This window comes from Schistocerca americana, chromosome 1 (genome assembly GCF_021461395.2).
Source record: "Schistocerca americana isolate TAMUIC-IGC-003095 chromosome 1, iqSchAmer2.1, whole genome shotgun sequence".
Lineage (NCBI taxonomy): Eukaryota > Metazoa > Arthropoda > Insecta > Orthoptera > Acrididae > Schistocerca > Schistocerca americana.
Window position 1 is genome coordinate 81,403,988 of NC_060119.1, and position 144,179 is coordinate 81,548,166.

A 144,179-nucleotide genomic window follows, 5' to 3' on the forward strand; every position below is an offset into this window, starting at 1 on the left:
ACATGATAATAGTAGTAATTGTAATTAAAAAAAAGCGCTGACACAATATCAAAACAAGAACAATAGTAGGACCTTCATCAGGTCCAACAGAAACAATAGCACTGATAAGATGCAGAAGCAGTGTCACCAGCGTCAATACAACAAAAAGTGCAGCAATAGAAGAAACCGAGAAGAAGACGAGGATTCAGCAGAGCAAATAGTGACAACGAAGGGAACAGCAAGGAAACTGTACCTCATCATCATCCAAACGGCTTTTTAGCCGAAGTTAATAGAAACGAGAAGTCTCTAAGGTTAGTAATATAAATATAGGAGTACTGTATCCCGACCAATTTTATTTTGGTATAGTGCCGTGGACAATAACACTATGCACCGCTCTGTTTGTCCCACGTGACGAAACACAGTTCGGCGCTGCTATCCATCTCCGCAACCGGCTGTTAGAATTTGCTCGCCGACCCGCTTCGCCTTGGCGTTTAGGCTGTCCCGTTCACACACCGGTGTTGCAGGGAAGTCTGTCGCGCCAGGGTTGCGACTAGGGGCACACCAATTGCTACTTATTTTACTTTATGTCCCGTATGGCTAGTATCACATTAAACAAAAAAACTTTTTTCCTTTAACAATACGTACACGCATATTTAACAAACAAAAAATTTATTGTTATTATTATTATTATTATTAGCTTTGTACGTACCTAACATTCATAGTAATGTTAAGTAGACTTTTGCTTTTTCGCTTATCTCAAGGAGAGGCATCACTCAAAACATTTAAATCAGATTTTAAAATCATGTTTATCGTGTAAAGACAGTTGAAGAGGGTCGTAATGTGTAATAGGAAGACATCTATTCAGACCATCACACAGGAATTCCAGACTGCATCAGGATCCACTGCAAGTACTATGACACTTGAGCAGGAGGAGAGAAAACTTGGATTTCATGGTCGAGTTGCTGCTCATAACCACACATCACGCCAGTAAATGGCAAACGACACCTCGCTTGGAGTAAGGAACGTAAACATTGGATGATTGAACTTAATTGGTTATTGAGTTTTTAATATGATTCTTAATAGCACCACTGAAAACCAACTTTTGGACTCAGACCTCAATTTTCACTTTCCAGGTTTTCTTAACTACGTTGCATGGGGGCTTAATTTATTATGCAATAATTTTAGTAGCTGTGTGTCCGGTTACGAAGTCCCGTAACCGATTGGCCCTGACTAGTATTAGTACGCAATCTGACTGCATAAAACAAAAATAAAGAATGAAAGGAAATTTCCGTTAACACAATTGATTAATTAAGTCCCCTGCAACTATAAAAGCTACGAAACAACAAAGCACAAGTGTAACTGTTCAATGTGTAGAAGTGTGATTCAACGTACATGTATCTGGCACGGTTCTTCCTCAATACGACAAGATATTTTAAACACCATTTACAATGAACTAATTGAAAAACCAGAAATACTATAACTGCACGTGGAAAGCAGAATTACAAGTCTAATACATGAACACGAGCCAGATGCTTTGTTGACTGAACCTGTGACCAAGAGGCATTGTCATTAAGGAAATGTGAAATAAAAATGTTTTTTGTTACCTCTATATATATTGACGAAAAATACACTGTGATCATTGCAACATCTTCCATCTATACATCACACCAACCGCACACCAGCGTCTACTCTCTCTCCCAACAGAACAACAACTGCACACAACATCCTCTGAACTAGTACTGCTCTCGACATCCTCTCAACAAGTACTGCCCACGACAATCTCTGAACTACTACTGCTCGAGTGGCGGCGGAGGAATAATAATCTTTAGCGCAATCTCTGGCGTTGTGACTCAGTGTAGCCACCTTTCAACGTCCACAAGACATTGTCCAACGGTTCTATGCATTCATTTTATTAGAAATGTCGTTAATTTTCTTTCGTTATTTTCTTTCAAGCTTCAAATTTAATTTTTCTTTAATTATCAGTCCACAAATGTGATAATAAACTAGACAAACTACATCTTAGTTAACATTAATGGAAATACCTGAAGACTATTTCCTGCAAAAATTTTGATGAGGTTTATTAATATTTAGGATGAAAGTTTGGCATTGGAGTTAGAAAAACTAATTTACAGGAAATTGATTTCCAAAATTTTACTAAAAATGAACGCTGACACAAGACACACACAACCCATTAAACATTCACGAGGACCCTATGTTTCCCCTTCCTGTTCCTGTACGGCTACTTTTTATAATTTCAGGACCAGAGTAGACTTATTCTTGAAATTTTCCTTCCCCAGGCAGCGTCTTGTGGACTGCTTTATTCGTCGCTAACCTCTAGATAAGCAGATTTCTTCTGGGAGGCACATAAACCAGGGCTCCCACCTTCTTCGGTCTTCAAATATACCGTACTGAACTGGGAAACAGCTTGTACAACAGACAAATATATGTATTATACACTCCTGGAAATGGAAAAAAGAACACATTGACACCGGTGTGTCAGACCCACCATACTTGCTCCGGACACTGCGAGAGGGCTGTACAAGCAATGATCACACGCACGGCACAGCGGACACACCAGGAACCGCGGTGTTGGCCGTCGAATGGCGCTAGCTGCGCAGCATTTGTGCACCGCCGCCGTCAGTGTCAGCCAGTTTGCCGTGGCATACGGAGCTCCATCGCAGTCTTTAACACTGGTAGCATGCCGCGACAGCGTGGACGTGAACCGCATGTGCAGTTGACGGACTTTGAGCGAGGGCGTATAGGGGGCATGCGGGAGGCCGGGTGGACGTACCGCCGAATTGCTCAACACGTGGGGCGTGAGGTCTCCACAGTACATCGATGTGGTCGGCGGAAGGTGCGCGTGCCCGTCGACCTGGGACCGGACCGCAGCGACGCACGGATGCACGCCAAGACCGTAGGATCCTACGCAGTGCCGTAGGGGACCGCACCGCCACTTCCCAGCAAATTAGGGACACTGTTGCTCCTGGGGTATCGGCGAGGACCATTCGCAACCGTCTCCATGAAGCTGGGCTACGGTCCCGTACACCGTTAGGCCGTCTTCCGCTCACGCCCCAACATCGTGCAGCCCGCCTCCAGTGGTGTCGCGACAGGCGTGAATGGAGGGACGAATGGAGACGTGTCGTCTTCAGCGATGAGAGTCGCTTCTGCCTTGGTGCCAATGATGGTCGTATGCGTGTTTGGCGCCGTGCAGGTGAGCGCCACAATCAGGACTGCATACGACCGAGGCACACAGGGCCAACACCCGGCATCATGGTGTGGGGAGCGATCTCCTACACTGGCCGTACACCACTGGTGATCGTCGAGGGGACACTGAATAGTGCACAGTACATCCAAACCGTCATCGAACCCATCGTTCTACCATTCCTAGACCGGCAAGGGAACTTGCTGTTCCAACAGGACAATGCACGTCCGCATGTATCCCGTGCCACCCAACGTGCTCTAGAAGGTGTAAGTCAACTACCCTGGCCAGCAAGATCTCCGGATCTGTCCCCCATTGAGCATGTTTGGGACTGGATGAAGCGTCGTCTCACGCGGTCTGCACGTCCAGCACGAACGCTGGTCCAACTGAGGCGCCAGGTGGAAATGGCATGGCAAGCCGTTCCACAGGACTACATCCAGCATCTCTACGATCGTCTCCATGGGAGAATAGCAGCCTGCATTGGTGCGAAAGGTGGATATACACTGTACTAGCGCCGACATTGTGCATGCTCTGTTGCCTGTGTCTATGTGCCTGTGGTTCTGTCAGTGTGATCATGTGATGTATCTGACCCCAGGAATGTGTCAATAAAGTTTCCCCTTCCTGGGACAATGAATTCACGGTGTTCTTATTTCAATTTCCAGGAGTGTATTTAGAGCTAGCTGCTATTCATTACATCAGCTAGAAAGTTTGTCTAACTCATCTTCTATCCTTCTACAGTCACTCAACGACGACGCTCTCCCGTACACCACAGCATCGTCAGCAAACATCCCTAGATTGCTGCTCACCCTGAGAATTTCCTGGCGTTACGAATTATAAAAGCCCAGTCGTAACTCCCTCTCTCTCCTCTGAGTTTCTTAGCTTTTGTCCAGACTATTCAAGTTAATATGTGAGGCATGCCTTTTCTACTTATTTATGACCTATTTTCGTTCCGCCGCACCAGCAAAGCTGTATTTATCCTTTTGAACTGTCTCGTTTACGAAAAGGAAAATAGATCATAAGTAAGTACAAAAGGCATGCCTCACAGATTAACTTGAATAGTCAGGACAAAAGCTAACAAACTAAGAGGAGATAGAGGGAGATACGAATGAGCTTTTATAATTCGTAACGCCAGGAAATTCGATGGGCGATACATAAGCGACCTGTCTCACAGGCTGAGCAGCAATCTGGGGATGTTTGCTGACGATGCTGTGGTGTACGGGAGAGCGTCGTCGTTGAGTGACTGTAAAAGGATAGAAGATGAGTTAGACTCAATTTCTAGCTGATGTAATGAATAGCAGCTAGCTGTAAATGTAGAAAATTTTAAGTCAATCCGAATGAGCAGGATAAACGTATCCGTAATGTCCTAATCAGCGTTAGTGCTGTGTTGCGTGACACAGTCACGTCGAATAAATATCTAGGCTTACGCTGCAGAGCGATATGAAATGCAACCAGCATTCAAGTATTGAGGACAGAACGCGAATGGTCGACTTCGGTTTGTTGGGAGAATTTTTGGAAAGTGTGGTTCATCTGCAAGGGAGACGGCATTAAGACACTAACGCGACCGACTCTTGAATACTGCTTAAAGGAAGACATCGAAGCAGTTCTGAGGCGGGCTGGCGGAATTGTTACCGGTAGGTTCCATCAACACATATTACGGAGGGAAGAGTATCACAAATATGATAAGCGTTTTGGAATGGTATTATTAATGCAAAGGCGTTTCTTTGCGGCGAGAACTTTACAAGAAATTTCAAGGCCCAACTTCCTCGTCTGCATGCAAAAATATTTTGTAGTCGCTAAGCTACGTAGGGAGAAATGATCACTGTAGGAGTAATAGTAGCTCGTACAGAAAGGTAAAGGAGTTAATTTTTCTCGAATGCTGTTAGAGGGTGGAACTGTTAGAGAACTAGTCTGAAGGTGATTCGAAGAACCCTCTGCCAGGCACTGTGAACTGTAGTAATGTAGATGTAGATGTAGATGTGTCTACCCAGCTAGGCCCCAGGCAGTAGCATCGGTGTGGATTGCCTACACAGCGCAGCGCGAGGGCGGCGCGTGGCTGCTGTGACGTCAGACGGGGTGCCCCGCCATTGGCCTAGAGGCTGACCAGTGGCAACAGGTGCCGCTGTCCCGCTCGCGCACGCCCTGCCTCACTATACAGCCAGCGAGCGCACAACCTCTGCCGCAATGCAACTCTCCTATTGCGCTAACCAGTACTACAATTTCTGCTGCGAAATTCTCACCCTCGTCCCATCTTTTTTTCTAAAACTGAATGCCAATCTACCATTCCTGTAAAATTATAAAGAACCGTAAAACGAAATATCTAACAACACAATTAAAGGGGAGAGACTATCCTGAAACTTCAATCTTTTTTAAAACAGTTAACGGATGTTTCACATCTTTAGAGTATTGATCCTTAGATCCCAAAACCATTTGGCTGTATTCGAATTACAAGCACGTTTAAAAAACATCTGAAATATTGACGTAAAATACGGACTGTGGCTCACTGACAGTTGCCTGAGTGGTGAATACAGTATCTCTCTATCAGAGACTTGCATCTGCTGCGCTGCTGGCAAGATGCATTGATGCAAGATGCAAAATTCAAGTTCAAGTTTGCCCAGTGTAATTTGGTCTAAGTGACCAGATACAAAATAGATACATTTCGGTCGTATAGAAGCTGTTCAATATGGGATGTTTGAAGACTGAAGGAGGTGGTGGTCACAGCATTCCTTTATTTTCATCCCAAAGATGATCTGCTTATCTAGGAATAATTCAAGAAAAAGTCTACTCTGGTCCAGAATTAGAAGGAACAGGAAGGGAATACGTATGAAGCTGGTGAACGTTTCACGTGTGTATGTGTGTGAGAGTCTTGTATTAGTGCTCATTTTTTAGTATAATTTTCAAAACCGTTCTAATGTAAATTAGCTTTCGTAACTTCAATACCAAATGTTTCAACTTGAATATTAAACAGTCTCAATAAAATTTTTGTAGGACGTAGTCTTGAGGTATTTGCGTACTTTTATACATTAACGTCACCTAAAATACAGATTTTCTATTTTGTTATTACATTTAGGTCCAATAATTAAAGAAAATTTAAGTTAGAAACAAACAAAAATATTGAATGTAAATTAATAACATTTCTCATGAAATGAGTGAATAGCATTTTTGAACAATGTGTTTTGAACATACCTAAAATATGTGGACTGTGCAAATCGAGGTCTGAGAGCAACAGTTGGTTTTCAAGGATACTATTAAGAATTATATAAAAAAAACATTACGTGATAGACATGATTTTAAAATCAAATAAAAGAAATCTGCAAAGAAAATGAAAAACTAAATTTTTGAGTGCGGTCTCCCCTTAAGAAAAGCGAAGAAGCGGAAGCCTGTTTAACGTTACTATGAATACTAGGTACTTATAAAGTTTTGGTAATAATAATAATAGTAATAATAATACTACTAATAATAATAATAATAGAGGCTCTTGAAAGGAATAGGCCTTCGGTATGTTCTGCCAGTCGTAAAAGGCGACGAAAAGAACCAACCACTAATAGGGCTAACCCCCCTTTTAGTGTGATTAGTTGGTTCAGGACAGAACTAATGAAGCCTCGGACAAGCGCTATCATGGTCGGGGACGACGCTTGAACCCTATGCCCGTCCACAATGGTAACGACACTGCTAGCCACACGGAAAATGATTTAAATCCAAATAGAGGTGTTTTGCAGGACATGCTTCCTGCAACCACTCTAGAAGGAAAACAAAGACAGAGGATGAGATGGTCAGATGAAGTTAACCGACACCTCATGTTCTGTTATTACCAAGCAACAAACATAGGAACCAACACAACTAGATACAGATCACAAGTATACACAACATATATTACCAGATACGCAGAATTAAAATTTTTAACAGAACAACGACTAGCTGATCAGATTCGTGTAATAATCAAAAATAACAGGATAACCCAGTCAGAATTAGAAAACATCAAACAACAAGTACAACAAATACTGGAACAAAATAATGTGCAATCAGAAGAAGAAGAAAATACAGTAATGGACTCAAACATCCCAGAGCAAACAAAAAAAGAACAACACGCATCAATTAAACAATCAGAGGAAAACAAAATCTTAAGACGGCCACCAGAACAAGCACAAATAGAACATGAAGTGACACACATGTTAGATATAGAGGAAAAATTTCAGCTAACATATATACAATACAAAGACACAAATACAGACATTAGACCATTCTTGCATAGAACACCAAATAACCCACAAGTCAATGCAACAATAACAACTATCAACACAAAATAAATGAAAATACAACTATTGAAGAGTTACAACTACTGGTTTATGTAGGAGCACTCACTACACTAAATATACACACTAGGCAGAGATCAGAACCAACCAACAGACAGAAGAAACCCACAAAACCAGCATGGCAACACAGGCTACAGATCAGAATAGAAAAACTGAGAAAAGATGTCGGACAGCTATCACAATTTATAAGAAATGAAATGTCAGACAAAAAACGAAAAGGTTAGGTAAAATCTCACAACAAGAAGCGATAGAGCAATTAGATGAAAAGAAGCAGAAATTACAAGCACTGGCCAAACGACTTAGAAGATACAAAAAAAGTGAAAATAGAAGGAAACAAAACCAAATATTCGACACAAACTAAAAGAAATTTTACCAGACAATAGATAACACACATATCAAAATAGACAATCCACCAAACATAATAGACATGGAACAATTCTGGAGCAACATATGGTCAAAGCCAGTACAACATAACAGACACGCACGGTGGATACAAGTAGAAACAGACTCATACAAGATGATACCACAACTGCCTGAAGTGATAATTTTGCAACATGAAGTCACCCGTGCAGTTAATTCTACGCACAATTGGAAAGCCCCTGCAAATGATAAAATAGCAAATTTCTGGCTAAAGAAGTTCACCTGAACACATTCACATCTAACTAAATTATTTAACAATTACATTGCAGACCCATACACAGTCCCTGATATACTCACCCAAGGAATAACTTATCTGAAACCTAAAGATCAAGCAGACACAGCAAACCCAGCTAAATATCGTCCCATAACGTGCCTACCAACAATATACAAAGTATTAACTTCAGTCATTACACAGAAATTAATGACACATACAACACAGAACAAAATTATAAATGAAGAACAAAAATGCTGCTGCAAAGGAGCACGAGGATGTAAAGAGCAACTGATAATAGATACAGAGGTGACATATCAAGCTAAAACTAAACAAAGGTCGCTGCACTATGCATACATTGATTACCAAAAAGCTTTTGATAATGTACCCCACTCATGGTTACTACAGATATTGGAAATATACAAAGTAGATCCTAAATTAATACAGCTCCTCAACATAGTAATGAAAAATTGGAACACCAAATATCCAAACAAATTCAAATAATATCACATCACAGGTAATACAGATTAAGCGTGGAATATACCAAGGAGACTCATTAAGTCCTTTCTGGTTCTGCCTTGCTCTGAACCCATTATCCAACATGCTAAATAATACAAATTATGGATATAATATTACTGGAACATACCCACACAAAATCACACATTTGCTATACTACTGGCAGCAAGAAATCAACAACTCAACCAATTACTAAAGATAACAGAAGTATTCAGCAATGATATAAATATGGCTTTTGGAACATACAAATGTAAGAAAAATAGCATAGTCAAGGGAAAACACACTAAACAAGAAGATTACATTTTGGATAACCACAGCGACAGCATAGAAGCGATGGGAAAAACAGATGCCTATAAATATTTGGGATACAGACAAAAAATGGGAATAGATAATACAAATATTAATGAAGAACTAAAAGAAAAATATAGACAAAGACTAACAAAAATACTGAAAACAGAATTGACAGCAAGAAACAAGACTAAAGCTATAAATACTTATGCTATACCAATATTGACCTACTCATTTGGAGTAGTGAAATGGAGTAACACAGACCTAGAAGCACTCAATACACTTACACGATCACAATGCCACAAATATAGAATACATCACATACATTCAGCAACAGAAAGATTCACATTAAGCAGAAAGGAAGGAGGAAGGGGATTTATCGACATAAAAAACCTACATTATGGACAGGTAGACAATTTAAGAAAATTCTTTATAGAACGAGCAGAAACTAGCATAATACACAAAGCAATCACTCATATGAATACATCGGCTACACCACTGCAATTTCATAACCACTTCTACAACCCTATAGATCACATAACATCAACATATACGAAGAAAGTAAATTGGAAAAAGAAAACACTACATGGCAAGCACCCGTATCATCTAACACAACCACACATCGATCAAGACGCATCCAACACAGGCTAAGAAAAGGCAATATATACAGTGAGACGGAAGGATTCATGATTGCAATACAGGATCAAACAATAACACCAGATATTACAGCAAGCATATTACTAAAGATCCCAATACCACAACAGATAAATGCAGACTTTGCAAACAACAAATAGAAACAGTAGATCACATCACAAGCAGATGTACAATACTAGCAAATACGGAATACCCCAGAAGACATGACAATGTAGCAAAAATAATACATCAACAACTTGCCATACAACATAAACTAATAAAACAACATGTTCCCACATACAAGTATGTACCACAAAATGTACTGGAGAATGATGAATACAAATTATACTGGAACAGATCCATTATAACAGATAAAACAACACCACATAACAAATCTGACGTCATATTCACTAATAAAAAGAAGAAATTAACACAACTAATCGAAATATCCATACCCAATACAACAAATATACAGAAGAAAACAGGAGAAAAAATTGAAAAAAACATCCAACTGGCTGAGGAAGTCAAGGACATGTCGCATCAGGATAAAGTTGACATTATACCAATTATACTATCAACTACAGGAGTCATACCACGCAATATCCACCAGTACATCAACGCAATACAATTACATCCAAACATAGATATATATATATATATATATATATATATATATATATATATATATATATACCACTACAGAAATCTGTAATTATAGATACATTTTAAATTACCCGAAAGTTCCTAAGTGCAAGGTAACATATACCATACAGTTAAAAGGAAGTCACGCTTGATCAAGTCCGCGTTACTTTCCATTTTTAACCAGACATAACGTCTGAGAAAAGAAAGAAATAATAATAATAATAATAATAATAATAATATAATGATCAATTTTTGTGTTTGTTAACGGTGTGTGTATGTATCGATAAAGGGAAAAGTTTTTATTGTTTGATGTTATACTAGCCACAAGCAAAGAAAAAAAAATAGTAATTGATGTACCCCTTGTCGCAACCCGGGCACGTCAGACTTCCCTGCAACACCGAAGTGTAAACGGGGCAGCCTAAACGCCAAGGCGAAGGGGGTCAGGCAGCAAATCGCAGCAGCCGGTTGCGGAGATGGATAGCAGCGCCGAACTGAGTTTCATGTCACTTGGGACAAACAGAGCCGACCTTAGTGTTACTGTCCAGTACCAAATACACTAACATAAAAAAATGGAACGCCCTCAAAGACCGTGTTGAGTGGCACCAGAGTACAACATGCACATACTGAGGGGTTGAAGTGTGAGGTGATTCATCTCTCACTGTCATCGGCTATCGGATGGCGCTCTAGGCCATGTGGCCCGAATCAAGCGGTTGTTCGGCCAAATCGTCAACTCACATTAGGAGCTTCTTAAGAGTGTAGTTGTCCTGATCTGTAGGAAACAAAAATACTCAGAGAGATAGTAAAATTTTTAGATACGCATAATTTTAACTGGTGTCCGTGAATTCGGCCGTGAGCAAGGTAAAGTTGAACTCCTACCTCGCTACTTTTGTCAAATGATGACTGATTATTTGTCAGAAATTTCAGTAACGAGTATTGTGACAGCGCAGTTAAAGTACGTAACTGTTTGCAGAGGTACCTATATGACTACCGCGGGTGAACAACAGACATTATCCTTACTGCTCCTTTATACGATCAATTCTTTCTTTGTAAGTGATGAATTACGGCGGAAAATTATTACGTAAGATATTGAATGGAAATACGCAAAATATGTTTGAGCAGCTCAGGAATATGCTTCGTTTGTCCTACAGTACTGACAACTCACGGCCTGAGCGACTCGTACCGATCAGCTGCTATGGCATAAATTTTGACAAGCAATGTGATCCGGTAACGCGCACTATAAAGACGCCCATCTTCCAGCGCGGTACGTATCTATACCAAGGAATATGAATTTAAACATAGGCTATTGTAATACAATCCAATGAGTCGATGAAAAATGATTTTCAGAACATTTAGTAATCAGTTCTAAACATGTTTCATGTTGTATGATGAATAGAAATGTAAGTGCAGTTACTGTTACTAATCAATAAATCATCTGCTGAATTGGAGAACACAACACCACTTCACTGAGCAATGGCGCTGTCTCAGCTTTGGGGACGCTGAGGGTGGCAGCAGATTGAAACAGAAAACAGCCGGCAAGAATGTTCCGAATGGTGCCGTCTTTTAACGACCGGTACTTGGTAGAAATGGTGGGGGATGGGGTGGAGGGGGGGGGGGGGAGCAGCTAGCGGTCATAACATCCTTCTTTATGTAGGTTGTCAATTAATAAGATGATCGGTATGTGTGTGGTCCGAAATGCAGCCCCACACTCGAGCACAACAGTTTGACAATCTCTAGATGCATACCTGCGCGCCCCATGTTTTGACTCAGCAACCAGTAACAGTGAAGAGTCTAGATGTGATCGGTGTGTGTAATATCCATTCTACAGGACAACTACGTACCGCTGCCCATTACAAAGCCTACTTGTGTTGAACAACTTCAGCTATTTGAGCGGGGCGCAATGTGGGCCTGCTGGAACCCGGATGGACGTACTGACTGACTGCTGCACATGTTGGGCACCCTGTATCGGTGGTTTACCGCTGGGTTTCATCAGCGATCTGTGGAACATTCCCACAACCGTAGGCCAGGTTCTGGATGTCCTCGCAGTACACTCGCGCGTCAAGATCGACACTTTGTGACAGCACCACTGGCCGACCGAACATCATCCAGGGACTAAATCTGGGTACACGTTCCAGTGACGTGTCACGAAGGGCCACTGGGAAGCGTCTGCTATCAGACGGGACTAAGATCACAAGTGGCTGTGGCAAAGCTATCACTGACATCGCAATACCGACAAGCATTGCTATTCACATATTGTGGAAGTGTCGACTGGAGAGTGGAATGGTGCTCTGTTGTGATGAGAGTAGATTCTGTCGCTATGCCAGAGATGGACCTACACGTGTTCAAGTGTAGACCTGGTGCGCACCCTATCCCGGAGTGCATTCGCCGACGACACAAAGATGCCACCCAGACTACATGGTAATGAGGGAAATCAGCTACAATGTTCAGTCACATCTGGCGTGTCCTATGGGTAAAATGACGAGTTCCCGCTACATTTACAGGTTGTTATCCCTGTGCCACTGCTGTTTATTCGGCAGGAAGCAGTACAATGAGCATACACATGATAAAATATCGCCGGCCAGGGTGTCCGAGCGGTTCTAGGCGCTGCAGTCTGGAACCACGCGACCGCTACGGTCGCAGGTTCGAATCCTGCCTCGGGCATGGATGTGTGTGATGACCTTAGTTTAGTTAGGTTTAAGTAGTTCTAAGTTCTAGGGGACTGGTGATCTCAGAAGTTGAGTCCCATAGTGCTCAGAGCCATTTGAACCATTTTTGATATCGCCAGATGGTATATTTTGTGGTCATTCCGAAGAGTCTGATTGTGTACATCATGTTATTCTCTCAGAAAAACTCATCTTTTATAGAACTGGTGGTTTAATGCACAACTGGTCTGAATCATACTTCACATACAGAACTGAGAAAATTGTTCTGAATAATCGTTGGTCTCATGCTCCATGGCTCATTTCCATGATAAATACCAATGATGTAGATCGAGTAACTTTGTATTCAAGCAAAAAACCATTTGTAAATATGACTACGGGAGGGCTTTTTTACGTGCGGATGTGACGTTACTATTTGCTGCCCCCACATAACAATAGTTGAAATTCTTCTGTGGAGTAGATGGTGTTATCAAGGAGAAACAAGCTTAACGTGGAGTAATCAATGTCACTTTTCCTTTTGGTGTTGTAATTATGTACCGCATTTTTTCTATTGAACTACAGTGGATTATTTACCACTCACTTCCTGAGGGAATAAACGCACTGAAGTATGAGTGCCCAGTTTCATAAGCACCACGTGTTATTCTTACAGCACGTTTTAGAGGAATAAAGACTTTCTTTCTTAAAGATGTGTTACACAGAAGATTACGCATATGACATTAGTGAACGGAAACATGCAAAATATGTCAACTTACTGATTTATCTCTGCACAAGTTTTGCAGTGATTAGCGGAGCCAAAAGTACGCTCCACCAACACCATTAGGCGGCTAGCGGAATATGATGCAGATTCTAAGGAAAATGTGGCTGATCTAAATTGTCTTAGAAGCTCCAGTTTAAATTCTCACCGATATGGACACTTAAAAAAATATTGAAACTGCGCGGTTTGCAATTCTTACAAGGTAGTATTAACGGAGTACATCGAAAAAGTTCAAAGAAGAGCAGCACGTTTTGTATTACAGCAAAATAGGGGAAAGAGTGTTACTGACATATTACAGGATGTTGGAGCAGACACATTTAAATCAAAGGCCTGAAACAATCACGCAATCCTACCAAAGAAGCTAGAGAGTACTTGTATTCATTGACATACAGGGCAGTGGATATCATCGTATCTCAGTAACAGGAGACAATATGTAAACACTCACACCTTAAGTAAATCCAAATTTAGAAGCGATACGTATGCTGAACATCAAGAATCTGTTGTGGGACCTATTCTCTTCAGTTTACTTGAAAGATACTGTATGCTGATGATACGACCACGCTTAATTTTTCCAACAATTTTGAAGCACTTGAGAAAAACTCTTTCAGAGCGATCAATAATATAGCAGAACGGCTCATGGACAATGAGTTAATTATTTATCACAAAAAACTATGTACATGGTTTTCAACGCTAAACAAAAGCAAGAACAGATAGATGTTTTTCTAGGCGAAAACGAACTAGGAGAAATAACTTCAGTTAAGTTTTTAGGGATAACAACAGATCGTGAGATAACTTGGGAGCAGGAGATAAGTACTTTGTCCAGAAAACTAGGCTCAGCGATATTTGCAATCACTCGCCCAGCATGCACATCAAGACCTCTTGTGCCCTGTCTATCATGGATTTTTTAACCATAAATGCAATACTGAATCATTCCATCGCAGGAATGAATAGAATATTCCTCAAACGGGAGAAAAGCATTCGAGTAATATTGAGAAAGAAGCAAAAAGTCTTGTAGAAGCTGTTTCAAAGATCTTAATTTTTTGACGTTACCATCACTGTATATATTCGAGACCATTGTGGCGTATACGAGATCCTACCAAACAGGACACCAACTAGATTGTTCCTCCTGATATCACAAGGAACAGAAAACAATCACAATGAATTTCACACAGAGCCCAGATTTTTGAAAAAGATCGTAAGTACTCTGGTGTAAAGTTAATTTAGGCGCTGACAAGGGACTTACAAAACCTCCGAAATAACATTTTCCCAGGTATCACTAAAAAACTTTTTAATAGAAGGTCAATTCCACAGTACGGAACTGTACTACAGTTAAAATGCTCATGTACTACGTAATAATCACAAAATTTCAGCTTTTTTTAAATCACTTAGCACTGCGTTCATACCGTGCACGCTGTTTTACGTTATTTCTATGTAAACTATAATATTATATTGTCTAGATGTAAGCAAAATGACGCGTGCTGTATCACAGGTACACATCTTTTGTAAAAGGTAATTTACCGGGCCAAGAACGTTGACAATCACTTAATTCACTACATCTCATAGTGGTCCTACTGTATGGATTACCAGATCATATGACCTTAGAAATTCTGAATACGTGCTGTTTCGGATCCTCTACACCAGTGCTTTGTGTTGTTATGCAAATAAGTGAGCTACGGTATAAATAGTCTGCAGTTCCACTGCTAACTAATGCACTTTATTTCTTTTGGTCGGGATACAGTACTCCTATATTTATGGACTGGTGATAAACAATAGGAATTACTTACCTTACAGACTTCTCGTTTCTCTTGCCTTCGGCTAAAAATCCATTTGGATGATGAGGAGGTATAGTTTTCTTGCTGTTCCCTGCGTTCTCACTATTTGTCTTCTTCGCGGTTTCTTCTATTTCTGCATTTTTTGTTGTACTGACGCTGGTGTTACTGCTTCTACATCTTATCGGTGCTATTGTTTTTGTTGGAGCTGATGAAGGTCCTATTATTGTTTTTGTTTTGATATTGTCTTCTAAAGTCAACGTATTTCAAATTTTTAAATGTCTGCTTATTTTGGTAAAGTGATTATTGGAACATCATGCTTTTTCATTAACACATTACTCTCTCAAGTTGGCGATGATGCGGAATATTCGCAATTACAGTGTACGAAATTTATTATTAGAGCGTGATAAAGGACATGTGAAAAACTGGCTGTTTCACTTTTCTAGTTGTCGTTTGATTTTCCAAGAAGTGTGACGAAGCCTTTACCGTGTGTATTCTTAACCTCTGCAGATACAATCAATTTCAAAATTTCTGCAAGTGAGACCATAGTTTCACTATCCAAAAGGAACTTGTGTTAGTTTTCACTTTTATTTCATTTGCAAGTCCACGATCATGTCTGTCTGCAAGAACATGCAGTTTCCTGTTATTAGAGGTCTTAGCTTCAGTATTTTCGGTTTGTTTTTCCATTTTGTTGTTTCAGGTAACTGACACGACGTGTGATACCTGTTTCGCGGTTTACGACTCAACTTATACCTGCTATGAGCGATTTAGGTATTATGACTTATTACGGTTTCGCCCACTGTTCTTGTATCCTGATTCATACACTGCCTTCACCTGATAAGTTACTGTACCTTACTTTAGATGTGTTTGTAGCCACTTTTTCTCCACTGCAGGTTGATGTAATTCAGGTATTGTATCATAAAACAGTATCAGAACATTTTCTCTCTCTCTCTCTTCAACACCGTACGCTTACTGTATCGAACCTCCTTGTTCTATGCCATTTTCCTGGTTGGCAATTCGATAATTGGCATTGTGTACGAAACTGCTGACACCGTAGGCCTATGAGAAGAGAGGGTACTGAACAATTTGCATGAAGAAGTAACTGAAGGAATCTTTGTTTAAGATTGGCATAACTTTTGTTGACTAGTGTCCAAAAGCGAATGCGATACTAGATTTGCCAAAAATTTTAAAAAGTGCCCATAATATTTTGTAGCAAAGTGTTCCGATGGGGTGAAAGCTGGGTCCCCCACAGCTATGAGAAAAGAAGTGGCAACCACACTACTGCCTGTTCGAAAATACTTTCGGTCAGACACTTCTCGCACCGATGACCCAGCTTTCTGGTCCCCTCCATCAAATAAAACAACCAGCTGACAATACGAATGGAGCATGTGGAGGCGTGAATCGCTTATACGGAACACACGTGTAATCAGTATTACGTTTCATTGAACATACACACACACACTCACACACATACACACACACACACACACACACACACACACACACACACACACACACACACACACACAGAGAGAGAGAGAGAGAGAGAGAGAGAGAGAGAGAGAGAGAGAGACTATTCAGGGTACAATTATGGAACTGGCACTTTCTACTCTGAGAGAGCTCCAACATGTTTTCATTTGTTTTGTTGTTTTGGTGGCGGCAAGGTGTTATTAAGGTGATATTTGGACGGCTTACTAAGATGCATTTATCGAGAACTGGAATTTTTGTCTATGGGAAACCTTACTCATATCGGACTTGTCGACCACGTTATGGGACTGAAATCTTAAGAATACCTGACGTTTCCATCTAGTCCAGACCGGAACAATTGTCACGAAGAAATGTCATTTACATGTGGCTCGAGTAACCTACCAAGCTGTCGTTCGTATGGTTTCATTAACACAAACAGATCCCTAGGTTTGTAACATTAAGCTGTTACTTGGTTTTCTGATCCTCCTGCTGATTTATAACACAAATGTGATCAATGTTTATCCCTGTGAGGAAACGTAAATAGGACAGCCGGTGCTGGAAGAAAGAACAAAACCGAAACGAAACCAATAGCTCAGTAATGTTGTGTTGAAAACTGTGTTTTTTATGTTGCCTACATAACTGAGGTGAACTTAATTTGGAGATAGTTCATGATAATATCCTTGTTACTAAAACGCTAAGACTTGTGAAAACAGCATTTTGTTATGTAGCTACTTAAAATTGCTAACTCCATATTACAAATGTTCATCTGAATCTGTCTAAGCATCATTTCTGTGGTGTCATTGGAGAAACACCAGTGACACGAAACTAGTCGCCGTCGCAGATCTTTGAAGTAAAGTGTAACTGTCGCTGTCGTTATTTAATGAAATACCGGTAAAGATCATGCTCTGTGCATGTCCGAAGCCTTTATTCCACCCTTCGGAGGTGACTTCCCTAGAAGCTTTTTGTGCGTGCTTTACACTGTTGACAAGGTAAATTTACTGGTGTTCTTGGCAACAAAACATCTAATTTGGGCACATATCAACTCTGTTAGTTGGAATGGCTGCGGGAAGGTACTGCCCTAATGACTGTCTGCGCATATGATTTTTCCAGGTCGCACTTTTACGGAGACAAACACACAGTTGATGAAGAGGTCGTTTCATCTGCATCAGGATACCTGGTTTATAAATGGGCAGACAAATCTAGTGCGCTTAAAGTCTAATCACGCTTCTGTATTGTGACTTTATACTACCTCATGAAGGAGAAAGAATTATTTCAAGTAAAACTACACAGGATAGTATTAGAGTAGCAGTAAAAGGAAAGTAGGAAAAGTTTGAGAATACGCATCGTTTTGTAGAATATTTATTCTACGGCCATTACCACGACCATATAGAGCCAAATACTTTAAGCATAAAGAAAATCTGAAAGATAAATCAGAGTTAAGTGATGGAATTCCTTTCTTTGTTCGAAATTATAGGGAAACATCGCAGTGTAGTTAAAGTAGCCGAGTTGGACGTACCGAGGTGAAACTAAAAACCTTTTGCTGCTGTCAGGTCAAGAAACAAATGCAAACTTGTAAAGACTACCGTGTAACACCCATACATATCATAAAAACGTATATGCGTATGTATATATATATATGTATGACAGTACCTCATGTCCGCTAAATGTACCTACACAGTAACATCATTATACGACACATCTTTCAAGACATATGACGTCATAAACACTGAGATGGGTGAAAAATTAACGCATCTTGCATTGATTTTGAATACATTTATTCTTTACTAGTAAGAAACTCTTACTGCCCAGTCAAATTAAGGAAAATGGTTTTACGAGTAATGTTTGTTCCTGTCTGTACCGTTGTGACCTGACGGGATTCTCAAATCCCTTTTTGAATAATGTTAATAAAATTCAGATAATATTACTTGATCTACTTTTTCTTTATACTAAACCTATTTCGTAACAACTAGAATACCACAGAAAAATTTCGTAATGTCCGAGTCAAAAAGTAAAAGATTCAGGCCATAAAGGGTTAAATAGTGTGTGTTTTTCATGACCTTACACCCTTAAATAATAAAAGAACACTTGATTCTGGAAGGGATTTACCACATTAAGAAAGCAAGGAGTTGTTATTAGATTCCTTCTACATCCAGACTGCGTCTTCTTGTAAAATGTGATCTCTCTAGCCCACCCACCTCCTGTAACAAGTAGTATTACATGGTCCTAACGATGGGCCCTTGCAGTAGTGGCCGAAACGTTGCAGGATCATTTCATACAGTTGCACAGTGTAAGACACAGAAGAATTCTATGGAACTTGGTTCTTGCTAGGAACTTGCAATAAAAACAGAATTTATAAAGTAGTGTGCACTTTATTTTCTGCACTAGTCGCAAGTACAAAACAACGCAATAATGATACATATAAGTGAGTAGCACACCGTGGCTCAAACGCCTGCTGTCAGACACCCATTCCTGCCGCCGTTCGCGCTCTCCCACGGTCGTCGCTTTCAGCTGGAGGCGTGCCACTTCTTCGCCGGACGTTTGGGGCGCCCTCCGTCCTTCAGGTCTGGCGTGGCGGGTTGCCGGGGCTGCCCTCCTGCGGAGCGGGGTTCCGCATGACGAAGCCCTCGAAGTCTTCGTACTCCTGGATCCAGCCGAGCAGCAGCTGCTCGCGGTCTGCGGCGGGCCTGAAGGTGTTGTCGATCCAGCGCTGCCAACAGCGGACGACGACCTCCCTGTGCAGGCGCCGCCGCTCCGCCTGCAGGGCTGCGCTGCGCTCCGCGGGGCTGCGGGGGCGGGACCGCCGCGGCGCCCTCTCCGCCCCCGGCCTCTGCCCCCTCTCCGCCCCCGGCCTCTGCGCCGCCTCAGCCGGCCGCCCCTGCCTGGCCTCGGTCGCTCGCGCCGGCATCTCCGCGGCCGCTGCGGGCACACAGCACACATGCTGTTAGTCTTATAAACAGACCCAATATTCGGGAGTAAATCAATGGCGGAGCTTGCAGATCACTGCAAAAAACAGAGGAAGCTTTTCTCACGTAATTAGAACGAATTATGACAAGAACTACTCCCGTGAAACACAACTTTCCCTACACAGGGTGGTACTTATTAAAGTTTAAAGAACCGCATAACGACGTAAGCCTGTATGACGCTGGACAATTAATGTTTATATACTGGGTCTTTCACAAGTTACGTTACACACTTCGAGAGGCTGTAGAGTGGTCTTAGTAGATCAAGTTTTTTACACAGCAACGCACATCCGGAAACGTCATCTAACATCGCTTCAAAGTTATAGTGGTGGATGATTGTAGGCAAAATGTATGTATATGGAGGGTGATGCCATTATGATACAAATTTTCAAGGATGATGGGGAAAGTAATAGGTAATAGTCACTGTACAAGAAACGAATGAGTCGAAAGTTATATACAACAACCCTTCTGATACCTCTTACAGTCGAATATATGCACAGGTACTGTTGTTGCCAAGATTGTAGGATAGGAGACTTTCAGAGGCGTCATTATGCACCAAAAGAAGAAAATATGTCACGTAAGCATGGGCTCTAAAATGCATACCTTAAGAGCTATGAACACTTATTCATTCGAGGGGGCGTGTTTCACATGAGCGAAGATGAACAAGTGCTCATAGCTCCTCAGGTACGCATTTTAGAGCACATGTTTACTCGATATTTGGTCAATACTACCACCTCTGAAAGTTGCATATCCTATAGTCTCACCATAACAGCACAGTTACGTCCTACCCCGGTAGCTGAGTGGTCAGCGCGACAGAATGACAATCCTAAGGGTCGCCGGCACGGTAGTCCCAGATTGTTCGGTAAGAGGGTCAGCTACGCTCTGTGATAAAAATCTGAGTGAACGGATCAACGACGAACCTGAACGGGTGATATCGGACGTCCGCCCCAAACGAATTCAACAATCAATATAGATCAAAATGAGATCAAAAAGAACAAGGGCCAGGGTACGATTCCTAGCTGGATCGGAGATTTTCTCCGCTCAGGGACTGGGTGCAGTGTTGTTTTCATCATCATCATTTGATCCCCATCGACGCGCAAGTCGCCGACAACGCGTCAAATCGAAAGATTTGCACCCTGCGAACGGTCTACCTGACGGGAGGCCGTTTCCTAACGAGGGACAGTTACTTTAAGTTCATACATTTATCAGTCTCCATCATCCTTGAAAGTTTCTAACATCATCACGAATCACCCTGTATATACATACAGGCGTTGGCGAGTAAAACTTTGACGTTCTCTAGCGTTGCTAGATGACGTTTCCGGACGTGAGTTCCTGTGTAAAATCTGATCTACTGAGTCTGCTCTACAACCTGTAGAAGCGTGTAACACGAATTGCTAAACACCCTGCATAAAAGCCGATGTTTCGTATGAGTAACTCATCATCGCTAAGCCCAAACCACTAAACAGAGAAACTCGAAATTTGCAGAGGGTGTTGATCTTATACTGCATGCATCGTTTAAGAAAATATTTTTCGAAATTCCAACCCTAAGGGGTTGAAATAGGGGACGAAAGATTTTTTTCGAGAATACGTCACTATTAACACAATTTTAAAGCAAGACGTACGCAAATTAGTTTCTGATTTCCCAGTCAGATAAAATAATACGTGTTTCAGCATTTTTGAAAATCCAGCCACTACGGGGATAAAAAAATTCGCTGAAAGCTTTTTTGAAAATACATTATCAAACAACTAATAAAGTGTTTTAAAGCTGTATCTTTGAAAATTGGTATCTGACTTCTCAGTTTGAAATTAAAAACACATGCGTGTTTTTTCAACCCCTAAGGGGACGAAATACAAAATGAAAATTTTTAAGAAAATATTTCGTAATATTAAAAAATACTTAAAGCTAAATCTACGAAAATTTGTATTTGACTTGCCAGTTAGATACAAAGGAATATGTGTTAGTCGATAGCAGTTTCTATGGCGTATCACTGCAAGAACGCAACAGGCATGATTAACAGAAACCTTAGACTCCACCTACCACAATCACTTGTTTGGTCTCCGGTACATACGAGAAAGAGCATGCTTCTGTGACCTTAATTAACGTTAAAAATTTAGAAGGCGTTGCAGTTTGTGAGCAATAGCAAAATCGATTAAAGAAAAACAAAAGAATATGTGCAAACCATACCGTCTACGCGCTAAGTTAGTTTAATGTAAAACACATGGGAGGACAAATGTTGGGAAATACGGGAAGGGTACACTTTTTGCGTGCACATTTCGTAAAAGTAGTTTGTTGTAATGCAGAAAAGTTTAAACTACGGCCCCGCTGTAACCAAGCGAAAACTATTCTTATTTTGTGTTTCTGTCGTTTCTTCTCTTTTTTTTTTTGATTACAGATATTTTTTAGTAAACAAAAAGTAGGGCATTTACTGGTAATACGCAATTCGGAAGTTTATACGTATTTACTTGTGACGCAATACGGTAGTTTCTTGATGTAGTTTACTCTGCAATAAAATAGTGACGTCCGCGAGGTCGGTAAATGAAATAAAAATTATTGGCTGAGATGTAACATGTAATTGTCTAGCCCAATAAAAAAACATACTTCCTGCCACACAGAAGATTCGAACCAAGAGCCCCACGCACGATAGTCGTGAATGCAGGCCCGGAGTCACACCGACGTGAATACTTGACTCGCGTTCGAATGATCATGTAGGACAGACCAATAAGATCAGCCGGTGCACATGTGGCGGGGTAAGCCATCTGGTGAAATCACTTGTTCATCGTCTCCATCCACTTTTCGGTTATTTCCCAATATTTGCAGTCCCTTGTCTTTTATATCAAGTTACATGTATCAGCGCTGTATACGTCGCTTTGTAGTTTTTTAAACGTAAAAATAAGAACAGCCCATTGCCAGTCTGGAGGTTAATCGCAATGTATCCTAACTGAAGAAAACTTCACAAGCCAAGATCGCTAAAAAAAGCATCTTATTGGATGGTCGGTTTCGACAGAGGTATGCTGTCAACATCGGACCTTATGCTTTGAAACGTTTACAACATACTGTCCGTCAAAATTACAGGTAGGTTCACACTGTATATGCACTTTCGACTAACATAAAGATCACTACATATGGCCATATCAAAGTATTATGTCCAAATATAAACTTAAGTAGGTTGTGCCGAATTGCAGCTGCCAGCTGATATCGAACATAAAACTTGCAATCGGCGCAGTAAAGTTACGTTTATGTTTGTACGGTACACAATCCTTCTACATTTGACATGTCGATGTCTAGGAACCTTCATGGTAGTGGGAAATGCATATGCAATGAGAGTTAATTTTGAACACTTGTGGGCAATACGTTGTAAACATTTCAAGGCATAAGATCCGATGATGGCAGCATAGCTCTGTCGAAATCTGTTATTCAATAAAATTCTGCATTTTTAGCGATCTTGGCTTGTGAAATTTTCCCTAGTTACCACATTCACAGGCGATGTCAGGAAAATAGTAGATTCCGGTGGATAGGTAAATTCTCTCTTCATAGAATTCAGGAAAAAGTACGAAACTGTACCACATTATCCTACAATAGGACGGATAAGAATGCTGGGAATACAGTCACAGAAATGCGAATGGAGCGATGAATTTTTGCGTAATCAGTGCGTCATACTGGATGGCGAGTGCTAAATCGAAACGAAAATAACATCGTGTGTGCCTCAATGAGCTTCATAGCACCAATAACGGTCATGTTACACATGAATTATTTATCATATGTGATCGCCAACGTGAGTGTGTTGTCTGCTGGCAAGGCCTACGTACATGTACACTAAAGTAACGTCGTCGTACGATCATGAAGAAATGCAGGAAGACATCTGAAAAAATTCAGTTTGGTATAATGAATGGCAGATCCCCGTAAACGTGGAAAAATGTAGGATCTTCATACAAGGAAGACTAGCAGTGAACATTTTCAACACGTCATGCCATTTAGTTTTTTTTAGCGGTAATGCTAAGAAGCAATAAGTAATGCGACGATCATACAGGAAGACAATTTTTGAACGATATGAAAAAAATGTAAATTAGTTACAAACTACGGCGTGCACACACTTTACTCAACGTTTAAACGTTACTACAGATATTCGGATTTAGGTTATGATATGTGGCGCAGACGAATATCGAAATTCTGCGCGACCCGCTGAAGTGTCGGAACATCGATGCTGTCGATGACCCCCCTGACTGGCTGTTTTCAGCTCAGCTATGATTTCCGGGGTTATTGCTGTACAACTTTTCTTTAACATAGCGCCACAAAAGCGAGTCGCATGTGTTCAGATCTGGAGAGTATAGCGGCCAATCGAGGCCCACGCCAGTGGCCACTGGGTACCCCAGAGTGCGATCCCCAAAGTGCTCCTCCAGAACATCGTACTCCCTTCTGCTTTGGTGAGTTCGAGCTCTGTCTCACATGAACCACATTTTGGCAAAATCAGGGTCAGTTCAGAAGCTATGAAAATTTAATTTCATGTAGTTCGATAGTTGTCGCGGGAGTTCTGAGAAAGTGCAGTGCTTTTCTAAAGGGAGTCTCATGTGAGATGCCAGAGCTTCTACTTCCAGAGAATGGTCCAGAATCTCACGTCCTTACCAAATAAGCGTGTTAACGAACATCGACCAAATTCAGAGATGCGTTGAGGACTGTAGTATGTTGGTACAGTCCACACAAAAGTGTTCCAGATATGCGAAACTCACTGGAAGCTAGCTGTCTTTGTCCTAGTCAGTCCTGTTCTGTATGACACACTGCCTGTGGAACTGGGACTCGGTTTCTGCAGCCGACATTTGTTTGGCGATTTTTTGTGACATTTCTCAAGCCGTTATCAGTGCTTAATCTTCCATTTCTGGTAGCGGACCATCTGCCACAAGCAAGCCATTCCTAACGCCGCAACGTCAGAAACATCGTTAAACAAACGGCGGCTGAAGAACATAAGCCAGAAGCCTACAGGCAGTAAGTCAACAAGCGGTCACGAGGGGCACGGTAATGCTGCTGATTATGTTCAGAGATCCGATAAGTGAGAAAGACTGTGCGGCTATTCTGCTTTTACCATGCCATGTCTTTCTTAAGAACAACGAAAATAAGATTAGGGCGTTTTCAGAAGGAAATAGACACCAATTTTTGGTTCAAATGGCTCTGAGCACTATGGGACTTAACTACTGAGGTCATCAGTCCCCTAGAACTTAGAACTACTTAAACCTAACTAACCTAAGGACATCACACACATCCATGCCCGAGGCAGGATTCGAACCTGCGACCGCAGCCGTCACGCGGTTCCAAACTGACGCGCTTAGAACCGCACGGCCACACCGGCCGGCACTAATTTTTCCCTAGCTTTCTGCGGGAATGGAAGAGACAGGAAACTGGTCATCTTGGTGTATTAACATTTATGGCAATTACTTGTGAAATAAACTGTTTGTCTCGTTTTCAATTGACTGCTCCTTATTCGTACATCACACCCACTAGTTCGTGGATGCAGACGGATGAGACTGTGATTTCACATTCAAATAGTATGTGCCTTCAGGTAATGGTCTTCCGAAGTAATGCATACACTAAAAAATAATCAGCAAGTGATAACGTTTTCAATACAGCATTTGTGATTCAAGTGCGCTTGCTTGATTAATGGCGAGATCTCACGTTGGTAATAATCAGCACTAAAACTATGGTGATACCCAAGCAAATGTAAAGTTATCAAATTTGTGGAGTCAGTACTATTTTTACGATTTCCTCTACAGATTGGTGTAGAAAGGAACAAAAATGGCGTCCGTGTTTCCAAGAATTTGCTTAAAAAAATGAAATCCAGAAATAAGTGTACTGTACACATATCTGGCGAAGGAAAGATTTTACAGTAACAAGTTTTTCGCAGTCCCTCTACTGCCGCAGTCGAAAGTCCGCATACCGGCCAGATAAAACGAACATGTCTGAATTTCGGAAATAAACAAATAACTACATCTACATGGCTACTCTGTAATTCATAGGTAATTGCTTGGGAGAGGGTTCGTTGCACCATCTTAGTACAATTTCTCTATCGTTCCACTCTCGAAGAACGCTTGGGAAAGAAGAACACTTAAATATTTCTTATTGAGCTCCGATTTCTCTCATTTTATTGTGATGATCATTTCTTCCTGCATTTTCGCAGTCAGAGGAAAAATATGGTGATCGAAATTTCTTGAGTTGGTGTCGTCGTAACGAAAAATACCTTTGTTGTCTATAAATGACATATAATGTTTTAATGACTGCCATCCGTGACACTCTCTCCCCTGTTTCGCGATAGTACAACACGAGTTGTCCTCCTTTGGACTCCGTCAGTCCTCTCTGATGCGGATCCCACACCTCACAGGAGTTCCCTAGCAGAGGGTGGAAAAGCGTATTGCTGTTTCTAAGCGTCCTGCCGGTAAGACTAATTCTTTGTCGTGCCTCCCACACAAAATTATCTTTGTGTACATTCCAAATTGAAGTCGTTCGTCATTGTAACTTCTAGGTAAGTAGTTGAACTGACAACTTTTAGATGTGTGTGGTTTATTGAATTGAAATTTAACGGATTCTTTATAGTACACATGTGGAGACCTCACATGTTTCCTTATTTAAAATCAACTGCCGCCAACGTGTCTCAAAGGCTCTGGAAGAAGAGTGAAAAAATCAACTCATGCATACCAGCTACGATCCGCACACAATGTTCACCGATTTGGCATCGGCAGACTTCCTCCTCTCCAATCAGACAACTATACTCAAAAGTTTTTTTTTTTTCAGAGAACAGATTAGGCACGTGAAAAGCGTACAAGGTAACTTCGCGGTTTGATAAACAGCACACTTAAGGAATCGTTTCAACGACGGAATGAAATTGGATTTTCGTCAAGGAGACGATTTTCAATGAGGCAACTGAGTAGAACGCATTTCGAACAAATACTTCACAGCTGTGAGCAGAACGGAGGTAAGAAAAAATTTCAAACATAACAAGATTTGTTACCCTGTTGAGTAAGGCAAACAATAAAACATTCGTAGCACAACTTTCCAGACGTAACGATTCATTAGGCCTCTCGAACTAAGTTCAAATCGGCTCCATCTTCTGGAATCAGACTACAAGAATTAGATATGTCATGAAAGTGGGGGTAAGATGATATCGGTGAAGTTCTTTAATGAGATTGTTCAACCAGTTATGTCGTGAATTTTAACGTTAATCATAGTCTTAAAAGTTTGCCACAAACAGACGAAAATCTGTTAAGGTGACCTGCGGTGAAATGATGTACATGTTCAGCTGTTCTATAACACATGACATTCGCATAGCAGGCTTCAATCTGTCGTTATTTCTGACAGGTTCTGTCTGGACGGATTTGCTGATAACATCACCACAGTGTACGTTTCCGCGTTTACCACACGCAAGTCGCAAAGAAACGAATGCCACATTAATCCCTTTTCTACCCGTCGGTGTTTGTACACCCGCGTCGGAGTCGCGCTACGTTGCACATATGCAGCAGCAACGCCCTCGAAACGTATCGTTTTGATCGTCCCTCTTGATTATCAGACCCCAACGACACCATAATTTTTTTTTTCGAAACTAACAGCATTCGTTTAAGATTACGTTACGAAATACCATGTATTAAAAATTTAACTTTTGTTCACGGATTACAGATGTGCAGTCACCAAACATGGTATCTAACAATATAAAAAATGGTTCAAATGGCTCTCAGCACTATGAGACTTAACTACTGTGGTCATTAGTCCCCTAGAACTTAGAACTACTTAAACCGAACTAACCTAAGGACATCACACACATCCATGCCCGAGGCAGGATTCGAACCTGCGACCGTAGCAGTCGCGCGGTTCCGGACTGCGCGCCTAGAACCGCTAGACCACCGCGGCCGGCTCTAACAATATATATATATATATTGCTTGATATATCTTTTGACGCTTATTTTGAGAGTTATTTGGCCCGGTCACGATCAATGGACCACCCTGTGTATACTCCGTTGCCACGTTACAAAAGAAATGACTGTAACTTTTAACGCTTGAGACGTGCCGACTATGACCATAATGGCCGATGTCGAGTGTCACAGAAAGTGATATAGTGATTTACATCAAAGTTCGGATCCATTGTCTGTCAGACAAACAACGGTGCAAGTTACAAGACGATGCTGTGAAGACTTTGGTGTAAAGATGTGAGTGCATAGAGTTACGGTATCAGAAGGAATACACACTATCTCATCAATTACTATACAGAAACCTCCACGTAATGCGGAACTGATGAATAGATGTCAACAGAGGTGTACTTACCAGTATGAAAGGAGGTGGGGAGAATTGTGTTGCATTCATGTTTACGTATAAAATGACTTCCTCAGACAGACAAATCTCTGTTGCACGCAGAACACTGGAATGCAGTGATACGGCACATCTATTTCTGCTTACTACTCGACAGGGACCAGATATTTGCAAAACAGATGAATAGGACAGTAAGCAAGGCTTGCGCTACTTTCTACCAACTCTTGCCGCTCATAAAAGATGGAGACTTATCCATAGACACGAAAATAAAGTTGTACATCAACGTAATCGTGTCACTGGTCCTGTGCCTATCAGAGGTATGGTCTGTCGCAGCAAGCGCACACCTGAGCGAACTGTAGACCTTTCGTAGCAAAATCCTTCTTTTAATCGCAGACGCCGAGCGATACACGCTAAACACACATATATGGGACCTGCTACCCGAACCGTCCATCTACACGTACATAAGGTAGACGTTGAAAACCTCTATGAGAGGTCATTCATAAATTAGTGTGCCATTGCTGTTTAAGTCTTATGTGCCACGACGACAAAACACGAAGCAGTGTCGTGTTGTGAAAGTATGGTGAAACGTGAAATAAAAGCCAATATAGTGTGTCCACAACGTACAAAATGCATGAAGAATAGCAGACAGCAATGTTTGCTTTGGATACACTCGTCAACCTCTCTGGCGTAAGAAAGCGCAACCAGAGAGCAAACTGACTAACTCTCTTTTCTTCTCGTGGTGTAAGATGGAAGTAATTATGTAATGGCACCTTTGACTATTACTACTTGTAAAACGACAACGTGTGTACTGTAAATGTATTACTTTGTGCTTAATTTCAGAATAAAATCCATAGTTTGAATATTAACCTACTTTGTTCCTGTGTGAGAAGCTACTCTCCTCCAATTATGAAGTAAATACGTAGGACATTTTAAAGGCCTTAAGCCATTACAAAAAATGGTTCAAATGGCTCTGAGCACTATGGGACTTAACATCTGAGGTCATCAGTCCCCTAGAACTTAGAACTACTGAAACCTAACTAACCTAAGGACATCACATAACACCCAGCCATCACGAGGCAGAGAAAATCCCTGACCCCGCCGGGAATCGAACCCAGGAACCCGGGCGTGGGAAGCGAGAACGCTACCGCACGACCACGAGATAAGCCATTACAGATCATTGCTGGATAGCGGTCATAAACTGTTAATCACTTTATTTTTGTTTAAAAATTTTTGGGCTACACCTCTCTTCTTGAATAATATGACAGGAATAAAAATTAGTAGAATGTTTAGTCATTTAATCATATCATAAAACAAGAGTGCTCATGAATTTTTTACTGCTTACGTAATAAAGTGCTCTGACTTGATCGACTTCGCTTCACGAAATCGGGACACAGTGAAAGTTTTATTAAAGAATTAACTTGACAAGTATCGAACAGATAACTGAACTTGGTTTTTTGTTAATTCTGGATGCCCAAAACATAAGAATTACTGTAAAACAATCTTTCGTTAGATGAGTGTTTGTATTGGCAATCCCTCTCGATAGTGTATGTTGTATGTCGGGGAAACCTAAAAAACTTCGTACTGTCAACATCACATACGCGAAGTTTCGTCAGACACATTGGTTCGCAAGCAACATTTCAAAACCTTTTGGTCACATAGTGTCAAAGCATTAACAGTAAAAAACGCATGGCAATATTCTGTGCTTTATGGCTGAATTCATTTCACTGTTTTTGCAAGGCGAACAGCTGCAGCAAACGTGTATGTAAATCAATACAGGCAATTCCGGTAGCGTAACCACTGATCAAGTCATATCAATACGATTATTCGCTCTTAAACAACATATATAATATAAATTCACATAAAAATACACATTGAGAGGGAAGGTCACTACATTTGGTACACATTACCCCGACGTTTAAATTAAAAGACTTATATCGACACCCAAGAGACAATTCAGGTTATAAAAAACTGCAATCATCATCATACCTGCACACAATCACTGGAGATTCATTAACTCAGACACTCGGTATGCCTCTACAACCAGTAGCGTCAGTGGCTTTACTGTCTGTGACTGAGGTTACAACAGCATAGACGCACTACCGTCTAGTCACAGGTTATGATGAACACAACCAAGTACTGCCATACCTTACAGAGGGCATAGTATGGGGTCTCACCAAGCGTGAAGCCCGTTACATCTGATCACTGTGTGTTCGGGATGGTACAACTGTCACTAGCTATATCATTTCTCTAGGCCTCAGTGACACGCATATACGTAAGTTACTTTCCAACTCTGTGCGACTTAATGACATACCAGAGATGTTAAACAAGTTGTTATGTTCGATTAGAAGGATTCTGGCCTTCTGTTTCTGGCGATTTTTCTTCTTTGAACCACGATCATTTTCCAAAAATGTCTAACGTTGTTCATTTGACACTTAGTAGGCCTATGTATACCGGCTGTCCAAAATATTCTGAAACTGATTTTATTCCTGACGTACAAGCAACATCTGTACAATAACTACTGAGGCAGGCTGAACCAACAACAGACGCGAAGTATGCCAATCAGCAGTCAGCAAGGATTCTTAAGTAGTCTGTCGAAGATGATACGTCACAAACCACAAAGAAGCGACGGACTGAACATATGTAAATCAAGTGTACAAGGCATTCTCAGGAATATTCTGTAGAGAATTTGTGTGTGTGTGTGCGTGTGTGAAGTCTACACGTGGATTATTTTGAAATGAAAAACGCGAACAATTTTTTCCTGGCAAAAATCATCACGGTTTTATCGACATCAGCCTACCACAGAACGATAACGCGCACGACAGTCTGTTGAATTACGAAGACTGGAAAGGTGCAAATGTGGCGAGTGTATGTAACTTGTTTGAACAAAGGGTCTCTGTAGTTGTTGCACAGCAATAGCTAACAGTAAATTACTGTAGTAGCTGTCCTAAGAGCGGTTAGAGGGAAGAACCGCCTAATTTCTAAACAGAGTGTTACATTAGTGAGATAAGGCAGTGCATCTTCTCTATACGGCGTTGTGAGAGCCACGATTGGAGGTTGTATCATCCACATGAAGAACAATAGCTGTGGGTTTAGTCCTGTTAGCTTTGGTGTATTCAACCAAGAGAGTAGATTTAATGAGGGATGAAGTAATAACAATCATTGTTGTTCAAAACATTGTAGTTGCAAGAGAGGTAGTAGACAATAGTAATGGAAGGAGAAGCAAATAAGGCAAATGATAGCGTATGACTGGAATAGAAAGGGTTGGCTTTATACGCGGCACGAAAGAGAAAATACTGTGACAAAAAATGACCGCACACGAAAAGGAAAAAAGAGTAACAACAGTGGCTGGAGCAACGGTAGAATAATAATAAAAGAGACAGAAAAAATAGTAAGTCTGAATGTTCAAATGTGTGTGAAATCTTATGGGACTTAACTGATAAGGTCATCAGTCCCTAAGCTTACACACTACTTAACATAAATTATCCTAAGAATAAACACACACACCCATGCCCGAGGGAGGACTCGAACCTTCGCCGGGACCAGCCGCACAGTCTATGACTGCAGCGCCCAAGACCGCTCGGCTAACCCCGCGCGGCAGTAAGTCTGAAGTGAATAACATTTGTACGACCAACAACTGGAAACTAAAAATGTGGATTGTAAATAACCATATTACCAGCCACTGCATGGAAAAATATATTAATATTTCTTTGATTAATGGCCTTCCAAAGATGATAAACAGCAAGTCACCAATCCTCTTTTCCAGTTATAATAGAAATCAAAAGTGCGAGGTTTTTCATGACTTTCATACGGGACAGAAACGAACGAAATCTTTTTGTTGTCTACGGAGATGAATAGGAACCGAAAGTAGTTGTGATCCTTGAGTTCTTTCAAGCAATGCGTTTCAGTACTCAGGATTTACGTATTACAAGTACCAGCACATGCCTTTCTAACGGAGTCAAAGAAAATTACTTTGTAGTAGTGGAAGAAATGTCACCACTAAATGATTATGTATGGTACATATCACACCATAAAAGACTCTTTCGCTAAAATTAATTATATGTGATATTAATTTCAAGATTTTAAGAAATGCAGCATCTGAGAAGGGCACTACATGGTAAGTATGAGATAATATAAATCCGATAACGGTAGCGTAGGTTCATAAGGTAAAAGAATATTACTCTTTTGCTACGAGGTGAACCGTAGAAACAGCGACAAAGTAATTTGACGCTTCGTAAAATATAAAAAATATGAATCGTACTAGCAGCAAGTGAAATCTCTAACAGCATAGACTGGTAGCGCGTTACCTAGTGCAGTCAGTCTAAGACTTGAGTAGCAGAAAGCATTTTTGCGACGAAGCTGAACATTCCTGTGTATGACTGAAACGAACACAACGAGACAAGGCATATAGAAATCAGATTCTGTAAGTGAGTGAAATGGAGCAAAGTGAAATGAAACCTTAACTTACGGCTTAAAAATGGTTTCAGATAAATTCATTCCCTGTGGAACAAAAATATATTCCTTTCTTCTTTTACTACCCACTTGTTTTTCTGCCCCTATGCTCCACAATCTATGCGTAACCCTTTATTTATATAAAAATGTCTTATAGCTATGTGTACCTTTCTGTCAAATTAATTAAGGCCTAAAAAGGTACTCTATGCGTCAATTTTTGTCGAGATTTCCTACGTTAAGGCCAATCTTGCAATTAACAGAGCGAACTATTTTGATATATTGTACTGCCAGACTATGCCATCCGCTAAGTAACGATAAGTAACAGTTTCGGCGTTCTACAAACTATTATTGGCCTGATCATTTCAATAGCACTTTGCGTTTCCGTCCTTGTTAGTACGCTGTGTAAGATACAGTTTTGAACACTTTATTCGTTGCACCTTTAACTGTGTCACTGCAGCCTTGTTCTGTAAGCATGTGGTAACAGATAAGTGGTGAAGCGCCTAATGAAAACAGTATTAAAAAATTTATCGTAAACAACACGTCAAAGGAAACTAAATATCATGAAACAAATGTAAATTTGGACATCCACTACTGCCACGCTTGGGATATTTTGCGCAAAAACAGCTTGTAAAGGCAAGAAAGCGATTGGTACTCGCTATTCTCCGGATCATATTGTGAACAAACGTAGACGACATAAATGACGCATCACAACAAAAATAGAGACACATATAATTTTACGGCTAAAACAACGACATTAAAATTACTACAAGGTCTTTATCGTATTATCGACATTTTTTTGGGCTTGAATCGAGTTACTAATTACATTTTTATGCTCAATATTTCGAAGTCCGATCCCATCGTCTTCTTCACGCGCTGCGTGCTGAAATAATGTTGAACTCGCTGCCTAGACTCCGGTCAGCGAAAGGTCAAGAGAAAACAGCTTACAGCATTTGAGATTATGTCCGGACCGGTCGTCGAAATACTGAGCATAAACATGGAAACAACATCCAGACTGCACTCGCGAAAGAACAGCACAAGTCGATCACCCAGAGAAAACCTGAGAGAGTACCTTTACGATATGTCAGAGTAGCAAAGACGTAATATTTTAGTTTCTATACAGATTAGAGTTTTTTTTTAAAAAAAAGCTATTAACTTCGCAGTGACTTGTGGAAACGTTAATACGAACTTCCTAATTTAAGAATTAGGAGTGGCGAATGCGCAACGAAAAAGACGGTAAAACGCCCACAGAGGCTCACATGTGAGAGCACAAGGCAGCAGCAGAATTGCAGAGCGTCCCTTACCTGTTTGCTTCCCTGGTGATCTGTTCATCCTGATATGCAGCAGCAGCAGTGGTGGTGATGGTAGATGAGCTGGTGGTGCTCGCCCAACGTCCTGCAGCAGCGGTGGCGGTGGTGGCGGTGATGGTGCTGAAGACTCTCACGCAAGGTCCAACAGCAGACTGGAGGACTCTGCTCCGCGTGGTCACACCGTCGGCTCACCCCCTACCCCTTCCCCCACCCCGCCCCTGCATTCCAGAAGTCTTATCTCCCGTGCCCCAGTGCTAATAGCTTCGCGGAAATTCAAATTCTGCCATCCTCCAGCAATACTTGCGAGCAAGTTGTACTCCTTACTACTATATTTTTTTGCATGTTTCGCGAACAGTACTAGTTTTGGCTGTCGCAAAATATTTTCAGATCGATTTTTCAGAAGTGTCAAGTCAAGGAACATTTAGCTTAACAGCATTGATATTGATAATATAAATTTTGGAAACCGATCAGAAAGGGAAGTCCAACGAAGAATTTTAATTGTTCGGTCGATCTTCTTCCTTACAAAGTGAATGAAGTAAATGTATTGGGGCATGCAGCGGATCGTAACAATTCAGACGCAAACCGGCCGAGCTACAGTCTGCAACAGCGCGACCGCTAAGGTCGCAGGTTCGAATCCTTCGTCGGGCATGGATGTGTGTGATGTCCTTAGGTTAGTTAGGTTTAAGTAGTTCTAAGTTCTAGGGGACTGATGACCACAGCAGTTAAGTCCCATAGTGCTCAGAGCCATTTGAACCATTTTTAACCAAACCGCCCAAAATACGATTGAGAATTCTACGATGAACTATAAACCGTTAATTTCCTATACAGTTGAAGCATCTACACACGTAACAAGTTACAACGATTGTGACTATGGACAATCTTGGTCTCTTAAGAACTTAATTCTGCAGGAGAGAATGGATCAACAACAGCAGTAGTCTGTTACTATGTGTACGCTAAAGTAACGAGTAAAGCCAATTTTAGGAAGAGAAAAATTCTGAAGCAGACTGAAAAAAACTGTGATTCTTTAGTAAATTGTTTTCCGTGTTTTGGACAAGTATTACTAATAGAACCAATACAACAAAAATATCTCAACTACCTGGTAATGTGTTGTAAAACGTGCCTGTCTGGACAAAGTATGAGAATATCTTTGGTTTCTATGATTTTAGCGGCATTAGACCGTAGCGTAAGATGTGTTTACGAGCCTAATGGCCATAAAATTAGTGTTACCGCGCATACAAATACCAACCGTCTAAAACTGTATTTTAAGATTAGAATTGTTTTCCATTAAATGCATAGGTTAACAACTCACGTTGTTTATAATTAAGAACATCTAATATTTTATCTTCTTTCATTTGAGAACAGGTTACCACTATTACGACTGAGGACACTTGTGGACGCTTCTGCGCATAATTCTGCAACAGAGAATGGATTAACCAGCACAGTTTTGTATTATCCTTCGTACACTATAGCGAGGCGTAAAGACAATAGCAAAGGATGAAATGTTTCGAAATGTAATGAAAAATTATAAATTTTTTCAACTTTTTCATCTCCCTGAATTGTTTACCACACAAACTATCTCATTCATTTGTTCATAATTGTGAAATGTCACTCACCAATTCTTTTCCCATAAAGGCAGGAATGTAAATTGGGATGCAAATCTTGAGGACAAGGTGACTTTCGCATAATGTGTCACTCCAAGTAACGTCGCTCTACGAAACTTAAACCATACATAGAACGAACTGCTACAGTATAGTACAGAATTAAGCTTTAAGAAATGCGCAGTGAGATGAACAAAACTGATACTTTTATACAAAGACAGTAATTAACCCGAAGTAACCGCGATTTTTGATGTTCCCAAGGACTTTATGAAAGAGTGTGGCTATTATTTTCGGCGGAGTGGGTGATAGGGCTGCTACAGTCGCAGGTTCGAATCCTGCCTCGGGCATGGGTATGTGTGATGTCCTTAGGTTAGGTTAGTTAGGTTTAAGAAGTTCTTAGTCTAGTTGACTGATGACCTCATATGTTAAGTCCGATAGTGCTTCCAACCATTTGAACCATTTTTTTAGCGTTCCGCCATGTTCGTGTCACGCTGATGTCCCTCAATCATCGGGATGTCTTCCCACAACTGCGGCAGCAGCAAATCTTAGGAATTAGATATACTTGAGTGTATTAGGTTCCCATCAATGTAACAGGGACCAATAATACGGGTCCTCAAAACAGCGCACCAAACTTTGATAGACCAAGGACATTGTTTTTATCCACTTCTTGGAGTCAGCGTGAATTTTCAGCTGACTATTAGTGCATATTGCGAAGATTTACGTGCTCATCGTTTGTAAACGATGTTTCATCCTTAAACAAAACTTTGCATGCATGTGCCGTATTGCTTTGCACTTGTCGTAGGTTACATCTGGAGAACCGAAACCAATTTTGGAAAATATTTACCAAGGAGCTGCAGATGCAGCGAAAATTGAAGAGGATGAAATGCGATATAATATATTATTTGCAAAACACTTGTTTGGTTGATCCCTCACGTACTTCCGAGATGCCTCTTAGTAACACTGCCACTTTGTGTTGGTGCTGCTTAAGTGTTATTTTCATTTCGTTCGTCGATCGATTTTCTTTTACCTTGGCGTATTTTGCTCTCTACACTTCCACTTTTTAAAACATTATTTATAATGTTTGCAAAGACAGACCGTAACATCTGGCACCATCAGGTACTTTTCACAGTATGTTTAAATTATAGTCAATAACTTCAATAGAATGAAGTAAATAAATACTTTTCAGCACACAACCGCACCGCTGCTCCAATTTTTGGTGACATTCGCCATAAATGATATAAGCTTTCTCGACTATCGAATTTAATGTGAATGTTTCAATAGCTTTATGAGAAAGTTACGTGACTGCTGCAACAGCAGAACACAGAATGCTGGGCTTCAAGCTAACAAGTACTCACATGGACCGTACCTGAGTAACATGTTTGCTTACTTCTGGTATAATGGGGCTGACGTTTGTGGAATCTCTTCTCGTGATGAGAGGATAGCAATTTGCAGAGCTGTTACCTTGATACTGTTGTTCAACTTCCATACATGTTATGTCACTGAAGTTCTCTCACGAGCTCCTTTCAGATGCTACAGAAGAAGGTATATAGCTCCATTAGAAAGCACGAAGAGTCATAATTAGACGCCCATATGCGATAAAAATTTGCAAATGTCAGGAAGTTCGGCATATTGCCCGCCATATCTCGGACAGAACTGCACCTCGCTATTTTTTTCAAAGAATGGTTCAAATGCATCTGAGCACTATGGGACTTAACATCTGTCGTCATCGGTCCCCTAGAACTACTTAAACCTAACTAACCGCCGGCTGGTGTGGCCGTGCGGTTCTAGGCGCATCAAAGCGCGTGACCGCTACGGTCGCAGGTTCGAATCCTGCCTCGGGCATGAATGTGTGTGATGTCCTTAGGTTAGTTAGGTTGAAGTAGTTCTAAGTTCTAGGGGACTGATGACCTCAGATGTTAAGTCCCATAGTGCTCAGAGCCATTTGAACCATTTTTTGAACCTAACTAACCTAAGGACATCACAAACACCCATGCCCGAAGCAGGATTCGAACCTGCGACCGTAGCGGTCCTGCGGTTCCAGACTGAAGCGCCTAGAACCGCACGGCCACACCAGCCGGCCTATTTTTATTTGTTCTGAATATTCACACAAGTCAGTTCAAAAATGGCTCTGAGCACTATGGGACTTAACATCTATGGTCATCAGTCCCCTAGAACTTAGAACTACTTAAACCTAACTAACCTAAGGACATCACACACAATCATGCCCGAGGCAGGATTCGAACCTGCGACCGTAGCAGTCGCGCGGTTCCGGACTGAGCACCTAGAACCGCTAGACCACCGCGGCCGGCACACACAAGTCAGTCCTAGCTGCCTTATCCTGTATAGCTATTTGGTAGGTGCCTCAAATATCGAGTGCCTTTATGACAAATAATAAATTCGCTGAAGCCCACGATATAGTCCTTTTAAAACCAGAGGCTAGCAAACCCGTCGCTAACTTAAGGATTTTCTTCTTCTCCAATGTCCGCTAACCAAGCAGCAGTTGTCGGTTGATCTGATCATTTCCGCTGACCACTTGATTTGTCCATCAACGCCATGAGACAAAGGTAGCAAAGAAAAGGAAAAGGAAGGGATATTATAAGTTAACGTTCCGTCAATATCTAAGTCATTAAAGACGCAGAACATGCACCGGTCGCCCAAGGATGAGATGTCAACTAGCCAGTGCCCGTTTCAAAGACATCACCCTAGATAGCACCATAAATGTTTTAGGAAAGTCCAACTGTATATGATCGGCTTCATGTGGAATCCCACTCCTCTGCAATGCCAGTAATACCTTAGCTACGTATCCACTCTGCCCGCTCAGAATAAGCATTTGGCGTCCCCTACATCTGCACAAATACAGGTTTGAAGTGGACACTGCACCAACAAAAGCAATTTCTATTGCATTCATCACGGATGCAAAGATTTCAGAGATAGTATTCCTTATCCCCTGGACAATAAGCAACAGTGTTGTGTCAGACACAGTGTTAAAGCCACTGCATTAGTCATGGAAACTGAAACACATGCCGGTATGCCACACAAAGGGATTGGACGTATTTGGCAAAACGAGAGCACTTAAAAACAGTCTTTCTATTTACATGATTCCTTCTTGTGGGTAATGTTTGAATTTCATGTCCATGAATTTATATTTCTCATAAACAATATACTTTACTCGACGGTGTTGGTTTATTACCATCAAATGTCTGATGTGAATCGTAATATTTGGCTTGTTTCCGATGTAGTACTTTTCGTCGAATATTGATAAAATGGTGAAAAAGTGGAGCTATGAAGGAAGTGAAAGAAATAAGTGGTAAGTTGAGGGTTGGAGTTACTCGGTTGAAAGAACTGATTTTGAGAGGTTGGAGACTTCTACGAGCCCCGGTCCTTCACGCTGCTTCAGTTTGTCTCAGATGCCGTGTTAGCTGTTAGGCCAAAATTAATTTAGCATGAGGTACAAGAGAGTTAAAAGCAGCTCATTGGATGAATAAATATAGTAAATCTACAGCATTTCGTTCACTCAAGAGCACAACGTGAAATTGACTGCTGTCTAGCATGTGCCTTGTCCTCATCATTCTCTGATATCCCTGAACGTTGCAGAAACCTAACGAGCATGACTGACCGATGAATCATCCTGCCATCTTCCCCTTACCGGCACCGTTAAGTACCCAGCCTCCTGAGTGGTCGTTGCCTGCTGCTACTGTAGTCACATCCCAAAGAGTAGCCACTATTTCGTTTCTATGAGGCAAGCTCTAACTCAAACTTTTACTGGTGTTCGCAAACATCGATTCATTATTCGAATCGCACCGGTGCTGGCGGCGCACTTTTTGCATAGAAAATACTAGTTTAGCGACCGGAATAAAACCTTTTCTACTTGCATAGTCGCTATATATTTAACACAATGCATGGACACTGCAAATAGATGAAGCACGCAATAGAAGTTGGTAAGCGGATCGAAGTTTTCTGTTCATTTTCCCAGAGACCATATACGCGCTGCAGCAGAGAGGAAACCGAAAAACTGAATTAGGTATTACGAAATTGTTTACTGCAGAAAATCGTAAAACGGAACTTCTTTTCAATCGGCGGTTGAACTCCAACATGTCAGATATTTACTTGAGTGATCTCGAAACAGAAAATCAACTAAAATTACTCAACAGTGTAGAATCATTTAGACCTAGTGGGATACTTGTAAGATTTTAACAGAGGTTGTGCGAAACCACTTACTCCTTTTCTAGCAGTGGTTTATCGTAGGTCGCTGGAACAACGAAGGGTAACAAGCAGCTGGAAAATAGTAGGTCATTCCCGTTTTCAAGAACGTTGTCAGAAATGTGAACATAATTATAGGCCTATATCTATGACATCAATATGTCAGATTGTAGAACATTTTTTATGCTCTCGTACTGTGACATTTTTGTAGAACAAAAATTTGCTGATAAAAATAAATGTGTATACCGCTAACACACTTCCTACGAAACTCTGCTCGTTCTGATGGTCCGCGAAAAGCAGTGGACCGTAGATAACCCAAAATACTGGATTTATAACATTAATTTATTCGGAAATTATAACTGAAGTTGACTATCAAAGGGCGAAAACCACTGACTATTTCGTCTGTCACTGATTTAATTGTTTAGTCGCCGTCTGTATATAAGCCAAGGGCAGTTGAGTCTTTCCTTGCGATTCTGTCTAAGGTACGTAGCCGGATTCGGTTTGCGAGAGAAACATTCATCCCAGAAAAAATTAACCAGATGCGGGCAGGACACGCACACTGAGGCATCCGTACAAAATTATGTATATAGACAGTTCATCAATCCCGGGGATCGAGAATATCGATGATTTTTGCCTTTTATCGAGATTGATACAGGCAAGATATGTGTCCTGGGAAGTCTATTAACAAATGTGAAAAGACTTTCATGTGCGATATAATTAAAATTAACTATTTTCTGATTTTTTCCCTTTAGTTGTACTTTGAAACCATGCTTCTTGCCAAATTCTTTGATGCTAGATCAATGGGAAACAGCCTATATCTTTAAATGAGTGAGTTTGCGAGTATCAAAATGTGTGACGTAAATGGCCTTACATTTTGATTGCATAGACTTAGAAGCATGAATTTCTTACCCCGATATGGGACCGTAGACATTAGTATGTGACATAAATTTCAATTCCATACGTCTCCCTTTCCCGAGAAAATGAGTTTCTAACAGTCGGACAGACAGACAAAATGGGCAAAGAAGTGATACTACAAGGGTTCCGTTTTCAGCGATTGAGGTACTAAATCCCAAAAAATTACCTCTAAATGGTTTAATGCATCATAGACACAGTAATCGGGAGCGCACCGAACAAATGTAATGTGATGATCACTACTGCGGCATAGATATCATAACGTCTTAGCCATAGACGAAACCCAGGACTGTCAAAAGCAACAAGGAAATGTCTCACACGTCTTGGTAGTAGTTTCTAGCCTCAGGCTCTCAAATTTCGGCGTATGTATGTTCATACTTGTTTCATTAATCCCATATGTTACAACATGTACTAAACAGACTTCCGGAGACAGAGTTCTTCTCACTCATTCCTTGGGAACAAGTGATTTTCTCCTAAAATATAACATTTGCGCTGGCCGGTGTGACCGTGCGGTTCTAGGCGCTTCAGTCTGTAACCGCGTGACCGCTACGGTCGCAGGTTCGAATCCTGCCTCGGGCATGGATGTGTGTGATGTCCTTAGGTTAGTTAGGTTTAAGTAGTTCTAAGTTCTAGGGGACTGATGACCACAGATGTTAAGTCCCATAGTGCTCAGAGCCATTTGAACCATTTTTTACAACATTTGCGTAGTGTGGGAGCGGAAGTGATGAGCCACGTGTCATCAGCCTGGATAAATGATCCCATAAAGTGCTGTGGCCACAGATCGGGATTCTATTATAATCGTAGGTAGTGGATTAGGCGACGTTATCATGTATCTCAGATGAAATCTGATGAGAATATTTGGCTCCATAGAGGTTCAAACAACTAAGGAGGAAGAGTCATCTGTAGGCTACAACAGAAAGAAATATAACAAGTTAACGCAGAATAATACGAAAGGGTTAAATCATTTTCATTTTGTAACATCACAACGTTTTTGTAGGTGGCGATAACATTTTCTGCTCAATAGTCGTCTGCACCAGAGTGAAAAATTTCGTACACAGACGTTACTCCACAAGAAGTGCATTATGTTACAAAACGCTCCTAAACGGCACGACGTGCAAGACCGCCACACTTTAATTCTGACGTTAGTGTAATTTCGCTTTTGACTCTGAAACGAAACGCCGGTATCCACAATGACGAGTACAGTGAATTTAGAGGCAGACACGTGATGAACGAAACAGCGTAGCATCGCAACAGGAGCAATTTGCGTACTATGAAATGAAAAAAAAAAAAAAAAAAAAAACAAATAGCACTTAGAAATAGATAATGATTTAACTCTGTTACTCGATATTTCCAGGATGTTAATTATTCTGAAAGAGCTTTCTGCGTACAAGGATATAAAATTGTGCATTACTGGAAACAGTTCCTAGATAATCCAAGTTTTCTTTTTTGTTTTTTAAACAGTTACGTGGGATATAGTTGGTTAACTTCTAAGATCTAATCATTTCTGTTCTGTCTTCAGAACGGTGTAACTGCGCCGGGCGTTATGTTAACAAAAAGTCAGGCCGTCCGCTACGTAATTCGAGAACTTGAATTTTTCTCTACTAATTGATTTTGGCAGAAAAACCTTCTATGATGCGACATCAGTACAGATTACCGCAAAAGTGCCTGACTGTCCAACCACCAGGCTTCAGGTGCTGAACTCCCTCCGATGAATGTCTCATCTCAACAGCTTTACCATTGTGGTACTAGTGCCATCTTTTGTTAATCGAACTATTTGACAAATTATTTAAGATGATACCAGCAAACTGTCGTGTGGGCTGATCGTCACAAGGAACCAATTTCTTATAAATAGACGCAGTTCATCTGCAAGATGTAATGGGACAACTGTTAACAACCCACATATCCGCAATATCTTCTGAGGAAACAATCACCTGGCTTTTCGTTGGTCACGTGCCGACGACACTGGACGTCGTCTGCCACGGAATACTTGACTCCGAAACAGGTTTTTTTATTAATAGTCACAAGAATGGGATTGCGAGTCCCTCATTACTCTTTCTGGAAAACACGACAGCTGGACCACAGGTTCTACATCTACATCTACATCCACGCCGTAGGGTGCGCGACGGAGGGTGTCTTGTACCACTACTAGTCATTTTCTTTCCTGTTCTACTCACAAAAAGAGCAAGGAAAAAACACGACTGTCCATTAGCCTCCGCAAGAGTTCGAATTAATCTGCTCATCTTCGTGGTACGTATGCGCAATGTTCGTTGGCAGCAGTACGATCGTCCTGCAGTCAGCTTAAAATGTCGATTCTCTCAATTTTCTCGATAGCGTTCTTCGAAAAGAACGTCACCTTCCCGCCAGGGAATCCCGTTTGACATCTCCGCAATTCTTGCGTGTTGTTCGAACCTACCGGTACCAAATCGAGCAGACCACCTTTGAATTGCTTCGATCTACTCCTACAATCTGAGCTGATGGGGGTCCCAGACACACTACTTTACTCAAGACAGATTCGTATTAGTGTCCTCTCTCGTTCACAGATGGCCAACATTTTCCTCAAAATGGTTCAAATGGCTCTGAGCACTATGGGATTCAACTGCTGAGGTCATTAGTCCCCAAGAACTTAGAACTAGTTAAACCTAACTAACCTAAGGACATCACAAACATCCATGCCCGAGGCAGGATTCGAACCTGCGACCGTAGCGGTCTTGCGGTTCCAGACTGCAGCGCCTTTAACCGCACGGCCACTTCGGCCGGCCACATTTTCCTCAAATCCCCCAAATAAACAGAAGTCCGCCATTCGCGTTCCCTACTACAATCTTCACATGCTCGTTAGATTTCGTATCGCTTTGCAAAGTTACGCTTAGATATTTAAACTACGCAACTGTGTCAAGCAGCATACTGCTAACGTTGTTTTCGAACATTACGAGCTTGTTCTCTCTACTGCTCTGCATTAACTTACATTTTTCTATATTTATTACAACAATTAGAAATTTTGTTTAAGTCGTCTTGTATCCTCCTAAAACACTACTTCATCAGCAGATACCTGCTCACTCTGTTCGCCGTATCATTTTTGTTGTGTGCATAGGGAATAAGAGCAGTCCTCCGGGGCACGCCTGGCGATACCCTTCTTTCTGATGAACACTCGCCATAGAGGCCAGTGTACTGTGTTCTATTACTTAAGAAGTCTTTGAGCCATTCATGTGCCTGCGGAAGTATTCCGTATGCCCATATCCTCGTGAATGGTCTGTAGTGGGACTAATTGCCAAATGCTTTTCAGAAATTTAGGAATATAAAAACTGACTGTTGCCCTTCGTTCATGGTTCGCGGGATGCCATGTGAGAATACGGCAAAGTGAGTTTTGTACAAGCGATGCTTTCTAAAACCGTACTGATCTGTGAACAGATGCTTTTCCGCCTCAATAATATACGTTACATTGCAACTGAGGGTGTGTTCATAGATTTCTACGGCAAACAAGTGTTAAGCATACTGGTCTGTAATTTTTCAGACCTGTTTTTTATGTTTCTTATATACAGAAGTCACCTGCACTTTTTTGCAATTCGATTGGGACTTTGTTCTGGACGAGAGATTCACGATAAATGCGAGCTAAGTAAACAGTTAACGCCATAGATCACACTCTGTAAAACCGAGTCAGGATTCCGGCCGAACCTGGCGGCTTATTTGTTTTCAATTCTTGTCTACGACAGGGCTGCCCATTACTATGTCCTCTGTACAGGAATCAGTGTGACGGTCGAACGGCGGTACGTTTGCACGTTCCTCCTGCGTGAACGATTTCTTAAAAGCGAAAATTAAGGCTTCAGCTTTCCTTTTGCTATCTTCTATTGCCACATCAAACTGGTGGATGAGTCTTCGTTGACATCCCATACTTCCATTTCCTTATCAGCTGGCGCGATCAGTTGTTTACACGTGACAGACAGTGCGCCGACCATCCGCATACCTGGCGTACAGATTGGTCAGAGCTAACGGGGTGAGTTTATCGCCGCCGCTGATGGGGTGATTCACTTTTCGACAAGTTTCTGGAAACTATTTCTGTGCTAGAACGGTGTAACTATGAAATAATGTTCACGCTTTGGACATTCAGAATAGTTTCCTTTTACTCCTTCTGAAAGCCCGCACTGCTGACGCGTATTGGTTCCGTTTCCAGTAGGTTCACTGTATGCGTGTAGGATTCTTGTACATCTGTTAATCCAAAATGGTGCTAAAGACTCTGAGCAGGCCGGCCAGAGTGGCCGTGCGGTTCTAGGCGCTACAGTCTGGAACCGAGCGACCGCTACGGTCGCAGGTTCGAATCCTGCCTCGTGCATGGATGTGTGTGATGTCCTTGGGTTAGTTAGGCTTAAGTAGTTCTAAGGGACTGATGACCTCAGAAGTTAAGTCCCATAGTGCTCAGAGCCATTTGAACCATTTTTTTCATAAAGGAGGAATTTTATACTGAACTGGACTGTGAGTACAACTCGTTGCCAAACCATAATTTTAAAGTAGTATTGGTTGATTTTAACAGCAAAATCGGCAATATCTGACTGCATGATTAGAACAGTGACTGTGGTATCCACTTGCTCAGTTTCGCAACTCAAAATAAATATCTGCAACATGAGAACACGGTTTGAATATGAAAAATACATAAAGCGACATGGATGGCACCAGACCTACAAAAAATAAATCAGACAGAACATCTATGTATCCAGAAGTGTTATTTGAACAACATCAAAGATACAGGAACGTGTGGAGGTGCAGACTCTGACATTGATCACATCCTGGTGATAAGTAAGATGAAAATTAAATTTAAGTTGTGCAGAACAGCAAATCAGACAACGTTCAACATATATCTCTTGTGGATTGTAATAAGATTTACCTGTCTCGACTCCGTAGCAAACTCGGTCTTATGAAACAGTTTGTTGCAACAACAGAACAAAAAGTGGTTTTCAGTGCCTAAGATGCAAGTTTGGAAAGGTGGACACTGACGCAAAATTGAAATCAGGAGCCTTCGTTCGACCAGAAATACGAAAGTTGATTCGCGATCCATATTTCAGACTGGAGCTCACGGAACGAGAACTAGCAGCTTGGGACACATTTTTGCTCGCCGTGGGACCACAGAGCAGACAGCTATGCAGAAGTTGTGGACAATTTGCTAGTAGCCTTCCAGCATCTCACTGAGTGCCACTAAAGATGCATTTCTGGCGTTCGCATCTCAGATTATTTCCGTCAGATGTGGGGGCAGTGAGTGACGACCACGGTGAAAGATTCCACCAGGAGATGTCCATCAAGGAAGCAAAATATAAAGGCCGTTTCAGTCCAAATATGATGGAGGATTACGGTTAGTTTTTGTAGAGAGCACCGGAAGGTATTCACAGGCGGAAAGGAAGAAACTCTACACACTTTTACATCAAGCCATTGCTAACCGTAGGGTAAGTAAGAGTCCCTAACTCAATTCAGTGGTAAATAAACATTTATAATTGACTTCTTAATTATAATATTTAGTGTTTTTCATTCCAAAGCACGCACATTAACTTCCTTAAAAATTTTCACATTCGCAAGTCGACGTAACTAATATCATTATCCTTGATAACCTTTGTACGCGCGTAACTGTTTTTCATGACGCGCGAGAGCAAATCCGACTGTAATTATGTGTTTAGCGCATATATGGAACGCATTTTCAACCCAGTGCGTAGTGTTGTGATAAAACAGGTTAAAGGGGAGAGAGATTAAAAGAAAATACAGCTGTAGCAGAAAACGTAAGTAAATGAGAGGAAAAGATAGGAGACTATGACATCAAGAACGATTGATCTCAAATCGAAGAAACAGTACACAGGATATAATCAGAAATTCTAGGCAAAAAGAAGAGGTCACATAAGCTGTGGTACAGTCAAGTGTGCAGCAAAAAACTGGGAAGAGGTGGTTAAGAAATCTGAGGGTCACGAGCGAAAATTTTATTGTCGTGTGAGTAGGGCCTCCCGTCGGGTAAATCGTTCGCCTGGTGCAACTCTTTAGGGTTGACGCCACTTTGGCGACTTTCGTGTCGATGGGGATGAAATGATGATGATAAGGACAACACAATACCCAGTCCCTGAGCAGAGAAAATCTCCGACCCCAGGAATCGAACCCGAGCCGTAAGGTATGACATTCCGTCGCGCTGACCACTCAGCTACCAGGGGCGGACAGGGTCACGAGTTAAAACACCGGTATATCACAGTAAGGAAGCTGACGGCAGTTACACTAAGGCAGGAGAAACGGAAATATTACAGGGAACTAATAGAAGTAGCCGAACGGGACTGGAGGAATGTAGAGAACGCGCATTATCTTCCACGCCAAAACGACAATTAAGAAGAAAAGAAGGACAAGAAGAAGACATTATGTCATTCACAACTGATGTACAATTCTTTTAATACTTTACCTGTAACGGTAGTGGCTGATAATTGGGGACTCTCTCTCTAGTCGAGCACTTTGTGTCTGGTTTCCCACAGGCGTGTGGGCACTGATTATTTATCTAAACGATTTAAAAGCCTCCTTAATAGCACAACAAAAATTTGACTACAGATTTCGCTCCATATCATGTCCCACATAATTATATTTCTTTATGCCGCCGCATTCGTACTACTTACGTAGTGATGCACTTTGTTGACCGCCATTCTCTGATTTGTTTCGACAACTCATGTAACCCTTCAACGTCATACTTTGCCAACTGGTATCTCGTATTTTGCACAGTTTTTTAAAACATTTTTAGCATGTGGTGTTGCAAATTAATGATTTCACGACCGCACAGTTTCCTTTCATGCACACCTATATACGTATTTAATATATGTCCACTCGCTTTCAAATTCCGCCCGAAGTTTTTGTAGCATTTACAGCGACACTGCAGAAATATCGTGCAGCTAGACCACGTTGACCATGTTGAACACATGAGGGACAATACGCAGTGGTAGCGGTTTATGAGAACGTTGTGACGTATGCCCTTACATTCTCATTGCAGAATGAGCCATATGGTCACATGATTGTTAGTTCATTCGATCTGTCCCCCGACTGACACAAATGTTGGCAAGGTCACGTAACCCGGTTGAAATTCCGTCTTAACTGAACTGCAAACGACAAACTCTGCTAATATCCTAGCCTATGGTCGTCAAACCTTTTTGCTCAAGTATTTAATATTCTGAAGGATCAGCCTCAGTTGCGCAAATTTTCTGGTTTTTGCCAGGTTTCGGCTAGATTAATCTAGCCTTCTTCAGAAGCATAAAATTACTATAACATGCCAGAGTAAGGCATAGTCAACATTAAAATTAAAACCTGTAGTACCGTGGTACCACTTAGAATTAAAATTACTTAACTGAAGTCTGGCCCTGGCATCTCTTCACCACGCATTCGGTTGGCAGTGGCAACTACGTTGCACAAGAGCCAATACTGACACAGCGGGGCGTCCCACATACGTACCGATGCTATTTTTAACTGGTAATGTACAGAAATTAGAACGTTACGAGCCCCCAATAAACTAGCTACAGAGAGGGCGTGACAAGTTGGCTGCCACCCCCTCCCCCAAGTGCCGATCGTTAAAAGTCGGCACCACTGGGAACACTCCTTGTCGACTGTCCTCTGTTTCAGAGTGGCCGTGCGGTTAAAGGCGCTACAGTCTGGAACCGCAAGACCGCTACGGTCGCAGGTTCGAATCCTGCCTCGGGCATGGATGTTTGTGATGTCCTTAGGTTAGTTAGGTTTAACTAGTTCTAAGTTCTAGGGGACTAATGACCCCAGCAGTTGAGTCCCATAGTGCTCAGAACCATTTGAACCATTTTCTGTTTCAGATTGCTGCTGCCCCCAGTGACCCGAAAGTTGTTACCCTGATTGGTTCACAACGTGACGTTGTGTTGTCTTTGTGAGTGCATGATTATCTGAACAGTAATTGCACTTCTTAAATTCTTCGTGCAATATGATACACGATCAGCAATGTTTTATTAATATTTTGCAAGTAATTCTTCTTCTACTGACTGCGGTGTGTTACAAACAACCTAAATTTAATTTCATATTCCATATTACAAATATGTACAGCATTTGAAGATGGCCGTCCCTGTAATGCGCATTCAGGAATGTATAGTACCCACGTTTGGAACGTATGCCATAGCAGTTGATCGGTACGAATGACACACGCGGCGAGTTGTCAGTACTGCCAGACGAATAGCAAAACATTCCCCCCTCTCAGATCCTCTATCCCTGACGCGCTACTTACCTCCTTGCTCCCGAGGTATTGACCAACTGTACGTAGTTCACGACCAAAAACACCAACGTCAATTAAATATAGTCACATCTTAAAATGTTACTTTCTTTGTAATTATTTTTGTTTGTTAGTGAGCAGGAAAACTACACTCCTGAGAAGCTCTTAACGTCATTTGACGTTTATGGGTGAGGCTGTTAGTTGCGAGAAGGATATTAACTGCGCAACAGAATTAAAGGGTCACTTTTTCAGAAATACCGCAGTTACCATCCATTGCGACGCTTAAATTTGGCTCTAAGGCGCGTACAACCTTTCTCTGTAAGGGCACAAAACGTGGCGCCCTGTGACGTCACCTTCGGATTCGATGACGCTTCAAACAGCGAGCGGTAGACACATACTAAGAAAAAAAATCCACAGCTCAGAAGCTGATGCGACGTATAAAGTGGGTCAATGGCGTCACATCGGTACCAAACTTCACCACAATTCTGCCCAACGCCATTGTGGAGGTGACACACGATCGCAAGGTTGCCACAGCAACACTTACGAAAATTTCTCACCTACTTTTGAGGGCTCTGCTAAGGAGGTCACAACCGCGATGCACTTCTTCGAAATCACGTGCTTTTCTTATAAGAGGTCAAGGAGAATATCAGCACTGCCAACAGTCGTTTTCGATCACTGAATTTCTGGGAATCAACGGTGAGCCGTGGTAAAAAAATTGCTGTTTTGAAGAGCGCGCCGCAGCGCGTTGTGTGAAGCAGTCGCTCTCCGTTTCTGGCGGTGGCGCCGCTGTGGCAATCGCAGCTTAGGTGTCTCCCTCTGGCGGGAATGATGAAAGGTTGCCCGTTCACGTGCATTTAAGGGGTGTTATGAGCTCGGCAGTAGGTCAGTCGGGCGAGTCTGGTCAGTTGGTCAGTCCGAGTGAGGCTGGGTCAGTCTCGCGTCATTAGTTGCTGGACTGTTTCTCGTTCGCATTTGTGCGGCAGAGTGTGTTTGTCTGTCGTCGGAGTGCTACTGAGTCTGCGCGTTAGGCCGCCAGTCTGCTCGAGTTGCTTGGGCATCGGTCATTGGCGGCTTGATCGATCGGTTGGTCGGTCGCACACTGATACACAAGAATACTGGTCCGCCTTGAGCGTCAGTGCATGTGAGGTTCCCACTTGAGTCCAGTGGGGCGCGCCGTATAGAAAGGGGTAGTGGCTTCGCGGTCGACACGAGAGCAACAGGAGTGGAACCACGACATCGGGCTGGCCGGGGCGAGCTGCGACGCCGTGAGACGGGAGATCGGCACGCCTTCCTGCGTCCGTTGAAGCGGCTGGCAGCGGACGGTTCGGGAGAGCGATTTGGGGGTGCTGCGCCAGGTCTTCTCCAGAAATCGCAGTTTATTAGAAGTTAAGTGATTGGAGATAAGTTGTTTCATTTTACTTGTCAAATTATACTTGTTTTCTTGGTGAGGTCACTAGCCGATTCGTTTTGGGGTCGTCCCACCATTCTTCTCCGTTTGCCCACCCGCGGGAAGGTGGTTATTTATGAATTGGGTGGTCCGTTTTCCCTTGTGGAGTTGGCGTGGGTTAGAGCAATCTGCGGTTCGGGTTGTTCAGTATTCCCCCTGTCAATCTGTCATACGTTAATAGCTGCCTCTCTCATGTTTGTCGGATTCGGTGTTAACGAATTTATTGCTTAAGGTGTAAAGGCCGAATTGCTGAAATATGTTTTTTTATCTTGCCTATCATCTTCCGAGATGGTATATGTGTAATGTAGAGCATGTTGGTACATTTTATGTAAAACTACATTTCATGGATTTTATTTAAATGGTCATTTTAGTTTATAAAGTTGCCACCTTTCCATCGTAAGAGTTCTTTTAGAAACAAGTTGCAAATAATTATTAATGTGATTGTTTTGTACCATTTCCATCTCTCTTACGGGGTGCATAGTTTATGTGTTTGTGTGAGTTTTAAAATTTTTAGTTTAAAGTAATTTGGTGTGCTGCAGATTTGCTCCAGTGTAGCCTTTCAGAGGTTGTTGTGAGCGGTCGTGACCACGGCCGTGTTAAAAGGGAGCGTCGAGATTCTCAGCCCGAAAGCTCATACTATCAAAAAAAAAAAAAAAAAAAAAAAAAGTTATTTCTGCATCTGAATAAATTGTAGCTTGATATTTACAGGATGTTTTCTGATTATAATTTTTAAATCTGTTTAAAAAAAGGCTTTATGAATAAAATTTCCATTTATTAAAGAAAATTAATTTGTGTCATCAGTTACCCATTGGCAACTACTTCCACGCTCACGGAGTGTGATTAAATGTATTAATGTTCTTGATGAATCGCTAGTAAATAAAGAAAATTCTTAAGAAAAGGTTTTGAAAGCAAATTCACGGTTCAAACGGCTTAGGCAAAGCGGTGGTTTCACTGACGCCCTTTACTTCACCTCCTGGCGGCCTTTTGGTGCCGATTCTCAGCAGCGATGTCTCTCGAAAGTTTTCCTCATAAGAAAACCGCGTCATTTCAACCCTGGGCGTTGCGGTTCTAACCACCATCAGAGAGGCGTTGAAAGAAGGGGTGAAATTCGGGTAAGAGGGGCTGTGTGGACCTTCGCATAGTCTGACACATCCACAGTGGCGTTGGGCAGAACTGTGATGAAGTCTGTTGTCAGAGTGACCTCGTATTAACCCACTTTACACGTCACGTGAACTTCCTAGTCGTTTGAAGCGTCATCGAGCCCGGGGGTGACGTCACAGGGCGCCACGCTTTCGCACAGTTACAGAGGATGTTTGTACGCGTGCTAATAGTCAAATTTCAAACTTAAGCGTCGCGATGTGTGAGAATTGCAGTGTTTCGCAAAAATGCTCCGTTAAGTCTGATACGAGGTGTATTACAAAATATGGCCGAGAACAGCGGGCCGCACGAGTGCTTCGTTTCTGGACATCTGTAACCCATGGTCCGCCGTTTGACGACCACTGCCATGGCCAGACACTGTCTTCAGCGACTACGGCCATAGTGCAGCGATTCAGAACCTGTAGGGCACGCTATCTTAGGGGGCACTGATGACACTAAATGATGGGCACAAGATTACTGAAAAGAAAAAAAGTATATATTAAAAACTGAGTAATCTGCTAGAAAAGAAATCGAAGCAAAATACACTACCGTCTGTGGAAATTACAATACCAAGAAGGAAGAGCACGAACTCAATTAACCCAGATAGTCCTGAATTATTTGTTTTTCAAAATTGACTTATATCTTATCTACATTCATTCACAAGGTTGTAAGGAAGAAAGAAAAAACAATTTTGAGTATTTATTTTTATTTAGTATTTCCAAAAATGGGCGTCCTTCCAGAAGGACGTCAGGACAATAACTTGTTTTGGTTTTTATACTTTCAAATAAACATAAATAAATTTGAATTATGGGCTAAAACAGCTAATAAATACAAAAAACAAAGAAAATAATCTATACATATATTTTATGCACTAGTATGATAAGACAAAAAGCAACAAACATGAAGTGGTTCGTCACATTTTACACACATAGTAGTTGTTTTTTTTTTTTTTTTTGTGGCAACTTCGACATTTCAGCTGCTTCTTCTTTTTTGTTATCTCGTCCGTTGGTAATTCAGCAACATAATGTTCTCTTCCATCAAATCTAGAATCTAGTTTTGCCCTCTTACTAGGACGTCCTCTGCTGATAGTGACTCTTTTGTTACTTTCAAGAAATGCAGTGACGATTCGACGACGAAATGTCAGATGATCTATGGGTTATTCGTTGTGCTTGTAAAGATCCCAGGCATTTTGCTCTGCAATGTCTATAAAATGTGCAATGATCGGGAAATACCACTTTTTCCCTCTTATAGAGCATCTGTATAGGGATTCATTTTGGTCACTTCGATCTATGCCTCCCGTATGAGTATTGTAGGAGTGTAATAAGTTTGGTTGAAGCGCGCTAATCCTTTTCTTTTGTTCCCTGGAAAATCTTGCTACAGACCATAGTGGTTGCACTCTGTCAAAGTCGGTGGCTACAGTAACAACATTGTTGTCATTCCAACGTACAATGGAAATCCCGGATGCTGAGTCAGAACAAATTTCATATGATCCTCTATTTTCTTTTATCAATTTATCTACAAATGATAGAGTACAATTCTTAACTCTGTTTCCTCTTATTGTTCCTGATGCTTCCACGCCCCTCTCTTTTAGGTCACGTAGCGCAGTAGCACTGAGCTGACTTGCGGGTAATTTATCTACACTTGGATTTTCTTCAGCACCCGAATCTTCATCTGTTACGTCATCAGTTGAATTTAGAGGAGGGTGTAATGTTACGTTCACACCAGTATTAGGTACTTCCTCATCTTTTGATTCTAACATGTCCAAAAGTTCCATAAGTGTACATCGTTTTCTGTGAATACAAAATGACAACATATTACCCCGACGGCCTTCTGGAAGGACGGTTGAAAACATTACTGAATTACAACTCACGAAAACTTTCAATCGTAATATGAGCCCATAAATAATATAGGTTAATTCTTTAAGATATTATATGACAAGTTTCAGAACTATTGACGCAATATGAAAGAAAGTATACAGACCCATCGATGATAAGGTCAGTCAGTTCGTCCATGGTAAAATCGGCCCTATTTTCAAGACAGTTTCCCACTATGAACGACAGCGTCAATCTGACTGTCGCAGCGCGCAACTGACTCTGCCTACTTCATATAATAATGCGCCACAGTCCGTTGCAACAATGCGTTATTCGCAAAAATAAATAATTTCAACAGTGAGTTACGTCGTCCATCCAGTTATCTGGGTTATCTGGGTTAATTTAATACCACAGGCTAGATACAAGACAAGTAACAAATGATTACCTTTTCAAATCTGTACATGTCCTTTGAGCCCTACTATTCAGTATGTCGTGTGGCCACCATGCGCTGCAATTAGAGCTGCTGTACGCCGTGGCATTGAATCAATAGGGTTCTGAATACGTTCCTGAGGGATTTCGCTCCACACAATTTGTATCCGAGCCCACAAATCCGTGACACCAGTTACTGGAGGACCCTGACACACCAGGTGCCGACCAACTATATCCCAGACATGTTCGATGGGCGATATGTCTGGCGAACGTTCAGGCCAGGGCAGGAATGGTACCCGTCGCTCTTCGAAGAAGGCCTGTACGTTCCTCGCAATATGTGGCCGGGCATTGTCCTGTTGAAATGTGGCCTGTGGAGGTCCCTGAAGCAGGGCGTGTACCTCAGGCTCCACAACCTCCGTTAGGTACCGGTTGCTGTTGCCCAAACACGTACGAGGCGAGATCAGTTGTTGTAACCAATGGCGCCCCAAACCATCACACCTGGTTCCACAGGTTGCCTCCAGGTATCGCCAGACACGCATGCGGCCATCGCTGTAGGACACGTTGAAGCGGGACTCACCCGAAAAGATTTCTTGTTCCCACTCGGCACCCCAGTGGCGGTGTTCACGTGCCCATCGCAGCCGGAGGAGTTTGTGGTTTCTGGACAATGGAAGCCGACATAATGGCATGCGTGCAATCAGTCCAGCCTGCAGCAGACGGCGACGAACCGTCGATACAGACAAGTTCACACCTGTTGCAGTGCTCCAGCGACGAGCCAACACGGGGCATGACGCTGTACGGTCTGTAATGGGCCATGCGGACAAGACGACGGTCATCCAGTGGTGTGGTCATGTTCTATAGTCCAGTTACCGCTCGTCGATGCGTACGACCTTCCTCTATCCACTGCTTCCACGTACGCATCACTGTCACAGCAGTATGCCCTGTGTGAGCCGAAATATCACATTATGGCAATCTCATTTCCCGGAGGATCATTCTGCCCCGTTCGAACTCGATCACATGCCGACATGGCTCCCTTTGACGTCACTGATAGTAGGCCTAGACCAACTCGCGAAAAGGGTGAAAACCTCGTAAAACATGAAACGCATACAATGCACTGTGTTAATTACTTGAAACAAGACAACACAACGCCCAATTGATAAATACTAAACCTGAGATCTCTAATAACAGCAAACTGCATGTGCTTGCACACAGGCATAATCGTGGGCTTGCAAATAAATTAAAAGTGAAAACTAATATACTTTCGCATTGTGTAATGAAACTGGGGTCTCACTTGCAGAAATTAGGAAGTTGATTGCATCTACAGAAGTTAAGAATAAACACGGTAAAGACTTTGTCAAACTTCTAGGAGTCTGAAAAGACGTCTACAAAAATGAAACAGCCAGTGTTTCGCGCGACCGTAAACAGTGATCGAAAAACAGATATCGTACCCGGTAATTGTGAATATTCCACATCGCCACCAACTTGTGAGACAGTCGTGTGTTAATGCAGAAGCACAATGTACCAATCAATTTGCCAGAATCTGCAGGCATTTAAAAAATATGAAATATATTGATGTAAGAAGACTAACAGAGCACGTAGATTCCACCCACATCATAGACTGCACCTGAACGGCGTGGGGAAAGAATGTATAATGTACAAGGTAATAAAGATATCAATAATAAAAAAGACCAAAACATTCCAAGAGGAACAAAAATACCACTGCTAAGAGAGAGAAACAGTGGCACCAGCGTCAGTGCCAACAAAAAGTGCAGCAGTAGCAGAAACCTCAAGAAAGGTGAGGAGTCATCAGAAGAAACAGCGGACAGCGAAGTGAACAGCTAGAAAACTATCCCTCCTATCATCCAAACATTTTTTTAAGCCGAAGTCAAGAGAGACAAGAAGTCTCGAAGGTAAACAACACTCATTGTTTCTGAACAGTCCACAAAAATAGGAGTATCCTGTCTATAAGGAATATAGTGCAACAGCCAGCAGTAGAACTGGAGTCTATTTATACTGTAGCTCTCTCTCATTTGCGTTATGGTACAGAACATTGGTGTAGAGGATCAGAAATACCAAACTTACAGTAGTTGTAACTTAAGTGGTCTGGCATGCCTTTACAGTGGAACCACTAAGTGAGGTGAAATGACGTTTCATTAAAGTGAAGAAAAACTTGTGTTATAGAGATATCAGCTATAGACAAAAGAAAACAAATATATTTTCCAAAAATTAGCTCTATTATTATTTACACGTCAAGTTCCGTAATACCAAATTGAAGAGCTAATCTCCATGGTGATGGTAGGTGCCAGTACATGAATTTACAACATAAAAGTAACAACAGATGAAATAAAATGTTTATGAACACAAAAAGGACGAGCCATAACTTTACATAAACACAATCAACACTGTATCACAGGAATAAGCTTAATTTTTCCAAGGAACTCCTCGATAGAATAGGAGGAATGACCCATGGGGAAACTCAGTTTAATTTGAAATGGCGTGGATTACTGCTATGATTTTTGAATTTTTGTGGTAGCTTATTGAAAATAGGTGCAGCAATATACAGCCCACCTTTCTCCACAAGAGTCGAGGGAGTGCGATCCAAATGCATATTGGATTTCTGCCTAGTATTAACTGAGCGAAAGCTCCTAATTCTTGGGAATACGCTGATAATGTTAACAAGAAACGACAGTAAAGAAAATATGTATAGAGAGACCAATGTTAGAATACCCAGGCTAGTGAACAGGGGTCAACAAGAGGTTTGCGAACTTACGCCACTTATTGCGCGGACCGCCCGTATCTGAGCCAGAAAGATCCTTTGACAACGGGAAGACTTACCCCAAAATATAACATCATACGTCATAAGGAATGAAAATAGGCAAAGTAGACTACTTTTCGTGTCGAACTATCACTTACTTCAGATACAGAAATTAAGTCTTTGAACAAGACCCTGAACATGGATTTCCACGACAAAGTTGATTAAGTATATTACGTATTTGGCATGCTCCCAGTCGTGACATGAGTTCATTGCAAAATTAACCCAACTACTGCAGATGGTTTCTAATCCTAAGAGCAAAATTCTCATCTGTGGAGATTTTAATATGAACACAGTAAACCCAGATGGGTTCTGCGGCACACTCTTGACCTTTATGTACAGCTATAGAATCTCGCCAAAGCTGATGAACACTGCAACAGGGATAATCAAGTGACAATCATTGACCGTATGTGTACTGACATAAAGAAAGTAAGTTCTGGTATTGTTGTAGATAACATTGCCTTTTTCAGATCATTCCAGTCACATCTTCAAATTAAACATTTCTGCAGGAAATTTAAAACACTCAAATGAAGGATATAACGTAAAAGTCGATTGTTTTTGTTCAAATGAAGAATAGGATTCTCTAAGCCAAAAAGAGTTGAGTTTGCCACACAGATGAAGGACAAAACACGGAGAAAGTGCACATAGAAACTAACATGGGTGATAAGTTTCGAAAGTTCTTATCAGCATTTAAAATTAAATTTGAAGAACTGTGTCCAAAAGTACTAAGAATATTAAAGCATAAAACAGAAGACCTGGGTCATAAAAGGAATAAATCTGTAACACTCACTCACCACAGCAGCATAAAAAGCAACCAAAAAGATCCTGTTTATCTAAGCTGTTTCTAAACATACAAAAAGGCGTAGAAGTATTACTAGCGGCAAACAAGTCTCATAACGGTAAATTTATAGAAATGACAGGAAACAAAATCAGGGCAACCTGGTATCTACCTCTCTCTCTCTCTCTCTCTCTCTCTCTCTCTCTTTCTTGCACACACACACACACACACACACAAGAAAAAGGTACCGTAAATTTACAGTTTCAGCACAATGGTGCTACAATACGTATAGTTTTAAAACTACCGTAGACTACCATAACTGGCGTGAATGATGATAGTTTTCCTAGTAGCTTCGGGCAGTTAAGGTCGTACCTCCGTTACGTGTACGTTGGCTGTGTTGTACACTTTAGGGCGTAACCTCATACCGATCTCTTTCTTCAATATGCGAACAGTGTCTTCTTAGATCCCATAAAAACTGAAAGCAGTGAACCGTCTAAAAACTGAGGGGTGATGTATAGAAGGGCCAGGTAACTTACAGAATACGTAACTATCGTGTTGTCTGTTACTTAAGAGTAAACAGTATTTATAGCAGAACCAAATATGTGAATGTTTCAGTCACGCTTTACTCGAAAATAGCTGATTTGCAACTTGAAAAAGAGAGATATTGTGGTGAAAATAAAGAGAACATCACATAACACTAGAAAACTCAGTTTCATCAACAAAAAGGTAAAGTACAAAAACCGCAAGACAAAAATACATCAAACATCGTTTCAATACTTTGCAGTGGTTTTATTTATTTATTTATTTATTTATTTTTACTTATAAACATTTGTCAGTAATAACAGGAATCTCTCGCCTTTGGGAATGATGAAGAACATTCTATTGGGTACAATATAAAAATACAGTAATTAATATTTGCTGTTTTTCATGTTTGTGCGTGTAAACCCTACTTACATCAAAAATAATTGCTTTGGATACTTAAAGGTGCGCCGACCCGTGTGACCGAGCGGCTCTAGACGCTTCAGTCTGGAACCGCGCGACCGCTACGGTCGCAGGTTCGAATCCTTCATCGGGCATGGATGTGTGTGATGTCCTTAGCTTAGTTAGATTTAAGTAGTTCTAAGTTCTAGGGGACTGATGACACTAGATGTTAAGTCCCATAGTGCTCAGAGCCATTTGAACTATTTGAACTTAAAGGCGCAGAAGCTACGCAATGTACTAGTTTTTTTATTACTTATAAAATGCAATTTATATTCTGTGAGAGTATGAAATACATAATGGATTCACACTGAGTGATGTGGATTTCTGATTCTGTGCAAAACGAATAACCAAACAAAGAGAATTCGTTGGTTCCCATTTTATCTCTGACACATACATTTATGTTTCTTTCTCTACCATTTTTACGAATACTACCGGTAGAATTTTTTGTGTAAAGAACTGTTTGGTAAAAAACAACAGGATCAGCTATAGCTTGATTTATAAACTTCGTTCTAGAAGCACTAGGCAAAGTAGGTCATGTAACAGGCATCTTCCTTGTCTTTACCAAAATCCCTTTACTCAGAAAATCGCAAATACCACTAAACACACGTTAGGAATTGTCGTCTCACAAAACAGCTAGAGTACATAAACATAAAGAGTCCTACAAGGAAGTGTGCTGAGCCCAATACTGTTTTTGATACAGACCAATGATTTTCTGCAAGGTGTCAAACGCGATGACAGTAAGGGACAAAACGAATGATGTTGATAATGAACCAAATGCTAAAAAAAAATTTAATCCCGTGGTATGAATTTATCATTATTTTGAAATAGCTTTCCTCATAAGCTAATCAGAAAGACATTAAACAGCAATGTGAAATGCCACTGATCATGTGAAAAAGGAAATTTATCTCTTGGCAAGAACAAGTAAAGATCCTGCAGTAGTTGGATGTTTCAAAAACTATTCAAAATTGTTTAGTAAAGTTGTTAAAAAAGTGAGGAACGTGCACATTATGAAAGAAATCAGTAATTCTGCTAATAGATTTTGGATATATGGAATGTTACGAAACGATAGACAGGACAACCAGCCACCGAACAGGTTAACATCACTATTGAATTAAATGGATGGCCTATAAACAATCAGTTGCAGGTAGCAGATACGTTTAATAAGCACTCTCAAAACATATAAAGATATGGACAAACAGTTCAAGAAAAAATCAGAGCAGTTTGTTGAAGAGCAACTGTCACAAAAATCAAATCTACGAATGTATCACCAACTCCTCCTTTTGAAATTAACACAACTATATATTCTCTCAAATAAAACACAACCATATATTCTCTCAAATAAAAGCTCATCTTGATTTGATTGTGTTTCCAACACAGTAATGATCTAAAGATTTGTTTCCATATAATAAGCCGTGTATTATCTGAAATACGTAATGCAACTTAGCAGTTAAGTCCAATAAGATTTCACACACATTTGACCCAAAAAAGCTAGCTCAATTTCCATTACAAGTTCTTTTAACTGTTTCACTCCCTCTTCTGTCATTTGGGACAATCTTCATTAGCTCTCTAGAACCAAGATTCATTTCCCAGTTTCTGGCCTGACCATCGCAGATGGTGTCATTGTGGACTCTACTGATATTTCCAACAACTTGGACTGCTATTCTGTGGAGATTTAGAGCTTCACCCACTGTCACCCCAACTTCCTTGCTTGGAAATGAGTGGAGAAGATTCAGGCGATATCCTTCTCCTCTCAATATTGTGAATGCTGCATTGCCACCTTTACTATGTTGAAGCTTGACACTGGTCTCACTTCATCACAATCTTTCACCTGAGAGCCGGATAATGTTCACATTCAGATGTTTCAGCACCTTTCTCTTGCAGGCAAGCACTTTCTCCCTCATGCATATAATTGCATTTGGGCAGATGGTATGTTTCCCAGATGCTGGCATGAAGCCACTGTCATACCCATACCAAAGCCCAATAAGGACAAACTTCTTCCCCCTAGCTACTGCCCCATGTCTCTCACCTGCTGTGTTTGCAAGGTGATCAAATGTAGGATTCATGGCTGGCTGGTATGGTGGCTCAAGTCTCGCAATCTGGTAACTCCTACACAATATCAATTTTGTGCTCACGTTCTGCAGTTACCCATTTCGTTACTTTGTCAACACATGTCGTGAACTGTTTCCTATGGAAACACCATATTATGGCCATATTTTTTTTGATTTGGAGAAAGCCTAAAACACCTGCTGGAGGACTGGTATCCCCCACCAGGCTTCTGAGGCTGCATGCCACATTTCCCTCAGGAATTTTTAAAAGCAGAGTTTTCAAGTACATGTGGGTTTGGCATTGCTGGATGCCTTTATCCAGGAGAATGGGGTACATCAAGGCTCTGTCCTGAGTGTCATTGTCCTTGCTATAGCCATTAACCCGATTATGGACTGTCTCCCGTGAGGCATCTCTGGCACTGTTTTTGTCGACACTTCATAATCCATTGCAGCTCTCCATGGATTTGTCTCCTTGAGCAGCATCTTCAGCAATGTTTCGATCATATGTACTCATGGAGCATTGACAATGACTGTTGCTTTCGCTCTGACAAAACACTATGGATTTTTGGTGGTGTAATGGGTTTGTTCCACTGTCTTTACAACTTGGGCCTGTCGCTCTTCTGTTCACTGAAACTATGAAATTTCTGGAGTTCATGCTTAATAGGAAACTTTCTTGGTCCTCCCACATGTCTTATCTGCCTGCACGCTGTACTTTCTCCTTCAGTGTCCTATGTGTTCTAAGCAACACTTCCTGTGGAGTGGATTGGACTGCAACTCTCCTTTTATACCAATCCCTTGTTTGTTTTAAACTAGACTGTGGATGTTTCATTTATTCCTTTGTGTGTCGATCCATCTTACACCATTTTAACACAATCCACCATCATGTTATACATTTGGCCACTGGCACCTTTTACAGTAGCCTGGCTGAGTGTATCTATGCCAAAACTGCAGAACAACCACTGTCATACCAGCTTTATGTCGTCCTAGTGGTTATGCTGTTTGTCTTCCATGCCTGGCCACTCATCCTTTTTTGATGACTTCTTTGACCACCAGTATGGGGTGTGCCCTTCTTCTCTGTTACATCCCCTTTCCCCCACCCCACCCCAGGGTGCTCACAGCTCTTACATGAGTTTGTGCACGGCTTCCACAGGGCCATGAGCTATTATGGCCCATTCTTCCTCTCCAGGCTGCATTTCCATACCTCTGCCCCTCCTTCCCTACCCTTGTTCCTCTCCCGATGTTCCACTCCTTCCCCTATCTCTGTCGACCTGGCGATCCACCTGGTTTCCTGTATTGCTCGCAGTTTTGTTCCCCTTCCCTTTTCTCTTTCATCCTTCCTTTATCGCGTTTTTGACCTCCTTTTGGGGTTTGAGCTCTGCTTCTAAATTATCTGTTTGTAGTGTGAGCCATTTGGGGAAGAACTCCCTCCTTAGCATCTACAGCACGGATTCCTTTCATCCCCTTCCCTTCTTCCTTCTCACATCAGTTGCCACATGATGACCTCTGTAATAGTGGCCACTTCCCATTTATTCTCTCATTCCCTTCCCACCTCCCAATGACCAGGTTCCCCACTGGGCTTTCAATCATGCTGATTGTCCACTATATACCTCCCAGGTTGTTTTTTCACCTTCTTTATTGTGTTTTATTGATGAAGTCATCCATGATCTGTCCAATAAGAAAACCTGCACTGCCAGCATTACTGTTCCCCACTTGACAGACACCGTTCATTGTCAGCCAGTTTGGTGCTGGAGCTTGGGCATTGTCACCACTACCTGTGATTCTCGTTGCACCTTGCAGCATCTTAAGTGGCACCAATCCTCTGCCTGTCTTTTACCTTCAAACTTCTTCAACGCAAAAGCCAGTCACTTGATCAAACTAAGCAAACAGGTGTGTCTCCTCTGTAGGTTCTTGTGTCCCTTTGTTGCATCTGTAGGCTACACTCTGCACCCACCAAGTTTGACGACAGCGTTCTTCAATGCCAGGCCTTGCCCTTTCAGATGGCCATTGTACAGTTCTCATGGAACATCTTGTGACCTCATTTTGGGTGGCTTTGACATCAGCCTCCTATCCAGCTGTCTTCCTTCTCTGGAAACACCAAACTGAAGCTTCCCTCTTCTATTTTACCCCTTGTGAGGTGGAATCCTACAACGAATGTTTTACTGAATGGGAGCTTCTTATGTCCCTCTCTTCTGCCTACAATTCAGCTCCTGGCCCTGATTCCATCCATAACCAATAGCTCCAACACCTCAATCCTCCAGAACAAATATCTCTCCTCCAGTTGTTTAACTGTGTTTAGCTCTAAGCCATATTCTGCTTTCAATGGAGAGACAGTATTGTGGTTCCTTTCCTTAAACCTAGCAAGGATTCGTCGCCCCTTGATAGTTACCAGCCAATCAGCCTGACCAATGTCACCTGTAAGTTACTAAAATGGATGGTGGTTCATTGGCTGCTTGAATCTCTGGACGTTTCATCTCTTTACCAGTGCAGCTTTCAGGAGGGACAGTCTCCGACCGATCATCTGCTTCGACTTTTAATAACTTTACTTACATCTTGATGACACTGTTATTTTTCATCAACCTTACACACTTGAGGATGTTAATGTGATAAAAGGTTTCTAATGTTTTTATATGACTGACATAGCATTGCCTTTGAAAATAACAAAAAGACGAAATGCTTAAGGTTGATGAAAAATAAAAGTGTGATCAAGAAAGTAAAGTTATTAACAGTGCATTCAGATGGTCACATCAACTCACAGAATTTTCATGCAAATTGCATCTGCTTTGATTGGAAACCACAGCTTGGCATGCCTTTTGTCAGTGCCACTGTCTCCTCGCAGTCTGTAAGGTCTACAACAGAGCTTGGCTCCATCACATCCTCCTTACACTTTGAGTGTGGTCTCTGGGGAACCCTCCTGATTTTTATTCACAAGTTCCTGTCTCACCAGTCATTCAGAGTCCAGATTGACGCTGTTCTCAGCTCTCTGCAGACCCAGGACAATGGCATTCCACAGGGCTCTATATTAAGTGTCCTTTTTATCTACCCTGCTCTATATGTGGATGACTTTTATATTTGGGCTAAATCCCACTTGATGGCCTCTGCAGGACAACAGCTCCAGGGTGCCATTCAGTGCACTTCCACATTGACACTCTCTCATGGTTTTCAATTCTCTCCCCGTAAGTCAAGGGCAGTGCATTTCTGATGCTGGTCCATCCTGATCCGGAGCTCCACCTCAACATCCAGCATCCGACTGTGGTCCCCCAGTTCCATTTCTTGGGTCTTCCTTTTGGCAACAACCTTCTTGGTTGCCCCTTTTCTGCCATCTGAAGGTTTGCTGTTTTCATAAACTCATTGTTCTTCGCTTCCTTGCCCACACCTCTTGTGGCACCCTTCTCTGCCTAAAGTGGGCATTAGTTTTGTATCATCTGGACAATGGTTGCCTAATTTATGGATCAGCTGCCCCTTTCACTCTGCTCATCTTGGACCTGTTTCACCATTGTGGTATCCATTTAGCCACCAGTACCTTTTACTGTAGCCCTGTTGATAGTCTCCTGGTCCACACTGGGATCCCACCCCTTTTATTCAGTGGTCCCAGCTCCTGATTTCCTATGGCATCACTATCCATTCTTCCTCCGCTCATCCATCTTATTCTATTCTTTTTGTTGCTTTGGGCCACTGCCCACCTGCTGCCTGCCACATTTTCACCCAATCAACCCCTTGGTTAATTCCTCAGTCTCAGATCTGGATGATTCTTTTCTGGGGTCCAAAAGCCTCCATCGCTCCAGTGGTGTTCCATTGTTTGTGTTGAAAAATCTTACAAGAATTTCAGGATGCCACTGGTTTCTTATGCCAATGGCTCTAAATCTACCAATCATGTGGAATATTATGCCTTCATGTCTTCCATTTGCACAGAAAACCAGCTCTTCCCTGCCACAATTGGGGGTTTTACTGTGGAACCTACAACAATCTATTGGGTTCTCTGCTTCATTAAACGGCCCTCACTCACCTGAGATTTGTTATGTACAGACTTAACGAGTGGCCATTAGGCTATTACTATAGTTTTTCCCACCACCCCTTGGTTTCTGCCATCCACAACCTCCTCGATGATCTTGGTGATGCTGCTTGTTTGGATGATTTCCTTTTGGTTCCTGGCCATGTAGGTATCCCAGGTAATGAACTTGCTGATCGTCAGGCTGGAGGCAGGAAGGAGGCAGCCATCTACTCCCTGAAGTCTGTGACCTCTGCTGGGTCTGATTTCTAAATCTACATCTACATCTACATGATTAGTCTGCAATTCACATTTAAGTGCTTGGCAGAGGGTTCATCGAACCACAATCATACTATCTCCCTACCATTCCACTCCCGAACAGCGCATGGGAAAAACGAACACCTAAACCTTTCTGTTCGAGCTCTGATTTCTCTTATTTTATTTTGATGATTCTTCCTACCTATGTAGGTTGGGCTCAACAAAATATTTTCGCATTCGGAAAAGAAAGTTGGTGGCTGAAATTTCGTAAATAGATCTCGCCGTGACGAAAAACGTCTTTGCCTTAATGACTTCCATCCCAACTTGCGTATCATATCTGCCACACTCTCTCCCCTATTACGTGATAATACAAAACGAGCTGCCCATTTTTGCACCCTTTCGATGTCCTCCATCAATCCCACCTGGTAAGGATCCCACACCGCGCAGCAATATTCTAACAGAGGATGAATGAGTGTAGTGTAAGCTGTCTCTCTAGTGGACTTGTTGCATCTTCTAAGTGTCCTGCCAATGAAACGCAACCTTTGGCTCGCCTTCCCCACAATATTATCTATGTGGTCTTTCCATCCGAAGTTGTTCGTAATTTTTACACCCACATACTTAGTTGAATTGATAGCCTTGAGAATTGTACTATTTATCGAGTAATCGAATTCCAATGGAATTCTTTTGGAACTCATGTGGATCACCTCACACTTATCATTATTTAGCGTCAACTGCCACCTGCCACACCATACAGCAATCTTTTCTAAATCGCTTTGCAACTGATATTGATCTTCGGATGACCCTACTAGACGGTAAATTACAGCATCATCTGCAAACAACCTAAGAGAACTGCTCAGATTGTCACCCAGGTCATTTATATAGATCAGGAACAGCAGAGGTCCCAGGACGCTTCCCTGGGGAACACCTGATATCACTTCAGTTTTACTCGATGATTTGCCATCTATTACTACAAACTGCGACCTTCCTGACAGGAAATCGCGAATCCAGTTGCACAACTGAGACGATACCCCATAGGCCCGCAGCTTGATTAGAAGTTGCTTGTGAGGAACAGTGTCAAAAGCTTTCCGGAAATCTAGAAATACGGAATCAACTTGAGATCCCCTGTCGATAGCGACCATTACTTCGTGTGAATAAAGAGCTAGCTGTGTTGCACAAGGACGATGTTTTCTGAAACCATGCTGATTACGTATCAATAGATCGTTCCCTTCGAAGTGATTGATAATGTTTGAATACAGTATATGCTCCAAAACCCTACTGCAAACCGACATCAATGGTACAGGTCTGTAGTTCGATGGATTACTCCTGCTACCCTTCTTAAACACTGGTGCGACCTGCACAATTTTTCAATCTGCAGGTACAGATCTATCGGTGAGTGAGCAGTTGTATATGATTGCTAAGCAGGGAGCTATTGTATCAGCATAATATGAAAGGAACCTAATCGGTATACAATCTGGACCTGAAGACTTGCCCGTATCAAGTGATTTGAGTTGCTTCGCAACCCTTATGGTATCTACTTCTAAGAAACTCATGCTAGCAGCTGTTCGTGTTTCAAATTCTGGAATATTCCATTCGTCTTCCCTGGTGAAGGAATTTTGGAAAACTGCATTCAATAACTCCGCTTTAGCGGCACAGTCGTTGGTAACAGTACCATCGGCACTGGGCAGCGAAGGTATTGACAGCGTCTTGCCGCTTGTGTACTTTACGTACGACCGGAAGTTCTTCGGATTTTCTACCAAACTTTACATCATGTCTCTTTTTGCTCAGTCATGGGCCGACTCTTGGGAGGCTACCCTCCTGTCTAATAAACTTCCCACAATCAAGGAGACTCCCACCATGTGGCATTCTTCCCTCTGCTTCTTCCAGTGGGAATCTACCATTCTCTGTGCCATCTTCATATTGGTCATGCTAGGTTGGTCCCTGATATTTTACTCCACAATTACGATCCATATTTTGCTGGACTGACCCTGCCTTTTGGCCCTTTGCACTAAATATGCCACCCACTCCACCACCACATTCTTTGTCTCGGGTGTTAGTAGATGACCCTGGCATGGTTACATCATCAGTTTTCTTCATGAAAGTGGTTTGTCCTATCAGGTGTAATTTCTTGAAGTTTCCTCTGGAATTTGAGTCCCTCAATTAGTGTATGCATTGGTTATGGAGAGATTGACCTTGCCTTCACACCAACCAGATTCTCCCTGCCTTTTCCATACATTTCATTTATTCTGTTGTACTGTTTTGTTTCCCCTTTTCTAATGTCTCCTTCTCCTGGTGTTGTTCCCATTGTGTCATGATAAAGGCATGGTAAGGTGTGGGTACTGGAATGGGTCAATGGTGGTGCTAGTGCCCCACCACAAATAGCATTTCTGGGGCACACATGCTCTCCTCAGTTCCATCAACCCCCTCCTGTTCTTTCCTTTTCCTGCTGCCCTGACGTCCCTTTTCCCTCTTTGTCTACACATTATCCATTCCCCTAGACTGGACTGTGCCATTTGTGTTGTTCCTCCCTTGATTTCTGCCATCTTAGATCATGGGGCTGATAATCTTACTGTTTGGTTCCCCCTCCCCCCCCCCCCCCCCCTCATCCTGCCAAATCAACCAACCTCTGTTACTTCCAAGAGTTCACGTATGGCCACTGTTCTGGCAGCTTAATTGCATGCTACCCGCCATGTTCCCAATGGGTGTGAACTCTCCATCACTCTGTTACTGTGCGGGTGCCAGTGTTCATCTTGGACTTGATTCACTTCCCAAGGACACTAATCCAGATTCAATCTATTGCTCTAAATTACTTGACCTTCATACCCAACTTAGTGATAGCACCTCCATGTACACGGGTGGCTCTAAGACTGAAAATGGTGTCAGGTGTGCCTTTGTCATTGGCACTGATCATTTTTGGTATCAGCTTCCAGAATACTGCTTGGTTCTTACAGCAGAGCTCTTAGCCCTCTATCAGGCCACCAATTACATCCACTGACAGAGGATTTTCAATTTTGTTACATGTTCTGATTCTTTCAGGGCTCTTCAGAGCCTCTGTGTGCTGTACAGAGTCCATCCCTTAGTGCAATGGGACCAAGAAAGCTTCCATTTGCTCGCTGTTGTGGATGCTAACATAATGTTTATGTAGTCATGTTGGTCTGATGGGAAATGAGTCTGAAGACGCTGCTGCCAAAGCTGCAGTCCTCCTACCTTGGCCTGCTAGCTCTACCATTTTATAGAAGATCCCTGTGTCGCCATTTATTGGCAGTGGTGTCGGCACTGGTCTTTTCATGGGAACAAGCTCCAGGGAATTAAACTTCTCCCAACAGCTTGGCCAAGCCCAGCAGCCTGCTGCAAGAATTTTTAATTGACACCACTTTGGCTACTTCCATGTTTATGATGATAAATGGCAAAAAAGATTACACAACACTTAGTTCCTGACTGAAAAAAATCTCTGACCCAGCCAGGTACTGAACATGGGTCCTTTGCATGACATTCTGCCATGATACCATTCAGCTATGGAGGCAGACATGCCAATGATGTGTGTTACACATGGTGAGAAAATAATACATTGGGTGGAAAAACAAAAATTTTTAGGTGTCCACATTGATGAGAAGTTAACCGTCGACTCAGAAACAGTTGTCTCTTGTACCATGTGAAAAATTTCAAAATAGCTCTCCAAGGTCAGTTTTGGTTGAATGCTGCCCTACCCACCTTATAACTCCAATGCTACAACATTTTGTTGTTGGTTGCATCTTTGCCTCATTTGTTTGTTGTTGCCTCATGTTCTTGTTACAGGTTGGTGCCTTCTAGACTGCACCTCATGAACAATGTACATGTTTCCTTCAGCGTACTACAAAATTGTTCACAGTAATATGCCAGTTTTAATGATCCTAAATTGAATGAAATTGCTGGTCGGTGGATGGAGGAAGATGTCAGTGATATAGATCAAGAAACAGATGGAAAGAGACAGTTCTAATCTCCCTGTCTCACTATCCCTGGTGTTAGGAGACAATGCCTCAGCTGCTGACTTAGTTTTACATTTTATTTGAGAAGAGGGATTTTAAGGGAAGGCCACTTAACCTCATTGGCCCAGTGAAGGGTTGGCAGAACACGCTGTTGCTTCCTTTGCACAGACTGGGCTGTGGCTGTCTGGGCTTGGCAGTCCACCCTGCCCCTCACCCTACCTGCTCTTTTGCTCTTCCTCCCCCTCTCATGTGTTCTGTTTGACTTGTTCATCTTTTGTCTATCTGTGCTTCTCTTGCCCTGTCTGTGTTCCTAGTCTTTTATAGGCAATTTCTGAGTGGGGTACCTCTAGTAAGTAGCATAGGTTGGGGGATGTATGTCCACTCATTTCACTCTGCTCTTGGGGCTTCCGGCTGCACCCTAGATGGGACACCTTGCCCGCGTTTGTTCCTAAGTCTCCTTTTCTTCCTTTTTGTCCCTTATCTAGCCTTCTTTGACCTTTGGTAAACCTTGGGGTTTTCTTCCCCTGAGTATTATGTGGTAGACATCCCTGATGTACAGTTATATAGACATTTCTGTTCGAGGAAAAATGGACTGATGACCTAATAGTCTGGTACCTTTGATCATCAAACCAACCAGCCAATTCCTTCACGTATTCTTTAGTTACATTTCTCTTTTTTTATTGCCTACCTGTTTATAAATTTTATTTGTGTTTCTTTTCTTGTTTCTGATTTTATTGATTTTACAACTTGTCAATATACCAGATTTAATTTTGCAGGCTTCAAGAATTCAAGAGGAAATTTTGTTCTGTAATAAGAGATGCCATAGAGAAAATATTATGATGCCACTTATATTACAATGAAAATAATGATATGAATGGAGACAGAGGAAGCTTCTTATCTGATGGTGATTCCTTTTTGATAAATGCAGTAGGAAGGAGCCATGTAGACATTGTTGGAGGTGGACAAATGTTACACTCTGTGTACTTGTGTCAGTGCCTGCTTCAGATTTTTACAAGAGTTTGTGGAACCTTTGAAATAATGTTTTGTAAAATCTGGGATAGAATTTTGAGGGACAACCACAGCATCTGTTTGTCCAAATCAGACTTGAAACATCATTTCAAACACAACACAAAATTCTTTGTTCATGAAGTTGAAAGAATATGGACTGTAGACTTTAGACAAATTCTCATTCACATGAAGCCCAGTTTTTTACTGTGTGACATTTTACCAGAAGACTGTAGCTCATATATTTTTCTTAGGACAATTACAGATTGGTGAAAATGATGTCATGTGCAAATGTTTTGTACAGTGTTGGACAAGAGCTACCATACATTGATTTTTGTGACATTACTCTTGACATTTCTACTATTCAGGCATATGTTATTGATCCTGTACCTTACATCAGTTAGTCACTTTCAGTCTTTTCTAAGAGGATTATAAACATGACAAAAGAAGAGGATACAGTGAAAACGTTGGCTCAAATTCAGCAAAAAAATTAAGAGCTTTGCCTTGCAATTTAAATTTGACTTTGTATTACAGGAATTGAAGTTGTTGAAACAAAATTTAACAACTTTGTTATCTGAACTGAAAACAGCATTACTTAATTCAGAAAATTGCACAAAAAATTGCAGTTTGAGTTGAGAGAGAAAGGTGCTTGAAGTTCTCCTGTTACTGAACTGTCCAAACAACTTTTCATCCTTTTGTAAGACATTCTTATTGGTTTAAAGTCAAATCATAAATTATGTGATCAAAACAAAAAACCAGTATCATATTATCTAATGTGTCTGAAAATGTATGGTACCATCACTGAATGGAATTTTTCACATGTTCAGAAAAATGCTCAAATGACAGCTATAGATATAAAAATGTCCTAGGCAGGACTTCAGCTGAAACATTTAGGTCCTTAATGGATACAAAAAGTCAAGATGAAATTAACGACAAACTAGGATTTGCACCTTAAGGTTGGCAGAGAAATTTAATTGACTTTGTAAGGAAATATCAGTCAGCTATTGTGGTTGCTCCAACACCTTCAGGTACAACTTACGCATCCCACTACCACATGAAGTTAGTGTTAAAGGAAGCTCATGAACACATTGTTGTGTATGTTTCCCCCACAAATGCTGATGTTAATCAAATAGCAACAACTGTGCATGAATGCTTTAAAAATGTAACAATGCCACCTAGCCATTAAGTATGTGGAATATTTACTCATGATTAAACAGAAAAATGTATTAATCTGCCAAATATTGGTGACTGTGCCAGTATGTTTGGAGATATTGCTTTTGTCATCTCACATGTGCTGTTGGGTCAAGAGACTGTGTTACATTTTATTTGATGAGATTCATTGTTTAGCCAGAATCACTGGTGGGCTGTCCTGGGAAAGTGGATTGTTGCTTATAAATTGATGATTTCTAGCTCTATCTGCAACAAATGAACCACCTGAAATTTTAAAACATTGGTTAGAAGAATCAATTAATTTTAAAAAGAATAGGGATATGCAGAATGGCTGTAGATGAGACTGCTCACTTTAAATGGTACCTCTTATAAAACACAGTAAAAGACATAACGATCTTAAAAAGTGTGGTTGTGTTCATGAACAGAATTTGTTGGATCACATGGATCCTTACATATGTCTCACAATTAAGATGGTGGATACTTAAATGGTATTCCACTTCATCTATCCCTCTCTGCTGAGGGGACATTATCGTTGTTTGTCACTCTCCAGACCGTGGAACAAACACAAGACCAGAAAGCTTCTTCAGAGGAAATAGCCAGAAACTTTTTATTATCCACTCATCAGTTAAAAAGTACAAAAAGGTGCCGAGGGGATTAATAGTTAAATGTAATCTAGAATTTAATGATTCATTTGCATCTGTTATCAGTCATTTGGGTCATGGTACACAACATATTGTTCAAAATTTGTGTGCAGAAGAAGCTGTATTTCAAATTCCGACTTAAATTGAAACTTTGGAAAAAAAATAAAATGTTCCCACCAATTGTGTCCCTGTTTGATTGAACTAAATAGATATTATGCTGAAAAATCACAAGGAATTTTGGACAGTTCCTCACCTGATAGTGACAGAATAAACACTGCAGCAGAAACAATGACAATAAGGAAATATAAAGAAGTTGTTCTTAAAGAAAGAGCATATTCTTTGCGACAATTGAAAGAAAATGATTCACCTGTGCACAGTGTTAGAGTAGTAGACAGTGATGATTTAAAGTATATAGATAGAGTCTAGCAGCAAAAGACCACAGGAAGGATGATCCATTTGTGCAAGGATTAAGAAATGGTATAAAAACTAAGTACAGAGAGGAACAGTTGAAATGATGTTCTATATGAAGTGCTTAATGTTCTGTTTGCAACCTCTACATTGGGTCTTGGCATACACATGCCATGCAAGATGATTGTAGCTGCTACAGATAGCATGTTCCTAACACCACTAAATTGCCATCAAATCTCTGGACATGCAGGAAGGCAAGTGTTTGATGTTGAAGGAAACATTGTATCTTGTGGAGAAAACACAGCTGCTGATGATGCAGGTATGTTACAAAACAACTGCATAATCCTCTTGCTTAAGAATATGTGGTTGGAAAGTGGAGGAAGCCATGCAGCTACTTTCTTTTACTCACTAATTTATCAGTTACATTTTAAATGAAGTAATATTTATCTACCTTGTATTTAAACAAGAGATTTGTTTGCTTGGAAAGATATTGCCATGTGGTTAATTTTCTACTAAGAACAGATTATTGTTTAAGATTTTATAAACTTTTAGCAAATAAACAATTTCTTTAGCATAAATTTCTTGTCACAATTGCTTCCATTAATAGAATAATTTAAAAAATTCCAGATTGTAACAGTTTTTATCAAATATTCCCTAAGTCTCATATCACATTATTTTTACTTAGTAATCATCACGATATGATTCAATAACATAAAGAAACAATGAACATCTGCATATCAGCTACAAATGTTGCAGCATAACTGGAGTCACATTTAGGAAGCTTCCACCCTACTTCCCGCCCTCTGAGCAATGTTTCTTTGTCTGAATCTACATATACACACATACTCTGCAAGTCACTGTGAAGTGCATGACAGATGGTACTTCCCATGGTACCATATATTAGGGTTTTTTCCATTCCATTTTCATAGTAATTTTGGAAAGAATGATTTCTTATATGTCTCAGTGCCCACTGTAATTAATCTAATCTTGTTTTTGCAGTCTCTCTGGGAATAAAATATAGAGGGTTGCACTGTGAAACTTAATGAGTAGCATTCCCAACATAGTCTGTATCCCTCTTCAAGTGTCTGCCAGTTCAAGTTTTTCAGCTTTCTCTGATGTTGTCCCATAAGCCAAACAAATCTGTTAACACTTGTGCTACCATTGTTTGTGTATAAGCAATATCTCCAGGTAGAACTCTCCCACATACAGGAGCAATATTACAGGATGAGGTCACACAAATGTTTTGTAAGTTATTTCCTTTGTAGATTGACTGCATTTTCCCAGTTGTCCTACCAATGAGTCAAAGTGTACTGCCTATTTTACATATGGCTGAAAGCCTACACATCTGATAATCAAATTTCATTTTTCCACAAATCAATATACCCAGGCATTTGTATGAGTTGACTGACTATCTATTCTAATTGCAACTCATCAGTTTCGTAGTCATTTTTCCATTTTCCATTTTCTGGAGTGCATAATTTTGCATTTCTGAACATTTAAAGCAATTGGTCAATCTGTGCACTACTTTGAAATCTTATCAGTATCTGCCTGAGTATTTGTGCAACATCATCGACAAAAGTCTTTAATATACAGCATGAACAGCAAAGGCCCCAACACATTTCCTTGGAGGTCTCCCTTAAGTCACTTCTGTTGATTTCTCTCCATCCAAGACAACATGTGCTATCAAGAAATCCACAGTCTGGTTATAGTTTTTTTTATTACCACGTGTAACCATATTTTTGTTTATAAGCATTAGTATGGTACTGAATCAAACATTTTTTGGAGGTCAAGATGTATTGCATTTATGTGACTGCCTTGTTCTGTGGCCTTCAGGATATTGCATGAGAAAAGGAAAAGTTATTCCCAGAATCAGTGCTGTTGGATTGGAGGAGGGATTTCTTCTGTTCAGTATGCATTATTATGTTTGAATTCTGAGTATGTTCAAAAATTCCACTACAGATAGGTGTCATTTATATTGGACAAACCTCTTTTTTGGAGCTTCCACAACTGAGGTAATGATCAGTTAAACACTTCATGTTATCCAAGCTGAGATTGTGTTTTCTATTGACATATTATATAACTGTCTCATCACTCATTTTGAAATAATTATAGTTGAAATAGCACCACAATACACACCACAGTGACAACACAGCTCATTAACAATGCTGTCAACATTGGCAAATAGTACACTGTACACTGTACAGTTGGCAACAAACATCTCCAAACCACTATGGCATGAAGTCTCCCAGCAACTGCTGAGAGCTACACATCAGAACATTGATGTCCATGCACCAAGTTATAGTTCTCACTTAGTGACTTGTTCATGGAAAAAGAAAAAAAAACAGTGCAGCTAAATATAGGAAAACATACCACTTCCATGGTGAGTGAGAAGAACAGTTTTCTGCTGCAATGCATAAAGATAGGTTTATATGCTTCTTTAGCCATAACAAAAAAGGGAAATATTGAACACCATTTTAGAACAGTTCTCAAAGACTTCAGATTGGAAGCAGCTGTTGATAGTGCGCTGAGGAAAAAGAAATATTCTATTCTTGAAAGTAAACTACAAATCTAGCAGTCGCTTTCTTAAAGACTGTACAAAAATTGCTTAAAATGGTTTCATCAAACATAGCATCATTTCATGTATCAGAAGTACTGGTGAAACATGCAAAACCATTTGATGGTAGCACAAATGTTAAGGAGTGCTTTCTGGCAGCTGCATGATTCCTTGTTTTCCACTTGTAGAAACAAGTCAGAGGTAATAATGACTATCAGAGATTTGCCTCTGTCAAGACTTACTGTAACAAGAAAAGTGGAATTAATGATGTAAAATACAAAAGAACAACTGATAATGGAGTTGCAATCCTGCTTGTGTTTCTCATTGCAGTTAGATGAGTCAGTAGATGGAGTCTATTCAGCTCAAGTTATGATTTTTGTAAGATTGATGTTTTCAGATTTCAGTGTAAAAGAAGACACACAAACAATTCTGACCTTGCAAGACAATACACAAGAAGATTTTTACAATCCATTCAACTCCTTCAATTCTAAAAATGATTTGCCAGTTCTGAAACTTGTGTCTGTTACTTTTGATGGAGTGTCTTGCATGATAGGCAGACTTGAAGGATTTGTTACATTTCATTTGAATAATGAATCTTTCCTGCCTTTCTTTAAGATTCATTGTGTTGTGTATCAGCAAGTGCTTTGTGGGCATATTTTGAAAATGGCACCTGTTATGTGTAGTGTCACCAAAAATTGAGAATTCAGTTCACTCACAATCTCCAGAGAGATGAAAGAGTAAGGTGCTGTTAGAAGTGTTGAATAGCTGATATGGAGACCTGCTGTTGTGCACTGAAGTTCAATGACTGAGTAGACGTTTGATTCTAAACAGATTTAGAGAACTTGTGACAGAGATAAAATCTTCTGTGTCTGAAAGTGAGGAAAATTACTCACAACTGTGTGATTTGAGCTGGTTGTTGCATCTGGCATTTGTTACTGATATGACAGTTAAACTAAATGACTGAAACAAAGAACTTCCAAGAAAAAAACAAATTGTCATAACTCTTATCTCTTCTACAAAGTGTTAGATGCAAAAATTTGACCTTTGGATAGCATAATTACATAAATTAAATTGTGAAACACTTTCCTCAAATACAGTCACTTCTGTCAGATTAACATATGTCATTGGATCAGGAAGCTATGAAGACATATACAGCCAACCTGACAGCACTGAAGACAGAGTCTGAAAACAGATTTTGAGATTTCAAGGAAATAGAACCTGTTGCAGATTTCGATTTTATAGTTTTTATAGTTTATCCACAAACGTGATGCAGATGATGAAATGAGTACTCTTTTCTCTTGTAGTCAGACTGAACTGTGAAGATGAAGTAATTTGATTTCAAAATGACACCTCCTTAAAGTCAGTATACAATGAAGATAGCTTTTGGAAACTAGTGAGTGAGAAAAACCTTCTCTAACATTGTAAAAGTGGCATCATACATTTTATCACTTTTTTAATCAACTTACCTATTTCAAGCAGCATTTTCAATGATGAAAACAGAGAAATCTAAGAGTAGAAATAAACTCACTGATCCTCATCTTTCAGAGTGTATAATGTTGGATCTGGCAAATTATTCACCAGATTATAACAAATTTGGCAGAGATAAGCAAAGCCAAATGCCTCACTAAATTGTTTTTAGCATTTATGATGGTGTATACAGGGAGTTTGTTTTAACATGAAATAAGTAAATATCTCAAAAATGGTGCATTGTACAAAAAAATGTTCTAGGTGAAAAGTACTATTACTAAAGGGAACACCTGTCTGTGCTGCAAGTGGTCACCTGTCCTGTGTGCATGGGGTAGCTTTCTGTTTGCACATTCATATTCTATCCAAAAAAATCCATAAAGTTTGCTCAAACCATCGTTTTCCATTCATGGTAGATGGTGCCATAATCAACAATGTGTGCCTGTTTTTGCAATTAAGAACTGATGCATTTGATACTATATTTAATTTACAATGTAAATGTAACTGTTCTTGTTGATAGTTATATTCAACATTTACTTTAGTGTTGATAATTTTATTGTACTGTACAACATGGCCATTTCAATTTCTGCTTGCGAACTATGTTTAGTGTGGCCCAAGGACAACAACATGGATGTAACAGTTTTCCACTCGCAATGAGCTGCTTTGTATCAGTGAGTTCCCTTGACTCCCTTGATTTCAGTGATTATCCATGGCAGGTGGGCCTGTGACTACCACTTCATGGACATTTTACCTTATTACAGTGGTTATGGTTTATATTCCACCAGCTGCCACATAGGGGCCAGCATGAGAGTTAAGGCAGTTGGATGGAAACACACATCGAAATCTGTCATCCTGATGGCAGAATTGGAGAGCAGACACTATAATGCCATAAGGAACAGAAAACTGTATCATCACACAAGTAGCTTATTTGCCAGAAATGTCAATGTCTGGCCATATTATTTGTATTGCATTTGCAGTGCCTAGGCACCATTTGAACGTCAGTATCAACTTTCAGAACATGAAGGCATACACTAACACAGTAAATGAAATGTAGTATCAAATGTACTGTTTCTTAACTGCAAGAACATTCACACTTGATATTTGTCAATTACAACACCATCTACAAGGAATGGAAAACAATGGTTTGAATAAATTGTACATATTTCTTGGTATAGAATCTGAATATGCAATAAAAATGGAGGGTTTCTGTTTGAAAATACAAAGATGATCCCACCCATGCAGGAAGGGTGGTTAGAAGGTGACCAGTTGTAGCACAGACAGATATCCCATTACCACTATTAACTTTTCACCTAGAACATCCTTTTTGTATGATGTGCAGTTTTAAAGATATTTAGTTGTCTCAAGGTAAAAGAAACACCCTAATATAACAAAATTTTCCACATGTAATATCTTGAAAATTGAGTAGAGGCCTACAAATTTTGATGGAAATAAAATTACCTTTTATGTATTTTGTGTAACTAAAATGGTTAATTTTGGTTTGGACATTGTTTTGTGCTTAGACATTCATAAATTTTTAAGTCAGTAGATCTCTAAATAAACTAAACTGCATGCACTAGATCTCAAGCACAAAAAAGTAGAGAATCCCTGCACTACGTGCTCATGCACAGAACTCCGGTTCATCCTTGAGATATGACATTACTACCTCTCTCTCTCCATTACTGAATATGTAAATATTTCTACTTGCTTTAGTTAGCCAGTCTACTGTGGTAGATATTATTACCCCAAAGCTTCATGGTCACTGACAACAGTCTCAGTCATATATATAGAGGGAAACATTCCACGTAGGAAATATATATCTAAAAACAAAGATGATGTGACTTACCAAACGAAAGTGCTGGCAGGTCGACAGACACACAAACAACCACAAACACACACACAAAATTCAAGCTTTCGCAACAAACTGTTGCCTCATCAGGAAAGAGGGAAGGAGAGGGAAAGACGAAAGGATGTGGGTTTTAAGGGAGAGGGTAAGGAGTCATTCCAATCCCGGGAGCGGAAAGTCTTACCTTAGGGGGAAAAAAGGACGGGTATACACTCACACACACACACACATATCCATCCACACATATACAGACTATATATATATACTCTGCTGCAAACTATTATGAAGTACACAGTAGAGCATACTTGCCATTGAACACCTATCAGTGCTTCTTTCTGTTTCATTTGCATGTGGAGCACAGGACTGTAATTAGTCTAATCTTATCTTCACAGTCCCTGTTTGAGTGATATGAAAGGGGTTGTTGTGTATTTCTAGAGTCCTCACTTAAACCTGGTTGCTTAAACTTTGTAAATAGACTTTCTGGGGATAGTGGACATCTATCCTCCAATGTCTGCCATTTCAGTATTTTCAGCATCTGTATGATTCTCCCACATGGGTCAGATGTGCAAGTGACCATTTGTGCTTGGGAACCAAATTCAACCATATTCTTCACATAAAACAGAGCCTTGTGATCATCTCATTCCCCACCCCCTATGAAACAAGGACCTTACTGTTGGTAGGGAGGCTTGCGTGCCTCAGCAATAAGCAATACAGAATCAGAATCAGAATTTTTATTGACCCGTAACATACAGAGTTAAATCACAAGATTTAATGTACAGAGGACTCATCAATAATGCAATTACAATTTATGTTTGTTACAGAAACAATAATTATTAATTTATAATTTACAGAGACTGTGTGTAGCCTAACAACTGTAGTATTGTAAAAAGAGTTAATAATTATTACAGTCATTTATTAGACATAAAACTTCTAAGCTTAATTGACTAAATATTTTAGCCACTAGTTTTCTCATTCAGATTCTCTTATTATCATTAAGAAATTCTTCTAAGGAATAATAACATTTCTGTGCTAACAATTGATGTAGTTTTTGGTTTAGTTGCCCCATCTCCATGCTGAGGATTTGTTTCTTTTTTAGAATGTTGTAAATTTTCATGCCCATGTATTCTGGGATTTGTGCAAACAGTTTTAATCTATGAGTGGGAAGCACAAAATTCTCCTTGTTCCTAATACTGTGTTGATGTTTAAAGTTATTGTCTGTTATTAACTTGGGGTTACTGTATACAAAGATAATCAGTTCATAAACGTACAAACATGGCGCACTTAATATTTTTAAATTTCTTAACTGTGGGCAACAGGATACTTTTGGTTTTGCATTAGACATATTTCTAACAATTGATTTTTGTAATTTTAAGATTCTAGTCATTTTGCTTGTGCCTTCCCAAACAAACTGCCATATCTTATAACTCATTCAAAGTAGCTGTGTAAACTATTTTTCTAGTCTCCATGCTTATTTTACTTGCTAACTACTTTATGCATGAAGAGCTGGATAGATTTAGGTCCAAATGCATGCCTAAAAATTGAACAGTCCGCTTCTTTCAGTTCTCGGTTTCTATGACGAATGTGGAATTCCTTTACCTTAGAGTTTTTAGTTTTAAACTGCAGCAAATGTGTTTTCCTAATATTCAATTTTAATGCATTTTGTCTAGTACTTCTGTGACAGCTGAAGGAATTTGTTTGGGGTCATTGTGTTAAACAAGGACAGAAGTATCATCCATAAGTGCAACAACAATGGAGGGGCATCTGTTGAGAGGCCAGACAAATATGTGGTTCCTGAAGAGGGGCAGCTGCCTATTCAGTAGTTGAAAGGGCAACAGTATGGGTGACTAACTGAACTGGTATTGTAACATCAACAAAAGTAGCATTGCTGTGCTGGTACTGCGAATGGCTGAAAGCAAGGGGAAAGCAAGGGAAAGGGAGGGCATGGAACTTTATTGTATGGTTAAATGATGATCGTGTCCTCTTGAGTAAAATATTCCACAGGTAAAATAGTCCCTCATTCAGATATCAGGGCAGGGACTACTCAGGAGGACGTTGTTATTTGGATAAATAAAACTAGCATTCTACAGATCGGAGTGTGGAATGTCAGATCCCTTATTTGGGCAGGCAGGTTAGAAAATTGTAAAAGAGAAATGGATTGGTTAAAGTTAGATATAGTGGGAATAATTGAAGTTTGGTGGCAGGAGGAACAGGACTTGTGGTCAAGTGAATACAGGGTTATAAATACAAAATAAAATAGGAGTAATGGAGGAGTAGGTTTAAAGTGAATAAAAAAATAGGAACACGGATAAGCTACTATGAGCAGAATAGTGAACACATTATTGTAGCCAAGATGGACATGAATCCCATGCCTACCATGATAGTACAAGTTTTTATGCCAACTAGCTCTGCAGATGGTGAAGAGATTGAAGAAATGTATGATGATATAAAAGAAATTATTCAATCAGTTAAGGGAGGTGAAAATTTAATAATCGGGGGCAACTGAAATTCAATAGTAGGAAAAGGAAGAGAAGGAAAGTAGTAGATGAATAAAGACTGAGGCTAAGGATTGAAAGACGAAGCCACCTGGTAGAATTTTGCCCAGAGAATAACTTAATCATAGCTGACACTTAGTTTAAGAATCATCAAAGAAGGTTGTATATGTGGAAGAGACCTGGAGCCACAGGAAGGCTTCAGACTGATTACATACGATAAGACAAAGATTTAGGTACCACGTTTTAAATTGTAAGATATTTCCAGGGCAGATGTGGACTCTGACCACAATTTATTGGTTATGAACCTTAGATTAAAATTGAAGAAATTGCAAAAAGATAGGAATTTAAGGAGATGGGGCCTGGATAATCTGAAAACACTAGAGGTTGAAGAGAGTTTGCGAGGGAGCATTAGGGAATGATTGACAAGAACAGGGAAAAGGAATATAGTAGAAGAAGAATGGGTAGTTTTGAGAGATGAAACAATGAAGACAGCAAAGGATCAAGTAGGTAAAAAGCTGAGGGCTAGTAGAAATCCTTGGATAACACAAGAAATATTGTATTCCTTGGGTAACACAAGTCATATTGAATTTAATAGATGAAAGGAGAGTGTATAAAAACGCAGAAAATGAAGTAGGCAAAAAGGAATACAAACATCTCAAAAACGAGCTCGACAGAAAGTTCAAAACAGCTAAGCGGGAAGGGCTAGAGGACAAATGTAAGGCTGTAGAAGCATATACAACTAGGAGTAAGATAGATGTTTCCTATAGAAAAATTAAAGAGACCTTTGGAGAAAAGCGAACCACTTGTATGAATAACAAGATCTCAGATGGTAAACCAGTCCTAAGCAAAAAGGGAAATCCGAAAGGTGAAAGGAGTGTAAAAAGGGTCTATACAAGGACGATGTTCTTGAGGGTAATATTATGGAAATGGAAGAGGATGTAGACGAAGATAAATTGGGAGATATGATACTGCATGAAGAATTTGACAGACCTAAGTAGAAACAAGGCCCCGGGAGTAGACGACTGATGGCCTTGGGAGAGCCAGCCATGACCAAACCCTTCCATCTGGTGGGGAAGATGTATGAGACAAGCAAAATACCCTCAGACTTCAAGAAGAATATAATGATTCCAATTCAAAAGAAAGCAGGTGCTGACAGTTGTGAAAATTTCTCAGCTATCAGTTTAATAAGTCAATGTACTATGTGTTATAACCTTTAATCACCAATAATTGTGTGGATATTCAAAAACACTCACTTAGAAACAATAGCTCGTTACATGATAACAACACAGTATATCTTATTCGACTGCTGTACCGTGACATGCAGCCGGCGCCGTTCGTAGCTAGGTGGCGCTTCCGCGCTCAGCTGAGTTGCAGAGCACCTCTATCGCCATTTGCGCGTACTGTCGTGGCGGCACTGTTAAATGTCGTGGCACTGTCACAACACTTTTCCCCCCTTGAAAAAAAAAAAAAAAAACACTCACTTCCTTGGAGACATGGACAGTGCGGAGACATCCATAGCCTCTTGTGAGGCCCCGAGAAGATCCCGCGGAGAGACACGATAGTATGGCCGAAAATGTCCAGGACAGAAGCTCGTGCGTGGAACGTGCCTCCTGGACGAGATGATGGGTGAAAACTCCGGAGCAGCATCCATAGGTGTCGTGGACCTGGGGGTGTGTTCCAGCGAGATGTGTCCCGGAGAAAACGGCGTCGCGACTGGGGCCGGTTCCGGCGTACTCGGAAGCGGTAGCAACGTCGGCTGCATCAACACGTACGGTAGATCAGCAGCAGCAACAGGACTGGCTTCTGGGGCTGGTGGAGGTGAAGGAAAGGGCGGTGGCACTGGCGTGGCCACCACTCATGGGCACATCTGGTCGTAATGGCGAACAACCATGCCGTCGTCTGTACGTATTTCACAAAGCCGGCGGCCGCGAAGAGCCTTGACCACACCTGGAATCCATTTAGGGCGAGATCCATACCCTCGTGCCCACACGTCGGTGCCCACCAAGTATTTTCCCGCACTAGGGGACACAGCACCAGGCCTGACAGGGTGAAGCAGGTGCAGTAGAGTGCGCGGTTGGCAGCCATGCAAGAGTTCAGCAGGGCTGCGATCACCGAGAGGCGTGAAGCGATAAGATCTCAGAAATTGCAGCAGAGTGTCATCTGTGAAAAAATCACTAAGGAATTTTTTCATTCATTCATCCGAATCAATACCGGGCCAATAAACGTGCCTGCAGGCCAGGGACTTAGTCCGAGAAATACCCCAATGGCCTTCATGCAACAGTTTGAGAACATCTTTGCGAAGAGAGGCTGGCACCATGACCCGTGGAGATGCGCCATCTGTGGCCAGAAGAACACCACCATCATGAACAGACAGACGAAGGTGCAAGACATGGTAGTTGCAAAGGGGATCCGATGCCCGGCCCTTCGTCCTGTCCGGCCAACCCTGTTGAACAAAACCGATCACCTGACGCAGGACCAGGTCCTGCACAGTAGCCGACGCGACCTGCGAACCTGTAAGTGGAAAACCCTCGACTGCACGACGTTCTGCCTCATCAGTGTGGAAACAGAGCAGTTCATCACGATCGAAAACTGGGTCAGGGCCCATCGGCAATCGCGACAATGCGTCAGCATTGGCGTGCTGAGCCGTGGGGCGATAGTGAATCTCATAGTGAAAACAAGGCAAGTATAAAGCCCAACGTTGCAGGCGGTGAGCTGCCTTATCCGGAAGCGACGCCAATGGGCTGAACAGAGAGACCAGTGGCTTGTGGTCGGTGATGAGGTGAAACTGAGAACCATACAAAAAAACGCTGAACTTTTTTAGAGCATAAATGATAGCGAGCTCCTCCTTTTCGACTTGAGAGTAACGCCGTTGTTCATTGTTGAGGGTCTTGGAAGCATAGGCGATGGGTCGGTCCGACCCATCCTCATACCGACGGGCGAGAACAGCCCCTAGGCCATACTGTGATGCGTCAGTCGCCAGAACCAAGTGCTGACCCGGACGGAATGTGGCAAGACAAGGCGCCGACTGCAAATGAGCCTTCAGGTGGACAAAAGCCTGCTCACACTCGTCGGATCAACAGAAAGGGACGTTTTTGCATAACAGTTGATGCAGAGGATGAGCTACCGCCGCCGTGGATGGAATGAATTTGTGATAATAAGCAAGCTTGCCTAGAAATGCCTGAAGTTCTTTGACCGTAGATGGCCGGGGTAGAGCGGTAATGGCCGCAACGTGCTGACATAGAGGACGTATACCCTCACGGGACAAGTGGAAACCAAGATACACAATGGAGGGTTGGAAGAACTGTGGCTTGTCCAGATTGCACATCAACCCAGCCGAATGCAAAACCCGAAACACTGAACGCAAATTGCGAAGGTGCTCCTCAGTGGAGGCCCCTGTGACAACAGTGTCATCCAGATAGTTTATGCAGCTGGGAACGGAAGCCGTGAGCTGTTCCAAAAACCGCTGAAAAAAGGCTGGCGTGGTAGCGATGCCAAATGTAACCGCTGGTACTGATACAACCCACAAGGAGTGTTGATGATGAGAAATTCCTTGGAAGAAGCATCCAACGGCAACTGATGGTACGCCTCCGATACGTCAAGTTTGGAAAAGAACTGGCCCCCAGTGAGCTTGGTAAGTAGCTCCTCAGGACGGGGAAGAGGATATGTGTCAATGAGGCTCTGAGCGTTGACAGTGGCTTTAAAATCACCACACAATCGCAGACTCCCATTTGGTTTAGAAACCACCACGATTGGTGATGCCCATTCACTGGAGGTAACAGAAAGGAGAATCCCTGAAGCTGTTAACCTGTCTATCTCAGCCTTGACAGGTGCACGCAATGCCACCGGAATAGGGCGTGCCCGGAAAAAGTTAGGGCGAGCTGTAGGTTTAAGATTAATGTGGGCTTCAAAATCCCTGGCACGACCCAGACCAGCAGAGAACACGGACGAAAATTCTGAACACAATCCATCCAGCTGTTGATACGGAATATCCTCAGATATGAGGTGCACATCATCATCAATGGAGAACCCGAACAACTGGAAAGCATCATAACCGAACAGGTTTTCAGTGCCCGCACGATCCACCACATAAAACGTGAGGGGCCTAACAACGGACTTGTAGGCAGTAGAAGCATCAAACTGGCCAATGAAAGGAATTTTCTGTTTATTATAAGTTCTCAGATTTTGCATAACTGGAGACAAGGAAGGGGAGCCCAAATCCAAATACGTGCGGGAGTTAATGAGAGTTACTGCAGAGCCAGTGTCCACTTGCATGCGAATGTCTCTATCCAGAACACGAACAGTAACAAACAACTTCTTTGTTTGAGAAAGCACACAGTTAACATCCATGTCCGATGCCTCGTCCTCGTTGACAGGAACTTTAGGGGACTGACACACAGAAGCAATGTGGCCTTTTTTCCTACACGAATTACACGTGGCCCAACATTTTGGACACGCGGCCCTGTCATGCTGTATGTAACAATGTGGACAAGAAGGAAGTGTGGAACGAACCTGGTTGTGTGGTTGCTGTTTTTGCTGCGAGCGTTGCGGCGCAACGCGACGTTGTTTACGCGAGTGAACCGCCGCCACATCTTCGTTCTCCTGTGAAACAGGTAAATTGTCCATGTCGAAAGTTGACTGCAGTGCCTACATCACACCACGCATCTATTTGCGCGCCAGCAGCGTGAGACACTTCAAAGGATTGAGCGATGCTTAGAACTTCCGACTACGACAGGTTTGGCAGTTGTAGGGCACGTTGCCGAACTTCTTTATCAGGAGCAAGCCATAGAATAGCATCCCTAACCATTGAATCAGCATAAGACTCATGATGAGTGTCCGTGACAAACTGACATTTCCTACTGAGACCGTGGAGTTCTGCCGCCCAAGCCCGGTAAGATTGATGGGGCTGTTTACGACACTGGTAGAATATCATGCAGGTGGCCTTGACGTGGCCGTTTTTTCAGTAATAGTTAGACAATAAGTCACACATTTCTTGGAAGGACAGAGAGGCAGGTTCCCACAGAGGGGCTAACTGAGATAGCAGCTGATAGATCCGTGGGGAAATGCAAGATAGAAATAACGACTTACACATAGGAGCATCGACAACGCCGAAAGCCAAGAAGTGTTGCTGCGAACACTTCTCATAATCCTCCCAATCTTCAGCGGCCTCATCATAAGGAGGGAATGGAGGTGGAGAAGAGGAAGACAGACGAGTAAGCGACGTCGACAATGCCTGAATAGCAGCCGTCAGCTGTGTTTGTTGTTCAATGAGCGCTGGCATAAGCTGTTCCATGTCTGCCCCGCCATGAACGCACAAATCCACAATGCAGTGAAAATATCCGACCTCATCGCCAAAAAGTGTTATAACCTTTAATCACCAATAATTGCAAGGATATTCAAAAACACTCACTTAGAAACAATAGCTCATTACATGATAACAATGCAGTATCTCTTATTCAACTGCCGTGCCGTGACATGTGGCCGGTGCCGTTCGTAGCTAGGTGGCGCTCCCGCGCTCGGCCGAGTTGCGGAGCGCCTCTATCGATGTTTGCACGTACTGTCGTGGTGGCACTGTTAAATGTCATGGCACTGTCACAACACTATCATGAATTCTTTACAGAGAAAAATTTGGAGTAGGAATTAAAATCCAGAGAGAAGAAATAAAAAACTTCAGGTTTACTGATGACATTGTAATTCTTTCAGAGACAGCAAAGGACTTGGAAGAACAGTTGAATGGAATGGAAAGTGTCTTGAAAGGAGGATATAAGATGAACATCAAAAAAAGCAAAATGAGAATAGTGGAATGTAGTCAAATTAAATCAAGCAATGCTGAAGGAATTAGATTAGGGAATGACTCACTTAAAGTCACAGATGAGTTTTGGTATTTGGGCAGAAAAATAACTAAGGATGGTCAAGGTAGAGAGGATATAAAATGTAGACTGGCAATGGCAAGGAAAGTGTTGCTGAAGAAGTGAAATTTATTAACGAGTACAGATTTAAGCATCAGGAAGTCTTTTCTGAAAGTATTTCTATGGAGTGTAGCCATGTAAGAATGTGAAGCATGGATGATAAACAGTTTAGAAAAGAAGAGAATAGAAGTTTTTGTGGTGCCACACAAGTATGCTGAAGATTAGATGGGTAGATAATGTTACTAATGAGGAAGTATTTAATAGAATTGGGGAGAAGGGGTATTTGGGGCACAACTTGAATAGAAGAAGGGATCAGTTGTTAGGACATCAAGGGACCACCAATTTAGTACTGGAGGGAAGTGTGGAGGGTAAAGGTCATAGAAGGAGACCAAGAGATGAATACACTAAGCAGATTCAGAAAGATGTAGGTTGCAGTAGTTACTTGGAGATGAAGAGACTTGCACAGGATAGAGTAGCACAGAGAGCTGCGTCAAACCAGTCTTTGGACTGAAGATCCCAACAGCAAAAAGATGTATGGATATTGTGAATATCTCTACCAACATATTTTAAGTGTATACAACATTCTTGAATATTTGTCCCTGTAGTTGCTCCACTAATCAGTCAGATATTTTCAAAATTCATACTGATTGATTACACCTCTTGCTTGACACACTGACATTACAAATGGTGGTGATTTGGGTCAGTGGGATGCACAGTACAGGGCATCTGGCTTGGAGCTGTCTTGAAGAAACCAATTTGTAACAGTTCTTTGTGTCACTGTGGTACCAACTGCTACTCAAATTGCAGCCACAAATGCAGTGTGATGTGCCAGGGCCATATACAAAACTTGATGGTCTTCCCTCTTGGTAGTGCCATGTGGCTGTCCAGAGCCCAGTCTTCTTGCATCCATACATTCTCATGACAACCGCTGCCAGCAGTCATGTACAGTGGCTAGATTTCTGCCAAGTCAAGTCTTTCTGCAGTTTCACAGAAAGAACATCCTGCTTCTCATAGGCCTATTGCATGACTTTGTTCAAACTCAATGAAGTGCCAAGATTGGCATCTTTGTCACCTTAAAGGCATTCTTGACCAACATCAACTTACCATGTCGAATCTCTGAGGTAACTAATCCTCATGACCATTGCCGTGTATATTTAAAGCAAACCTTATTGGCATCCTATTAGTGGTGCTACAGCGCCAATTTTATGTGACTGGCATGAAATTTGAACAGAAATCAGCTTTCAGATGTAGAAACATACTTACCACTTTCTGTTTATGTTGCACAACTCCTTCTTGGTGCTGTGATTCTTCTTTCTGCCAGTGTATTTTCATTGCACCTGGTGGAATTATGCCATGCATGCAACATAATTTTTCGTAATTGTATATTCCATTACCATACTTTATAATTGCACAATTCTTGAACTGAGGAACACTGTATAATTTGGCTCCAGCTAAAGAGAGGTACATGTGCTGTATTGAACCTTGTTTTAGTTTGTATGAGTGTGTGCTGAAAATTAATCCCTCAGAATTTTGTATGTAAAAATTCTTCAAGCTTTTTAAATAAAGCAAACATTATTAACATTCTACTTATTTATTCTTCTTGTCTTCATATTTGGAGCCCTCTGTTGCTGTTGTATGTTACATGGAAATGTGTAGCATAGCTGTTGGAGCGTGAGAAACACCTTACTGCAATTAAATTTTGAATTCAATGAGTTTGTCCTCACACAAAACAGTCTCTCCTTCAGCAAGACTGTGCCACCCCATGCACAAGTGCTGCAACATCTGCAAAAATTGATGCCTTGAGTTCACTGTCATCTATTATCCACCATACAGTCTCAACTTGGTCCCATCCAATATTCATCTTTTTCAAAACCTTAAAGAAAACCTTTGAGAACTTCACTTTGATAGTGATAAAGTGGTGCAAACAGAGGTGAGGCTGTGGCTCCATCAGCAAGTTCAACACTGAACCATGATGGTACCAACAAACTTGTATTTCATTGCAAAGAAATGTGTTCATCACCAGGGTAACTGTGTTGAGAAATAAATACGTAGACAGGAAGAATAAAGATTTAGAATGTTAATAACACTTCTTTTATTAAAAATATTTAGGAGTTTTCACATAAAAAGTTCAGTCGCATTACTTTTCTGCATCCCTAGTATTTCATATTCTCTCAACATGGTGTATCTGAGTGTGTCACATAATGGACTATGTTGTTCTGTGACTGTAAAATAACACTTATTTAACTGACATGAAAAAGTTTTGTGGTGAACCCCCCATTATGTTGTACATATAAGGACTATTACATTTGTGTTTCACTACTTTACGACATCTTGTTAAAAACATTTAAAGATGTGTTCACGTAAATGTCTCCACTTCTCAAAAAAAATTCACAAATTTACTTCAGTGAATGTAATGTTTGTCATGGGTGTATCTCTGCTATTTAGTTTCTTTGATATTGCTCTGTAGGCTACGTACTTGCTTTGGTCACATCCAAAATCATAACATTCAGTTTCTCACTTGCCACTGAGTGGGTCACATCATCTTGTTGTGAAGCTATATTATTCTGTTGTGCACGGTAACTGTCACTGATGTTAATCTCATGTTCTATGATGTATAACCTGTGAAAGCATTATTGTTTTTATTTTGTAAGCATCAAACTATGATTAGTTTATTACTTGTGCTTTTGACTTTGCATGTTTTTGTGCTCTGTTTTCTTTCTATTTTTATTTATTTATTTATTATCATCCCAATGATCACATTTGTGATATAGGAATTGTGATATAAAATTTGTCAGGATACATTTCAACAACTATATAATATCTTTACAAAAAAATTTTATATGCTGAATTCGTATGAATCTATCTTATGTTTAGTACAATATACAACTAATAAGTGTTTTTATAACATAACTTTTTATGTGCTTGACAGACCTATTCCTTGATGATGTGATTTCATTTGTCACATTTGTGATATCATATATTCTTATACAGTTGAGCAGAGCTATTCACTTATTCTGTAGTGACATTTGTTAAGTATGTGGTTCTTAATCTTCTTATGTGATGTAAGTTCATTTGTCACATTTATTTAAACATGTATTCTTATACAGTTGTGCGGAGATATTCACTTATGCTGTAATAACATTTCTCAAGCCACATTACTGGTAGTATAGTTCATGTGGCTGTCAAGCACATTAGAAGATTAAGAACCACATGCTTAACAAATGTCACTATATAATAGAGGGAAACATTCCACGTGGGAAAAATATATCTAAAAACAAAGATGATGTGACTTACCAAACGAAAGCGCTGGCAAGCCGATAGACACACAAACATACACACAAAATTCAAGCTTTCGCAACCAACGGTTGCTTCATCAGGAAAGAGGGAAGGAGAGGGAAAGACAAAAGGATGTGGGTTTTAAGGGAGAAGGTAAGGAGTCATTCAAATCCCGGGAGCGGAAAGACTTACCTTAGGGGAAAAAAAGGACAGGTATACACTTGCACACACACCCATATCCAACCGCACATACACAGACACAAGCAGACATTTGTAAAGGCAAAGAGTCTCGGCAGAGATGTCAGTCGAGGCAGAAGTACAGGGGCAAAGATGTTGTTGAAAGATAGGTGAGGTATGAGCGGCGGCAACTTGAAATTAGTGGAGGTTGAGACCTGGCGGATAACGAGAACAGAGGATATACTGAAGGGCAAGTTCCCATCTCCGGAGTTCTGACAAGTTGGTGTTAGTGGGAAGTATCCAGATAACCCGGACGGTGTAACGCTGTGCCAAGATGTGCTGGCTGTGCACCAAGGCATGTTTAGCCACAGGGTGATCCTCATTACCAACAAACACTGTCTGCCTGTGTCCATTCATGCGAATGGACAGTTTGTTGCTGGTCATTCCCACATAGAAAGCTTCACAGTGTAGGCAGGTCAGTTGGTAAATCACGTGGGTGCTTTCATATGTGGCTCTGCCTTTGATTGTGTACACCTCCCGGGTTACAGGACTGGAGTAGGTGGTGGTGGGAGGGTGCATGGGACAGGTTTTACACCGGGGGCGGTTACAAGGGTAGGAGCCAGAGGGTAGGGAAGGTGGTTTGGGGATATCATAGGGATGAACTAAGAGGTTACGAAGGTTAGGTGGATGACGGAAAGACACTCTTGATGGAGTGGGGAGGATTTCGTGAAGGATGGATCTCATTTCAGGGCAGGATTTGAGGAAGTCGTATCCCTGCTGGAGAGCCACATTCAGAGTCTGATCCAGTCCCGGAAAGTATCCTGTCACAAGCGGGGCACTTTTGTGGTTCTTCTGTGGGAGGTTCTGGGATTGAGGGGATGACGAAGTGGCTCTGGTTATTTGCTTCTGTACCAGGTCGGGAGGGTAGTTGCGGGATGTGAAAGCTGTTTTCAGATTGTTGGTGTAATGGTTCAGGGATTCCGGACTGGAGCAGATTCGTTTGCCACGAAGAACTAGGCTGTAGGGAAGGGACCGTTTGATGTGGAATGGGTGGCAGCTGTCATAATTAAGGTACTGTTTCTTGTTGGTGGGTTTGATGTGGACGGACGTGTGAAGCTGGCCATTGGACAGATGGAGGTCAACGTCAAGGAAAGTGGCATGGGATTTGCAGTAGGACAAGGTGAATCTGATGGAACCAAAGGAGTTGAGGTTGGAGAGGAAATTCTTGAGTTGTTCTTCACTGTGAGTCCAGATCATGAAGATGTCATCAATAAATCTGTACCAAACTTTGGGTTGGCAGGCCTGGGTAACCAAAAAGGCTTCCTCTAAGCGATCCATGAATAGGTTGGCATACGAGGGGGCCATCCTGGTACCCATGGCTGTTCCCTTTAATTGTTGGTATGTCTGGCCTTCAAAAGTGAAGAAGTTGTGGGTCAGGATGAAGCTGGCTAAGGTAATAAGGAAAGAGGTTTTAGGTGGGGTGGCAGGTGATCGGCGTGAAAGGAAGTGCTCCATCGCAGCGAGGCCTTGGACATGCGGAATATTTGTGTATAAGGAAGTGGCATCAATGGTTCCAAGGATGGTTTCCAGGGGTAACAGATTGGGTAAGGATTCCAGGCGTTCGAGAAAGTGGTTGGTGTCTTTGATGAAGGACGGGAGACTGCATGTAATGGGTTGAAGGTGTTGATCTACGTAGGCAGAGACACGTACTGTGGGGGCTTGGTAACCAGCTACAATGGGGTGGCCGGGATGATTGGGTTTGTGAACTTTAGGAAGAAGGTAGGGGTGCAGGGTGTTGGTGGGGTCAGGAGGTTGATGGAGTCAGGTGAGGGGTTTTGTAGGGGGCCTAAGGTTCTGAGGATTCCTTGAAGCTCCGCCTGGACATTAGGAATGGGATTACCTTGGCAAACTTTGTATGTGGTGTTGTCTGAAAGCTGATGCAGTACCTCAGCCACATACTCCCGATGATCAAGTACCCCGGCCGTGGAACCCTTGTCCGCCGGAAGAATGACGATGGATCGGTCAGCCTTCACATCACGGATAGCCTGGGCTTCAGCAGTGGTGATGTTGGGAGTAGAATTAAGGTTTTTTAAGAAGGATTGAGAGGCAAGGCTGGAAGTCAGAAATTCCTGGAAGGTTTGGAGAGGGTGATTTTGAGGAAGAGGAGGTGGGTCCCGCTGTGACGGAGGACGGAACTGCTCCAGGCAGGGTTCAATTTGGATAGTGTCTTGGGGATTTGGATCATTAGGAGTAGGGTTAGGGTCATTTTTCTTTGTGGCAAAGTGATATTTCCATATATATATATCTAAAAAGAAAGATGATGAAACTTACCAAACAAAAGCGCTGGCAGGTCGATAGACACACAAACAAACACAAACATACACACAAAATTCTAGCTTTCGCAACCAATGGTTGCCTCGTCAGGAAAGAGGGAAGGAGAAGGAAAGACAAAAGGATATGGGTTTTAAGGGAGAGGGTAAGGAGTCATTCCAATCCCGGGAGCGGAAAGACTTACCTTAGGGGGAAAAAAGGACAGGTATACACTCGCACACACACACATATCCATCCACACATACACAGACACAAGCAGACATTTGTAAAGGCAAAGAGTTATCAAATGATAAAGAAATAACACAGTGCCATGGTTTCCATCAGTTCCATTTGAAACAAAGACAAGATCACATTTGTGTTAGTATATTGAAATATAATTATTACAAATACCTTGAAATATAAATCAAATAATGGAAAATCTAGAATGGAATGATATTAAAATACATCTTACAGTAATGGATGGACCAATACGCAAAAGAAAGGCACTCACTCACGTACCTTTAGCAGACTGATGTGTGGTGCATAGACGCATGTAACAGAATACAATACTGACTAGCTTCTGACCCCTGGCTGAAAGTACACACATTCACACACACTGCCATGACCAGAACCACTGTAGTGTGCACTTGGGCACCTGTGTGGTTGTGTATGTGAATGTGTGTACTTTCTGTCATGTCCCAGGTACAAGCAACCAAATGGAAATTCAGAATTAATTACAATTTAGAAGATTTATTCTGAAAACAAGGTAAAACATAACTCAGCATAATCACTTGTGTCCAGCTCTGTAGCCAAAGTTCATCTCTCATAAACACTATCACAGTAACAGTAACTGAGAAGAGACCAGCTCCGTACTTCAGCAGCCCACCAGACAACTCCCCTTCCGTGCCGCAACGACATGACTTAATCACATGGGGCTGCATCCTGGTTGGCTCCGTAGACTCTAGCAATATGACTGCAACACTCTTGTGGCACCCCCACTGTGAGCACTTTGAAGTATGTCATGCTGCTGCCTCTGGGGTATTGGCACACAGTCCTTGAGAAGGTGGTGGCCACATCTTACATGTGGCAACTGTGCTGCGTGAACACATGGTGCAACACTTTCTGTCAGAAGAAGAGCCAAGGATCAAAAGCTAATTAATGTGGTGTTCTGGTAAGTGTGTCTATAGGCTGCACATCTGTCTGCTAAAGGTAGGCAGTTGCCTTCCCTTTATTTTACATAATGTTTATATTTTATTATTAAGGTAGAAAGGACAGAAATGTCACCACCATTATGTGTAGCACTAAAGAGCTCTCCTTCCTCATACTGACAGTGTGAGAAGACAGATATTTGCTTGAAAGTTGAGGATGTGTTGATGCAGTAGTTGGCATAGATGTCTTTATGATTTGTGTACTTCCTCATAGAGCTTGAAGGTCTTTTTTATTTTAGTCCTGCATTAACTGAATAACTGTGCACTAAGTCTTTTAATAAAAAAAAGTATGCTGATCTTTTCACAAAGGAAGCAGAGAACAAAGGGCATTATCTGATTTCTGTGCATATGACCATATCCCTAAAATTAATACTGAGGCATATACAGAATTGAAAGCAGAGTGATAACAAAAGCAGTGACACAGAGATCACCAGTTCTATAATATACAATCTTTACATAATGTTTGATAGGCTATCTCAAGTTTGTGTATTCATTCTTGCAGTTCTTCTTTGTCCAAAGTTTTTCTGATGATATCCCATAGGTTCTTAAATTGTTCTACTTTTCCGTTTTGTTTATGTACTGATTATGCTATACAATTACATCTCTTAAATATAAAAATTGTTTGTTGAGTATGTATTGTTGTTGAGTATATCTCCTCAGGGAGTCACACCTAGTGTGGCTGGCGACCACGGGGCCCCGAGCTGAGTCCTGGCATTGCTTCCACTTACTTATGCCAGGCTCCTGACTTTTATCTTTCCTATCTGGCCACCCTCGGCCAGCTCTTGTTCTTTTCTGACCCTGACGCTATTAGGTTTCGAGGGCTAGGGGTCTTTCATTTTCCAACTTATACTTCTCATGCAGCATCTGACCCGGAGCGGGCGGCTGCAAAAGGCGTCTGCATCCCATGTTAGGGGCGGCCTCCAGAACTGCGGAAGGCAACGGAATACCACCGCAGATTATCTTCCCTGCATAATGCAGTCTCCATTTTATGCAAAAAAAAAATGGCTTCCTCTCATGTTAAATCAGTGTCCGGAGGTAAAATAGTCCCCCATTTGGATCTCCGGGGGGGGGGGGGGGGGGGGACAACTTGAAAGGAGGCAAAAAATATAAACGAGAATTGGTACCTGGAATGTCAGAACTCTGCTACAAGCAGGAAAACTAGAAAACCTTAAAAGAGAGATGGAAAAGAATCAAATGGACCTCGTAGGAGTTGCTGAGGTAAGATGGAATGGATATGGAGAGTTGCAGTCAGATGAATATGTATTCTACTACTCAGGAGGAGAAGTAAAAGGAATTAATGGAGTAGGAATGATTATGACAAAGGAATTGGCTAAATGTGTGGAATATGTAGACTATGCAAATGACCGGGTTATTGGTGTAAGGCTGAAAGGAGCACAAAAAGATTTACTGATTGTCCAGGTGTATATGCCAACTTCAGAACATGATGACCAAATTGTAGAGGAAACGTACAATGTAATAGAGAGAATAATGGACGAAAATAAAAAATGCTGCAAAATAGTAATGGGAGACTGGAACGCCATTGTGGGAGAAGGGAAAGAGGGAAACATAGTAGGCAGTCATGGTCTTGGAAAGAGAAATGACAGAGGAGAATGGTTAATTGACTTCTGCAGGGAAAGGCAGCTGATAGCAGGAAATACATGGTTCAAGAACCATAAGAGGAGGCTCTACACTTGGAAATCACCAGGGGATAAACATAGAAACCAAATCGATTTTATACTGGTAGAAGAAAGATACAGGAATGGAATCAAGAAGGTGCACACATTACCAGGTGCAGATATTAATAGTGACCACAACTTACTTATGGCAGAAATAGAAATAAGAATGAAAAAACTGAAAAAGGCGACAATGGTGAAGAAGTGGGATCTAGAGAAGGTAAGGTCTAACAAAGAACAAATTACAGAAATGCTGTCTCGGGACTTTCTAAACACATTACGAGACAAAGAAGCACCTGATAATGCCAACGAGTACTGGAATATGCTGAAAGAAGGAATCATTAAAGCAGGACAGCAAAATATAGAATATGTAAAAGGGAAAAGGTCAAAAAAAAAACCATGGGTCACACAAGAAATGATTTCCAAGATGGAGGAGAGAAGAAAATTGAAAAACAAGAACACTGAAGATGCAAGAAAGATATACCGAAGGTTAAATAACGAACTGCGAAGAGAAACAGAGCAGGCTAGGAAAAAATGGCTAAAAGAGGAATGTGATGAAATTGAAGAACTGGACAGGAAGGGAAGATACGACTTACTATACAACAGAGTAAAGACTATGACATGGGAACAAAACAGAGCAGGAAGTGCTACTATGGAAATTTTGAGTAAAGACGAAGAGGTAGTGTACAAAGATCGTGACGATGTCCTACAGAGATGGGAAGAATATATAAAAGAGCTATATGACACAAATAGCAAACCAGAAACTCTGGAACTTGAATCACACAACAGTGTAAGTGATGAAGAGAAAGGACCGACCATCATAATGGAAGAAGTAAAGTCTGCCATTGCTGCAATGAAAAATGGCAAAGCAGTAGGTACAGATACAATTCTGGGAGAAATACTAAAATGCTTGAACCACAATGGAATAAGAGAAATATTGAGGTTATGTAATAAAATATATGACAGTGGTGAATGGCCTGAGGACTTTTTGACAACAGTAATGATTCCATTACCGAAAAAACAAGGAACCAAGAAATGCAGCGAGCACAGGACAATCAGCCTCATTTCACATGCAGCCAAAGTGATGTTAAGAATAATTAATAAAAGACTTGAAAAAGTAATAGAGGAGAATCTCGGCGAGGAGCAGTTTGGCTTTAGACGGAATACGGGCGCCAGAGATGCAATAGGGCTCCTACGAATCTTGGGAGAAAGGTTTATTGAAAAAGGAAGAGACCTATATATGTGCTTCATCGATTTAGAAAAGGCATTTGACAATGTGGTTTGGGACAAGCTGGCGACTATTATGAGGGAAAAGAGAGTGGACTGGAAAACCAGAAAACTTATAAACTCATTGTACCTTAATCAAAAAGTTTCAGTTAAAGTGAGAGGAGAAAGTACAAACTGGATCAGACTAGGGAAAGGAGTAAGACAAGGATGCTGTTTATCACCTACTCTTTTCAACCTGTACTTGGAAAATATGATTGACCAATGCTCATTAGATGACAAAGGAGTAGAAATTGCTGGAAGAAGAGTAGGGTGCTTGAGATTTGCTGATGACATGGTCCTTCTAGCCACAGGGGAAAAAGAATTACAGGATTTGATGGACACCATTGCAACTAACAGAAAAAATATGGAATGAAAATTAACACAAATAAAACAAAATATTGGCAATAGGAGGAAATAAAAATTGTGCTGAATGGAGAAACACTAGAACAGGTGCAAAATTTTAAGTATCTTGGAAGCAGGATAGACACCGACTGGAAGTGCACCACAGAAATTAAAACAAGGATAGCAATGGCAAAAGAGGTGTTTTATAAGAAAAGGAGAATCTTCTGCAGCGGTCTGGACAGAGAACTCAGAAAGAGACTCATAAAATGTCTTGTATGGAGTGTTCTTCTATATGGCACTGAAACATGGACTATGAGGAAAAAAGACAGAGAAAGGCTGGAGGCTTTTGAGATCTGGACATGGTGGAAGATGGAAAGAATAAGTTGGATGGACAGAGTAAAAAATGAAGAGGTACTGAGAAGAGTGGGAGAGAAAAGGCAGTTACTAGATGTAATAAAGAGAAGAAAAAGAAATTGGATTGGGCATATATTAAGAAAGAATGACGGACTGATAAAAACAGTTTTAGAAGGTTATGTAGAAGGGAAAAGGAAGCGAGGAAGGAAGAGATTCCAGATACTGGATGACATGATGGACGGTACAACATACAGCAGCCTTAAGAAGGAAGCAATGGATCGCAGAAAATGGAGAGGCAAAGGACCTGCTAATATAGCAGATAACTGATGATGACGATATGATTATCCCAACAAAATATTGGGAATTATCTCATAATGTACAGATGCTAATCATATGATTAGAGAGCACTATACACATCAAAAATGTGTAATACAATCAAATTTATATAAAATTTCAATTAACAGGAGACAGCAGTATTTCAACACAAATATAAGTTTTCAGTCAAAGAAGGATCATATATGTGTTTGTGATATTTTGGCTTAGTCAATTGAGCTGAAATTATGCTTCTAAATGATTTATTGTATTGATAATATAGCAAGGGGTATTTTCTGATTCATGCTTTTCAATTAGTAGGGCCATGATAAAATTTGCATTTTTAGTAAACACAAATACCAACGTGAATTCTGCCTCAAAATGCAAAATTATGTAATAAATTCTATTTCATTGTAAAATATTCCCATATGAACTAGTTTATCAAAGATAATTCGAAATAGCTTTACTTCTGATTATAAATATTAATAGAATAATCAATTTTTTGTTACTGGTATTTCACAACATCTGCAAGGTGAGATGTCAGTCACCTTTCTCATCTTTTGTCACCTTTTTTAAATGTGCCACCTTTTTAAATTTTTGTCACCTTTCACTTTCTCACCTTTTTCACTCTTTTAGGAAGAAAATAAGTTGTTTACTTTCGTTCCCAAGTTAATTCATTTAGCTTTTTGGAATGCTCCAATGATGAATGTAGATAAAATTTGCACTCTGATTAAAACTATGTTGTGTCTGGCAGATGGAAGAGGTGAGGAGTGGAGTTGCCTGCTAATACACAACATGACATGTGCTCTTGTGACTAATAGTTGTGCATGCACCAACAAAGGAACAAGTTGTCTTCTTACTGACTGTTGCCAACGTCTTTGTAGGTAGAGGGGAGGGCAATGATAGTAGCTGCTGCTGTAGGGTCGGCCATCTAGAACAGAAAAGCACAGTATGTAGCAATACAACAGTCAAGGCCTTTAGCTGATAGTACTGTGTGTCATGTATGACCTTGCGAGGTGTGGTGTGGTGTGTGGCAATAAGGTACTGTTGCTGTGACACGCTGTGATAAACTTTTCAAAATTCTTTTATTAACTTTGATACAAAAGGTTTTCAGGCAGTTTTCGACAACTCACATCCAACAAAACATTAGTGTAACTTTGACAGCAAATTGGACCACTTCAGTTACATTTAGAACTTTCAGATTGGGCACAACCTTCCAGTTTGCTACAAGCACCAACAATATGGGTGTCAAGTCACTGCTGAATTGATGTGGACAGTGAAATCAGTGACTTCTAATTACACTATAGCTTCATCAAATGACATTTGTAATATTTTTAAGATGATGTTTCTTGATGGTGCTCCTGAATATTTTTCACTTTCATGTAAGAAAATGAGATACCTAATAACTGATGTACTGTCACCTTATTTCCAGGACTGTATATTAGAAGAAGCATGTCCATCATATTATACATTGGGTTTTGATGAAACTATCAGTGTTAAAGAAAAAAATAATCACAAAAAACCATCACATTTTGGTCAGAGAGTAAGTGTTGCATAACAATGCGTCACCTAATAACTTCCTTTATTGGCAAAGCAGATAATGAAAAGTTACATCAGAAATTGTATTTAGCGCTTTCTGAAGCCAACTTGTCCCTAAATAAAGCCTTATGCTGGGTTTAGATGGACCAGTGTCAAAAAAATATATTTAGGCTTTGAGATAGTGCTGCCCAGGAGACCTGAGCCTTTGATACATCAGAAATTGCAATACACAATGCATAATGTCTGTATAAAGTCTCTGTAATATTTAGGTATAGGAGCATTCAAATTTCTGTTCAATATTTACCATTATTTTGATGACTTGCCTGTTTGCTGGGAAGAATTTGAGGGAATTCAATTTAACATTCCACATCAGAAGTTTTTGATGCATGCAACCACAAAGTGGCTTACTTCAGGATCTGTAGCCAACAGGAATTTGGAACAGTGGGATGGTATTCTGTATTACTTTATTAATCATGTACCTCTTAAAAAGAATTCTGCTACTCTTCACTCCAAATCCCACAATGCCGTTGTAAATGCTTTAAAAAACTTTCAGTGAAAGAAGAACTTTATCCCATAATTTCATCAGCAGAACTATTCACTATGTTTACACAACATTTTCAGAGCCAAGCATCTTTGATTCACAAGTGGCATACAGAAATAGAAAACATACTCAATACATTTCTGGCTCATTTTTTGAAGGTTTCTGTTTTGAGAAAAACAGAGAATATTTCTGAAGTTTACATAACAAGGTGTTAGCAGGCATGTAAATAAAGAGATTATTAAACTGTAAGAATGTGAACAGTTGTGATTGCTGAAGAATGCCCAAAAACATTAGGTCACAGTTTGCAGACATATGATGGAAAAGACGTGCTTCTCAAGTGCTCAACTGAAAAGTGTTAGATTTTTAGTCCCCAAACAAAGAGGAAAAAGCAAAAGCTGCAATGACATGTTGAAGGTCACAAAAATGATGCCTTTCAATCTCTGCCAAGATTACTTATTGGATGAGTGGAGGCTCTATCCGGCTTTGGTAACAAAGGTATTGACAATTACCGGCAGCAGTGCATCTCAAAAAGAGACTCATCATCCATACAGTTAAAGTATCCAAATGTTTCAGAACTTGTTAAGGCTTCTCTTACATTCTCCCATGGAAATACAGACATAAGGAGAAGACATTCCATTTCAAAGCACACATTAAGAGAGGACAAACAGCCACTGATGACCAAAAGAATTTTAAACAATGTCTTGGCTGTGAGGGATTGGGGCAGTAGCCCCATTTACTTTCTGTGCTCACTAACTTGCAGCTCATTAGATGTGGACAGCAAGCACATGCAAATATATTTGTATAAGGAAGAATGTGAGACAAAAAGAAAACTTGAATTAGAAGAAAAGAAAAAGAGGAACAAAACCAAAGATCAGATTATAAAGATGAATAATGTGAAAATAAAATCAACTAATTATGAGACAGCTGCTCTGAAAGAAAAGAAAAAAAGAACATCAAATATCTAAAGAAGCACGAGAGGAACTTATCTCACAAGCTTTAGGGAAACTGAAGAAACCACTAAAAAAAATATGATTTAATGGTAACAAAACTGGGCTAGGGTATGCTTGAGGCTGCACAAATCATGAATGTAGAAGAAAGAGTGAAAGAAAGGGAGATAGAAGCCATTCAAAAAAATCTTGAGGAAAAATATCAAAAGATTGCTTCATTTTTTGCTAAGATTCCTAGGAAACAGTAATCCAAAAATATTTTGTTGGTCTTTTTCCATTATTGGTGTGTAGAACATCATTAGATGTAAAAATGTGATGCAGATTTGTGAATTAAGATTACCAATACCAAATTACCAATGTACATGTATATATTAATAAATCTGCATGAAGAAAAAAAATGGACATACCTTATCTGGAATCATAATAAAGAAATTTTTTATGGTCTTAACTGGCATATTGGTAGAAGATTATCAAAAATGAAACAATTTTGTTTTGGCATGTCTGTTAAAAATGTACTACTTTTTAATCAGTTTAATATATTTTATCATGTTTTAGTCACCATTTTGAAATATTTATTCACCTTTCCCATCTTTTTCAAAGATCTCCATGGCTTCTCGCTCTGCATATGCCAAAGCCAAATCTGAAAAGAGCATGTGCATGAGAACATATGTGCAAAATAAAGATCACATCTAGGCATGAATATAATGATGTATAAGTGTGCTCATAAGTTATGCTCCAGTCCAGCATCTGATATGGTAATAATGTTGAGAAATACCTTGAGTCAGAGAATCTGTTCACCAGCAAGAAAATGCTGCTGTATCTTAACACAATCTATCATTTATTGAAAGTTTATAGAGACTAAGGAAGGAAGTAAGCAAAGTCTATTTCAGAAAAACTGTAGAAGCAAATAATCCACTGAAAACCCTCTGATTTTTTCTTCTATTATCTTATTTTTCTTTTGTGATCAAGTTCTTCTTCAGGCATGTACAGAGAGAAACTATCAAATTCATACACATTATCATTTTTTGATGTTTATTACACCAGAAATATATGCTAATTTTGCCCAAAATTGATGCTAATTTCACCAAATATAGATGCTATTTTCTCAGTTCCTTATTTGAAATAAAAGTTATGGGGCAGTATCTATTGATCATCAGATGGTTTGTAACTTATAACAAAATAAAATGAGTGCCAGTATCTCAAAACTTTTGCCAGACTGTTTAAACAACACACTAAAAAAATAGGAACCCACCAGTTATGTTGAATTTCATAATTGTCATTATATTGAGGACAGCATATTAAAGCATGTTTAGGCTCTTAAGTATCAAACAGTTTCTTTTTACATGTGAGGCTGGGGGTTTCATCAATTGCACTACCTACACTTACACTGTATATCAGTTACTGTATTTGAAAGGGATGTCTACATGCATCTCACAAAGTATTTAGAAAAGAGATGAATATGATGCAGGAAAAAGGTTATATTGTCTCAGTTATTTGATTGTAGTAGTACTTCATATCTGTCCTAGGACAGCTGATTATTGTACTTCACATTTCTTACTTTATGTATAGTTTCTAGGAAATTGTCTTCTGTGTATGACAATGTATTTTCGGGTAACCCAGCAGTACAACAGTGAAACTAAATTCTTATTGGATTTCTACTTTTGTTGTGTCACTAGAGATTGTTTGAGAACTGTGGGAGAGGACAAGGTCCTCCTAGTTTTGGAGTTGCGTATTGAACCAGAAACTTCATGCTTGGAGGAAATAAAAGGTAACTTTGTGTCGATAAAAATCTTTTAATAAATCTTATCCTTTGAGGAAGCAGAATATCACTCATCTTAACAATGAAACTAATAATGCTAACACCTTGTGGCACCGATGAGATCGACACCAGTATCGATCTGAGTATCATCTTTGAACCTAGCAAAACATTATCTTTGTGTAGTTCTGCCATCCAGTTCTCTGTAAGTCTTACTTGTGTGAAGAGGTAAATAAATGAACTCCTTATTATAAGGTGTTGTTTGGTGTACCTCACCCGAGCATCCACCTCACTGGTGACCCCGAGTTGTAACGTATTCCGTTTTCGCTGTTTTACTGTGTCTGAGGCCTCCGCGTCCATTATTTTCGCATGTATTACATCAACACAACATTCGAACAATGGCTTTGGCCCAATGCCTAATGCCGGATTTTGTGATCGACATGCATCGTGTTGCAGGTGATGTACACCCGCCAGGGCTGTAACACGATGCCTCTCACTCATCGATTACGCCGATTTCGCTAGACGTTTTTGTGCCTGCAACAATAACTGAGTTTAGGAGCGTGCATGACTCCGGCTATCAGACACCTTTGTTCCCGCCATATGTGCCCTCCCTCATCGACGGTGCAGTTACCTCTTACGGATCTCCGTGCAGTGCAGGATCAATGCTGATTTCTGCAAATGCTCTGTTGGATAACCTACCACTGCTAGGACAACGGTTTGCCATGCCACAATCCGTGCAGTACCATGCAGATTCCTGCCAAGTGGCCTGAACTGCTTTGTTCACAGGTCAACCTTCTCAGCATCGGACCATGCCCACACCTGCCTCAGTTCAGCATCAGCACATGCCTTCCTGCTTCAATACCACGGCCTGCAACAGGAACAATGGCTTGTTATCTGTTCCTGACCTCCATCTCCATCCTACTGCTATGCCTCAGTGTTTTGTGCCATGACATTCACCTTTTCCGCACACCGTTTTGAGTGAAGTGACTATGAACAGTGAACATTCACACATTTTGCCCAATGTTCAACATCATTTTCCTCACTGTGCTTTTGGACAGCCCACACCTCTGCAGCCTCCCAGCAACACAAATGGCTCTGACTCTGATCGCACATCAAGTTTTCCGCGGACTGGCACGCGTTTTCAAGCTTTGAACTTTGTCTCACCTGTCACCCCTGAACTGGCTCCAGTCGAACTTCCACAACCGCAATTGACACATTACAGTGTCTCACCTGTGTTGGCTTTCCGCGTCGCGGCGGATCGCGCTCAACCACAACGCATCACCTTCACGTTGCCACCTGACCAGCCGTCATCGCCACATACCCTGGAGACACACTCTCCTGGAATACTGCAGCAACAACAGCTCGTTTCAGGCAGAGCTCCAACGAATTCAGCTCATCCTGTTCTTCCAAACATTCTACAACGCTTACCGATGCTGCTGCTGTTCAATCCCGACAGGGCAACAACCTGGTTCAAAATTGTGGATGAAGTGTTCGACCATTTCAGGCTCGACAAATCAACCAGATTTCTGTGCCTTATCACCCACCTGCAGGACCAGGAGGTCTTGATTGCTGACCTGGTCGATGCCCTGGACTCAGCTACCCGGTACACTCTAGCCAAAAAGACAGTTCTACGTCGGCTTGTGAGTTCAACTGAGACAGCAATATGGCAAGTGCTCCACATTGAGCAACTAGGCAATGACAACCCTTCACAACTTTGAAGACAACTATGGGACCTGGTCAGCGACGATCTACTCTCTGACACAGCTCTTCTCGCCATCTGGACAGATAAACTACCTCCCCACATCCGCTTTGCTCTGGCTCAGAGGTCTCCCGAACCTGTCGAGCAACGATTGACAATTGCTGACAAACTACATGATGCATCATTGCTCTATTTCGCCAGCCACTGCCTACCTGGCAAGTCTCAGGTTCAGGCTCCTCGTCCCGCGGCCGGACGTGGCCGGGGCCGCACTGTACCGACCATTCCACTCACTCCGGGACGCAGTATACAAACAGCTGGGACATCACCGGCTCCGCCCTCAGTCACGCCCCCTCCTGCAACCAAACTGGCTGTGGCCTCCGAACCTCGGCCACCGCCTCTGTCAATGAACTTTCCACAGGAAATGCAGCCGCACTACCCATACTGTTACTTCCACACATGGTTTGGTGAGGCAGCACGGAACTGCAGACCACTCTGCTGCTTCCCAAACACAAATTGCAGTTAGGTCCAGGTGCTGCCTCCTGCGCACAACATGACAGGCACTTCCCAGTGTTCCATTCTGTCTGGGAACAATCAGACAATTACGGACGACTTTATATTAAAGACATTTCGTCAGGATATTGTTTCCTACTGGCCACAGGCGCCGATGTTTCGCTGCTGCCTATGTCCTTAGTGTCATCGAACAGTCGCCCTCATCATACTTCACTGCAAGCTGTGTATTCTACTGAACTACAATGCTCACGTTCAACCTCCCATGTCATCTCACTCTCCGCAAACTGCAAACTCGAGTGGACTTTTTTAGTGTGCGATATTGAGGAACCTATACTAGGCATTGACTTCTTGCGACACCACAAACTTTTGCCAGACGTAGTGCAAAACACCGGGTTCATCACCTGTCCAAAACTCACTTCCCCTGTGCTCTGTCGAGCAAACCCCCCTGTGACACATCACTCCGGGCTCATCTCATCCATACATGCTCGGTTCTGTCGACGATGTTACAAGAAACAACCCATAAGTGCCTCGTCGAGCTTGAAAACGTCACTCGTCTACGCAAGGAAAACTTCAAGCTCTCACTCCAGCTCCACAAAACTCAGCTCCAACTATCCGATGCAGCAAAGGAATTAGAGACACTGCAGCAAGGACAAAGCAAGGTCAGTAAGTGTGCCGAATCTGCTTGTAGTCCCAGCAATCGAGCCTCCGTGTGCTTACCTCCCATTACCCCTTGCAACTGCACTATCAAGTGTACCATAACGTGTACTGACAGTTCCACAGGACCACACCCCCCTAACACGGCAGCATTTTACACTCAGCCGGACATGAGTGCGCATGCACGACGAGTGTCATGTGTTCCCATACTGACAGTTCCTACCCCTCCCCCCGCAGACAGCACCTCAAACTATGCAGCTTCGCTCCTGTGCACCGCCGTACGACCGCCACTGACAACACAAACAGTTCACTCGCACCTAGCACTTTGCCACAGGCCGACAGGCCGCGCCCTTGGACAATGGACTCACTAATGCTTCACAAGCTCTACCGAGGTCACCCGACCATGATGCCACTGCTTCGGGCCGGTGGCCATCTTGTCACGTTGACTCCTGGGACACTTCACCACCTCGGCTCCCGTCGGATGTGCCGAGTGGCTCTGAACACCACGACCTCACCTCGCTTGCCCCGCCCACCTCACATTGGAAACAAACCACCTCCCGTGTCGCCAGCAACATTTCTGTCGTCACCAACGGCATGGTCCACAAGCTTCGCCTCATGCCAGGCCCCCCCGATCTCCATTAAACCACGTCAACTTTGTCCCGAGCGCCTCTCCGAACTTAAAAAGCAGATTTCTGAACTTCTAAGCTCCAGCATAATCGAACACTCTGCCGGCAGCTGGTCTACGCCCATTCATATGACACCCAAGAAAGATGGGACCTAGCGCATGTGCAGAGACTACCATCGACTAAACGCACGAACAAATATGGACACCAACCACATTGCCGACTTTACCAGTTCCCTCACAGGTGCGACCACATTCTCTGTCATTGATTCCAAACAGGCCTACCACCAGATCCCCATGGCTGCTGAAGACATCGAGAAGACAGCAATCACCACCCCAATCAGGTTATTTCAGTTTCGATTTATGCCCTTCGGGCTAAAAGACGCAACCCAGACCTGGCAACACTTCATCAATGAAGTGCTATTTGGCCTAAAATACTGCTTTGCATATCTTGATGACATTCTTGTGTTCAGCTCCTCCATCGAGGACAACATTCGACATGTGCAAACTGTTATGGACACTCTCGCGGCAGCTGGCATCAAGACCAACCAGGACAAATTGCAGCTACATCAACCTGCTGTCACTTTTCTTGGTTTTCAGATCTCTGCCCCGACAGCATTTCACCACCCCTGACAAAGTACAAACAATACTAAACCTACCTTGACCTTTGTCATTCAAAGAGCTCCAGTGCTTTCTGGGGACAGTTAATTATTATCGCTGTCATCTACCTCAGGCTGCTGAGATTCAGGCTCCACTGACAGATGCATTGGCAGGCACCAAGACCTCTGGATCTCGACCCGTTCCATGGACCCCTGCTATGACTGACTCTTTCACTGCCCTCAAAAATCTTCTTGCCGAGGCCTGCACCATCACGCATCCTCATCCCAATGCCCAGCTTTTCATCACCACAGACACAAGCGATACTGCCATCAGTGCTGTCCTTAGTCAGACAGTCAATGGCCAAACTTCGCCTCTGCAGTTCTTCTTGCGCAAGCTGATCAATGCACAACGGAAATATTCCACGTTTGACAGGGAGTTGCTCGCAGTCTACGAAGTGATCAATCAGTTTAAGAACGACGTAGAGGGATGCTCTTTCTATGTTTTAACAGACCACAAACCCCTGGCTGCAGCCATTGCAAACTCGCCAGCTGACCCACGTCCTCGCCGCTTCAGATACATGGACTTCATATCTCAGTTCACCACTGATGTCAGACACATAAAGGGTGGTGACAACGTAGTTGCTGATTACCTTTCATGAGTCAACGCCGTTCATTCACTGTTAGACCTCTGTGACCTGCCTAACCTCCAACCCGCTGACGAGGACACACAAAACCTGATTTCAGGCACTACCTCTTCACTACACTTCGTCCGCACCACCTTCCCTGGCAATTCTGGTGAGATTTGGTGCGACAACAGTACGGGCACGTTATGCCCCCTCATCCCAACCATGCACTGTCTAGCTGTCTTCAACGCACTGCATAATTTACCCCGGTGTTTGTGTGTCCGCCTGCCTCGTAGCGGAGCACTTTGTGTGGAGAAACGTCAACAAGGAGTGCCAGCAATGGGCACGCTCCTGCGTTGCATGCCAGCGCTGAAAAGTACGCAAGCACACTTCACCCCTCCCCCCCCCCCCCCCCCCCTTTGGCATCTTTTCGATCCCTCCTGGGCGTTTCCAGCATATTCACATTGACATTGGCGGCCCTCTCCCCCCCTCTAACGGCTTTCGTTATGTTCTTTCGTCTATCGACCAAACAACTCGCTGGGTCGAGGCTGTCCCCCTCCCCAATATCACAGCAGAAACTGTTGCTTGATTTTTCATCGAGTCATGGGTATCGCGCTTCGGATGTCCAGCTATCATCATGGCTGACCAGGGCAGATAATTTGAGTTGGCCCTGTACAATGAGATTTGTAACATTTGCAGCATCCGGTGCATCCATACCACAGCATATCACCCGCAAAGTAATGGGCTAGTTGAGCGCTGGCATCACACTTTCAAGGGGGCTCTTCGATGCCATGACTCTCTTTGCACTGAGGCCCTTCCCCTTGTGCTACTTGGCATTCGTGCGATCTATAAGGAAGACCTCAAAGACACAATAGCCGAGTTTGTACACGGCCAGAACATTGTTCTCCCTGGTGAACTTGTGAGCCCTTCCGCTTCTCTCCCTCAGTCTGACTAACCTTCCTTCATGGACCACATCAGACGCCACTTCATCAACCTCCACATCCCTCCGCCTGCCAGCCATTCCCTCCTTAAGGTTCACGTCCCGAAATCTCTGAACAATTGCGAGTACGTCATTCTCCAAGATGACACTGTCCGTGCTCCCCTCCAACCCCCATATACCGGCCTGTACCGAGTTCTCCAGCGCTCAGCCAACACCTATGACATCCAGATAAAAGATTCAGCTGTTACAGTCTCTCTCAACAGACTTAAGCCTGCTCATGTTGAGCCTGCTTCTATCCCCCTTCAGTCCACGACCATGCCACTCACTGTTGTGGCTCACGACACTCCGACCACTCCCTCCACATCGGACTTACTCACTCAGTCGAGTGACTTCCAGCTCCAATCATCGAGCTCTTCTCCAACCTCACCCTCTACTCCCGTCTCTCACACTCCATCGAGTGATCACATGCTCCCCACGTCGAGCTTACCTACGATCACGCCCTCGCCGCCGAGCCCTTCTCCGGTCCCTTCGACCTCTCCTCCGGCACCTGCCTCGCCCTGTCGAGGTTCCTCACGCCCGCCCCATCTTGAACGTGCCCTCGCTCAAGGTGTTTTTGCCTGTCCCCCTGGACATAATCCATGAAATCTCTATAATACTACGCGATGACACACTGTTCGTCATATGTTTCCCTTCATCCGGTGCTCATGACTCAACCTCCGCCATTCCCTGCCACCTGGTGAAATGTGTTCCCCTCTCACCCGACGTCGACCTGGACATGCTTCGTGTGTTTGCCACACCCACTGGAGACATTGTCGTTGTCGCTCCGTTCCTCCCGCAAACCGCCGGCCTACCTATCGCCTCACGACCAGCACGATGACCGGCATGCTTCAATGACTTCCAGGTTCGGTGGCCGGACCTTGCTTCATGTCATCTACCAACACAGCTCCCTGACAACGCTGTCGAGCTGACCGTGGTTCGGCTCCCGCAGACCCCCCCCCCCCCCCCGGCGACTCAGGAGTACTCCATCCTGCAGCCGGGGGGGGGGGGGGGGGGGGGGCGGGGGGGGGGCTATGTGGCGCCAATGAGATTGACACCAGTATCGATCTGAGCATCATTGAACCTAGCAAAACATTATCTTTGTGTAGTTCCGCCATCCAGTTCTCTGTAAGTCTTACTTGTGTGAAGAGGTAAATAAATGAACTCCTGATTATAAGGTGTTGTTTGGTGTATCTCATCCAAGCATCCACCTCAACCTTTTTCTAAATAGGATTGGCCATTTCACGTGCGGAAGCATGAATTCTGTCTTGCAAGAGAATTGATGAGCATTTTGTAATGGTTCTATTACATTGGTAGAAGTAATACACTTCGGTGACAAAAGTCATGAAACAGCAATATGCACATACACACATAATATATGCACATGCAGTATCACATACACAAGGTATAAAATGGCAGTGCATTGGTAGAGCTGTCATTTGTGCTCAGGTGATTCATGTGAAAAGATTTCTGATGTGATTATCACTGCACAAAGGGAATTAACAGACTTTGAATCGAGTACGGTAGTTAGAGCTAGATGCGCTTGACATTCCATTTTGAAAATTGTTAGGGAACTCAATATTCTAAGGTGCATAGTGTCAAGAGTAGGCTGAGAATAACAAATTTCAGGCATTACCTCTCACCATGTACATTGCAGTGGCCTTGACGTAATGACTGAGAAGAGCAATACTTGCATAGAGTTGTCAGTGTTAACAGACAAGCATCACTGCATGAAATAACAACAGAAATCAATGTGGGTCGTATGACAAATGTTTTTGTCAGGACAGTGCAGCAAAATCTGGCATTAATGAGCTATGGCAGCAAAAGACAGACAAGAGAGCCTTGGCTAACTGCATGGCGTTGCCTGCAGTGCTGATGCTTTTGACCATGTGGGTTGACCCTAGATGACTGGAAAACCATGGCCTGGTCGGACGAGTCCTGATTTCAGTTGGTAAGTACTGATGGTAGTGTTAGTGTGTGGCACAGACCCCATGAAGTCATGGGCCCAAGCTGTCAACAAGGCACAGTGCAAGTTGGTGGTGGCTCCATAATGGTGTGGGCTGTGTTCACATGGAATGGACTGAGTCCTCTGGTTGAACTGAACCGATCATTGACTGGAAATGTTTATATTCTGCTACTTGGAGACCATTTACAGCTATTCATAGACTTCATGTTCCCAAATAATGATGGAATTCTCATGGATGACAATGTGCCATGTTACTGGGCCACAATTGTTTACAACTGGTTTGAAGAACATAATGGACAGTTCAAATGCCCAACAGGAATCCCATTGAAAATTTATGGGACATAATTGAGAGGTCAGTTTGTGTGCAAAATCTTGCACTGGCAACACTTCACATTTGTGGACATTTATAGAGGCAGCATGGCTCAATATTTCTGCAAGGGGCTTCTCACAACTGATTGATTCCATGCCATGTTGAACTGCTGCATTACACTGGGTCTAAGGAGGTCCAGGATTACAGTAGGAGGTAACACCCAACTTTTGTCACCTCAGTTTGGTACAGCAGTAATGCCATGTAAACTGGACTTGGTCTGTAAAGTGAGTCACCAGGATAAAAATTCAGTCGCCATGATACCAGGGTGTTAGGCCTGTATTCAAAAATAAGGTGGGTTTGTTGTCAGAAAGCAAATTTATCAGAGATTCTGGTACATTTTACTTTCTGTGTTTCATGAGAAATACATTTTTTAATAGTGCTGTGGCAGCCATAGAGTGTAACAAGTTACATGTTGGAGATTACAAAAATATATATTCAGTTTTTAAATGTTATCACATCTCCCACATCAAATTCGAGGAGGCAGTAATCACCACACATACATATAAGTAGAACTGCATGTGGATAGATATCGAACCAAAGGCATTCAGCTAGCATACCCTTTCTTTCATAATCTCATAACAATTCCATTCCATCATGGCCACCATAATGCCACATGTTCTGTCTAATTTCATGAAGTGGATTTTTCATTTTTACTTACTTGATGTGTTGACAAATTATGCTGCTCCCTGTAAATGAGGTCACAGCTGGTCCTGCACAAGCGCTTACTCCATCACAGCAATAGTAAACTCCAGGAAATATGAAGTTTTCTTAAAAAAATTAGATAGCAAATAAAAGCTCTTCCTTTAATTAAGAAATAAACAGATGAACCTTGAACAACTAGAGATAGAACATTCACATTCACAGGACACGTACATTGGTATGTTCTGCAGAAATAATTAGCATTGCAATCACCTCAGTTCAGCATGTGTCCTGTTGCCTAGTAGGGGCCTAATAACTTGTTCTGAACATGATGTCATCAATGAGTATAAGGCGCAAATGGCATCCTCTGGTATAGCCATCCATGTTGCGTTCACCTGTTTCCAAAATTCATCTGTGGTGGTTGGCATTTGGTCACAGCACTGCACCCATCATTTCACCGTATCCCACACAAGTCAGGTGATCTGGCAGGCCAGGGCAAAAGGCTGAGATCCTGTGACATCAAAATTACACATGTTCATGCAGAAACATTTGGCTGTGCATTGGCATGTGCAAAAGTGGTGTCTGGGATGTTGTGGAGAAAGGGTATGGCTACACGTCACAGGATATTATTCACAAAGGTCACACAGGTCACAGTTCCCTGGACACACACCAACGGTGATTTGTGGTTGTATCCAATAGCACCCCACCTATAAGGTCTTGAGCTGGCACTGTATGTCTTGTATGAATGCAGTCACTGTAATGGCCCTACCCCTGTCTGTGGCGAACCAAAATGCAGCCATTATTTTCAAACAGAACCTGGATTCATCTGAAAACATTATCTGATGCTATTCCTGTCCCCAGTGATATCATTCCATACACCATTACCATCTAGCATATTTCTGCACATTCGCCAAAGGTAGGCGGAGAAGTGGACAATGCACATGTAGCCCATGCCATAATAAATGGTGATGGACTTTCATCCCTGATAGTGTACAATGTGTTCCACTGTTGCACCAGAGCCAAGGAGGATGCAGATCTGTCCTGCAAGGCCATTTGTACAAGATGTAGATTTTCTCAAGGGATGGTCTGGACGGCACGACCCGACACGTCTCATCGTGTTCTGTGCCCTTCGGTGAACCATTCTGCACACACCCATTGCACTGCTGTAACACTTCATCCCACATGAGCAGCAATTTCTTGGATGGATGTATCACATTCTCTCATGCCAATAATGTACCCTCTTTCAAACTCTCTGATTTGTTGGGTCATCTGCGCGGAATCCTGCATGTCTACACAAGTCACACTCATCCTCCATTACCTTTGGTTTATAGTGACAATGAGAGCTGCAGGAGCATTTTGTTCATAGGTGGTGGTGTGCCGCAATATCGATGTTGACCTTGAATCCAAAGGCCGACATGGTTCAAATGCTAATCATTTCTGCAGAACATACTAATGCACACGTCCTGTGAATATGAATGTCCTATCTCTAGTCATTCAAGGTGTTCCATGCACATGTGTTGTGTCCACTCAGGGTGGTCCTCACATCATTGGGTGCTGAAAACAAAACATCTGCTTGTGTCTGTATGTGTGGATGGATATGTGCGTGTGTGCGAGTGTACGAGGTGTGGCTAGAAAAAAACCGGACTAGTACTGGTGAAACAATAAAACGAATGCAATAAGGCTAAAAGTCGCGTGGCCTGTGACGTGACTCTCGTTCCGCCTACTGCTCGAGTTTCATCTGCCTCCTGCACTCAGTCTGCCCGTGGCGTCTGTTTTAAGTAGTTGACGTTTTGTCTGTGCGTCGGAAAATGTTGAGTGTACAGAAAGAACAGCGTGTTAACATCAAATTTTGTTTCAAACTAGGAAAATCTGCAAGTGAAACGTTTGTAATGTTACAACAAGTGTACGGCGATGATTGTTTATCGCGAACACAAGTGTTTGAGTGGTTTAAACGATTTAAGGATGGCCGCGAAGACACCAGTGATGACACTCGCACTGGCAGACCATTGTCAGCAAAAACATATGCAAACATTGAAAAAATCGGTAAACTTGTTCGACAAGACAACAAGTCAACTCCTGCTAACTCAGACATTGCTCTGATTGTTAAACGGCGATCTTGTCGAACAAGTTTACCGATTTTTTTAATGTTTGCATCGGTTTTTGCTGACAATGGTCTGCCAGTGCGAGTGTCATCACTGGTGTCTTCGCGGCCATCTTTAAATCGTTTAAACCACTCAAACACTTGTGTTCGCGATAAACAATCATCGCCGTACACTTGTTGTAACATTACAAACGTTTCACTTGCAGATTTTCCTAGTTTGAAACAAAATTTGATGTTAACACGCTGTTCTTTCTGTACACTCAACATTTTCCGACGCACAGACAAAACGTCAACTACTTAAAACAGACGCCACGGGCAGACTGAGTGCAGGAGGCAGATGAAACTCGAGCAGTAGGCGGAGCGAGAGTCACGTCACAGGCCACGCGACTTTTAGCCTTATTGCATTCGTTTTATTGTTTCACCAGTACTAGTCCGGTTTTTTTCTAGCCACACCTCGTATACCTGTCCTTTTCTCCCCCAAAAGTAAGTCTTTCCACTCCCGGGATTGGAATGACTCCTTACTCTCTCCCTTAAAACCCACTTCCTTTCGTCTTCCCCTCTCCTTCCCTCTTTCCTGATGAGGCAACAGTTTGTTGCGAAAGCTTGAATTTTGTGTGTATGTTTGTGTTTGTTTGTGTGTCTATCGACCTGCCAGCGCTTTCGTTCGGTAAGTCACCTCATCTTTGTTTTTATATATAATATAATATAAACATGTTTACAGGGTGAATATTAATAAAACCAACAAACTGCAGGGACGGATTCCTCACTGGAAATAGAGGAAAAGAAGGTGCTATGAACATTTGTTCGAAAATCGACAGTGTACATGTGACAACAACAGATTGTCCTGGAATACAGTATGAAGCTACACTGCACCCACATCTACATCTACATCTACATCCATACTCCGCAAGCCACCTGACGGTGTGTGGTGGAGGGTACCTTGAGTACCTCTATCGGTTCTCCCTTCTATTCCAGTCTCGTATTGTTCGTGGAAAGAAGGATTGTCGGTATGCCTCTGTGTGGGCTCTAATCTCTCTGATTTTATCCTCATGGTCTCTTCGCGAGATATACGTAGGAGGGAGCAATATACTGCTTGACTCTTCGGTGAAGGTATGTTCTCGAAACTTTGACAAAAGCCCGTACCGAGCTACTGAGCGTCTCTCCTGCAGAGTCTTCCACTGGAGTTTATCTATCATCTCCGTAACACTTTTGTGATTACTAAATGATCCTGTCATGAAGCGCACTGCTCTCCGTTGGATCTTCTCTATATCTTCTATCAACCCTATCTGGTACAGATCCCACACTGCTGAGCAGTATTCAAGCAGTGGGCGAACAAGCGTACTGTAACCTACTTCCTTTGTTTTCGGACTGCATTTCCTTAGGATTCTTCCAATGAATCTCAGTCTGGCATCTGCTTTACCGACGATCAACATTATATGATCATTCCATTTTAAATCACTCCTAATGCGTACTCCCAGATAATTTATGGTATTAACTGCTTCCAGTTGCTGACCTGCTATTTTGTAGCTAAATGATAAAGGATCTATCTTTCTGTGTATTCGCAGCACATCACACTTGTCTACATTGAGATTCAATTGCCATTCCCTGCACCATGCATCAATTCGCTGCAGATCCTCCTGCATTTCAGTACAATTTTCCATTGTTACAACCTCTCGATACACCACAGCATCATCCGCAAAAAGCCTCAGTGAACTTCCGATGTCATCCACAAGGTCATTTATGTATATTCAAAGATGTTCAAAGTGGCTTCTATGGGAGACAATGCATGCATTCACACATCACATCATGGATTGCTGCACTCTTTTGCACGTTCTGGCCCCTTGGCAAATAGTGTCACAGGTGTCATGAAAACACTGTTGAAGGATTTGCACATCATGAACTGTTCAGCACACACAACAATTTTCAGATGCCCCAAGAGCTAAAATCCAGTGGGTTTAAGTCCACTGATGTAGCAGGTCATGCTACAGGACCTCCATGTCTTATCCAATGTCTGGAGGAGATGATGTTGAAGTGTTGATGAACTGTAATCCAGAAGTGAGATGGTGCTTCATCATGCAGAAACTACATAACTTGTCATATTGCCAAAGGCACATTCTCAGGCAGGGGCTGATAGAATCTCTACAACATTGTGTACAGAATGTGCAAAATCTCTCTTCTTAACCATGGTTCACCATAGATCTGCTGAACACAAACCTGTGCCCAGTAGTTGGAAGAAAGCACAGGTCACACCCATGCACAAGAAGGTAGCAGAAGTGAACCACAAAACTTTCACCCAATATCACAGACATTTATCTGTTGTAAAATCTTATAACATATTCTCAGCTGTATGAGGTATCTTGAACAGAATGACCTCTCTGCGTATCAACCTGAGTAGAGTCTGAAAACATTTCTTGTGCAAAAGAAAACTTTTGCTTCTTTTACATGACATCCTGAAAATCACTGATCAAGACAGGCAGGTGGATGCAGTGTTTCTTGCCTATGGAAAATTATTTAATTCAATAGCACACCAATGATACAAAAGTATTAGCATATGTGGTATCAAACAAAATTTGTTACTGGATTATGGATTCTTAACCTACATGTACAACTTCATAACAAGCCACCATACAGTGCACAATGGCCAGTATATTGTACCAGTATTTCCAGTTTTTCTTTCCTATTCCATTTGCATTCTGGGTGGGGGAGGACTGACTGTTTAAGTGTATTTTTACTTGCTCTAATCTCTCATATTTCATGTGTGAGTTAAACATCAGTGGCAGCATATTGGTTGCACAGTCATCTCGGAATATGCGTTCTCCAAACGTACCCAATAGGGCATCATGACAACTGCATGATCTTTCTTTGAAGGTTTCACATTTTGAGTTTCTCGAGCATTTCTGTTACACTTTTTTGTGGGCTATACTGAACTGTTGAGGTCCTAGCACCATGTCTCTGATTTCATTCAACATCTGTTGTCATATCTGCTTCATAAGGAGTATAAACACAGGGACAGTACTCTAGAATTGGTTTAATTAGTGTCTTGTATGTGATTTACTTCACAGGTACACCATATATTCCCAGGAACACTCCAACAAATCTTAATCTTCCTGTCACCTTCCCTGATACTGACTTTATGTGATTGTCCCATTTCACATTGCTTCCTAGTACTACTCCTAACTACTTATGCTATGTGAAGTGTTTGAGACATTCACCACTAGTCTTGTAATCAGATAGGATACTGTTCGTTCTCTTTGTTATACATTTGAAGCAAGTTGCCATTCATTACACCAAGGGGAAATATAGTAAAAATCTTGCTGCAAATCCTTATGATGGTCCAGTGATGGTACTTCCCAGTACGTAACTGCAAACAATCTTACAGTGCTGCTGCTGAAATCGGATACATTGTTTATATACACTGACTAAAAATGTAGAATCCCCAAGGAGTAGCTGTGCAACATAAATGACAGTTGCCAGAAATGTTTCTACATCTGAAAGGTGATATCTATTCAAATTTTACAACCATCGCCTGAGAGTGGCACTAAAAGTGCCACTATGACGATGCATCAAGAATGCCTCTAAGGTGACAACACCTCACTCTGTTTTAACAGGTTCATGTAATAGGGCTACAAGAAGCTGGATGTTCCTTCTGAAAAACTGCAGAAAGACTTGACAGGAATTTAGCCACTATACATGGTTGCTGGCAGCAGGAGTCATGAGAACATACAGTCACAAAAAGATTGGGCTCCAGATGGCTACATGGCACTACCAAGCAGGAAGACCACTGCATTTGGCATAAGGCTCTGGCACATCATACTGTATCTGCAGCAGCGATCTGAGGAGCTGATGGCACCACAGTAACACAACAAACTGTTACTAATTGGTTACTTCAAGGACAGCTCTGAACTAGACATCCTGCAACGTGCATTCCATTAACCCATTTGCAGTTTCAGTGGTGTCAAACAACAGCTCATTGGAGGGCAGGGTGGATGTCTGTTCTGTTTACTGCTGAAAACTGGCTCTGCCTCAGTGTCAGTGATGGCCATGTGTTAGTTAGGAGGGGAGGAGATTAGATTAGATTAGATTTGATTAGTACTTGTTCCATAGATCATGAATACGACACTTCGTAATGTTGTGGAACGCATCAGGTTAATAAAAAGTGTCTATACAAGATATTACATTACACAAAATATTACATGACACTTTTTTTTGTGGGGGTTGGGGAACTTACCCACTTACTATATCCAAAAATTCAACTAATGAGTAGAAGGAGTTGCCATTAAGAAATTCTTTTAATTTCCTTTTAAATGCTACATAGATATCTGTCAGACTTTTGATGCTATTAGGTATGTGACCAAAGACTTTTGTGGCAGCATAATTTACCACCTTCTGAGCCAAAGTTAGTTTTAACCTTGAGTAGTGATGATCATCCTTTCTCCAAGTGTTTAGCCATGTACACTGCTATTACTTTTGAATTTGATTTGACTTACCAAATGAAAGTGCTGGCAGGTCGACAGACACACAAACAACCACAAACATACACACAAAATTCAAGCTTTCGCAACAAACTGTTGCCTCATCAGGAAAGAGGGAAGGAGAGGGAAAGACGAAAGGAAGTGGGTTTTAAGGGAGAGGGAAGGAGTCATTCCAATCCTGGGAGCGGAAAGGCTTACCTTAGGGGGAAAAAAGGACGGGTATACACTCGCGCGCACACACACACACACACACACATATCCATCCACACATATACAGACACAAGCAGACATATTTAAAGACAAAGAGTTTGGGCAGAGATGTCAGTCGAGGCAGAAGTGCAGAGGCAAAGATGATGTTGAATGACAGGTGAGGTATGAGTGGCGGCAACTTGAAATTAGCGGAGATTGAGGCCTGGTGGATAACGGGAAGAGAGGATATATTGAAGAGCAAGTTCCCATCTCCGGAGTTCGGATAGGTTGGTGTTAGTGGGAAGTATCCAAATAACCCGGACGGTGTAACACTGTGCCAAGATGTGCTGGCCGTGCACCAAGGCATGTTTAGCCACAGGGTGATCCTCATTACCAACAAACACTGTCTGTCTGTGTCCATTCATGCGAATGGACAGTTTGTTGCTGGTCATTCCCACATAGAATGCATCACAGTGTAGGCAGGTCAGTTGGCAGATCACGTGGGTGCTTTCACACGTGGCTCTGCCTTTGATCGGGTACACCTTCCGGGTTACAGGACTGGAGTAGGTGGTGGTGGGAGGGTGCATGGGACAGGTTTTACACCGGGGGCGGTTACAAGGGTAGGAGCCAGAGGGTAGGGAAGGTGGTTTGGGGATTTCATAGGGATGAACTAACAGGTTACGAAGGTTAGGTGGATGACGGAAAGACACTCTTGATGGAGTGGGGAGGATTTCGTGAAGGATGGATCTCATTTCAGGGCAGGATTTGAGGAAGTCGTATCCCTGCTGGAGAGCCACATTCAGAGTCTGATCCAGTCCCGGAAAGTATCCTGTCACAAGTGGGGCACTTTTGTGGTTCTTCTGTGGGAGGTTCTTGGTTTGAGAGGATGAGGAAGTGGCTCTGGTTATTTGCTTCTGTACCAGGTCGGGAGGATAGTTGCGGGATGCGAAAGCTGTTGTCAGGTTGTTGGTGTAATGCTTCAGGGATTCCGGACTGGAGCAGATTCGTTTGCCACAAAGACCTAGGCTGTAGGGAAGGGACTGTTTGATGTGGAATGGGTGGCAGCTGTCGTAATGGAGGTCCTGTTGCTTGTTGGTGGGTTTGATGTGGACGGACGTGTGAAGCTGGCCATTGGACAGGTGGAGATCAACATCAAGGAAAGTGGCATGGGATTTGGAGTACGACCAGGTGAATCTGATGGAACCAAAGGAGTTGAGGTTGGAGAGGAAATTCTGGAGTTCTTCTTCACTGTGAGTCCAGATCATGAAGATGTCATCAATAAATCTGTACCAAACTTTGGGTTGGCAGGCCTGGGTAACCAAGAAGGCTTCCTCTAAGCGACCCGTGAATAGGTTGGCGTACGAAGGGGCCATCCTGGTACCCATGGCTGTTCCCTTTAATTGTTGGTATGTCTGGCCTACAAAAGTGAAGAAGTTGTGGGTCAGGATGAAGCTGGCTAAGGTGATGAGGAAAGAGGTTTTAGGTAGGGTGGCAGGTGATCAGCGTGAAAGGAAATGCTCCATCGCAGCGAGGCCCTGGACATGCGGAATATTTGTGTATAAGGAAGTGGCATCAATGGTTACAAGAATGGTTTCCAGGGGTAACACATTGGGTAAGGATTCCAGGCGTTCGAGAAAGTGAATGGTGTCTTTGATGAAGGATGGGAGACTGCATGTAATGGGTTGAAGGTGTTGATCTACGTAGGCAGAGATACGTTCTGTGGGGGCTTGGTAACCAGTTACAATGGGGTGGCCAGGATGATTGGGTTTGTGGATTTTAGGAAGAAGGTAGAAGGTAGGGGTGCGGGGTGTTGGTGGGGTCAGGAGGTTGATGGAGTCAGGTGAAAGGCTTTGCAGGGGGCCTAAGGTTCTGAGGATTCTTTGAAGCTGGACATCGGGAATGGGGTTACCTTGGCAAACTTTGTATATGGTGTTGTCTGAAATCTGACGCAGTCCCTCAGCCACATACTCCTGACGGTCAAGTACCACGGTCATGGAACCCTTGTCCGCCGGAAGAATGACGATGGATCGGTCAGCCTTCACATCTCGGATAGCCTGGGCTTCACCAGTGGTGATGTTGGGAGTAGGATTAAGGTTTTTTAAGAAGGATTGAGATGCAAGGCTGGAAGTCAGAAATTCCTGGAAGGTTTGGAGAGGGTGATTTTGAGGAAGAGGAGGTGGGTCCCACTGCGACGGAGGACGGAACTGTTCCAGGCAGGGTTCAATTTGGATGGTGTCTTGGGGAGTTGGATCATTAGGAGTAGGATTAGGATCATTTTTCTTCGTGGCAAAGTGATATTTCCAGCAGAGAGTATGAGTGTAGGACAGTAAATCTTTGACGAGGGCTGTTTGGTTGAATCTGGGAATGAGGCTGAAGGTGATGCCTTTGGATAGGACAGAGGTTCCGGATTGGGAGAGAGGAATCCTCAGAACCTTAGGCCCCTGCAAAACCTTTCACCTGACTCCATCAACCTCCTGACCCCACCGACACCCCGCACCCCTACCTTCTACCTTCTTCCTAAAATCCACAAACCCAATCATCCCGGCCGCCCCATTGTAGCTGGTTACCAAGCCCCCACAGAACGTATCTCTGCCTACGTAGATCAACACCTTCAACCCATTACATGCAGTCTTCCACACTTCATCAAAGACACCAACCACTTTCTCGAACGCCTGGAATCCTTACCCAATGTGTTACCCCTGGAAACCATTCTTGTAACCATTGATGCCACTTCCTTATACACAAATATTCCGCACGTCCAGGGGCTTGCTGCAATGGAGCATTTCCTTTCACGCCGATCACCTGCCACCCTACCTAAAACCTCTTTCCTCATCACCTTAGCCAGCTTCATCCTGACCCACAACTTCTTCACTTTTGTAGGCCAGACATACCAACAATTAAAGGGAACAGCCATGGGTACCAGGATGGCCCCCTCGTACGCCAACCTAATCATGGGTCGCTTAGAGGAAGCCTTCTTGGTTACCCAGGCCTGCCAACCCAAAGTTTGGTACAGATTTATTGATGACATCTTCATGATCTGGTCTCACAGTGAAGAAGAACTCCAGAATTTCCTCTCCAACCTCAACTCCTTTGGTTCCATCAGATTCACCTGGTCCTACTCCAAATCCCATGCCACTTTCCTTGACGTTGACCTCCACCTGTCCAATGGCCAGCTTCACACGTCCGTCCACATCAAACCCACCAACAAGCAACAGTACCTCCATTATGACAGCTGCCACCCATTCCACATCAAACAGTCCCTTCCCTAAAGCCTAGGTCTTTGTGGCAAACGAATCTGCTCCAGTCCAGAATCCCTGAACCATTACACCAACAACCTGACAACAGCTTTTGCATCCCACAACGACCCTCCCGACCTGGTACAGAAGCAAATAACCAGAGCCACTTCCTCATCCCCTAAAACCCAGAATCCCCCACAGAAGAACCACAAAAGTGCCCCACTTGTGACAGGATACTTTCCGGGACTGGACCAGACTCTGAATGTGGCTCTCCAGCAGGGATACGACTTCCTCAAATCCTGTCCTGAAATGAGATCCATCCTTCATGAAATCCTCCCCACTTCACCAAGTGTGTCTTTCCACCGTCCACCTAACCTTCGTAACCTGTTAGTTCATCCCTATGAAATCCCCAAACCACCTTCCCTACCCTCTGGCTCCTATCCTTGTAACCGCCCCCGGTGTAAAACCTGTCCCATGCACCCTCCCACCACCACCTACTCCAGTCCTGTAACCCGGAAGGTGTACACGATCAAAGGCAGAGCCACATGTGAAAGCACCCACGTGATTTACCAACTGACCTGCCTACACTGTGATGTATTATATGTGGGAATGACCAGCAACAAACTGTCCATTCGCATGAATGGACACAGACAGACAGTGTTTGTTGGTAATGAGGATCACCCTGTGGCTAAACATGCCTTGGTGCATGGCCAGCACATCTTGGCACAGCGTTACACCGTCCGGGTTATCTGGATACTTCCCACTAACACCAACCTATCCGAACTCCGGAGATGGGAACTTGCTCTTCAATATATCCTCTCTTCCTGTTACCCACCAGGCCTCAATCTCCGCTAAATTCAAGTTGCCGCCACTCATACCTCACCAGTCATTCAACACCATCTTTGCCTCTGCACTTCTGCCTCGACTGACATCTCTGCCCAAACTCTTTGTCTTTAAATATGTCTGCTTGTGTCTGTATATGTGTGGATGGATATGTGTGTGTGTGCGAGTGTATACCTGTCCTATTTTCCCCCAAAGGTAAGTCTTTCCGCTCCCGGGATTGGAATGACTCCTTACCCTCTCCCTTAAAACCCACTTCCCTTCGTCTTTCCCTCCCCTTCCCTCTTTCCTGATGAGGCAACACTTTGTTGCGAAAGCTTGAATTTTGTGTGTATGTTTGTGTTTCTATCGACCTGCCAGCGCTTTCGTATGGTAAGTCACATCATCTTTGTTTTTAAATATATTTTTCCCGTTTGGAATGTTTCCCTCTATTATATTGATATCGTTAATTTGAACCCAACAATTACGTTTGTTATTGTCACTGTTGCATTTCAAAATCTTTTCTGTTGTCTTATTTTCTCTTTGTGTTTTTGCCAGTAGTTTCACTTTGTATTCACCTTCTCCTTTTTACTGTCCCGGGATTGGAATGACTCCTTACCCTCTCCCTTAAAACCCACTTCCTTTCGTCTTTCCCTCTCCTTCCCTCTTTCCTGATGAGGCAACAGTTTGTTGCAAAAGCTTGAATTTTGTGTGTATGTATGTGTTTCTATCGACCTGCCAGCGCTTTCGTATGGTAAGTCACATCATCTTTGTTTTTAAATATATTTTTCCCGTGTGGAATGTTTGCCTTTATTATATTGATATCATTAATTTGAACCCAACAATTACGTTTGTTATTGTCGTTGTTGCATTTCGAAATCTTTTCTGTCATCTTAGTTTATCTTCCTGTTTTTGCCATTCTCTACAACACGTTACTTTTTCAAGAATTTTGGATAAGGCAGTCAGGAGATGGATAAGGCAGTCAGGAGACAGATTGGGCAGTAGTTTTTGACATCAGAAGTATTCCATTTTTATGCACAGGTTTAACAATGGCATACTTCAATCTATCTGGGAAAATACCCTGCTTCAGAGAGCTATTACATATGTGGCTAAGAATCCCACTTTTTTCTTGGGAGCAAGCTTTTATTATCCTGCTGGAAGTGCCATCAATTCCATGTGAGCTTTTATTCTTGAGAGAGTTTATTATCTTCCTAATTTCAGAAGGAGAGGTGGGTGGAATTTCAATTGTATCAAGTGGTGTGGGTAGGGCCTCTTCCATTAACTGCCTTACTTCTTCTAATGAACATTTAGATCCTATTTTCTCTACAACATTTATAAAATGATTATTCAAAATGTTTTTGACTTCTGGCTTATTGTTTGCCATTTCCATTCACTTTGATGGTAATGCCATCATCCTGCACTCTTCGTTGCCCTGTCTCCCTTTAATAATATTCCAAATTGTTTTGATTTTGTTATCAGAGGTATTAATCTCAGACGTTATGCACATGCTTCTGGACTTTTTAATAACCTTTCTTAATGTAGCACCGTAGTTTTTATAATATTTGGCTGTTTCTGGGTCATTATTCTTTCTTGTTGTTAGATACAGTTCCCTTTTGTGGTTAGAAGATATTTTTATTCCTTTAGTAAGCCAAGGGTTTTTGCATGGTTTCTTATAATTAGATTTATCTACTTTCTTGGGGAAACAGTTTTCTAATTCTCTTACAAGTGTATCATGAAATAAGTTATATTTTAAATTAGCATTGGGCTCCTCATACACCTCATTCCAGTCTAACTGCTGAAGATTTTCTCTGAAATTTCTAATTGTTGAGTCATTAATTGAATGCACAACTTTGGAGGGTAGTTTTGAATTACTGAATGGAGCTATGTCATGTACTGTAGCTAGCTGAGCACCATGATCAGAAAGGCCATTCTCAACAGGACAAGAATTTACGTTTTTAAACTTATCTTGGTCTATAAAAGTGTTATCTGTCAATGTGCTGCTGCCCTTTACTACCCGAGTAGGAAAATTAATGACAGATGTCAAATTGAAAGAACCGAGCAAGACTTCCTATTACACTCTTTCAGTGAATCAACATTGAAGTCCCCACAAATAATAATTTGCTTTCCCCTATCTGACAGATAGCACAACAAGGCATCCACGTTTTCCAGGAATAAATGAAAATTTCCTGAAGGGGGCCTATATACTGTTACAATTATAAAAGAGCCCTCCTTCAGTTTAAGTTGACAGGCACATGATTCTATATGTTGCTCTAGACAAAACTTTTTTTGTATCTAAGCTTTTTACACAGTGATAAGTTTTGCATATATGGCAACTCCTCCTCTCACCTTATTCTCTCTACTCACATGTGCAGCTAGTTTATAACCACTGATATTTACCTTTTCCATATCAGACATAATGTGATGCTTAGACAGGCATAATATATCTATTACATTATCAGATTCAATGTCATCTAGGTAAATCAGGAGCTCATCTACTTTATTCTTCAATCCCGGAATATTTTGTTGAAAAATGGTAACATTATTATTTACTTTCCTGTTGTGAGAATTTTGTGAGTTTTGGACCTCTTTAGCACTGCCTGGTTGAACTTCTCATTGGACACTGATATTAGTCTAAAAAAAGAGTACTGGTGTCCCCCCTTATGGATTTCACTAACAACCTGCCAGTTTACCCTTCCCTTTCCTATTGAGGTGCAAGCCATGCCTTGTGAAATCCCCCCTATCAATAGCCTTGACAGGAACCAATCCAATGTCTGACAGAGTGGCTGCTCTACGCAACTGATCCAACTCCATATTTTCCCTCCTGACAGAGCAGTTCAACTGGGGCTGATCATGCCACACGAAAGCAGGTATAAGCCCAACATTTGTACGGGTCATTGCAGAGGCTATTTTCAGCAGGTCACACTCAATACTGTAGCCCTGATCCCTATCAATACTGTTTCCCACTCCACCCACTATCACCACATGATCCTGCTTTGTGAAACCCTTGCACAAGGAACCTATATCCTCTACCACCTGGCTAAGACATGCACTTGGCTTGAATAAGTTTGTGACTTAGTACCTGCCACCTAATTTTCCCTGTAAAATCTGGCTCACAGCTCTTCCATGGCTGCTACCTAGTAACATAACTTTCCTCTTACTTTCTACTTTTTTTGAAACAGTTGGTTTCATAGTGAGATTCTTTTGCATCTTAACTACATCTACTTCTACTGGAGCCGCTTCCTTATTTAATTGTGGTAGCAAGGCAAATCTATTGGTTGTGCCAATTGGGGAAGTCTCAGACACTGTCCTCTTTTTATGGGCCTTGTTCCCAGCTACCACTTCCCACTACTGTTTACCCTCCTCCCCCCTTAAAATCTTCAGTTCCTCTCTCGCTCCATCCAGATCTGCCTGAAGGGCTCTTGTGCAAAACCTGTCTGAGTGCTAGATACACTGAACCCTCATATGGAACTATATTCTGGGGTGGGATTTTGTATGAGAACAGGAGCATTCTTGTTGTTATCCCATGCACCCTGGCTGCAGATTTGTATGTCAGTTGTTGATTTGACCTGTTGTCGTGCCATTCATGAACAGGATTCAAGTGGCATTTTCCAACAGGACACTGCTCGCCCACATACTGCTGTTGTAACCCAACATGCTCCAAAGAGTGTTGACTGTTGCCTTGGCCTGCTCGATGACCAGATCTGTCTATAATCAAGCACATATCAGACATCATCGGACAACAACTCCAGCGTCATCCACAACCAACATTAACCATCCCTGTACTGACTGACCAAGTGCAACAGTAATGGAATTCCATCCAGGAAAATGAATCTGTCAAACTTGAAAATCAAAGAGGAAGGGACTCTAATAAAAGACCCAATATATTTGGCAAACTATATAAATGACTATTTTAGTAGCATAGAAATAAAATTACAGGAAAATTTTCTGACAGCCCCTCAGGTCAAAAAGCCTAATAATGGTGTATCACACTCAATGGTGTTATTCCCTACAACACAGGAAGAAGTGTATAAAGCAATCAGCAAACTGAGAAACAAAAACTCAGCTGGTCTGGATGAAGTCCCCATTTTTATAATTAAGGACTGTATCAAGAGCCTACTTCCACCTTTAGTTGATATTATAAATCAATCTTTCAAGCAGGGCTACTTTCCAGATTATTTAAAATATGCGAAATTACTACCCCTCTTCAAAAAAGGTGATGCAGGAATAATTGAAAATTATAGGCCAATTTCTCTACTATCATGCTTTGCAAAAATATTAGAAACTATTATGAAAGATAGGCTAATGAATTATTTAAATAAATACAACTTACTGTCTGTTGACCAGTTTGGATTTTGGTCAGGGGAAAGCACAGAATCAGCAACAGCACACCTCACAAAACACATTCTAGAAACATTAGATAAAGGGAACTACACAACAGGTATATTTCTTGATCTAACTAAAGCATTTGATACAGTAGACCACAACATATTGTTAAATAAGTTAGATGAACTTGGAATAAGGGGACTTGTGAACAAATGGTTCCAGTCATATCTAAAAAATAGAAGACAGATAACTGAATTCTCACATATTTCAAGTTGCTCAAACTATATTGTAAAGTATACTTCAGACCCAAATTATGTAAATATAGGTGTCCCACAAGGTAGTGTCCTTGGCCCAGTACTATTCCTCATTCACATAAATGACTTCCCACAGAGCATCAAGCATGGACAAACAATATTGTTTGCAGACGACTCAAATGTTCTAATCAGTGACAAATCACCAGATGCACTAAAAGAAAAAGCCAAACGAACACTAAACAGTGTATGTGAGTGGGCATCCAATAATAAACTAACACTAAATCTTCAAAAAACAAATGCTGTTAACTTCTATGCCTGCAAAAAACCACACTATAACAACTTTAAGTTAAACAATGAAACTATAGAATGTGTAGACTGCACAAAATTTCTTGGTATACATGTTGACAGTCAGTTAAAGTGGGAAGAACATATTAAAATACTTAGTAACAGAATCGCTACAGCATGCTATGCTCTGAGAATTCTGACTGCAGTTTGTGATACTACATGTGTCAGATCTGTATATTTTTCTTATATCCACTCTGTTATTACCTATGGAATAATATTTTGGGGAGTCAACAGTAAAAATATTCAAATAGTTTTCAAATTACAGAAAAGAGCAATTCGTATAATAACCAAGAGTGGCAGTAGGGCTCACTGCCTTGAACATTTCCAAAAGCAGGAAATCCTAACTGTCCCCTGTGAATACATTTTTCAAAGTGTTATGTATGTAAAAAAAAATATTGACTGCTATATGAAAAATTCTTTAGTACACAGCTATGAAACTAGAAACCAATACAATCTGCATCTAGAGAGGAAAAATAAAGTTAAAACTCAGCAGAGCTTGTTGTACAATGCTGTTAAATTATATAATAAATTACCCCAAAAAATAAGAGATATTGACACAATCGGACAGTTCAAAACAATTAAAACATGTAGTGTAATTAAAGTAGCCTGCATTGTAATACATGAGGAAATAATTATTATATGAAATCAAAAATTGTACAGTACTATAAGAAAATTACAAATTACACAAGGATATAAAACTAATTTAAGATACCTCAAAAATGTGTGTAAATGCAAATTTTATGTGTATAATTGTAGGTATATTGTATTGTATATGATTTTGCTGACGAAATCCACACAATGTAAATTGTTACATGGATTAATAAAGAAATCAATCAATCAATCAATCCCACAAACTGACTTCCAGCACCTGTACTACACAATGCATGCACATTCGCATGCTTGCATTCAACTTTCTGGTGGTGACATCAGTTATTAATACACCAGCATTTTAGATTTGCAATGGCTTGTCTCACGCTTTCATTAACCTGTGATCTTACAGTGTTAATTAATTAAATATGTTACCTAGAAAATGTATTCCTGACATTTTGTTACTCCACATTAATTGTTCTGTGGCGTTGCAATTTTTTTCTGTCAGTGTATATTGGAAATATTAACTTTCTGGGGTCACACGTAATGTATCACACCTCATATTACCTTCATTTCTGTGGAACATGCTCCTTCCAGTATAATGTAGTGTATTCTGTAAGTCAAATATCACTCAAGCTAATAACATATTTGCAAAGATGCTCCATATTACCGTATGTTGGCTAGTAGATGTTGCGTCTGAATGAAGCAAGCTGTTTTTCACAGAATTGTTTTTTTCTGACTCCATCTCGATTCTTTGAGAGAAGCTAGCTTTTCTCCATGAATGTCGTACTTTGTTAGCTTATAATATACTCTAGGATCCTGCAACAGCCTGATGTTAGCAATATTGGTCTATAATCTTGTGCATCCCTTTTTGTGGACAGTGGGTATCTGGTCTTTCTTCCAGTCATTTGGGTCTGTTCATTGCACCACCAATTCTCCATAAATATGAGCTGAAAAAGGAGCTAATTCTATGGGGTTTTCAACATAAAATCTTAATGGAATTCCATCATAGTCTGATTCCTTGTTCGCTTTAAGTAATTTTTATTGTTTTTCATTATCAGGAGTTCTAATAACATCATTCATTTGTCAGTCTATGGAGCAGTCAAATCTGGGGAGCATCCTAGTGTGTGAATACGTACAAGCACACTAGGGAAGTGTGTTGAAAAGGAAGGATCTCAAGTTTTATGTTAATTACCTTACAGACATTATTAATAGTAACCACACACTTTTTGGAGATGATTTAATCAATTATATTGAAGAACTATCTGAGAAAAGCTACACAAATATTCAAGCAGACCTTACTATGATTTTAAAGCAGTGCACAGATCAGCAACTTGAAACATCAGTACGAATGAGTCGTAGTTGAGATTATTCAACTTACACACATACATTGGTGTAACAATTTGTAGAGATATGAAACAGAATTATCAGATAGGCTCAGTTGTAGGTAAAATACATTTCAGACTTTCAGTTCATTGATAGGACACATGGAAATGCAGTCAGTCTACAGTGGAGACCACTCAAAAGACACTTGTGTTACCCATCATAGGACATTCCTCCACTTTATGGGATCTTCATCAGATGGCACTAACAGGGGATGTTGAACATGTGCAAAGAAGGGCATAATTCATGGTCACAGGTTTGTTTCTCGCATGTCAGAGAATCTCAGAGATAATGAAAAACCTGAACTGACAGCTGCTTGAAGATAAATATCAACTATCTATGAATACCTGTGTACAAAGTTTCAAGAACTACTTGAAGTTAGAAATCTCGAAATGTACTACAGTCATCTCTGTATCACCCTACAGAGACCATGAAGATAAGATTAAACTAATTACAGAAGCATATTAGTAATCATTCTCTCCAAGTACATTATGCAAATGGAATGGTAATAAAATCTAAGAAGCTTTACAGTGGGAAGTGCCCACTGTCATGCACTTCAGTGGTTTGCAGAATACTGATATAGATGTAAATATAGATCTCAGGAGGCATTTCAGTTGAAGAGGAACAGCAATCACATTAGTTTTAGAGACAAATATAGGTACAAGGAAGGTAAATGCAAAGATGTAGTGACAGAAGAAATACTATAATTGAGCGATAAAAGAAAGAAATATAAATTTGTGGAACTCTGAAAAGAAATTTTTTCAGTAGGACAGATCCAGCATATAGAAAAGTCAGAGTAACTCAGTACAATAAAAAAGCAAGAGTATCAACATTATGAGTGGAAAAGGAATCCCACTGTTAAATGCAGAGGACAGAGCAGACAGGTGGAAAGACTACATCAAGGTCCATTACAAGGAGGAGGAATTATTTACTGACATGATAGAAGAAGAAATATGTATCAATTTTTAAGAAATAGGGGATTCAGTATTAGAAGCGGACTTTGACAGAGCTTTGGAAAACTTGCCAACAAATGAAGCAGAAGGGGTAGATAACATCCCCTCTGACTTTTCCAAAATTAGTGGGGAAAGGGCACCAAATGATTGCTCAGGATAGCATGTAGACTCCATGATGTTGTAAACATGTCAATGAATTTTCAGAAAAATAGGATCCCCACAGTGTTGAAGATATCAAAGGCAGATAAATGTGAGAACTATTGTATGACCAGATTGCCAGCTTATGCATCTGCATTATTAATGTGAATAATGTAGAGAAGAGGATCATTTTAGTTTTACTAAAGACAATGGTGCTAGAGAGACAGTTCTGATGTTACACTTGATAATAACAGCTGGACTTGTGAGGAATCAAGATGACTGTACATAATTGTTTGATCTAGAAAAAGTATTCAACAGCATAAAATGATGCAAAATGTTTAAAATTTTCAAGAAAGTAGGTATACTTACTTACTCCTTGGCACTACAGCCCATGTGGGACTGTGGCCTCCTGGACAGTCTCCACCCACACTTTTGTACTAGCTGCCTTGGCTCTCCATCTTCTAACTCCCATTTTTCTTAAGTCATCCTCCACAATGTCTAGCCAACTGGTCCTTGGTTTGCCCCTTATATGCTGTCCACCTGGCTTTCCTTTGAAAACTTTTTGGGTTGTGCTACTCTCTACCATTCTTTCTACATGTCCCAACCAGTATAGTCTATTACTCTTTATTTCTGTCATATATCTGGTTTGTTGTACAACTCTCTGATCTCCTTATTATTTCTGATTTGACAAAATTCCTATCATTCACTGGCCTGAAGATTTTTCGAAGTATCTTCCTTTTCCTACCCTGCAACAACTCATCATTTTGCATCATTGTCCAAGTCTCCAAACCATGCACCATGATAGGTCTCCCTAATGCATGATACACTGTCAGCTTCAGATTCATTCTAAGGCTTCTTTCCTTAAATTCTTTAATCAGTGCAAAGTAGCTCCTGTTACCAGCTGTAATCCTTGCATGTATTTCTTCTCTTATATCATTATTCTCAGTTACCAGTGACCTAGGACATTTAAAGCCCTCACAACATTCATATTCTTTCCCATTCATGCTTCTTTCTTCTTCACTATACCTTTTCCTACATATTAATATACTGTTGGTCTTTGACTGATAAACTGTCAGCCCCATCTCCATGCCATATCTTTCTAATTTTTCAAGCTTTTCTTCCAGATCTTGGATAACAAATCAGTATCATCTGCATATGCTAGATCCTGCTTCAATCTATTACACAGTGTTCCCCCAGGGTTGCCACTTTGTGTCTTTCACATTACCTTCTCAAAGGCAGCATTAAACAGAATAGTGGAGAGCATGTCATCCTGTCACAATCCTTGTTTAACTTCAAATACCTTTGATAATGTGCCCTAAACCTTTATTTTACATATTGTTCTTCTCAAAGTCATTTGGAACAGACTTATTAGTTTGTTGGACACTCCTGCCTCTTGCATTGCCTTCCAGAATTGATCCCTTTTGACACGAACATAAGCTCATTTGAAATCAATAAACAACTGGTGGGTATCGATGTTATACCTATAATATTTTTGAAGGATCTGTCTGATAGTAAAAATCTTATCTGTAGTGGATCTATTAGTTCTGAAACCACACTGGTAGTCTCCTAGTCATTCTTCTACATATGTTCTAAGTCACCATACCATGAGTTTTCCTAGTACTTTATATACTAGACAGAGCATGTCATGTTTCTGATGTATAGGGCAGGGCGTTACTGTATTCCACTGTTCTGGCACATTTTCTTTCCACCATCTTTCCACTATAATCTCATGCAAAGCCCTTATTAGTTTCTCTCCACCATATTTTATCATTTCTGCTGTAATATTGTCTTCTTCCTGAGATTTGTTGTTTTTAAGAGTCTTGATACTAGCTTTAACTTTTTCCAATGTGAATTCCTTGACAGATTCCTGGTACTCCGCTTCTCTGTTTATTTCCTTCTCCACCTCTTCTAAAATATCAGCATCTACTTCATCTTTGTTTTCCAATTCTGTATTCAATAATTCACTAAAGTACTCTACCCATCTGTCTAAAATCTGATCTGTTCCTCCAATCAGATTTCTCTCCTTATCTTTACCGAAAACTGCTCTGGGTTGGAATCCTTTCTTTATATCTTTCATCCTTGTACAGAATTTCCATGTTTCCTGAGCAGTCTTTCTCTCTTCTAATTCATCAGACCAACGTGTTTCAAATTCTCTCCTTTTCTTTCTCACATTCCTTATCTGCTTCCTTTCTCGTCTCCCGTTATTCTTCTACAGTATTTCTGTTCTCCTCTGCAGCATTCTTTTTCTTGCCTCATTCCTTTCTTCTATCTTCCTCCTACAACCTTCATCAAACCAGATTTGAGTTCTCAATTGCTTCTTTCTACCCAGTACAGTTTCAGCTGTCTCCTGTACTATACCTATGACCATTTCCCATCTTTCTTTAATAAACCTCTCCTGCCCAATCTTTGGCTTCATTAAGTCTATTTGTCAAAATAGTTTTACACTGTTGTACCGTATTTTCATTATTTCTTAACTTGCCATCATCAAACCTTGGCACAGTAGTTTACTTGGTCTGTCTGTAATTGGTTATTCTCTGTCTGTATTTGATTCTTACCAAACAGTGATCACTATTTCCATCTGCACCATGGACAGCTATCCACTTATAAATAGATGACATGCTTCAGATGTATTAGGAGTATCTTGATCAATCTGATTTTTTGTGATCTTTCCATTGCACCCATGTTCTTTTAATAATCTTGTTATTGCCCATGGCAAAATCAGTTTGTCTGGTACAATTGTCAATAGAAGCTTCATGCAGACTGTCCTTACCAGCTGTTTCTATAAGTAATTTCTCATCCCACTTGAGCACTGAAGTCCCCCACAACCACCTTAACATCATGCTTTGCCACCCTTGCTATTTCCTGTTCCAGTTCCTCACAGAATATGTATTTTTTCACTGGCTCTACATCTTCTGTTGGGACAGACATACATATGAAGATATAATATGCAGATTCTTTCACCAACAGGCTTAAATTTCAATATGGCAGCCTTATGAGCATTATCAACTAAAAAACCCGTGCCTCCATATCCTATGCCTCTACAGCTTTAGAACAATGTATGTGTCCCACATGCTAGTATTCAACTTCCTTTCCATTTCACCGCTTCTACTGCTGCATATCATATTATGTTTCTTCATTTCCTTTTTCAGATTCTGTAGTCTTCCAGTCTTGTGTAGTGTTCTCACATTCAGTGTCACCAAATACCAAATCATATGTTGTTTTTGTTGCTAAGGCCATTTATCTGTTACATCCATCCAGCTTCCTTTGGCCTTTGATTCCATAATGAGCTCTTTTTTCTGGGGTAGGGTTGTTAGCCCCATGCCGAATCCTCCTCCTTTATCCGGGCTTGGGATTGGTATTGGGATTTCCATGGTATCTTCCAGTAGACTGTGGAAAGTAGGTATAAGCTATAGCAAAGAAAGATTAATATATAGTATGTAAAAGGCGAAAGGTACACTGAATTAGAAATTATTTAAATAAAATAGAAGCTCAAGAGTTGAATAAATTGAGAATGAAAGGATATCAATGACAAGATAAAAGTAAGGAACAGTTACAGATCCTGTTGATGAAAAAGTCTAATTAGCACAGAATATGGACCAAGGGTAAACCAAATAAAAATGGAGGATACTAATAAAATTTGTCAAATTTGGGAACCACAGGTAGAGAAAGTGAATATTACACAACAGACAAAGCAAGGAGAATATAGTGAGCAGGCTAGCATGGGCAAAGAGGGCATTCAGCAATAGAAGATGCCTAATAGTATCAAACATATTTCTTAATTAGAGGAAGAAATTTTTAAGAATACAGTTCTGTAGCACAGTGTTGTATGGAACTGAACCATGTACCATGGCAAAACTGGAAAAGAAGAGAACTGAAGCATTTGTGAAGTGCTGTATAAGAATGTGGAAAAAAGTTGGTCCTCATAACTGGTGGGGAAATGAATATGTAGAAAATGTTGGCTAGATGAATGGATGGTATGATAGAACATATCAAATGTTAGCATGTCAGGGAATGATTTATATGGTACTAGAGAGAGCCATAGAGGGGAAAAAACTTTAGGGTAAGATTGGAATATATAGAACAAATAATCATGGACTTCTGTGTAAGTGTCTGTCTGTGATGAAGATGTTGGAATAGGAAATGGAGTCATGGTGGGCCACATAAAACCACTCGGGAGACTGATGGGCAAAAAAGCACTGTTGGGTAATTTTTCACCGTGCTATCAAATAGGCTAAAACTATGCTTTACACACAAAATTCCAAGAACAAAGCAAAGGCAATTTCTTACTTTATTAGGCATAAAACAAATTTACTTGTAGGATAAAAATGATATCCAGCTTCCTGATAACAGTAGCAGTGAGACAGATTATGTTAAATTCAAATTATTGGCTTCTGAATGCAAAGACTTCTTCTTAACTGTATCTGAAAATTCAGGCATAAAAATAAACTGTAAAACTGTATCCATTAAACATACATTGCACATTCCACAACCAGACACCAGTCTTCCTCAGCAAACTGTAAAGGCATTACAACAAATCATAAGTTAACTGTCAAAATTGTAACTCTTCTGGTCATAATGGTCTTCAACCAAACTACTAGAGTATTGTACTGACTTGATAGCATATCCTTTGATCTACCTACATAATCAGTGAAGGAGTCAAGGTGTATTTCCTAAGAGACTGGAGTATGTGAAAAAGTGGAGATAGACAAGTGATGATTGAACTGCATATAGGACAGCAACCTTTCAGCAAGAGATTATTTTGGCTTCCATAAGGATTTCTCTCCTACACTGAGATCTAGTAGAACTAAACAAGAAACATTAGTTTGTTGGCATTTTCTGTGATTCTACCAAGACCTTCATTTGTGTAGATTATAAAATTATGCTAGGAAAGCCAAAGTGGTTGCTTTCCCCTAGCATGTGTGAAGTCATAACTTTGCAACAAAAAGCAGAGGGTCCCATTATTAAATGATACCTTAGGAATAGGATCAAATTTGGAGTGAGGGAACATAAGTATGGTTGGTGTTCCACACAAGCTTTGATTCTAGCTCTGCTCCTACTCTTGGACCACATAAGTGATTTGTTGGGACACTAGAAAAAATTGTTATGTTCACTGATAATAGAAGTATAACAATAATGAGCCCAAACACAATCATACCAGATACAGTGAGGAGATTAATGGAAGAGCTAACAGCTCAATTCTTAATCTCACACAAGGACATATGAAAGTGACTTAAGGTATGAGATCACTGGGGACACACTGGATGAGGCTCTGAATGTACAGATCCTAGACACATGGGTGGCTGATAAAATGAGGTGGTGCCGGTGTATTAATAAGTTGACCAAAAGCACTCGGTTTTGTCTGCTTTGCACATGAAATTCCCATCCTGTGCATTGACTTGCGACCAGATTTTTACCATTCTTTGTTGATGTTGTCCTATGGCATAAACTTGTAAGGCCAAGAAAAATATTTATTCTACAGAAGTGTGCAGTAAGAATATTACATATAGCTGATAATTGATCATCTTGCAAATGTCTGAGGTGACAAAAGTCATGGTACAGCGAGATGCGCACATGGAGATGGCATGACTATCATGTACACAAGGTATAAAAGGGCAGTGCATTGGTGGAGCTATTATTTGTACTCAGGTGATTCACGTGAAAAGGTTTCCGACATGATTATGGTGCACTATGGGAATTAACAGACTCTGAACATGGAATGGTAGTTGAAGCTTGACGCTTTGGACATACTGTTTCAGAAATCATTAGGGAATTCAATATTCCATGATCTGCAGTGTGGAGAGTGTGCTGAGAATACCACATTTCATGCATTACCTCCCACCACAGGCAACGCAGTGGCCAAAGTCCTTCACTTAATGACTGAGAGTAGTGGTGTTCGAGTAGAGGTGTCAGTGCTAACAGACAAGTAATACTGCAGGAAATTACTGCAGAGATTAATGTGGGATGTACGATGAATCTATCAGTTAGGATAGTGCAGTGAAATTTGATGTTCATGGGCTATGGCAGCAGATGACCAACGTAAGTGCCTTTGCTAACAGCACATCACCTGCAGAGTCTTTCCTATGCTTGTAACCATATTCATTGGACCCTAGAGGACTGGAAAACAGAGATCTGGTCAGATGAGTCCCAATTTTGGTTGGTAAGAGCTGATGATAGCAGTCAAGTGTGGTGCACACTCTACAAAGCCATGGACCAAAATTGTCAACAAGGCACAGTGCAGGCTGATGATATCTCCATAACAATGTGGGTTGTTGGCGAAGAGTTCTCGGGCTTCCAGCCGGGTGGCGGTGTCTTCAAACAGCGACGTGAAGTGCCGAGACTTTGCGGATGCCGGTCCCTTTATACCTGCGGTGTGCCCCCCACCACCTGGCCGCGGGAGGCTGGGTCCAGAGGAGCCGGCGGGAGAGGTGGAGGGGGAAGCGGGTGCGCCGTTCGTGTCTCTGTCAGAGCATTCTGATTGCGTCTCGTGAGCTGGACGGTTCTTGTTGCGTTCCTGGCGTATTGCGGCTAATGCTGGATTCCAGGCCGCGCTCAGTTGATAGCCTTCGTCCCTGTTCACAAGGTTCTCGTGGACCCGTATTTCTATTGATTCTTTAATGACGCTATCCCAATAGCTCCCGGCTCGGCATAGCACCCTGGTGTTTTCGAAGTCAAAGGTGTGGTTTTCTTTGATGCTATGTTCAGCTATAGCAGATTTCTCTATCTGTCCAAGTCGAACATGCCTGATGTGTTCCTCGCACCTTTTTGAGATGCAGCGCTGCGTTTGACCAATGTACTGCACACCACATTCGCAGGCAATGTTGTATATACCAGATGTGTTTAGTTTGAGTGGGTCTTTAGCTGAGCCCAGCAGCTCTTTCGTCTTCGGCGGTGGTCGGGAGACGGTATTTATGTTAGATTTTCTTAATAGCCTCCCGATTTTGGCTGATGTGGGCCCCAAATATGGAAGAAAGGCGAGTCTCTTGTTAACTTCCTCTTCCTCTTCCTGAACTTTGTCAGCCTGTCTCCTCTTGAAGGCCCTGCCAATCTGTGTTTCACTGTACCCGTTTTTCCGAAATACCTCTCTTAGGTGGTGTAATTCGTCTGAGAGGCTTTCTTTGTCACAAATGACGTGCGCCCTATGCACCAAGGTGGTCAGTACTGACTGGCGTTGCACCGGATGGTGGCAGCTGGTTGCATGGAGGTACAGGTCTGTGTGTGTCTTTTTTCTATATACTGAATGGCCCAGCGTGCCATCCGCTTTCTTCCTGATCAGTATGTCCAGGAATGGAATACAGCCATTCTCTTCTACTTCCATCATGAAGGTTATATTCTCATGTATGCCGTTCAGGTGGTCCATAAACTCCTCCAGTGCCTGCCTGCCATGCTGCCAAATCACGAAAGTGTCATCCACATAGCGGAAGAAGTGCCTAGGTTTACGGTGAGCAGTTTGTAGTGCCACCTCCTCAAAGTGTTCCATATAAAGATTCGCGATCCCTGGAGCAAGGGGAGATCCCATGGCCACTCCATCCACTTGTTCATAATGCTCTCCATTGCACTTGAAGTAGGTGGTCGTAAGTGCATATTGAAAGAGCTTCACTGTTTCAGGCTCGAAGTGCCGATTAAGGAGTGCCAAGGCGTCTTGTAGCGGTACTTTTGTGAACAAGGAGGTGACGTCGAAGCTCACGAGTAGGTCATCACTCTGTATTCGGATGTCCTTCAGTATTCTAGCGAAATCTGCGGAGTTTTTCACGTGATGACTGCAGTGTCCCACCAGTGGTTTCAATAGTGTCGCCAGGTATTTGGCCAGTCCACAACTGTGCGAGTTGATAGTGTCCAGAATCGGCCGTAGAGGCACCCAATCTTTGTGAATCTTGGGCAACCCATACAGGCGTGGTGTCGTTGGCGCTCTGGGATACAGCCGTTTCTGCACTGCCTCTGGTAGATCTGAGTCCTTCAGTAGCGCCAAGGTTTTCCTGGTCATCGTCGATGTAGGGTCCTTGTTGAGCTTCCTGTAGGCTGGGTCTTGCAGCAGAGAGCAGATTTTCTGTTGGTAGTCGACTGTGCGAATCAGCACTGTCGCATTTCCCTTGTCTGCTGGGAGGACCATGATGTCAGCATCATCCCTCAGTGTGCGGATAGCCTCTCGCTCCCGCGCAGTAATGTTAGCTTTAGGGAGTCGTGACTTGTCGATGATCCTGCACGTCTCCCTTCGGATCTGCTCAGCTTGCTCCTTGGGTAAGCCCCGGATTGCTTCCTCTACGCTGCTGATGATGTCCCTGTACCAAGGACCATACCGAAACGGGACATCAACCTTCACTTTGATAGCTGCCATCCTTTCCACATCAATCGCTCCCTTCCCTACAGCCTAGGTATTTGTGGCAAACGTATTTGCTCCAGTGACGAATCCCTCAACAATTACACCAATAACCTTACCAGTGCTTTCCTCTCCCGCAACTATCCTACAGACCTTGTCCACCAACAGATTTCCCGAGCAATACATTCCTCCCCATCCAACAACAATGTTCCTACCCCAGACCACACAGAAGCATCCCCCTTGTCACCCAATATTATCCTGGCCTCGAAAACATCAACAAAGTACTCCGCCAGGGATATGACTTTCTCAAGTCAACCCCTGAAATGAGATCATCCCTTGGCAAAATTCTCCCCACACCACCCAGAGTTGCTTTTCGTCGCCCCCCTAACCTCCGTAACATCCTTGTTAAACCCTACAATATTCCCAGACTACCTTCTCTACCCAGCGGTTCCTACCCCTGTAACCGACCCCGCTGCAAAACCTGCCCCATGCATCCCCCCCACAACCACCTACCCCAGCCCCGCTACTGGTAAAACATACGCAATTCAAGGCAGGGCCACGTGTGAAACTACACATGTCATTTATCAACTGACATGCCTGCACTGCACAGCCTTTTACATCGGCATGACAACAACTAAACTGGCTGAGCGCATGAACGGACACAGACAAACTGTCCGCCTAGGAGATGCCCAATACCCGGTAGCGGAGCATGCCCTCCAGCATAATTCTAGGGACCTAGGAACCTGCTACACCGTATGTGCCATTTGGCTTCTCCCACCCAACACCAGTCCCTCTGAACTGCGGAGATGGAACTTGCACTCCAACACATGCTTTCATCCCGCCATCCCCCTGGACTGAACCTACGTTAAACAACCTCACTCCCATTTACTCTTCAGTCTTATCCTCTTTCCCATTCCTCTTTAGACATTCACGCATCTTTTCATCCTAAATAGTTGTGTTTATCTTTATACTATATACCTCTTTACTTCTGTATATATCCTCTTTGGGTTGAAGCTGGCACAGTACTTACAGTAGAATATCTTTGGCTTCCCTCTGACAACCATGCCTCCATCCTTGCTACCCTCCCTATTTTCCTTTCCCTGTTGCTTCATAACCTGGGTTGTGAGTAACTGAATCTCCTTTCCCTTCTTCCCTTTCTTTCCCCTCTTTCCTCCCCGATGAAGGAACATTTGTTCCGAAAGCTAGGAACGTAAATTTTCGGTTCTGTTTTATGTGTATCTATCGGCTGTACTGAGCTGAGGTAAGTACTGGCCAGCCCCTCTATCTCTTTGTTAGTATTTGTTTCACATCTTTATATGAGATTTTCCGTTAATCATTCAAACTGTAAAAACTTAGTCTTACTGTGATTTAGCATTAGTTTATTTTCTACAAACCATGAACTTAGGTCATGTACTGCACTTTTTTGAAACTGAGCCCATGTTGCACACAGATTCCTTTACAACCAAGCTAGTGTCATCAACAAACAGAAATATTTTAGAGTTACACGTAATACTAGCGAGCACATCATTTATATAAATAAGGAACAGGAATGGCCCCAACACTGATCCATGGGGCACTTCCGCCCCCCCCTCCCCCCCTCCCCCCTCCCCCACCACCACCACCACCACCACCACCACCACCACCACTTGATGGTACCCCACTCAGACCCCACATCACAGCCATTATCAACACTGTGAATAATGACCTTTTGCTGCCCGTTGCTAAAGTAGAGGTGAACCAATTGCGAGCTATTCCCCATAATGGTCCAACTTCTGGAGCAATATTTTGTGACCAACACAATCAAACACCTCAGTTAAATCAAAAAATATGACAAGCATTCGAAACCTTTTGTTTAACCCATCCAGTACCTCACAGAGAAAAGAGAATACAGCATTTTCAGTTGTTAAATGACTTCTAAAGCTGAACTGTACACTTGATAGCAAATTGTGTGATATAAAATGATCAATTATCCTTACATACACAGCCTTTTCAATAGCTTTTGCAAACACTGATGGCATAGAAATAGGTCTAAAATTATCTACAATATCCCTTTCTCCCTTTTTATAAAGCGGCTTTGCTACTGAGTACTTTAATCGTCCAGGAAACTGACCATTCCTAAAGGAAAAATTACAAATATGGCTGTATACAGGGCTAGCATGTGGAGCACAGTATTTCAATATTCTGTTAGACACTCCATCATAACCATGAGAGTCCTTAGTCTTCAGTGATTTAATTATTGACTCAATCTCCTTCCTGTCGGTATCACAGATGAGTATTTCAGACATCAATCTCAGGAAGGCATATGCCAAGAAAGTTAAATGATTGTTAAATACTGTACATATACCCGATTTATCAATAACAGAAATATTTTTACTGTGATCTGACTTTATATCATCGACCGTGTGCTGCTGACCAGACACTTCCTTCACAACTGACCATACGGTTTTAATTTTATCCTGTGAATTAGCTATATTATTTGCATACCACATACTCTTTGCCTTCCTAATAACATTTTTAAGCACCTTACAATACTGTTTTTAATGGGCTACTGTAGCTTGATCGTAACTACTTCTAACATTTTGATATAATTCCCACTTTGTTCTACAAGATATACTTATCCCACTAGTCAGCCACCCAGGCTGCCCATTACTGCTAGTACCCTGTTTGGAATATTCTAATGGAAAGCAACTCTCAAAGAGCATGAAAATATTTTAAGGAAAGCATTGTATTTATCATCAATGATATTGGCACTATAAACATCCTGCCACTCTTGTTACTTGACAAGGTTTAAAAATAATCTCTATTTCTGTTGGATTAATTTTCCTACATAGTTTGTAATTAAATATGACATTTGTTTGAGTATAAAAGCCTTTTAGTGTTAAAATTTGTGCATCATGGTCTCAAAGGCCATTCATGCTTTTACTAACAGAAATTCCATCCAGTAATGAAGAATGAATAAAAATATTGTCTATGGCTGTGCTACTGTTCCCCTGCACTCTAGTTGTAAAAAACACAGTCTGCATCAGATCATATGAACTTAGAAGATCTACCAACATCCTTTTTCTTGCACCATCATATACAAAATTAATATTGACGTAACCACATATAACTAGTTTCTGGTACTTTCTACAAAGTGAATCAGGAACCCTCCCTAGCTTAAGCAGAAAAGCTCTGAAGTCAGAGTTAGGGAACATATAAACAACAACAATTAGAAGTTAAGTTTCACTAAATTCAACTGCTCCTGCACAAAATTTGAATATCTGTTCAGTGCAATGTCATGATACATCTATGGACTCAAATGGAATACTGTCTTTTTCGTACACCGCCACTCCCCCAGCCCCAATGAACTCTTTGATGTGGATCTCCAGCTCTTCACTTGGAATCATGAATGGGAACGAGGGGAAGGGGGGAGAGGGGTGTAAGTATCTGCCTATCTAGCCAAAAGCTCAGCCAGTTCATTACCTGGGATGCCCACATGACTTCGGACCCAGAGAAAAGGTGACAAGAGTAGAATCAGTCTGTAGCCTGCAGGCTGACCATTGAGTTGGTATGTATTAAAACACTATGGAGGGAGGCCTGAAGAACAAAATGGAGGACTGTTTTAATGGCTAGCAGCTCTGCTGTAAGCACACTACATGATCCCAGCAGTAAATGGTGTTCCATACCAGTAGGAGATGTAAAAGCATATCCCACCTTATCTCTTATCTATCATTTTAGAACCATCAGAGCAGAAGATGGTAGCACCCTGGAACTCTTCAAGGATGGAAAGTACAAAATGCTGAAATATCACAGGCATGGCAGAGACCATAGGACCCTGGAATAGGTTGGTCCTAATCTGTAGTTGAGGCACCTTCCTTAGGTGGAAGGGTTGGGTGAGCTGGGAGAGGAAATACATGGTCCGCGTTCCAGTAAGTGGAGAAGGAGATCCTGACAAAGGGAAGTGAGATGCATTCCAACTGGCAATCCCACACAATGGCATATATGAGGGAAACATCCCTCATTTGAAAAAAGAATGGGGTACATAGGATGTTCAGGGAATCATCAAATGATGATTGCGTAAGAAACTAAGAGTTGGCTCTGTCTGAAATCCCCCACTTCAGCAAGAAGACTGTCGACGGGACTAGTGAGAAGGCACTGTAGCTAGACACACTCCATAATGATGAATAGTGTCAAGTAGTATCAGAATGAAAGGAGCTGCCAAACCATTAACCTGACAAACATAATCTAATCTCGAAAAAACCAGAGTATGGTAAAGATGGAGAAAATCAGCATGGTCTGCATTGCAAGATGAGTGGGCCAGGATGTGGATAACATTAAGCTTCTGCTTGCAGATAGTCTTCAGGTGGTGAATATGGGCAGCCATGTCAGCTTTTTATCAAAGACAGGGCCCAAGAAATGGGTCTGTGCTAGAATATCTAGGTGCTGGTCACCTAAATAAAGTTCTGGATCAGGGTGTAGTATGGTTTGATGGCAAAAATGCATAACCTGTGTTTTGGAGGCAGAAAACTGGAAGCCATTGGAGAGGGCACATATAGAGGCTCACTGGATGGTGCCTTGGAGCTGGCATTCAGCAGATGCCACTGAGTGGGAGCTGTACCAAATCCACAAACTGTTGACATACAATGCCAGGATAATCAGAAGCCCAACAGAGGTTACAAGTTCATTGGTGATGAGGAAGAGTGTGACACTTGAGACAGAACTCAGTGGAATAACGTTTTTCTGGATACAAGGGGTACTGAGTGAAGTGTCAACTCAAATCTGGAAGAGCAGTGGGATGAAAACTTGCAGATAAAAATAGGAAGAGCCCCATGAAAGCCCCAGTCATGGAGGGTAACTGAAATGTGATGGCACCAAGCTATATCACATGCCTTATGTAGGTCAAAGAAGGCTGTGACAAGGTGCCGGCAGGTAGTAAAAGCCTGTTGGGCTGCTGTTTCCAATCTGAGTAAATGGTCAGTTGGTTATCATCCTTCCTGGAAGCCACACTGATATGGGGACAAAATGCCAAGTACTCAACATAATCAGAAGCTAACCATCCTCTCGAGCAGTTTACGAAGTACATCGGTCAGGCTAATTGAGCAGTAGCTGTCGAGATACATTGGATTATCCTCAGGGTTAAGGATGGGGATAACTATGCTGTTTCACCATTGCAAGGGAAGACACCCATGAGCCAAATGCGACTGAAGACCCTGAGTAGATGTTGCCTCTGGGTAACATCCAACTGTTGGATCATCTGGTTGTGGATCGAGTCCAGCCTTGGGGTGATGTCATGTGAAGAGGTAAGAGCCTGCAAGAATTCCATTGAAAGGTTCATTACAGGATTCTGGTTGGTGAGGGCTGAAACAGAGGAAGGGGGGGGGTCCTCAGCTCATCAATTCTGCCAGAAAAAGGTAGCAGGATAGAAAGAGGATGTTGATGCTGTTGCAAAGTATGTTGTTACGTGTTCTGTAAGGACCAATGGATCAGTGCACAGAGCAACCTGTAGCATAACATCCTGAACAGTTAATTGTTGCTGGCAGCCCAGAAGGCTATGGAGCTTAGACCAAACCTAAAATGAGGAGGCATACATCCCCAGGGATGAAACGTAGCTTTCCCACTATTACATTTTACTCTGCACAATTAGGTAGCGAGCCTTAGCATGGAGATGCTTAGTAGCAGTAAGGTTGTCTGTGGAGGGTGTCATTTAAATTTTTGTAGCACCTGTCGGCAGTTGGCAGTCAACCACAGGACTGGTCAACGATGAGGGTGACCTGTGGGTAGGAGAATGCCATACACATGAAGATGAGTGGCAGAGATATCTTGCATGACAGCATCAATGCAGTCCGAGAGAGAGGTGTTGAAGTGCACAGCAGACACACATAAAAGCCAGTTGACTCTGTTGAATGTCCAATGTGGGGAACCTGACTGCCTGGAGGGGGCAGGGGAATGATAGAATCACCAGAAAGTGGTCATTGTTCACCCCATGAAGATCTTTGTGACAATGTAGGAAAGCCATGACAGAAGGGGAGGAAATTATGAGAACAGCACCGAAGAAATAGATAGGGGAACTGTCATTTGGGAGACACAAATCAAAGTCAGTAATAAGTTGGTCAATCAGAAGACCCTGACCCATCAAAGTGGTGCTCCCCTCCAAGGGGTGGTGTGCATTGAGGTCCCACAGGAGATGGTTCAGGGGCAAGAGTTGCTGTCTTAAGGTAGGCAGTCCAACATAAGGAAGTGGCCTGCCTCAAGGGAGGTAGACATTGCATATGGTGATTGCTGTGGTTGTTTGCACTTGTTCCAGGTTGGTATGAAGGGGGATCCAGTCACTGATGACATCGGTGCGAACCCGAGTGCACACCCTGCCAGATGCTGCCCTGGCGCCAGCCCTGCTCTGACAGAATGCCTAATAACCACGAAACATTGGAGAGTGGTCATCATGGAAGCATGTGTCTTGAAGAGCAAGACAGAATGCAGCATAAGAGGAAACAAGTTGTTGTAATTGTGGTAGGTGATGGTAATTTCCCTTGCAGTTCCACTGGATTATCATGTGGTGAGAGTCCAGGTCAGACATAAAGAAACTGAGGGGAGGTCATGTTAGCAGGTCAGTGGTCATCACTGACAAGGATGGGGTGACATCCATAAATAGGATGTCGGACTCAGGTTGCGAAGGGGAAATGGCAGCTCTGGGGGCACCAGGGTGCCTGGTCCTAGGGCTTATGTTTCTTCTTCTTCCCCTTTCTCGGGGAAGATCAGTTTGGATTCTGTAGAAATGTTGGAACACGTGAGGCAATACTGACCTTATGACACATCTTAGAAGAAAGATTAAGG